General features: G+C 52.6%; 7 protein-coding genes and 2 long non-coding RNA genes across 23 annotated transcripts in view; 5 read left to right on the top strand and 4 right to left on the bottom strand.

Annotated features, from left to right (window-relative positions):
- LOC120981589 (immunoglobulin superfamily member 11-like) overlaps nucleotides 1–39,145 on the bottom strand; it is a 69,505-nt gene extending 30,360 nt beyond the window's left edge. Inside the window, exon 1 of the mRNA XM_040411127.1 lies at nucleotides 39,064–39,145. The gene's annotated coding sequence lies outside the window, so the exon portion shown is untranslated. The remainder of the gene's footprint in view (nucleotides 1–39,063) is intronic.
- LOC120981593 lies at nucleotides 10,396–34,343 on the bottom strand. Its single transcript, XR_005774717.1, has 3 exons — nucleotides 34,205–34,343; nucleotides 28,406–28,416; nucleotides 10,396–10,406 (listed from the first exon to the last, which is right to left on the bottom strand). It is a non-coding gene; the product is annotated as an uncharacterized LOC120981593 (long non-coding RNA).
- TSTD1 (thiosulfate sulfurtransferase like domain containing 1) lies at nucleotides 15,811–27,303 on the top strand. 9 transcript variants are annotated; one of them, XM_040411130.1, is made up of 5 exons: nucleotides 19,054–19,073; nucleotides 19,123–19,171; nucleotides 19,787–19,909; nucleotides 20,080–20,239; nucleotides 27,172–27,303. In XM_040411130.1, the coding sequence occupies exons 2-5, from the start codon at nucleotides 19,123–19,125 to the stop codon at nucleotides 27,224–27,226; spliced, it is 387 nt and encodes a 128-aa protein (XP_040267064.1). In that variant the 5' UTR covers nucleotides 19,054–19,073; the 3' UTR covers nucleotides 27,227–27,303. The 9 variants fall into 9 exon arrangements, with proteins under 9 accessions (XP_040267067.1, XP_040267068.1, XP_040267073.1 ...); XM_040411133.1 differs by lacking the exons at nucleotides 19,054–19,073; nucleotides 19,123–19,171 and adding an exon at nucleotides 15,811–15,919; XM_040411134.1 differs by lacking the exons at nucleotides 19,054–19,073; nucleotides 19,123–19,171 and adding an exon at nucleotides 15,827–15,968.
- Nucleotides 39,146–39,297: 152 nt separating the features above from the next.
- F11R (F11 receptor) lies at nucleotides 39,298–62,083 on the top strand. 2 transcript variants are annotated; one of them, XM_040411129.1, is made up of 10 exons: nucleotides 39,298–39,422; nucleotides 45,315–45,362; nucleotides 45,436–45,546; nucleotides 45,626–45,769; nucleotides 47,792–47,994; nucleotides 50,649–50,748; nucleotides 50,835–50,942; nucleotides 51,028–51,037; nucleotides 51,165–51,207; nucleotides 61,714–62,083. In XM_040411129.1, the coding sequence occupies exons 1-10, from the start codon at nucleotides 39,374–39,376 to the stop codon at nucleotides 61,747–61,749; spliced, it is 852 nt and encodes a 283-aa protein (XP_040267063.1). In that variant the 5' UTR covers nucleotides 39,298–39,373; the 3' UTR covers nucleotides 61,750–62,083. The 2 variants fall into 2 exon arrangements, with proteins under 2 accessions (XP_040267063.1, XP_040267062.1); XM_040411128.1 differs by lacking the exon at nucleotides 39,298–39,422 and adding an exon at nucleotides 40,024–40,135.
- Nucleotides 48,326–50,175, top strand: LOC120981588 (leucine-rich repeat extensin-like protein 1). Its single transcript, XM_040411126.1, has 3 exons — nucleotides 48,326–48,350; nucleotides 48,524–48,564; nucleotides 48,595–50,175. Exons 1-3 carry the CDS (start codon nucleotides 48,334–48,336, stop codon nucleotides 50,019–50,021), a joined length of 1,485 nt encoding a protein of 494 aa, XP_040267060.1. The 5' UTR covers nucleotides 48,326–48,333; the 3' UTR covers nucleotides 50,022–50,175.
- An 8,994-nt stretch (nucleotides 62,084–71,077) lies between the features above and the next one.
- On the bottom strand, nucleotides 71,078–108,877 carry KCNJ10 (potassium inwardly rectifying channel subfamily J member 10). 2 transcript variants are annotated; one of them, XM_040411799.1, is made up of 2 exons: nucleotides 108,576–108,877; nucleotides 71,078–72,673 (listed from the first exon to the last, which is right to left on the bottom strand). In XM_040411799.1, exons 1-2 carry the CDS (start codon nucleotides 108,603–108,605, stop codon nucleotides 71,537–71,539), a joined length of 1,167 nt encoding a protein of 388 aa, XP_040267733.1. In that variant the 5' UTR covers nucleotides 108,606–108,877; the 3' UTR covers nucleotides 71,078–71,536. The 2 variants fall into 2 exon arrangements, with proteins under 2 accessions (XP_040267733.1, XP_040267734.1); XM_040411800.1 differs by lacking the exon at nucleotides 108,576–108,877 and adding an exon at nucleotides 106,512–106,643.
- KCNJ9 (potassium inwardly rectifying channel subfamily J member 9) lies at nucleotides 100,078–114,262 on the top strand. Of its 3 annotated transcripts, none has more exons than XM_040411797.1 (3): nucleotides 100,078–100,975; nucleotides 106,483–106,655; nucleotides 114,125–114,262. In XM_040411797.1, the coding sequence occupies exons 1-3, from the start codon at nucleotides 100,078–100,080 to the stop codon at nucleotides 114,164–114,166; spliced, it is 1,113 nt and encodes a 370-aa protein (XP_040267731.1). In that variant the 3' UTR covers nucleotides 114,167–114,262. The 3 variants fall into 3 exon arrangements, with proteins under 3 accessions (XP_040267731.1, XP_040267730.1, XP_040267729.1); XM_040411796.1 differs by lacking the exon at nucleotides 114,125–114,262 and having other exon boundaries at nucleotides 100,078–100,122; nucleotides 100,162–100,975; nucleotides 106,483–107,545; XM_040411795.1 differs by lacking the exon at nucleotides 114,125–114,262 and having other exon boundaries at nucleotides 106,483–107,545.
- Nucleotides 114,263–120,660: 6,398 nt separating this feature from the next.
- Nucleotides 120,661–131,397, bottom strand: IGSF8 (immunoglobulin superfamily member 8). Of its 2 annotated transcripts, XM_040411834.1 has the most exons (6): nucleotides 131,252–131,397; nucleotides 125,951–126,325; nucleotides 122,877–123,326; nucleotides 122,372–122,794; nucleotides 121,339–121,749; nucleotides 120,661–121,035 (listed from the first exon to the last, which is right to left on the bottom strand). In XM_040411834.1, exons 1-6 carry the CDS (start codon nucleotides 131,367–131,369, stop codon nucleotides 120,914–120,916), a joined length of 1,899 nt encoding a protein of 632 aa, XP_040267768.1. In that variant the 5' UTR covers nucleotides 131,370–131,397; the 3' UTR covers nucleotides 120,661–120,913. The 2 variants fall into 2 exon arrangements, with proteins under 2 accessions (XP_040267768.1, XP_040267769.1); XM_040411835.1 differs by lacking the exon at nucleotides 121,339–121,749.
- LOC120981993 lies at nucleotides 121,796–122,379 on the top strand. Of its 2 annotated transcripts, none has more exons than XR_005774822.1 (3): nucleotides 121,796–121,841; nucleotides 122,082–122,245; nucleotides 122,324–122,379. It is a non-coding gene; the product is annotated as an uncharacterized LOC120981993 (long non-coding RNA). The 2 variants fall into 2 exon arrangements; XR_005774821.1 differs by having other exon boundaries at nucleotides 122,283–122,324.
- Nucleotides 131,398–144,179: the final 12,782 nt, after the last annotated feature.

The raw sequence follows: 144,179 nt of genomic DNA, 5'->3' as shown, positions 1-144,179 counted from the left end.
CACTCCCTTAGCAGTGTCATTATACAGCTGGGACTTGTAGTCCTACACATACAACATGCTGCAGAGTCTCCCAGCAGGCAGACATGTCACTCAGGGCAGCTCTTGTATCCACTCCCTTAGCAGTGTCATTATACAGCTGGGACTTGTAGTCCTACACATACAACATGCTGCAGAGTCTCCCAGCAGGCAGACATGTCACTCAGGGCAGCTCTTGTATCCACTCCCTTAGCAGTGTCATTATACAGCTGGGACTTGTAGTCCTACACATACAACATGCTGCAGAGTCTCCCAGCAGGCAGACATGTCACTCAGGGCAGCTCTTGTATCCACTCCCTTAGCAGTGTCATTATACAGCTGGGACTTGTAGTCCTACACATACAACATGCTGCAGAGTCTCCCAGCAGGCAGACATGTCACTCAGGGCAGCTCTTGTATCCACTCCCTTAGCAGTGTCATTATACAGCTGGGACTTGTAGTCCTACACATACAACATGCTGCAGAGTCTCCCAGCAGGCAGACATGTCACTCAGGGCAGCTCTTGTATCCACTCCCTTAGCAGTGTCATTATACAGCTGGGACTTGTAGTCCTACACATACAACATGCTGCAGAGTCTCCCAGCAGGCAGACATGTCACTCAGGGCAGCTCTTGTATCCACTCCCTTAGCAGTGTCATTATACAGCTGGGACTTGTAGTCCTACACATACAACATGCTGCAGAGTCTCCCAGCAGGCAGACATGTCACTCAGGGCAGCTCTTGTATCCACTCCCTTAGCAGTGTCATTATACAGCTGGGACTTGTAGTCCTACACATACAACATGCTGCAGAGTCTCCCAGCAGGCAGACATGTCACTCAGGGCAGCTCTTGTATCCACTCCCTTAGCAGTGTCATTATACAGCTGGGACTTGTAGTCCTACACATACAACATGCTGCAGAGTCTCCCAGCAGGCAGACATGTCACTCAGGGCAGCTCTTGTATCCACTCCCTTAGCAGTGTCATTATACAGCTGGGACTTGTAGTCCTACACATACAACATGCTGCAGAGTCTCCCAGCAGGCAGACATGTCACTCAGGGCAGCTCTTGTATCCACTCCCTTAGCAGTGTCATTATACAGCTGGGACTTGTAGTCCTACACATACAACATGCTGCAGAGTCTCCCAGCAGGCAGACATGTCACTCAGGGCAGCTCTTGTATCCGCTCCCTTAGCAGTGTCATTATACAGCTGGGACTTGTAGTCCTACACATACAACATGCTGCAGAGTCTCCCAGCAGGCAGACATGTCACTCAGGGCAGCTCTTGTATCCGCTCCCTTAGCAGTGTCATTATACAGCTGGGACTTGTAGTTCTACACATACAACATGCTGCAGAGTCTCCAGCAGGCAGACATGTCACTCAGGGCAGCTCTTGTATCCACTCCCTTAGCAGTGTCATTATACAGCTGGGACTTGTAGTCCTACACATACAACATGCTGCAGAGTCTCCCAGCAGGCAGACATGTCACTCAGGGCAGCTCTTGTATCCACTCCCTTAGCAGTGTCATTATACAGCTGGGACTTGTAGTCCTACACATACAACATGCTGCAGAGTCTCCCAGCAGGCAGACATGTCACTCAGGGCAGCTCTTGTATCCACTCCCTTAGCAGTGTCATTATACAGCTGGGACTTGTAGTCCTACACATACAACATGCTGCAGAGTCTCCCAGCAGGCAGACATGTCACTCAGGGCAGCTCTTGTATCCACTCCCTTAGCAGTGTCATTATACAGCTGGGACTTGTAGTCCTACACATACAACATGCTGCAGAGTCTCCCAGCAGGCAGACATGTCACTCAGGGCAGCTCTTGTATCCACTCCCTTAGCAGTGTCATTATACAGCTGGGACTTGTAGTCCTACACATACAACATGCTGCAGAGTCTCCCAGCAGGCAGACATGTCACTCAGGGCAGCTCTTGTATCCGCTCCCTTAGCAGTGTCATTATACAGCTGGGACTTGTAGTCCTACACATACAACATGCTGCAGAGTCTCCCAGCAGGCAGACATGTCACTCAGGGCAGCTCTTGTATCCACTCCCTTAGCAGTGTCATTATACAGCTGGGACTTGTAGTCCTACACATACAACATGCTGCAGAGTCTCCCAGCAGGCAGACATGTCACTCAGGGCAGCTCTTGTATCCACTCCCTTAGCAGTGTCATTATACAGCTGGGACTTGTAGTCCTACACATACAACATGCTGCAGAGTCTCCCAGCAGGCAGACATGTCACTCAGGGCAGCTCATGTATCCGCTCCCTTAGCAGTGTCATTATACAGCTGGGACTTGTAGTCCTACACATACAACATGCTGCAGAGTCTCCCAGCAGGCAGACATGTCACTCAGGCAGCTCTTGTATCCACTCCCTTAGCAGTGTCATTATACAGCTGGGACTTGTAGTCCTACACATACAACATGCTGCAGAGTCTCCCAGCAGGCAGACATGTCACTCAGGGCAGCTCTTGTATCCACTCCCTTAGCAGTGTCATTATACAGCTGGGACTTGTAGTCCTACACATACAACATGCTGCAGAGTCTCCCAGCAGGCAGGACATGTCACTCAGGGCAGCTCTTGTATCCACTCCCTTAGCAGTGTCATTATACAGCTGGGACTTGTAGTCCTACACATACAACATGCTGCAGAGTCTCCCAGCAGGCAGACATGTCACTCAGGGCAGCTCTTGTATCCACTCCCTTAGCAGTGTCATTATACAGCTGGGACTTGTAGTCCTACACATACAACATGCTGCAGAGTCTCCCAGCAGGCAGACATGTCACTCAGGGCAGCACTTGTATTCGGAGCGGAGTCAGCACATGGTAAGACGCAGGTGTATCACTATGCTGATAATACTACCTCACCTACACTGCACCAGCACTGCTAACACATAATGTATGTATTAATGACTCACTGTATAAAGGAACGGGAGGATCTCTACAAATACTAAGACCTGGAGACACCACACAGAGAGCGGAGTCAGCACATGGTAAGACGCAGGTGTATCACTATGCTGATAATACTACATCACCTACACTGCACCAGCACTGCTAACACATAATGTATGTACTAATTCTATACTCACTGTATAAAGGAACGGGAGGATCTCTACAAATACTAAGACCTGGAGACACCACACAGAGAGCGGAGTCAGCACATGGTAAGACGCAGGTGTATCACTATGCTGATAATACTACATCACCTACACTGCACCAGCACTGCTAACACATAATGTATGTATTAATGACTCACTGTATAAAGGAACGGGAGGATCTCTACAAATACTAAGACCTGGAGACACTACACAGAGAGCGGAGTCAGCACATGGTAAGACGCAGGTGTATCACTATGCTGATAATACTACATCACCTACACTGCACCAGCACTGCTAACACATAATGTATGTACTAATTCTATACTCACTGTATAAAGGAACGGGAGGATCTCTACAAATACTAAGACCTGGAGACACTACACAGAGAGCGGAGTCAGCACATGGTAAGACGCAGGTGTATCACTATGCTGATAATACTACCTCACCTACACTGCACCAGCACTGCTAACACATAATGTATGTACTAATTCTATACTCACTGTATAAAGGAACGGGAGGATCTCTACAAATACTAAGACCTGGAGACACCACACAGAGAGCGGAGTCAGCACATGGTAAGACGCAGGTGTATCACTATGCTGATAATACTACATCACCTACACTGCACCAGCACTGCTAACACATAATGTATGTACTAATTCTATACTCACTGTATAAAGGAACGGGATCTCTACAAATACTAAGACCTGGAGACACCACACAGAGAGCGGAGTCAGCACATGGTAAGACGCAGGTGTATCACTATGCTGATAATACTACATCACCTACACTGCACCAGCACTGCTAACACATAATGTATGTATTAATGACTCACTGTATAAAGGAACGGGAGGATCTCTACAAATACTAAGACCTGGAGACACCACACAGAGAGCGGAGTCAGCACATGGTAAGACGCAGGTGTATCACTATGCTGATAATACTACATCACCTACACTGCACCAGCACTGCTAACACATAATGTATGTACTAATTCTATACTCACTGTATAAAGGAACGGGAGGATCTCTACAAATACTAAGACCTGGAGACACCACACAGAGAGCGGAGTCAGCACATGGTAAGACGCAGGTGTATCACTATGCTGATAATACTACCCCACCTACACTCCACCCGCACAACTAACACAGAATGTATGTATTAATGACTCACTGTATAAAGGAACGGGAGGATCTCTACAAATACTAAGACCTGGAGACACCACACAGAGAGCGGAGTCAGCACATGGTAAGACGCAGGTGTATCACTATGCTGATAATACTACATCACCTACACTGCACCAGCACTGCTAACACATAATGTATGTATTAATGACTCACTGTATAAAGGAACGGGAGGATCTCTACAAATACTAAGACCTGGAGACACCACACAGAGAGCGGAGTCAGCACATGTAAGACGGCAGGTGTATCACTATGCTGATAATCCTACATCACCTACCACTGCACCAGCACTGCTAACACATAAATGTTTGTATTCTATGACTCACTGTATAAGGTAACGGGAGGATTCTCTACAACTACTAAGACCTGGGGACACCACCCAGAAGGCGGAGTCAGCACATGGTAAGACGCAGGTGTATCACTATGCTGATAATACTACATCACCTACACTGCACCAGCACTGCTAACACATAATGTATGTACTAATTTACTCACTGTATAAAGGAACGTGAGGATCTCTACAAATACTAAGACCTGGAGACACCACACAGAGAGCGGAGTCAGCACATGGTAAGACGCAGGTGTATCACTATGCTGATAATACTACCTCACCTACACTGCACCAGCACTGCTAACACATAATGTATGTACTAATGACTCACTGTATAAAGGAACGGGAGGGTCTCTACAAATACTAAGACCTGGAGACACCACACAGAGAGCGGAGTCAGCACATGGTAAGACGCAGGTGTATCACTATGCTGATAATACTACATCACCTACACTGCACCAGCACTGCTAACACATAATGTATGTACTAATTCTATACTCACTGTATAAAGGAACGGGAGGATCTCTACAAATACTAAGACCTGGAGACACTACACAGAGAGCGGAGTCAGCACATGGTAAGACGCAGGTGTATCACTATGCTGATAATACTACATCACCTACACTGCACCAGCACTGCTAACACATAATGTATGTACTAATTCTATACTCACTGTATAAAGGAACGGGAGGATCTCTACAAATACTAAGACCTGGAGACACCACACAGAGAGCGGAGTCAGCACATGGTAAGACGCAGGTGTATCACTATGCTGATAATACTACATCACCTACACTGCACCAGCACTGCTAACACATAATGTATGTATTAATGACTCACTGTATAAAGGAACGGGAGGATCTCTACAAATACTAAGACCTGGAGACACCACACAGAGAGCGGAGTCAGCACATGGTAAGACACAGGTGTATCACTATGCTGATAATACTACATCACCTACACTGCACCAGCACTGCTAACACATAATGTATGTACTAATTCTATACTCACTGTATAAAGGAACGGGAGGATCTCTACAAATACTAAGACCTGGAGACACCACACAGAGAGCGGAGTCAGCACATGGTAAGACGCAGGTGTATCACTATGCTGATAATACTACATCACCTACACTGCACCAGCACTGCTAACACATAATGTATGTACTAATTCTATACTCACTGTATAAAGGAACGGGAGGATCTCTACAAATACTAAGACCTGGAGACACCACACAGAGAGCGGAGTCAGCACATGGTAAGACGCAGGTGTATCACTATGCTGATAATACTACATCACCTACACTGCACCAGCACTGCTAACACATAATGTATGTATTAATGACTCACTGTATAAAGGAACGGGAGGATCTCTACAAATACTAAGACCTGGAGACACCACACAGAGAGCGGAGTCAGCACATGGTAAGACGCAGGTGTATCACTATGCTGATAATACTACCTCACCTACACTGCACCAGCACTGCTAACACATAATGTATGTACTAATTCTATACTCACTGTATAAAGGAACGGGAGGATCTCTACAAATACTAAGACCTGGAGACACCACACAGAGAGCGGAGTCAGCACATGGTAAGACGCAGGTGTATCACTATGCTGATAATACTACCTCACCTACACTGCACCAGCACTGCTAACACATAATGTATGTACTAATTCTATACTCACTGTATAAAGGAACGGGAGGATCTCTACAAATACTAAGACCTGGAGACACTACACAGAGAGCGGAGTCAGCACATGGTAAGACGCAGGTGTATCACTATGCTGATAATACTACATCACCTACACTGCACCAGCACTGCTAACACATAATGTATGTATTAATGACTCACTGTATAAAGGAACGGGAGGATCTCTACAAATACTAAGACCTGGAGACACTACACAGAGAGCGGAGTCAGCACATGGTAAGACGCAGGTGTATCACTATGCTGATAATACTACCTCACCTACACTGCACCAGCACTGCTAACACATAATGTATGTACTAATTCTATACTCACTGTATAAAGGAACGGGAGGATCTCTACAAATACTAAGACCTGGAGACACTACACAGAGAGCGGAGTCAGCACATGGTAAGACGCAGGTGTATCACTATGCTGATAATACTACCTCACCTACACTGCACCAGCACTGCTAACACATAATGTATGTACTAATTCTATACTCACTGTATAAAGGAACGGGAGGATCTCTACAAATACTAAGACCTGGAGACACTACACAGAGAGCGGAGTCAGCACATGGTAAGACGCAGGTGTATCACTATGCTGATAATACTACATCACCTACACTGCACCAGCACTGCTAACACATAATGTATGTACTAATTCTATACTCACTGTATAAAGGAACGGGAGGATCTCTACAAATACTAAGACCTGGAGACACCACACAGAGAGCGGAGTCAGCACATGGTAAGACGCAGGTGTATCACTATGCTGATAATACTACATCACCTACACTGCACCAGCACTGCTAACACATAATGTATGTACTAATTCTATACTCACTGTATAAAGGAACGGGAGGATCTCTACAAATACTAAGACCTGGAGACACCACACAGAGAGCGGAGTCAGCACATGGTAAGACGCAGGTGTATCACTATGCTGATAATACTACATCACCTACACTGCACCAGCACTGCTAACACATAATGTATGTACTAATTCTATACTCACTGTATAAAGGAACGGGAGGATCTCTACAAATACTAAGACCTGGAGACACCACACAGAGAGCGGAGTCAGCACATGGTAAGACGCAGGTGTATCACTATGCTGATAATACTACATCACCTACACTGCACCAGCACTGCTAACACATAATGTATGTACTAATTCTATACTCACTGTATAAAGGAACGGGAGGATCTCTACAAATACTAAGACCTGGAGACACCACACAGAGAGCGGAGTCAGCACATGGTAAGACGCAGGTGTATCACTATGCTGATAATACTACATCACCTACACTGCACCAGCACTGCTAACACATAATGTATGTACTAATTCTATACTCACTGTATAAAGGAACGGGAGGATCTCTACAAATACTAAGACCTGGAGACACTACACAGAGAGCGGAGTCAGCACATGGTAAGACGCAGGTGTATCACTATGCTGATAATACTACATCACCTACACTGCACCAGCACTGCTAACACATAATGTATGTACTAATTCTATACTCACTGTATAAAGGAACGGGAGGATCTCTACAAATACTAAGACCTGGAGACACTACACAGAGAGCGGAGTCAGCACATGGTAAGACGCAGGTGTATCACTATGCTGATAATACTACATCACCTACACTGCACCAGCACTGCTAACACATAATGTATGTACTAATTCTATACTCACTGTATAAAGGAACGGGAGGATCTCTACAAATACTAAGACCTGGAGACACCACACAGAGAGCGGAGTCAGCACATGGTAAGACGCAGGTGTATCACTATGCTGATAATACTACATCACCTACACTGCACCAGCACTGCTAACACATAATGTATGTACTAATTCTATACTCACTGTATAAAGGAACGGGAGGATCTCTACAAATACTAAGACCTGGAGACACCACACAGAGAGCGGAGTCAGCACATGGTAAGACGCAGGTGTATCACTATGCTGATAATACTACATCACCTACACTGCACCAGCACTGCTAACACATAATGTATGTACTAATTCTATACTCACTGTATAAAGGAACGGGAGGATCTCTACAAATACTAAGACCTGGAGACACCACACAGAGAGCGGAGTCAGCACATGGTAAGACGCAGGTGTATCACTATGCTGATAATACTACATCACCTACACTGCACCAGCACTGCTAACACATAATGTATATACTAATTCTATACTCACTGTATAAAGGAACGGGAGGATCTCTACAAATACTAAGACCTGGAGACACCACACAGAGAGCGGAGTCAGCACATGGTAAGACGCAGGTGTATCACTATGCTGATAATACTACATCACCTACACTGCACCAGCACTGCTAACACATAAAGTATGTACTAATTCTATACTCACTGTATAAAGGAACGGGAGGATCTCTACAAATACTAAGACCTGGAGACACTACACAGAGAGCGGAGTCAGCACATGGTAAGACGCAGGTGTATCACTATGCTGATAATACTACATCACCTACACTGCACCAGCACTGCTAACACATAATGTATGTACTAATGACTCACTGTATAAAGGAACGGGAGGATCTCTACAAATACTAAGACCTGGAGACACTACACAGAGAGCGGAGTCAGCACATGGTAAGACGCAGGTGTATCACTATGCTGATAATACTACATCACCTACACTGCACCAGCACTGCTAACACATAATGTATATACTAATTCTATACTTACTGTATAAAGGAACGGGAGGATCTCTACAAATACTAAGACCTGGAGACACCACACAGAGAGCGGAGTCAGCACATGGTAAGACGCAGGTGTATCACTATGCTGATAATACTACCTCACCTACACTGCACCAGCACTGCTAACACATAATGTATGTACTAATGACTCACTGTATAAAGGAACGGGAGGATCTCTACAAATACTAAGACCTGGAGACACCACACAGAGAGCGGAGTCAGCACATGGTAAGACGCAGGTGCAAACATGCTCAGCTGTTCTTCTAACGCCTATGAAAGTGAATGGAGCATGCTGGTAGTTGTAGTTTCAGAACAGCTGTAGTGCCGTAGGTTGCTGAACCCTGCCCTACAGGGTTCTTTTATCGAAATGCTCCCTCCAAGAATTAAGCAGTAGACTATCAGGTACATGGAGCTGGTCCATTACTGTGATCATCCTTCCCATACTGGTTTGGATTTTTCCTTATTTTCTGCCGAGGGTTGGGTGCAGATGCCACAACTGTTTTGTTCCTTTACCCCCATCCCCAGAATGCAAGTAGAAGCACAAGGTCAATACCGGATTCTGTCTCACACGATTACCGCACTTCTTCTCGGGCGCCCTGTATCCAGTTCACCATCCCTCAGTGAGGTTTTATTTTGCGCTTTCCATCTCGCTGACACCCAGGATGATGACCTTTCCTTGGGTAGTGGCAGGCTGAAAGAGTTACAGGTCAGGATCATGCTGGGATGTCTCTCCAATGATGACCGTGCCGATCTAACCAGGACCCGGCTTTCCCTGAGCTCTCAGAGCGGCGAGTCTCCCCCAGAGCAGTAATCCTGCACTTCTCCAGGTATAACAAGCCATAAGAAACGTGGAGAGAGCGCTGCCTGATTTGGACGTCTTTAAGTTGAATAATCCAGGAATATTAGGCAATATGGCTGCCGTTAGTAGCCACCTCCTGGCTCTGTATAGGGTGGCATCACACAGTTGTAGGAGGTGAGCAGGTGGAAGAGGCCTAGGAGGCAGCCTGCGGGCACTGCTTTCAGCATGGTGTGGCTGGACGCCTCTTCAGACATTATTAGGCCTTGGTCTATTCTCCAGACTTGCTCAGCCAGGGGGCAATAACTTGGTCATGAGGATGAACATCCCTCTGCCGCAGATAGATGTTCATGGCGGATCAGGCCAATCTCCTCCTTCATTCAGCCAACTAGCACAGATTTAGGAGGCAAAGTAGCTTAGCGCTTAGGGACAGCCAAAACCCCCTCCATCATAGAAGGCTCCCACTGACCAGGAGGAGACAACATGCTGCACACCTAGTGCATGGTGCCGCCATGACAGGTGTGGGACAGACATTGCCTCAGTGGAGGGCCAGTAGGTGCAGTGCTTCCTTTCTCAGATTTGGCTGCAGATCTCATAGGGCTCCAGCCTGTGCTTAAGAGGGTCCCAAGCTGAGAGAGAATAGTCTCTGTCTGCTCTAAGGCCCCAGGAACCTGCAAGCAAGAGTTTTACCCAGAGCTCCCACTATGATGGACATGATGTACACTGCCAGCTAGACCATGTTCTGACCAGTGACCTGCACAGGGATGGTCATGGGGACCCAGGGGAAGATGTGCAGAGGAAGTCCTCTATGGAATGTGTAGTTGCCTGTGAACTGTTCCCGCAGACAATGAGAGTTGTCACTATGATTCAGCATTTTCTCCTCTCCCTGAGGCTGTCACCCATCTATGGGTAAAGGCGAGATTCTTCTAGAGAAGCCATCCAGCGCTCGGGGTGAAATCCAACAATTTTATCAGAGACACATACAAAATGTAAAATTTAAGGTGGCGTCTAGTTCCATCACAGCGGGCATCTAGTTCCATCCCAGCGGGCACAGCGGGCGCCTAGTTCCATCACAGCAGGCACCGCGGGCGTCTAGTTCCATCACAGCGGGCACCGCAGGCGTCTATGTCCATCACAGCGGTGCGGTCCACCATCATAAATGTGTGGACCCCCATCAAACCAATGCACACTCCATCACACTGGTGCGGTCCTCCATCACACCAGTGTGGACCCCCCATCACACCAGTGTGGATCCTCATGTAGTCTGCGCTCAATGCCACATCACGTAATCATGTTTCTACTGGACTGATGGGCTGCCTGGTACAGCAGTGCTGTGTGCAGACATCCCGCAGAGCACTCGGGCCGACATGTACCATTGTGTTTGGGCCTGGACTTTGGCTAAAGCAGTAGATGCGATTTTTCTAGTGTCTTAGACTCAACTCACAAGGGTTAGGATTTATGGGCCAGTGGGAAAGATCTGCACATTGGACTCCTGTCTAAATGTCCACCAGGTCTGCCACGTAGTGAACCAGTCTGTGCCGGATGAGGGAGAAACAGAAACAGCCAATTGGGGGCTAATACCCCAATACCCCTGACGAAGCCGCGAAACATGTCGGGTGGGGGAGTGTTAGGTGTGCGTTTTTAGGCTTAGGGAAAAATCAAGCTATATATAGAGTGTTGTCTCACCAAGCAGAAGCTTAACCATTGTATAGAGTGTGCATGAATGGGAGATTGACCATCCAGTGTGATGGACTGTGGACAATCCAGCAGCACTTTACAGATAGTGTCCCGGCCAGCACAGGTTACCCCTACTGGACATCAGTGTGAGGGACTGTGGACAATCCAGCGGCACTTTACAGATAGTGTCCCGGCCAGCACAGGTTACCCCTACTGGACATCAGTGTGAGGGACTGTGGACAATCCAGCAGCACTTTACAGATAGTGTCCCGGCCAGCACAGGTTACCTCTACTGGACATCAGTGTGAGGGACTGTGGACAATCCAGCAGCACTTTACAGATAGTGTCCCGGCCAGCACAGGTTACCCCTACTGGACATCAGTGTGAGGGACTGTGGACAATCCAGCGGCACTTTACAGATAGTGTCCCGGCCAGCACAGGTTACCCCTACTGGACATCAGTGTGAGGGACTGTGGACAATCCAGCAGCACTTTACAGATAGTGTCCCGGCCAGCACAGGTTACCTCTACTGGACATCAGTGTGAGGGACTGTGGACAATCCAGCGGCACTTTACAGATAGTGTCCCAGCCAGCACAGGTTACCCCTACTGGACATCAGTGTGAGGGACTGTGGACAATCCAGCAGCACTTTACAGATAGTGTCCCGGCCAGCCCAGGTTACCTCTACTGGACATCAGTGTGAGGGACTGTGGACAATCCAGCGGCACTTTACAGATAGTGTCCCGGCCAGCACAGGTTACCCCTACTGGACATCAGTGTGAGGGACTGTGGACAATCCAGCAGCACTTTACAGATAGTGTCCCAGCCAGCACAGGTTACCCCTACTGGACATCAGTGTGAGGGACTGTGGACAATCCAGCAGCACTTTACAGATAGTGTCCCGGCCAGCACAGGTTACCTCTACTGGACATCAGTGTGAGGGACTGTGGACAATCCAGCAGCACTTTACAGATAGTGTCCCAGCCAGCACAGGTTACCCCTACTGGACATCAGTGTGAGGGACTGTGGACAATCCAGCAGCACTTTACAGATAGTGTCCCAGCCAGCACAGGTTACCCCTACTGGACATCAGTGTGAGGGACTGTGGACAATCCAGCGGCACTTTACAGATAGTGTCCCGGCCAGCACAGGTTACCCCTACTGGACATCAGTGTGAGGGACTGTGGACAATCCAGCAGCACTTTACAGATAGTGTCCCAGGCCAGCACAGGTTACCCCTACTGGACATCAGTGTGAGGGGCTGTGGACAATCCAGCAGCACTTTACAGATAGTGTCCCGGCCAGCACAGGTTACCTCTACTGGACATCAGTGTGAGGGACTGTGGACAATCCAGCGGCACTTTACAGATAGTGTCCCGGCCAGCACAGGTTACCCCTACTGGACATCAGTGTGAGGGACTGTGGACAATCCAGCAGCACTTTACAGATAGTGTCCCGGCCAGCCCAGGTTACCCCTACTGGACATCAGTGTGAGGGACTGTGGACAATCCAGCGGCACTTTACAGATAGTGTCCCAGCCAGCACAGGTTACCCCTACTGGACATCAGTGTGAGGGACTGTGGACAATCCAGCGGCACTTTACAGATAGTGTCCCGGCCAGCACAGGTTACCTCTACTGGACATCAGTGTGAGGGACTGTGGACAATCCAGCAGCACTTTACAGATAGTGTCCCGGCCAGCACAGGTTACCTCTACTGGACATCAGTGTGAGGGACTGTGGACAATCCAGCAGCACTTTACAGATAGTGTCCCGGCCAGCACAGGTTACCCCTACTGGACATCAGTGTGAGGGACTGTGGACAATCCAGCAGCACTTTACAGATAGTGTCCCGGCCAGCACAGGTTACCTCTACTGGACATCAGTGTGAGGGACTGTGGACAATCCAGCAGCACTTTACAGATAGTGTCCCAGCCAGCACAGGTTACCCCTACTGGACATCAGTGTGAGGGACTGTGGACAATCCAGCAGCACTTTACAGATAGTGTCCCGGCCAGCACAGGTTACCTCTACTGGACATCAGTGTGAGGGACTGTGGACAATCCAGCAGCACTTTACAGATAGTGTCCCAGCCAGCACAGGTTACCCCTACTGGACATCAGTGTGAGGGACTGTGGACAATCCAGCAGCACTTTACAGATAGTGTCCCGGCCAGCACAGGTTACCCCTACTGGACATCAGTGTGAGGGACTGTGGACAATCCAGCGGCACTTTACAGATAGTGTCCCGGCCAGCACAGGTTACCTCTACTGGACATCAGTGTGAGGGACTGTGGACAATCCAGCGGCACTTTACAGATAGTGTCCCGGCCAGCACAGGTTACCTCTACTGGACATCAGTGTGAGGGACTGTGGACAATCCAGCGGCACTTTACAGATAGTGTCCCGGCCAGCACAGGTTACCCCTACTGGACATCAGTGTGAGGGACTGTGGACAATCCAGCAGCACTTTACAGATAGTGTCCCGGCCAGCACAGGTTACCTCTACTGGACATCAGTGTGAGGGACTGTGGACAATCCAGCAGCACTTTACAGATAGTGTCCCGGCCAGCACAGGTTACCTCTACTGGACATCAGTGTGAGGGACTGTGGACAATCCAGCGGCACTTTACAGATAGTGTCCCGGCCAGCACAGGTTACCTCTACTGGACATCAGTGTGAGGGACTGTGGACAATCCAGCAGCACTTTACAGATAGTGTCCCAGCCAGCACAGGTTACCCCTACTGGACATCAGTGTGAGGGACTGTGGACAATCCAGCAGCACTTTACAGATAGTGTCCCGGCCAGCACAGGTTACCCCTACTGGACATCAGTGTGAGGGACTGTGGACAATCCAGCAGCACTTTACAGATAGTGTCCCAGCCAGCACAGGTTACCCCTACTGGACATCAGTGTGAGGGACTGTGGACAATCCAGCAGCACTTTACAGATAGTGTCCCGGCCAGCACAGGTTACCTCTACTGGACATCAGTGTGAGGGACTGTGGACAATCCAGCAGCACTTTACAGATAGTGTCCCAGCCAGCACAGGTTACCCCTACTGGACATCAGTGTGAGGGACTGTGGACAATCCAGCAGCACTTTACAGATAGTGTCCCGGCCAGCACAGGTTACCCCTACTGGACATCAGTGTGAGGGACTGTGGACAATCCAGCGGCACTTTACAGATAGTGTCCCGGCCAGCACAGGTTACCCCTACTGGACATCAGTGTGAGGGACTGTGGACAATCCAGCGGCACTTTACAGATAGTGTCCCGGCCAGCACAGGTTACCCCTACTGGACATCAGTGTGAGGGACTGTGGACAATCCAGCAGCACTTTACAGATAGTGTCCCGGCCAGCACAGGTTACCTCTACTGGACATCAGTGTGAGGGACTGTGGACAATCCAGCAGGCACTTTACAGATAGTGTCCCGGCCAGCACAGGTTACCTCTACTGGACATCAGTGTGAGGGACTGTGGACAATCCAGCAGCACTTTACAGATAGTGTCCCGGCCAGCACAGGTTACCTCTACTGGACATCAGTGTGAGGGACTGTGGACAATCCAGCAGCACTTTACAGATAGTGTCCCGGCCAGCACAGGTTACCCCTACTGGACATCAGTGTGAGGGACTGTGGACAATCCAGCGGCACTTTACAGATAGTGTCCCAGCCAGCACAGGTTACCCCTACTGGACATCAGTGTGAGGGACTGTGGACAATCCAGCGGCACTTTACAGATAGTGTCCCGGCCAGCACAGGTTACCTCTACTGGACATCAGTGTGAGGGACTGTGGACAATCCAGCAGCACTTTACAGATAGTGTCCCGGCCAGCACAGGTTACCCCTACTGGACATCAGTGTGAGGGACTGTGGACAATCCAGCGGCACTTTACAGATAGTGTCCCGCCCAGCACAGGTTACCCCTACTGGACATCAGTGTGACAGCAGGAACAGGGAGCAGCAGCTCCTTCAATAGTACACATACAGGTACAGTGCCACAGTACAAAAACACTGATACCACAAGATCATTGCTCACTCCTGCGGCAAATACCATAGGAGCAATTCCTGAACAAGGCTCCGCAATTCACATTACTGCATCGCCAATTATTCCCAAACATAGCCTCCGGGCAGGAGGAGAACTGGGATACAGACTGAAGATGAGGGGACTGTGCTGTGGGATCTTTCCTGCAGGCTTCCACTGGAACTTGTATAATGAGCACAGAACCAGAAGGAGCCACGCCCTGTCACATGACTCTTGGGGAGGGGCTGAAGGAGAGGGTTATATAAAGGGAGGAAGCAAACTGCAATGTTACTCAGGAAACGTCTACCTCAACTGGGACTCCAAGAACCCGAACAACACCATGAGTGCAGGTGAGAGGCCGGGGTCCAGGGGAGAAGGAGGACAACACCATGAGTGAAGGTGAGAGGCCAGGGTACAGGGGAGAAGGAGGACAACACCGTGAGTGCAGGCGAGAGGCCGGGGTCCAGGGGAGAAGGAGGACAACACCATGAGTGCAGGCGAGAGGCTAGGGTCCAGGGGAGAAGGAGGACAACACCATGAGTGCAGGCGAGAGGCTAGGGTCCAGGGGAGAAGGAGGACAACACCATGAGTGCAGGCGAGAGGCTAGGGTCCAGGGGAGAAGGAGGACAACACCATGAGTGCAGGCGAGAGGCCGGGGTACAGGGGAGAAGGAGGACAACACCATGAGGGCAGACGAAAGGCAAGAGTACAGGGTACAGGGGAGAAGGAGGACAACACGGTGAGTGCAGGCGAGAGGCCGGGGTCCAGGGGAGAAGGAGGACAACACCATGAGTGCAGGTGAGAGGCTAGGGTCCAGGGGAGAAGGAGGACAACACCGTGAGTGCAGGCGAGAGGCCGGGGTCCAGGGGAGAAGGAGGACAACACCATGAGTGCAGGCGAGAGGCCGTGGTACAGGGGAGAAGGAGGACAACACCGTGAGTGCAGGCGAGAGGCTAGGGTCCAGGGGAGAAGGAGGACAACACCATGAGTGCAGGTGAGAGGCCGGGGTCCAGGGGAGAAGGAGGACAACACCATGAGTGCAGGTGAGAGGCTAGGGTCCAGGGGAGAAGGAGGACAACACCGTGAGTGCAGGCGAGAGGCCGGGGTCCAGGGGAGAAGGAGGACAACACCATGAGTGCAGGCGAGAGGCCGTGGTACAGGGGAGAAGGAGGACAACACCGTGAGTGCAGGCGAGAGGCCGGGGTCCAGGGGAGAAGGAGGACAACACCATGAGTGCAGGCGAGAGGCCGTGGTACAGGGGAGAAGGAGGACAACACCGTGAGTGCAGGCGAGAGGCTAGGGTCCAGGGGAGAAGGAGGACAACACCATGAGTGCAGGTGAGAGGCCGGGGTCCAGGGGAGAAGGAGGACAACACCATGAGTGCAGGTGAGAGGCTAGGGTCCAGGGAGAAGAGGACAACACCGTGAGTGCAGGCGAGATGCCGGGGGTCCAGGGAGAAGGAGGACAACACCATGAGTGCAGGCGAGAGGCCGTGGTACAGGGGAGAAGGAGGGACAACACCGTGAGTGCAGGCGAGAGGCCAGGGTCCAGGGGAGAAGGAGGACAACACCATGAGTGCAGGCGAGAGGCCGGGGTCCAGGGGAGAAGGAGGACAACACCATGAGTGAAGGTGAGAGGTCAGGGTACAGGGGAGAAGGAGGACAACACCATGAGGGCAGACGAGAGGCAAGAGTACAGGGTACAGGGGAGAAGGAAGACAACACGGTGAGTGAAGGCGAGAGGCCGGGGTCCAGGGGAGAAGGAGGACAACACCATGAGTGCAGGCGAGAGGCTAGGGTCCAGGGAGAAGGAGGACAACACCATGAGTGCAGGCGAGAGGCCGCAGGTCCAGGGGAGAAGGAGGACAACACCATGAGTGAAGGTGAGAGGCTAGGGTACAGGGAGAAGGAGGACAACACCATGAGTGCAGGCGAGAGGCCGGGGTCCAGGGGAGAAGGAGGACAACACCATGAGTGCAGGTGAGAGGCTAGGGTCCAGGGGAGAAGGAGGACAACACCGTGAGTGCAGGCGAGAGGCCGGGTCCAGGGAGAAGGAGGACAACACCATGAGTGCAGGCGAGAGGCCGTGGTACAGGGAGAAGGAGGACAACACCGTGAGTGCAGGCGAGAGGCTAGGGTCCAGGGAGAAGGAGGACAACACCATGAGTGCAGGTGAGAGGCCGGGGTCCAGGGGAAAGGAGGACAACACCATGAGTGCAGGAGAGGCTAGGGTCCAGGGGAGAAGGAGGACAACACCGTGAGTGCAGGCGAGAGGCCGGGGTCCAGGGGAGAAGGAGGACAACACCATGAGTGCAGGCGAGAGGCCGTGGTACAGGGGAGAAGGAGGACAACACCGTGAGTGCAGGCGAGAGGCTAGGGTCCAGGGGAGAAGGAGGACAACACCATGAGTGCAGGTGAGAGGCCGGGGTCCAGGGGAGAAGGAGGACAACACCATGAGTGCAGGTGAGAGGCTAGGGTCCAGGGGAGAAGGAGGACAACACCGTGAGTGCAGGCGAGAGGCCGGGGTCCAGGGGAGAAGGAGGACAACACCATGAGTGCAGGCGAGAGGCCGGGGTCCAGGGGAGAAGGAGGACAACACCGTGAGTGCAGGCGAGAGGCTAGGGTCCAGGGGAGAAGGAGGACAACACCATGAGTGCAGGCGAGAGGCCGTGGTACAGGGGAGAAGGAGGACAACACCGTGAGTGCAGGCGAGAGGCTAGGGTCCAGGGGAGAAGGAGGACAACACCATGAGTGCAGGTGAGAGGCCGGGGTCCAGGGAGAAGGAGGACAACACCATGAGTGCAGGTGAGAGGCTAGGGTCCAGGGGAGAAGGAGGACAACACCGTGAGTGCAGGCGAGAGGCCGGGGTCCAGGGGAGAAGGAGGACAACACCATGAGTGCAGGCGAGAGGCCGTGGTACAGGGGAGAAGGAGGACAACACCGTGAGTGCAGGCGAGAGGCTAGGGTCCAGGGGAGAAGGAGGACAACACCATGAGTGCAGGCGAGAGGCCGGGGTCCAGGGGAGAAGGAGGACAACACCATGAGTGAAGGTGAGAGGTCAGGGTACAGGGGAGAAGGAGGACAACACCATGAGGGCAGACGAGAGGCAAGAGTACAGGGTACAGGGGAGAAGGAAGACAACACGGTGAGTGAAGGCGAGAGGCCGGGGTCCAGGGGAGAAGGAGGACAACACCATGAGTGCAGGCGAGAGGCTAGGGTCCAGGGGAGAAGGAGGACAACACCATGAGTGCAGGCGAGAGGCCGCAGTCCAGGGGAGAAGGAGGACAACACCATGAGTGAAGGTGAGAGGTCAGGGTACAGGGGAGAAGGAGGACAACACCATGAGGGCAGACGAGAGGCAAGAGTACAGGGTACAGGGGAGAAGGAGGACAACACCGTGAGTGCAGGCGAGAGGCCGTGGTACAGGGGAGAAGGAGGACAACACCGTGAGTGCAGATGAGAGGCCGGGGTCCAGGGGAGAAGGAGGACAACACCGTGAGTGCAGGCGAGAGGCCGTGGTACAGGGGAGAAGGAGGACAACACCGTGAGTGCAGATGAGAGGCCGGGGTCCAGGGGAGAAGGAGGACAACACCGTGAGTGCAGGCGAGAGGCCGTGGTACAGGGGAGAAGGAGGACACCACCATAAGTGAAGGTGAGAAGTCAGGGTCCAGGGGAGAAGGAGGACAACACCATGAGTGCAGGCGAGAGGCCGGGGTACAGGGGAGAAGGAGGACAACACCGTGAGTGCAGGCGAGAGGCCGGGGTCCAGGGGAGAAGGAGGACAACACCATGAGTGAAGGTGAGAGGCCGGGGTACAGGGGAGAAGGAGGACAACACCATGAGTGAAGGTGAGAGGTCAGTGTACAGGGGAGAAGGAGGACAACACCGTGAGTGCAGGCGAGAGGCCGGGGTACAGAGGGTGTAGAAGATGGACAACACAGTGTGGGTGTGAGTCGGATGATAAGTATAGACTCCCAACATGCCCTCCCATCATCCATCAGATATGCAAGATGCCCACCCCACCCCCCATGACCTCTCATTATCTACCAGACACATGGCATGTCATCCCATCATCCAGTAGACAGGTTACATGCCCTCGCATCACCCACAGGACAGGAGACATGCCATCTCATAATAGGTGGTGTAGCACAGGTGCTGGGTGGTTATTAGGGTGCATGGTGCCCCTCTTACATGGACCTTGCATTACCCTGTTGGCAGATGCAGTCATCTCATATGACGAGCTGAAGAAGCTGATCAGCTCTGGAAACTTTCAGATCTTTGACGTGAGGTCGCCAAAAGAAGTGAATGCCGGGAAGATCCCCAGCTCTGTAAATATTCCAGGTATGAAAGGTGGAGCACATCCTCCTGTCCATTGCTCATCCTTCACCATTCTGTCCTTTATACAGTCCTGATAAAAAGTGACCCACCTAATTATGGGGTTGGGCATGTATACATATCCAATGCCCAGTGCCGCTATATCACACAGGATTTTCTCTTCTCGGTTCTTCCAGTCACAGATCTAGAAGATGCGCTGAAGATGGATCCGGAAGCCTTCAAACAGAAATACCTTGTAGAGAAGCCGCAGCCCGACAACAACCTGGTGTTTCACTGCCAGATGGGCAAGCGGGGCCAGCAGGCCACAGAGATCGCCCTGGGCTTGGGCTACAGACAGTAAGTGTGTGTAAACCTGCTCTGTAGCACTGTACAAATGGGCAAAGAGCCCACTGACACTCCACAGTAGAAGAAGGACCCAGCCAACCATTAGAGCTTAATTCTACAGGATAGAGAGGAGGACCTCAGTGATCTTAAAGGGATTCTGTCACCAAGTTTTTGGCTATAGAGATGCGGACATGCACGGCTAGCTCGTCGCTAGCATGTCCGCAATATACCTGTCCTATAGGGCTGTGTGCTTTTATTTTCTTTAAAAAAGGATTTTAGAGATATGTAAATTAGTCTTGTAGGTGCCCAAGGGGCTGTACGAACCTTCCTGGTGCCCAGCCACGCCCGCCTGTGAAAGAGCCCAGCACCGCCTATGTCCTCCGAATCTCCTCCTTTCATCACCGATAGATTGCCGTGAGCTCGCTCATGCGCAGTTCTTTCCCTGAGGCTGATGCCAGCACAGGGAATGAACACTATACCGGCACTGCGAATGGGCGAGCATCGGTGATGAATTGTTCGTATTGACAGGTGTCTTAGAGAGAGAGGAGAGATCTCTCCTTCCTGTCATACTCAGTCCAAGGACAGTGCGGCGGTCTCATTCAGTACACAGGGGTCTCAGTCGCTCTCAGCCCCTTCTGAGCAGGAGTCCATGCAGCTGGGGTTGATTGCCTCTGACAATAGAAGATTCAGCCCGCAGGGGAGGGTTTGTTTTTGTTGTGGAGGTATAAATCATCTGGCAAATGTTTGTCCCTCTAGGAGATTCAGGCAGTTTTCTGGGAGTAATAAAGAAACAAAAAGAAAAAAATCCTCTAAAAACCTTCCATCTGTTACTATTGGCAAGGTTGATGCTGAAATTGAAGGTTTTCCGTTTGCTTGTAGTTCCCGTTTTGTCCTGCCTGCTAGGGTGGCGCTAGAGAGCAAGAGCATTTTTTGTGAGATTTTTGTGGATAGTGGAGCAGCTGTCAACCTCATTGATAATCAATTTGCAATAACTCATGGTTTCCAGGTATGCACTTTGGGAAAGGATATTCCTGTTTTTGCTATTGATTCCGTTCCACTTTCTCAGAAATCGTTAAAGGGCATAGTTCACAATATCCGTTTAATTGTGAGTGATGCTCATGTTGAGGATGTGTCATGTTTCGTCTTAAGCGGGTTGCCTACTCCTCTAGTGTTGGGGCTACCCTGGCTCACTAAACATAACCCCTCCATTGATTGGCAAGCGAGGCAAATAAATGGTTGGAGTGACTTTTGCAGAGAGAATTGCCTCATAACATCTGTTTCTGAGGTTTCTACTAAGATTGTACCACCTTTCCTCTCTGAATTTTTGGATGTCTTCTCTGAGAGTGGAGTTCAGGATTCGCCCCCGCACAGGGAGTACGATTGCCCCATTAATCTCATCCCAGGCGCCAAGCTGCCTAAATCTCGTTTATACAATCTCTCCCAACCTGAGAGGGTCGCTATGCGTACTTATATCTCTGAGAGTCTGAGAAAAGGACACATACGACCCTCGAAGTCACCTGTTGCCGCTGGTTTTTTCTTTGTTAAGAAAAAAGATGGTTCTTTAAGACCTTGTCTGGATTTCAGGGAGCTGAACAGTATCACTATTCGTGACCCTTATCCGCTTCCTCTGATCCCGGACCTGTTTAACCAGGTTGTTGGGGCTAAAGTCTTTTCCAAATTGGATCTAAGAGGGGCATACAACCTGGTCAGGGTCAGAGAAGAAGACGAATGGAAGACGGCTTTCAATACCCCTGAGGGCCATTTTGAGAATTTGGTTATGCCTTTTGGTTTGATGAATGCTCCGGCCGTCTTCCAACATTTTGTGAACAGCATTTTTTATCATTTAATGGGGAAATTTGTATTAGTGTATCTAGATGACATTTTGATTTTTTCTCCTGATTTCAAAACTAATAAGGAACATTTACGTCTGGTCTTTCTCATCCTGCGGGAGAATACATTGTACGCTAAACTGGAAAAATGTGTGTTTGCGGTTCCAGAAACTCAATTTCTGGGGTTTCTTCTCTCCGCTTCTGGTTTTTGCATGGACCCCGAGAAGGTCCGCGCTGTGCTTGAGTGGGAGCTTCCTGAGAATCAGAAGGCGCTGATGCGTTTTCTGGGTTTTGCCAATTATTACAGGAAGTTTATTTTGAATTATTCCTCTGTTGTTAAACCACTCACTGATATGACTAGAAAGGGGGTAGATTTTTCCTCCTGGTCGGTAGAGGCGCGTAAGGCCTTTTCTAATATTAAGGAGAGTTTTGCTTCCGCTCCCATCTTGGTACAACCTGATATCTCTCTACCCTTCATAGTTGAGGTTGATGCTTCTGAGGTGGGTGTGGGTGCGGTCTTGTCTCAGGGTCCCTCTACTGCCAAATGGCGACCGTGTGCCTTTTTCTCGAAGAAACTCTCCTCCGCAGAGAGAAATTACGATGTGGGAGATAGGGAGTTGTTGGCCATCAAGTTAGCTTTTGAGGAATGGCGCCATTGGCTAGAGGGAGCCAGACACCCTATTACCGTGTTTACTGACCATAAGAATCTGGCCTACTTGGAGTCAGCCAAGCGTCTGAACCAGAGACAGGCCAGATGGTCTTTGTTCTTTTCAAGGTTTAATTTTGTTGTCACCTTCCGCCCTGGGGTTAAGAATGTGAAGGCGGATGCCCTGTCACGTTGTTTTCCGGGAGGTGGGAATTTTGAAGACCCGGGTCCCATTTTGGCTGAAGGTGTGGTGGTCTCTGCTCTTTATCCTGAATTGGAGGCAGAGGTTCAGGTAGCCCAGTCAAAGGCTCCTGATCTTTGTCCTCCTGGGAGGTTGTTTGTGCCTCTCGCTTTAAGACACAAGGTTTTTAAGGAGCACCACGATACTGTCCTTGGTGGGCACCCGGGGGCAAGAGCCACAGTGGATCTCATCGCTCGGAGATTCTGGTGGCCGGCGCTTCGTAAGTCGGTTGAGGGTTTTGTGGCAGCCTGCGAGACCTGCGCTCGTGCCAAAGTCCCTCATTCACGGCCATCAGGTCCTCTCCTTCCGTTACCCATTCCTTCCCGTCCTTGGACACATCTGTCCATGGACTTCATTACGAACCTGCCTCGTTCCTTGGGGAAGACTGTGATTCTGGTGGTGGTGGATCGTTTTAGCAAAATGGTGCATTTCATTCCTTTTCCTGGCTTGCCCAATGCTAAGACGCTGGCGCAGGCATTTATTTATCACATTGTCAAATTGCATGGTATTCCTTCAGACATTGTTTCCAGATTCTGGAAGGCTTTCTGTTCTCGCTTGGGGGTTCGGTTGTCATTCTCTTCTGCTTTCCACCCGCAGTCGAATGGTCAGACAGAGCGCGTCAAATCAGAATCTGGAGACATATCTGCGCTGTTTTGTGGCGGAGAATCAGGAGGATTGGTGTTCTTTTTTATCCCTTGCTGAGTTTGCTTTAAATAACCGTCGTCAGGAGTCCTCTGATAAGTCACCATTTTTTGGTGCATATGGGTTTCATCCGCAGTTTGGGACATTCTCTGGAGAAGGGTCTTCTGGTTTACCTGATGAGGACAGATTCTCCTCGTCTTTGTCATCGATTTGGCAAAAGATTCAGGATAATCTAAAGAGCATGAGTGAGAGATATAAGCGTGTGGCGGATAAGAGACGTGTGCCTGGTCCGGATCTGAATGTTGGTGATCTGGTGTGGTTGTCTACTAAGAATATCAAATTGAAGGTTCCCTCCTGGAAGTTGGGTCCTAAGTTTATTGGGCCTTACAAAATCTTGTCCGTCATCAATCCTGTTGCCTACCGTCTTGATCTTCCTCAGACTTGGAAGATCCATAATGTTTTTCATAAGTCCATATTAAAACCTTATGTCCAACCCATTGTACCCTCGTCTTTGCCTCCTCCTCCGATTGTGGTTGATGGTAATCTTGAATTTCAGGTCTCTAGGATTGTGGATTCTCGTGTTGTCCGCGGTTCTCTCCAGTACCTCGTTCATTGGGAGGGTTATGGTCCTGAGGAGAGGATGTGGGTCCCAGTGACGGACATTAAGGCCACTCGTCTCATCAGGGCTTTCCATAGGTCCCATCCTGACGAGGTGGGCTCCGAGTGTCCGGAGTCCACTCGTAGAAGGAGGGGTACTGTCACCACCAGACATCTGAGAAGCTCTGACAGACGTCCTTCAGAACCTCCTCCTTGAGGTTCCTTTTGTTTTGCTTTCATTTTCTCATCTCGTTAGCCTCTCTCAGCTGTCATGTAGTTGCACTGATTGCATCCCTTTAAATCCCTTCCCATACTGCATCACTTTGCGGTTTATACAACTTCCTGGAGTGTATGCATGCTGGATGCTTCTACTGAGTCTTATACAGATAAGTTTTGTTCATACATTTGTATTTTGCTGGATCTCAGGTGACCCTGACTCCCTCCGTATCAAGTGTAGGGAGCCGGTGGTCGTGTCCCCTCACTATTATAGGGTGTTCAGGTGTTATACAGTCGAGGTACGAGGATATGCGATCTTCTACCATTGAGAATTTTGCATAGGCTGAGCAGATAGGGAGAGAGTCAGGTCTGTTGCAGGGCTATCCCTTTTGTTCCTTAGTTTTGGATCCAGTCAGTCAGATCTTCCTTTTGTGTCTTCTTGTTTGCTGTACACCTTCCGTGACAGTAATTGATACAGTTCATAAGCCTAATGTCAGCATCAATAGCATACATTTGTTACAATACAAGAATCCCTTTTTCCTAAAAATCTGTTTATTCAACTTATCTACCGTTTGTAATTGGGCATTTCAGTAAGACTTTGTATTACTTCAAGATTTTGAACAATTACAGTAAAAGCATTTTAATGCAATGAATGCATCATTACCATTGTAAATTGTCAATACCAATGTGCACTGTGTTTGTAGAAGGGGGATTGGTTTAATTGCACCTTTGTCTGTAAATAACATTCTGTTACCGTTTTATCACGTGTACAAGACATTTTATTATTAGACCTATAAATGTAAAGTCACGGGTTTGGTTAACAGAAGAGTAGGAAAGAAAAGATCCATGCCTCGTCATCTGATAGAACATGGATGGCTCTAGATTTTCTCCACAGTGCTGAGAGACAAAACCACAGCCGTGTGCAAGATCTGCAGGATGAAATTACACCACGAGTGTTCAGAAACCGCTCTACTGCAGCACGTGAAGCCGCGTCAAAGGTTACTGTGGGAAAATAGAAGGGGTCGGCAGCTGCCGGAACAAGTTTCCTCCAGTGTTGGAGCTGAGCGGCCTGGACGAGAGTAACCACACAGGCAAGCAGTTGCTAAAATACTTCAAGCAGCAGATAATCCGCTGGCTGTCAACCCGCAGACTCCAACCGGGTGATGTGGTTAGCGACAATGACTGCGACATCCTGGCCATGCTGCATTTGGGAGTAAACAAGATATGCTCCCAGTATGATGCACATGATCAAATTAGTTTTTTTGAAAACGTACATCGGTTTGTGGGAGGTAATGACCATGTCAAGGAGACGGTCGTCACATTTCAGCCATTCTTATATGGTAAGAAGTGCTCTCTTGGACTTGCAGAAACAGATCAGTCGACTATTGCACTGCTTGATCCATAATGTTCCAACCTGCTGGAGTTGCACTTTGCATACGCTTATCTGTAAGAGCAACCTAAAGCCATGAATGATTGTGTCATGAACCAGGCCACCTCAGCAGGGAGCAAGTGTTTCATGTCCATGCAGTGACAGCTAATAAAAGACGCCTATCGCGTTCTGAAGCCATTCGAAGAGGCCGCCAGATTTGTCAGAAGGGACAACCGCAGCACGAACGATCTAATCCCCTTCATATTTATCTTCGAACAGATACTCACGCTGATTCAACAAGGGATAGTGGAACAGCTAACCCACCTCTGTCCATCCTGTAGCTTTTGGGGACCCACAAGGAAACAGTCCCATGGAGGAGGAGAAGGATGAGAACCTACCACTAATGGAGGAGGAGCACAAGAATGATGATGATGACAAGACTGGCCATGATGACCAATCATGGCAGAAAAGCAGAGTCAGAAAATATGGGGTTTTGGGTACGATGGCAAGCATGTTAACTGTATGATTACTTACAGAATATCTGGAGGTCTAAGGGAGGAGTGTGGTGAAGGCCAGGAGAATGTTACCTGCACCCTCCCTACAGTCTGGTGAACGAGGGGATAATGCTGTGGAGGGGTCTTCACTGGAACTAAGATCACGGCTGACTCCTGAAGAGAAATCTTAATGCTTCAACTGCATGGTGACAGCTGTGTGGGAATAGTTTGTTGAAAGCCCAATACTCTTCTTCCATGACTGCACCCCAGTGCAGAAGCCCCATAAATACATGGTTGAAGAAATCTGGAAGAACCTGACCGACCCGCAGAGCACTGACCTCAACCCCATTCACCACCAGAATGAAGACTGCAAACCAGACCCCCTCCTCCAACATCAGGGTCTGACCTCATACCATTGCTGGTTCATCCGCTCCTTCCATGACCTTCAGTATTTGGATCCCGTCATCCACTGGTTATTTTAACTGTGTTTGCTGCCAGTATTGATAGGTCCTTCATATGTTGTTTTTCTGACAGTCTAATTGTCGTCCACCTCAGCCCTGCTGTTAAGTCCTGTGGGTATTGACGTACAAGAGCCAGGACTTTGGGAAAGACGACTGCTCCCGGAGACTCTCTGACACAGGACAGACTCTTAGTACATCCACAATACAAAGATCTACCATCTCATGCACATGAAGGAGACTGCTGACGGGAGGAGGTCCAGTAGGCCTCCCGAAGACATCACTGCCAGTCCCCCTTCAAATAGGTCTAGAACCCCATCCTTTGCCACAGAGACACTATACCTGTCAGGGTCACGTGTTCATCGTGATGGTGGTGATTGTTTATGTTTGTAGGGTTATTATGTTGGGGGTTGTAGTATGTGCTCTCAAACTTCTTTGCGTTTTTCTTTCAGTGCTCGGAATTACCTTGGAGCTTACAAGGAATGGTCGGAGAAAGAAGGGAAATGAGTCGTTGTCACAACACGTCGCTGACATTAGCCCCCCTCCCCCCATCAATATAGAAATAAATAATCAATTGTAAAATCCTTTGTGTCTGAAAATCTGTGGACATCAAAGAAAAAGTAAAAGCAGCAACGTCACCCAGGCCACGGGAGCGCAGAGCAAAGCGCGGTCAGAAGTTCTCTACAGAGCGATCATCATCCAACTGACTGCACAGATCTACAACCATCATATATAACACTGGACACAGGGACACAACCACATCCTCCATATATAACACTGGACACAACCACATCCTCCATATATAACACTGGACACGACCACATCCTCCATATATAACACTGGACACGACCACATCCTCCATATATAACACTGGACACGACCACATCCTCCATATATAACACTGGACACGACCACATCCTCCATATATAACACTGGACACGACCACATCCTCCATATATAACACTGGACACGACCACATCCTCCATATATAACACTGGACACGACCACATCCTCCATATATAACACTGGACACGACCACATCCTCCATATATAACACTGGACACGACCACATCCTCCATATATAACACTGGACACGACCACATCCTCCATATATAACACTGGACACGACCACATCCTCCATATATATAACACTGGACACGACCACATCCTCCATATATATAACACTGGACACGACCACATCCTCCATATATAACACTGGACACGACCACATCCTCCATATATAACACTGGACACGACCACATCCTCCATATATAACACTAGACACGACCACATCCTCCATATATAACACTGGACACGACCACATCCTCCATATATAACACTGGACACGACCACATCCTCCATATATAACACTGGACACGACCACATCCTCCATATATAACACTGGACACGACCACATCCTCCATATATAACACTGGACACGACCACATCCTCCATATATAACACTGGACACGACCACATCCTCCATATATAACACTGGACACGACCACATTCTCCATATATAACACTGGACACGACCACATCCTCCATATATAACACTGGACACGACCACATCCTCCATATATAACACTGGACACGACCACATTCTCCATATATAACACTGGACACGACCACATCCTCCATATATAACACTGGACACGACCACATCCTCCATATATAACACTGGACACGACCACATCCTCCATATACAGTCCTGATCAAAAGTTTAAGACCACTTGAAAAATGGCAAAAAAAACTATTTAGCATGGCTGGATCTTAAGGTTCCAAGTAGAGCTTCAACATGCAACAAGAAGAAATGGGAGGGAGACAAAACATTTTTTGAGCATTCAATTTAATGAAAACAACAAATAAACTGAAACGGGCTGTTTTTCAGCTGATCAAAAGTTTAGGACCACACCTCCAAAAGAAAACTAAACCCCCCCAAAAACAGAAATCCAACTTCCAAACATGAACTCAGTAATGAGTAGCTCCGCCGTTATTGTTTATCACTTCAAAAATTACTGGGTGTACTGGAGGCTGGTCAATGTCCCCCCCTCCACAAGTACCTGACAGGAACGGCCATAGTAGATGATGGTGCCCTCCACCATGACACCTGGTGCTGCTCCTGGGCGTCTCCTCACAGTACATGATGTCCTGGGTGTACCGGAGGCTGGTCAATGTCCGCCCCTCCACCAGTACCTGACAGGAACGGCCATAGTAGATGATAGTGCCCCCCACCATGACACCTGGTGCTGCTCCTGTGCGTCTCCTCACAGTACATGATGTCCTGGGTGTACCGGAGGCTGGTCAATGTCCCCCCCTCCACCAGTACCTGACAGGAACGGCCATAGTAGATGATGGTGCCCCCCACCATGACACCTGGTGCTGCTCCTGTGCGTCTCCTCACAGTACATGATGTCCTGGGTGTACCGGAGGCTGGTCAATGTACCCTCCACCAGTACCTGACAGGAACGGCCATAGTAGATGATTGTGCCCCCCACCATGACACCTGGTGCTGCTCCTGTGCATCTCCTCACAGTACATGATGTCCTGGGTGTACCAGAGGCTGGTCAATGTCCCCCCCCTCCACCAGTACCTGACAGGAACGGCCATAGTAGATGATGGTGCCCCCCACCATGACACCTGGTGCTGCTCCTGTGCGTCTCCTCACAGTACATGATGTCCTGGGTGTACCAGAGGCTGGTCAATGTCCCCCCCTCCACCAGTACCTGACAGGAACGGCCATAGTAGATGATGGTGCCCCCCACCATGACACCTGGTGCTGCTCCTGTGCGTCTCCTCACAGTACATGATGTCCTGGGTGTACCGGAGGCTGGTCAATGTCCCCTCCACCAGTATCTGACAGGAACGGCCATAGTAGATGATGGTGCCCTCCACCATGACACCTAATGCTGCTCCTGTGCGTCTCCTCACAGTACGGATGGTGCCCTCCACCATGACACCTAATGCTGCTCCTGTGTGTCTCCTCACAGTACATGATGTCCTGGGTGTACCGGAGGCTGGTCAATGTACCCTCCACCAGTACCTGACAGGAACGGCCATAGTAGATGATTGTGCCCCCCACCATGACACCTAATGCTGCTCCTGTGCGTCTCCTCACAGTACATGATGTCCTGGGTGTACCGGAGGCAGGTCAATGTACCCTCCACCAGTACCTGACAGGAACGGCCATAGTAGATGATTGTGTCCCCCACCATGACACCTGGTGCTGCTCCTGTGCGTCTCCTCACAGTACATGATGTCCTGGGTGTACCGGAGGCTGGTCAATGTACCCTCCACCAGTACCTGACAGGAACGGCCATAGTAGATGATTGTGCCCCCCACCATGACACCTAATGCTGCTCCTGTGCGTCTCCTCACCATACATGATGTTCTGCGTGTACCGGAGGCTGGTCAATGTACTCTCCACCAGTACCTGACAGGAACGGCCATAGTAGATGATTGTGCCCCCCACCATGACACCTAATGCTGCTCCTGTGCGTCTCCTCACAGCACATGGATGTCCTGGGTGTACCGGAGGCTGGTCAATGTCCCCCCCTCCACCAGTACCTGACAGGAACGGCCATAGTAGATGATGGTGCCCCCCACCATGACACCTGGTGCTGCTGCTGTGCGTCTCCTCACCATACATGATGTCCTGGGTGTACCGGAGGCTGGTCAATGTACCCTCCACCAGTACCTGACAGGAACGGCCATAGTAGATGATTGTGCCCCCCACCATGACACCTGGTGCTGCTCCTGTGCGTATCCTCACAGTACATGATGTCCTGGGTGTACCGGAGGCTGGTCAATGTACCCTCCACCAGTACCTGACAGGAACGGCCATAGTAGATGATGGTGCCCTCCACCATGACACCTGGTGCTGCTCCTGTGCGTCTCCTCACAGTACATGATGTCCTGGGTGTACCGGAGGCTGGTCATTGTACCCTCCACCAGTACCTGACAGGAACGGCCATAGTAGATGATGGTGCCCTCCACCATGACACCTGGTGCTGCTCCTGTGCGTCTCCTCACAGTACATGATGTCCTGGGTGTAGCGGAGGCTGGTCAATGTCCCCCCTCCAGCAGTACCTGACAGGAACGGCCATAGTAGATGATGGTGCCCCCCACCATGACACCTGGTGCTGCTCCTGTGCATCTCCTCACAGTACATGATGTCCTGGGTGTACCGGAGTCTGGTCAATGTCCCCTCCACCAGTATCTGACAGGAACGGCCATAGTAGATGATTGTGCCCCCCACCATGACACCTGGTGCTGCTCCTGTGCGTCTCCTCACAGCACATGATGTCCTGGGTGTACCGGAGGCTGGTCAATGTACCCTCCACCAGTACCTGACAGGAACGGCCATAGCAGATGATGGTGCCCTCGACCATGACACCTGGTGCTGCTCCTGTGCGTCTCCTCACCATACATGATGTCCTGGGTGTACCGGAGGCTGGTCAATGTACCCTCCACCAGTATCTGACAGGAACGGCCATAGTAGATGATTGTGCCCCCCACCATGACACCTGGTGCTGCTCCTGTGCGTCTCCTCACCATACATGATGTCCTGGGTGTACCGGAGGCTGGTCAATGTACCCTCCACCAGTACCTGACAGGAACGGCCATAGTAGATGATGGTGCCCTCCACCATGACACCTGGTGCTGCTCCTGTGCGTCTCCTCACAGCACATGATGTCCTGGGTGTACCGGAGGCTGGTCAATGTCCCCCCCTCCACCAGTACCTGACAGGAACGGCCATAGCAGATGATGGTGCCCTCCACCATGACACCTGGTGCTGCTCCTGTGCGTCTCCTCACAGTACATGATGTCCTGGGTGTACCGGAGGCTGGTCAATGTACCCTCCACCAGTACCTGACAGGAACGGCCATAGTAGATGATGGTGCCCTCCACCATGACACCTGGTGCTGCTCCTGTGCGTCTCCTCACAGCACATGATGTCCTGGGTGTACCGGAGGCTGGTCAATGTCCCCCCCTCCACCAGTACCTGACAGGAACGGCCATAGCAGATGATGGTGCCCTCCACCATGACACCTGGTGCTGCTCCTGTGCGTCTCCTCACAGTACATGATGTCCTGGGTGTACCGGAGGCTGGTCAATGTACCCTCCACCAGTACCTGACAGGAACGGCCATAGTAGATGATGGTGCCCTCCACCATGACACCTGGTGCTGCTCCTGTGCGTCTCCTCACAGTACATGATGTCCTGGGTGTACCGGAGGCTGGTCAATGTACCCTCCACCAGTACCTGACAGGAACAGCCATAGTAGATGATGGTGCCCTCCACCATGACACCTAATGCTGCTCCTGTGCGTCTCCTCACAGCACATGATGTCCTGGGTGTACCGGAGGCAGGTCAATGTACCCTCCACCAGTACCTGACAGGAACGGCCATAGTAGATGATGGTGCCCTCCACCATGACACCTGGTGCTGCTCCTGTGCGTCTCCTCACAGTACATGATGTCCTGGGTGTACCGGAGGCTGGTCAATGTACCCTCCACCAGTACCTGACAGGAACGGCCATAGTAGATGATGGTGCCCTCCACCATGACACCTGGTGCTGCTCCTGTGCGTCTCCTCACAGTACATGATGTCCTGGGTGTACCGGAGGCTGGTCAATGTACCCTCCACCAGTACCTGACAGGAACGGCCATAGTAGATGATGGTGCCCCCCACCATGACACCTGGTGCTGCTCCTGTGCGTCTCCTCACCATACATGATGTCCTGGGTGTACCGGAGGCAGGTCAATGTACCCTCCACCAGTACCTGACAGGAACGGCCATAGTAGATGATTGTGCCCCCCACCATGACACCTGGTGCTGCTCCTGTGCGTCTCCTCACAGCACATGATGTCCTGGGTGTACCGGAGGCTGGTCAATGTACCCTCCACCAGTACCTGACAGGAACGGCCATAGTAGATGATGGTGCCCCCCACCATGACACCTGGTGCTGCTCCTGTGCGTCTCCTCACAGTACATGATGTCCTGGGTGTACCGGAGGCTGGTCAATGTACCCTCCACCAGTACCTGACAGGAACGGCCATAGTAGATGATGGTGCCCCCCACCATGACACCTGGTGCTGCTCCTGTGCGTCTCCTCACAGTACATGATGTCCTGGGTGTACCGGAGGCTGGTCAATGTCCCCCCCTCCACCAGTACCTGACAGGAACGGCCATAGCAGATGATGGTGCCCTCCACCATGACACCTGGTGCTGCTCCTGTGCGTCTCCTCACAGTACATGATGTCCTGGGTGTACCGGAGGCTGGTCAATGTACCCTCCACCAGTACCTGACAGGAACGGCCATAGTAGATGATGGTGCCCTCCACCATGACACCTGGTGCTGCTCCTGTGCGTCTCCTCACAGTACATGATGTCCTGGGTGTACCGGAGGCTGGTCAATGTACCCTCCACCAGTACCTGACAGGAACAGCCATAGTAGATGATGGTGCCCTCCACCATGACACCTGGTGCTGCTCCTGTGCGTCTCCTCACAGCACATGATGTCCTGGGTGTACCGGAGGCAGGTCAATGTACCCTCCACCAGTACCTGACAGGAACGGCCATAGTAGATGATGGTGCCCTCCACCATGACACCTGGTGCTGCTCCTGTGCGTCTCCTCACAGTACATGATGTCCTGGGTGTACCGGAGGCTGGTCAATGTACCCTCCACCAGTACCTGACAGGAACGGCCATAGTAGATGATGGTGCCCTCCACCATGACACCTGGTGCTGCTCCTGTGCGTCTCCTCACAGTACATGATGTCCTGGGTGTACCGGAGGCTGGTCAATGTACCCTCCACCAGTACCTGACAGGAACGGCCATAGTAGATGATTGTGCCCCCCACCATGACACCTGGTGCTGCTCCTGTGCGTCTCCTCACAGCACATGATGTCCTGGGTGTACCGGAGGCTGGTCAATGTACCCTCCACCAGTACCTGACAGGAACGGCCATAGTAGATGATGGTGCCCCCCACCATGACACCTGGTGCTGCTCCTGTGCGTCTCCTCACAGTACATGATGTCCTGGGTGTACCGGAGGCTGGTCAATGTACCCTCCACCAGTACCTGACAGGAACGGCCATAGTAGATGATGGTGCCCCCCACCATGACACCTGGTGCTGCTCCTGTGCGTCTCCTCACAGTACATGATGTCCTGGGTGTACCGGAGGCTGGTCAATGTCCCCCCCTCCACCAGTACCTGACAGGAACGGCCATAGTAGATGATGGTGCCCTCCACCATGACACCTAATGCTGCTCCTGTGCGTCTCCTCACCATACATGATGTCCTGGGTGTACCGGAGGCTGGTCAATGTACCCTCCACCAGTACCTGACAGGAACGGCCATAGCAGATGATGGTGCCCCCCACCATGACACCTGGTGCTGCTCCTGTGCGTCTTCTCATCCTGGGTATACCGGACGCCCCCTCCCCTGTCTGTACTATCAGGGGTCGGGGATCACTACCCCATACATCTGACTGACTACTACCCCCAGTCTCAGAGATATAACTATTATCACCCCCGCAGAGAGGAATGCTGTGGTCAGAGCACTGAGACACCTGGAAGTAAAGAGTTCCCAAACCTGACATTTCCTGAGGGTCACAGAGGTCGTCAGCGTACCTACAGGGAGATGAGAAGATCATCACTACAACCCCCAACAGACACTGAGCAGATATATACAGGGTAATAGGAACATGACTGTCCTCAGGATCGGTTATCAGTATCTGATGGGATGAGGACAGTCCCATAGAAGAGAATGGAGCGGAGTGCTATACTGAGCACGGCCACTATACAATGTACGGCGCTGTGCTGGGTGACCACTGAGAAGACCGCGGGGCTCACAGGAGTCTTCTCAAACAGCTGATCGGAGGGATCCCGAGTGTAGAACCCCCACCCATCAGACACTGATGACCGATCCTGAGGACAGTCCCATAGAAGAGAATGGAGCGGAGTGCTATACTGAGCACGGCCACTATACAATGTACGGCGCTGTGCTGGGTGACCACTGAGAAGACCGCGGGGCTCACAGGAGTCTTCTCAAACAGCTGATCGGGGGGGGTCCCGTGTGTAGGACCCCCACCCATCAGATACTGATGACCGATCCTGAGGACAGTCCTATACAATAGAATGGAGATGAGTGCTATACCGAGCACGGCCACTATACAATGTACGGCGCTGTGATCAGGTAGAAGACCACGGGGCTCACAGGAGTCTTCTCAAACAGCTGATCGGAGGGGGTCCCGGGTGTAGGACCCCCACCCATCAGATACTGATGACCGATCCTGAGGACAGTCCTATACAATAGAATGGAGATGAGTGCTATACCGAGCACGGCCACTATACAATGTACGGCGCTGTGATCAGGTAGAAGACCACGGGGCTCACAGGAGTCTTCTCAAACAGCTGATCGGAGGGTCCCGGGTGTAGGACCCCCACCCATCAGATACTGATGACCGATCCTGAGGACAGTCCCATACAATAGAATGGAGATGAGTGCTATACCGAGCACGGCCACTATACAATGTACGGCGCTGTGATCAGGTAGAAGACCACGGGGCTCACTGGAGTCTTCTCAAACAGCTGATCGGAGGGGTCCCGGGTGTAGGACCCCCACCCATCAGATACTGATGACCGATCCTGAGGACAGTCCCATAGAAGAGAATGGAGCGGAGTGCTATACTGAGCACGGCCACTATACAATGTACGGCGCTGTGCTCGGTGATCAGGGAGAAGACCACGGGGCTCACAGGAGTCTTCTCAAACAGCTGATCGGAGGGGTCCCGGGTGTAGGACCCCCACCCATCAGACACTGATGACCGATCCTGAGGACAGTCCCATAGAAGAGAATGGAGATGAGTGCTATACCGAGCACGGCCACTATACAATGTACGGCGCTGTGCTGGGTGATCAGGGAGAAGACCGCGGGGCTCACAGGAGTCTTCTCAAACAGATGATCGGAGGGGTCCCGGGTGTAGGACCCCCACCCATCAGATACTGATGACCGATCCTGAGGACAGTCCTATAGAGAAGAATAGAGCTGAGTGCTATACCGAGCACGGCCACTATACAATGTACGGCGCTGTGCTGGGTGATCAGGGAGAAGACCGCGGGGCTCACAGGAGTCTTCTCAAACAGCTGATCGAGGGGTCCCGGGTGTAGGACCCCCACCCATCAGATACTGATGACCGATCCTGAGGACAGTCCTATAGAGAAGAATAGAGCTGAGTGCTATACCGAGCACGGCCACTATACAATGTACGGCGCAGTGATCAGGGAGAAGACCGCAGGGCTCACAGGAGTCTTCTCAAACAGCTGATCGGAGGGGTCCCTGGTGTAGGACCCCCACCCATCAGATACTGATGACCGATCCTGAGGACAGTCCCATAGAGAAGAATAGAGCTGAGTGCTATACCGAGCACGGCCACTATACAATGTACGGCGCTGTTCTCTGTGATCAGGGAGAAGACCACGGGGCTCACAGGAGTCTTCTCAAACAGCTGATCGGAGGGTCCTGGGTGTAGGACCCCCACCCATCAGATACTGATGACCGATCCTGAGGACAGTCCCATAGAGAAGAATAGAGCTGAGTGCCTTACCGAGCATGGCCACTATACAATGTACGGCGCTGTGCTCTGTGATCAGGGAGAAGACCACGGGGCTCACAGGAGTCTTCTCAAACAGCTGATCGGAGGGGTCCCTGGTGTAGGACCCCCACCCATCAGATACTGATGACCGATCCTGAGGACAGTTCTATAGAAGAGAATGGAGCTGAGTGCTATACCGAGCATGGCCACTATACAATGTACGGCGCTGTTCTCTGTGATCAGGGAGAAGACCGCGGGGCTCACAGGAGTCTTCTCAAACAGCTGATCGGAGGGGTCCCTGGTGTAGGACCCCGCTCATTTACATGTGCCGCCAGAGCTATCAGTTTGTGAGTGGTGCAGTTCGGTCCACTGTATGGGGACCAGTCATGGCTACTGGTATCGCTCCTCCTTCTTCTGCTGCTCAATGACCGTAAGCTCTGCAAGTGCCCAGGTTGGTATGCATTCACCCCTGATGTGTCTGGCATCCTACAGACGATGGCGCTATATAACTACTAAAATAAACCCCACCAGCTCTAAAAAGCTCAGAAATAGCTTGTACACCTCTATGACATCATTACACGGCAGTGACGTCACCTGTACACCTCTATGACATTATTACACGGCAGTGACGTCACCTGTACACCTCTATGACATTATTACACGGCAGTGACGTCACCTGTACACCTCTATGACATCATTACACGGCAGTGACATCACCTGGTACACCTCTGTGACATCATTACACAGCAGTGACGTCACCTGTACACCTCTGTGACATCATTACACAGCAGTGACGTCACCTGTACACCTCTATGACATCATTACACGGCAGTGACGTCACCTGTACACCTCTATGACATTATTACACGGCAGTGACGTCACCTGTACACCTCTATGACATCATTACACGGCAGTGACGTCACCTGTACACCTCTATGACATCATTACACAGCAGTGACATCACCTGTACACCTCTATGACATTATTACACAGCAGTGACGTCACCTGTACACCTCTGTGACATTATTACACGGCAGTGACGTCACCTGTACACCTCTATGACATCATTACACAGCAGTGACATCACCTGGTACACCTCTGTGACATCATTACACGGCAGTGACGTCACCTGTACACCTCTATGACATTATTACACAGCAGTGACGTCACCTGTACACCTCTATGACATCATTACACAGCAGTGACATCACCTGTACACCTCTGTGACATTATTACACGGCAGTGACGTCACCTGTACACCTCTATGACATCATTACACAGCAGTGACATCACCTGGTACACCTCTGTGACATCATTACACGGCAGTGACGTCACCTGTACACCTCTATGACATTATTACACAGCAGTGACATCACCTGTACACCTCTATGACATCATTACACAGCAGTGACGTCACCTGGTACACCTCTATGATATTATTACACAGCAGTGACATCACCTGTACACCTCTATGACATCATTACACAGCAGTGACGTCACCTGTACACCTCTATGACATTATTACACAGCAGTGACGTCACCTGTACACCTCTGTGACATTATTACACGGCAGTGACGTCACCTGTACACCTCTATGACATCATTACACAGCAGTGACATCACCTGGTACACCTCTGTGACATCATTACACGGCAGTGACGTCACCTGTACACCTCTATGACATTATTACACAGCAGTGACGTCACCTGTACACCTCTATGACATTATTACACAGCAGTGACGTCACCTGGTACACCTCTATGACATTATTACACGGCAGTGACATCACCTGTACACCTCTATGACATCATTACACAGCAGTGACATCACCTGTACACCTCTGTGACATTATTACACGGCAGTGACGTCACCTGTACACCTCTATGACATCATTACACAGCAGTGACATCACCTGGTACACCTCTGTGACATCATTACACGGCAGTGACGTCACCTGTACACCTCTATGACATCATTACACAGCAGTGACATCACCTGTACACCTCTATGACATTATTACACGGCAGTGACATCACCTGTACACCTCTGTGACATCATTACACGGCAGTGACGTCACCTGTACACCTCTATGACATTATTACACAGCAGTGACATCACCTGTACACCTCTATGACATCATTACACAGCAGTGACGTCACCTGGTACACCTCTATGATATTATTACACGGCAGTGACATCACCTGGTACACCTCTATGACATCATTACACAGCAGTGACGTCACCTGTACACCTCTATGACATTATTACACGGCAGTGACATCACCTGTACACCTCTATGACATCATTACACAGCAGTGACGTCACCTGGTACACCTCTATGATATTATTACACAGCAGTGACGTCACCTGGTACACCTCTATGACATCATTACACGGCAGTGACGTCACCTGTACACCTCTGTGACATTATTACACGGCAGTGACGTCACCTGGTACACCTCTATGACATCATTACACAGCAGTGACGTCACCTGGTACACCTCTGTGACATCATTACACGGCAGTGACGTCACCTGTACACCTCTGTGACATCATTACACGGCAGTGACGTCACCTGTACACCTCTGTGACATCATTACACGGCAGTGACGTCACCTGGTACACCTCTATGACATCATTACACAGCAGTGACGTCACCTGTACACCTCTATGACATTATTACACGGCAGTGACGTCACCTGTACACCTCTATGACATTATTACACAGCAGTGACGTCACCTGGTACACAGCCGTGGTGTCCACGCTCCCGCCTTTCTCGCTCCCTCACAGGCTCCGCCCCCAGCCGATACCTGAGGAGAGTCCGCCCCGCCCCGCAGCCACTTCCGGTTCTCATCTCTGGCCGAACCGGTTTCTGTACCTGAGAGCCGCTGTGAGTGACGGGTTTTCTAACCAATCGGCAGTCAGGTGGTGATCGTCCGTACCAATCAGCGGTGGAGTGCAGGCAAGGTGAGGCAGGTGCCCTTGTGACGTCACGGGGCGGAGTCTCTAAACTTGTTTGTTCGTAGAATCCAACCGAAACCCAACAGACATGGAGAGCGCAAAGAGTAGGCTGCTGGGGGTCGTAGTCCTGTCCCTGTGTGAGTATGGAGGGGGTCGTAGTCCTGTCCATGTGTGAGTATGGAGGGGGTCGTAGTCCTGTCCTGTGTGAGTATGGAGGGGGTCGTAGTCCTGTCCCTGTGTGAGTATGGAGGGGGTCATAGTCCTGTCCCTGTGTGAGTATGGAGGGGGTCGTAGTCCTGTCCCTGTGTGAGTATGGAGGGGGTCGTAGTCCTGTCCCTGTGTGAGTATGGAGGGGGTCGTAGTCCTGTCCCTGTGTGAGTATGGAGGGGGTCGTAGTCCTGTCCATGTGTGAGTATGGAGGGGGTCGTAGTCCTGTCCTGTGTGAGTATGGAGGGGGTCGTAGTCCTGTCCCCGTGTGAGTATGGAGGGGGTCGTAGTCCTCTCCCCGTGTGAGTATGGAGGGGGTCGTAGTCCTCTCCCCGTGTGAGTATGGAGGGGGTCGTAGTCCTGTCCCCGTGTGAGTATGGAGGGGGTCGTAGTCCTCTCCCTGTGTGAGTATGGAGGGGGTTGTAGTCCTGTCCCCGTGTGAGTATGGAGGGGGTCGTAGTCCTCTCCCTGTGTGAGTATGGAGGGGGTCGTAGTCCTCTCCCTGTGTGAGTATGGAGGGGGTTGTAGTCCTGTCCCCGTGTGAGTATGGAGGGGGTCATAGTTCTGTCCTCGTGTCTGGATGCTGGGGGTCGTAGTCATGTCCCCAGGCGGTTTATGATGGGGGTCGTAGTCCTGTCCCTGTGTGAGTATGGGGGCAGCCACAAGGAGACGTTACACTGTATGGGGGCAGCCACAAGGAGACGTTATACTGTATGGGGGGGGCCACAAGGAGACGTTACACTGTATGGGGGCAGCCACAAGGAGACGTTACACTGTATGGGGGCAGCCACAAGGAGACGTTATACTGTATGGGGGGGGCCACAAGGAGACGTTACACTGTATGGGGGCAGCCACAAGGAGACGTTATACTGTATGGGGGCAGCCACAAGGAGACGTTATACTGTATGGGGGCAGCCACAAGGAGACGTTATACTGTATGGGGGCAGCCACAAGGAGACGTTATACTGTATGGGGGCAGCCACAAGGAGACGTTACACTGTATGGGGGGCCACAAGGAGACGTTATACTGTATGGGGGCCACAAGGAGACGTTATACTGTATGGGGCAGCCACAAGGAGACGTTATACTGTATGGGGGCAGCCACAAGGAAACGTTACACTGTATGGGGGCAGCCACAAGGAGACGTTATACTGTATGGGGGGCAGCCACAAGGAGACGTTATACTGTATGGGGGCAGCCACAAGGAAACGTTACACTGTATGGGGGCAGCCACAAGGAGACGTTATACTGTATGGGGGCAGCCACAAGGAGACGTTATACTGTATGGGGGCAGCCACAAGGAGACGTTATACTGTATGGGGGGGCACAAGGAGACGTTATACTGTATGGGGGGCAGCCACAAGGAGAGGTTATACTGTATGGGGGGCAGCCACAAGGAGAGGTTATACTGTATGGGGGCAGCCACAAGGAGACGTTATACTGTATGGGGGCAGCCACAAGGAGACGTTATACTGTATGGGGGCCACAAGGAGACGTTATACTGTATGGGGGCAGCCACAAGGAGCCGTTATACTGTATGGGGGCAGCCACAAGGAGACGTTATACTGTATGGGGGCAGCCACAAGGAAACGTTACACTGTATGGGGGCAGCCACAAGGAGACGTTATACTGTATGGGGGCAGCCACAAGGAGAGGTTATACTGTATGGGGGCAGCCACAAGGAGACGTTATACTGTATGGGGGCCACAAGGAGACGTTATACTGTATGGGGGGGCACAAGGAGAGGTTATACTGTATGGGGGCAGCCACAAGGAGACGTTATACTGTATGGGGGCAGCCACAAGGAGACGTTATACTGTATGGGGGCAGCCACAAGGAGACGTTATACTGTATGGGGGCAGCCACAAGGAGACGTTATACTGTATGGGGGCCACAAGGAGACGTTATACTGTATGGGGGCAGCCACAAGGAGCCGTTATACTGTATGGGGGCAGCCACAAGGAGACATTATACTGTATGGGGGGCAGCCACAAGGAGACGTTATACTGTATGGGGGCAGCCACAAGGAAACGTTACACTGTATGGGGGCAGCCACAAGGAGACGTTATACTGTATGGGGGCAGCCACAAGGAGACGTTATACTGTATGGGGGCAGCCACAAGGAGACGTTATACTGTATGGGGGCCACAAGGAGACGTTATACTGTATGGGGGGGCACAAGGAGAGGTTATACTGTATGGGGGCAGCCACAAGGAGACGTTATACTGTATGGGGGCGGCCACAAGGAGACGTTATACTGTATGGGGGCAGCCACAAGGAGACGTTATACTGTATGGGGGCAGCCACAAGGAGACGTTATACTGTATGGGGGCAGCCACAAGGAGACGTTATACTGTATGGGGGCAGCCACAAGGAGACGTTACACTGTATGGGGGCAGCCACAAGGAGACGTTACACTGTATGGGGGGCAGCCACAAGGAGACGTTATACTGTATGGGGCAGCCACAAGGAGACGTTATACTGTATGGGGGGGGCACAAGGAGACGTTATACTGTATGGGGGGGCACAAGGAGACGTTATACTGTATGGGGGGGCACAAGGAGACGTTATACTGTATTGGGCTTATACCGGTAGGACTCATGACCTGTATACTCCCCTTGGGTCTAGTACAGCCCCATCTATGTGCACTGTCTGCGGGGGTGGCCGGGTGCTGTGCACTGTATATGGGCAGGGGTCGGGCGTTCATGTGTATATGGGGGGCAGTAAATGGTAAAGTGGTAGATTTTTGTTTTGGGTGCCATTTCTCAACGCTCGAGTTGGCACTGCCATATGCAGGGGCTGCTGCAAGAACCGAGGAGCCTGCCCATAGATCAGGCATCCTCAAACTGCGGCCCTCCAGCTGTTGTAAAACTACAACTCCCACAATGCCCTGCTGTAGGCGGAGACCTGTAGGCTGTTTGGGCATGCTGGGAGTTGTAGTTTTGCAAAACCTGGAGGGCTGCAGTTTGAGGAGCCTGCTATAGATGGTGTTACCTAGGAGACATGTTTATTCATTACCCTAGTCCGCATGTGTGTTCCCCCGCTGTGGACAATGGTACAGGCCTGGGAGGATGCCGCTGTCTTTTCTCCTCTCTCATTGGCTGCTAAAGTTTGGGCCTTCAGGGTGGCCGTAGCGTGGGTGGAGTCCAGGTAAAGTAGGAAGGAGGAGGGGGCGGTGAGATCTGGCAGGCAATGTGCACAGACGGACGGACGCAGGCGTTTTAGAAGCGGTCAGTGCAAGTGCGATCGCTCCTATGACGTCACTAATATACCGCGGTAATTAAGAAACAGTGATATCGCCTGTAACGGATCTCCTGGCACCCCGACCCGGGTACCTCCGTTGATAAATGCTCCCAGTGCCTCCCGGGACTCCAAGCACTTCGCTCGACACCAATACCACCCCAGGAACAGCTCTTACAAGAGCTAGGAGTAATAGCCAGGGGAGTATACAAGTATAGCAATCCCCACACATGAGACGAGGCTCTATGGGGAATGTAAAACAGGAACGCTTTATTGAGGGCTAGCCGCCCGTATTTAAGCAGGTCCCCATCTGGTGTACACGCCCCTAGGGGACCAGAAGGAAGACTGTGACACAGGACACACACGTAGCACTCAGGATACACAGACACAATACATCCCCACAATGCATCATGGTTTCCTCCTCTCTGCCCTGGAGACACCCGAGGAGCAATTCAATTATCGCTCAGGACAAAGGGAAATCGCCAATACACATGTGGGAACAACAGGACAGGAATCACCACCCAAACACACAATGTCACAACCCTCACAGCAAACACAGACATTTAACATAGCCCCAGATAGCTCAAGTCTGAGGGCATATCCTTAGGGGAATGGCACTCAGAATACACAAATACAATACAGGTCCTTCTCAAAAAATTAGCATATTGTGATAAAGTCCATTATTTCCTGTAATGTACTGATAAACATTAGTCTTTCACATATTTTAGATTCATTACACACAACTGAAGTAGTTCAAGCCTTTTCTTGTTTTAATATTGATGATTTTGGCATACAGCTCATGAAAACCCCAAATTCCTATCTCAAAAAATTTGCATATTTCATCCGACCAATAAAAGAAAAGTGTTTTTAATACAAAAAAAGTCAACCTTCAAATAACGAAGTTCAGTTCTGCCCTCAATACTTGGTGGGGAATCCTTCAATGCGGCAATGTGGCATGGAGGCAATCAGCCTGTGGCCCTGCGGAGGTGTTAAGGGGGCCCAGGAGGCTTCCATAGCGGCCTCATCCAGAGTGTTGGGTCTTGCGTCTCTCAATATCCCACAGATTCTCTATGGGGTTCAGGTCAGGAGAGTTGGCAGGCCAATTGAGCACAGTAATACCATGGTCAGTAAACCATTTACCAGTGGTGTTGGCGCTGTGAGCAGGTGCCAGGTCGTGCTGAAAAATGACATCTTCATCTCCATAAAGCTTTTCAGCAGATGGAAGCATGAAGTGCTCCAAAATCTCCTGATAGCTAGCTGCATTGATAAAACACAGCGGACCAACACCAGCAGCTGACATGGCACCCCAGACCATCACTGACTGTGGGGACTTGACATTGGACTTCAGGCATTTCGGCATTTCCCTCTCCCCAGTCTTCCTCCAGACTCTGGCCCCTTGATTTCCGAATGACATGCAAAATTTGCTTTCATCCCAAAAAAGTACTTTGGACCACTGAGCAGCAGTCCGGTGCTGCTTCTCTGTAGCCCAGGTCAGGCGCTTCTGCCGCTGTTTCTGGTTCAAAAGTGGCTTGACCTGGGGAATGCGGCACCTGTAGCCCATTTCCTGCACGACCTGGCACCTGCTCACAGCGCCAACACCACCGCTAACTGGTTACTGACCATGGAATTACTGCCAACTCTCCTGACCTGAACCCCATAGAGAATCTGTGGGATATTGAGAGACGCAAGACCCAACACTCTGGATGAGGCCGCTATGGAAGCATCCTGGGCCCCCATAACACCTCCGCAGGGCCACAGGCTGATCGCCTCCATGCCACATTGAAGGATTCCCCACCAAGTATTGAGGGCAGAACTGAACTTAGTTATTTGAAGGTTGACTTTTTTTGTATTAAAAACACTTCTTTTATTGGTCGGATGAAATATGCTAATTTTTTGAGATAGGAATTTGGGGTTTTCATGAGCTGTATGCCAAAATCATCAATATTAAACCAAGAAAAGGCTTGAACTCCTTCAGTTGTGTGTAATGAATGTAAAACATATGACAGTCTAATGTTTATCAGGACATTACAGGAAATAATGGACTTTATCACAATATGGTAATTTTCTGAGAAGGACCTGTACAATTAGCTATCTGGGTGCCCTCACATAACAACATACAATGTGCGGCCGGTGTGTCTGCTCCTTTAAAGTTAGTATGGGCCATAATCCTGAGGCAAGAGGCTGGTAAACGGGCCTCTCCGAAACCCAGTGGCGAGGTTGGTTTGGCCACATCGCCGTTTCTTAATACCGCGGTATCGTTAACACCGGTATATTGCCCAACCCTAGTCCTGTCCCTGTGTGAGTATGGAGGGGGTCATAGTTCTGTCCCCGTGTCTGGATGCTGGGGGTCGCAGTCCTGCCCCCGGGCAGTTTATGATGGGGGTCGCAGTCCTGTCCCTGGGTGAGGTCAGGGGCGTTCATTAAAGGGCCGGTGTCTGACGTTCTCTATAGAGGCAGAATGTCACCCGACCAGTCTGACCGGCTCCTGCGTCAACACTTCCTGCAGCCTGTGGATCACCCCCATCATCCCTGACCCCAGGAGCTGACAGTCTGCTCTCCTCACTATGTCTTGTCCTCCTCAGGTGCTGCGGTGCTGGGCGCCCCGGAGCAGCGTGTAAAGGAAGGAGCAAGTAAGTGCCCCCCGTCCTGTGCCGCCTAGTGACTACTCTGCCCCGTGCTGACCGTGCCATTACTTCTCTGCAGATGTGGACTTCTCCTGTAACTACCCCCCATCCTTCCAGAATCCGCGCATCGAGTGGAAGTTCAGCTCCAGCCAGAACACCGCCTTCATCTACTACAATGGAGAGCTGACGGGTGCGTGTGCCGCTACATATACCGGGGGGCAGTACCGCCTGAGCGTGTCCCCCGTACTATGTCACCTCTCTTCTTCTAGCCTCCTATAAAAACAGGGCGCAATTCTTCCCGCAAGGACTGAGGCTGCAGAGCGTGACCCCGAAAGATGCGGGCGAGTACGTGTGCGAGGTGACGGGCGCTGCCTCCTCGTACATAGAGCTCAAGACCCCGCTGGTGGTCCTAGGTGAGTATGAGAGCGAACAGGGGTGTGTAAGAGAGCACGGGGGTGTGAGAAGATGTATGAGAGAGCACAGAGGGGGGGTGAGAAGATGTATGAGAGAGCACGGGGGTGTGAGAAGATGTATGAGAGAGCACGGGGGTGTGAGAAGATGTATGAGAGAGCACAGGGGTGTGAGAAGATGTATGAGAGAGCACACGGGGGGTGTGAGAAGATGTATGAGAGAGCACACGGGGGGTGAGAAGATGTAGGAGAGAGCACAGAGGGGGGGTGAGAAGATGTAGGAGAGAGCACAGAGGGGGGGTGAGAAGATGTAGGAGAGAGCACGGGGGTGTGAGAAGATGTATGAGAGAGCACAGAGGGGGGGTGAGAAGATGTATGAGAGAGCACGGGGGTGTGAGAAGATGTATGAGAGAGCACGGGGGTGTGAGAAGATGTATGAGAGAGCACAGGGGTGTGAGAAGATGTATGAGAGAGCACACGGGGGGTGTGAGAAGATGTATGAGAGAGCACACGGGGGGTGAGAAGATGTAGGAGAGAGCACAGAGGGGGGGTGAGAAGATGTAGGAGAGAGCACGGGGGTGTGAGAAGATGTATGAGAGAGCACACGGGGGGTGTGAGAAGATGTATGAGAGAGCACACGGGGGGTGTGAGAAGATGTATGAGAGAGCACACGGGGGGTGAGAAGATGTAGGAGAGAGCACAGAGGGGGGGTGAGAAGATGTAGGAGAGAGCACGGGGGTGTGAGAAGATGTATGAGAGAGCACAGAGGGGGGGTGAGAAGATGTAGGAGAGAGCACGGGGGTGTGAGAAGATGTATGAGAGAGCACGGGGGTGTGAGAAGATGTATGAGAGAGCACGGGGGGTGAGAAGATGTATGAGAGAGCACGGGGGTGTGAGAAGATGTAGGAGAGAGCACGGGGGTGTGAGAAGATGTAGGAGAGAGCACGGGGGTGTGAGAAGATGTATGAGAGAGCACGGGGGTGTGAGAAGATGTATGAGAGAGCACGGGGGTGTGAGAAGATGTATGAGAGAGCACGGTGGGTGAGAAGATGTATGAGAGAGCACAGGGGTGTGAGAAGATGTATGAGAGAGCACACGGGGGGTGAGAAGATGTATGAGAGAGCACGGGGGGTGAGAAGATGTAGGAGAGAGCACGGGGGTGTGAGAAGATGTATGAGAGAGCACGGTGGGTGAGAAGATGTATGAGAGAGCACGGGGGGTGAGAAGATGTAGGAGAGAGCACGGGGGTGTGAGAAGATGTATGAGAGAGCACGGGGTGTGAGAAGATGTATGAGAGAGCACGGGGGTGTGAGAAGATGTATGAGAGAGCACGGGGGTGTGAGAAGATGTATGAGAGAGCACAGGGGTGTGAGAAGATGTATGAGAGAGCACAGGGGTGTGAGAAGATGTATGAGAGAGCACAGGGGTGTGAGAAGATGTATGAGAGAGCACAGGGGTGTGAGAAGATGTATGAGAGAGCACGGGGGTGTGAGAAGATGTAGGAGAGAGCACGGGGGTGTGAGAAGATGTAGGAGAGAGCACGGGGGTGTGAGAAGATGTAGGAGAGAGCACGGGGGTGTGAGAAGATGTAGGAGAGAGCACGGGGGTGTGAGAAGATGTATGAGAGAGCACGGGGGTGTGAGAAGATGTAGGAGAGAGCACGGGGGTGTGAGAAGATGTATGAGAGAGCACGGGGGTGTGAGAAGATGTAGGAGAGAGCACGGGGGTGTGAGAAGATGTAGGAGAGAGCACGGGGGTGTGAGAAGATGTATGAGAGAGCACGGGGGTGTGAGAAGATGTATGAGAGAGCACGGGGGTGTGAGAAGATGTATGAGAGAGCACGGGGGTGTGAGAAGATGTATGAGAGAGCACGGGGGTGTGAGAAGATGTATGAGAGAGCACGGGGGTGTGAGAAGATGTATGAGAGAGCACACGGGGGTGTGAGAAGATGTATGAGAGAGGGCACACGGGTGTGAGGTGGCATGTTGTCTGCACACTGTGTAACGTGTAGGGTTCCTCTTTCAGTTCCACCCTCTACGCCGGTGGCTGAGGTGCCCACATCTTTGACCATCGGGAGCTCCGCCACCCTGCGATGTGTGGAGAACGGGGCCTCCCCTCCCCCAAAATTCACCTGGTACAAGAACAATATACTGATGCCTGAAGACCCCAAGACCAACCCCAACTTCCAGAACTCCTCCTACATCATCAACCCCGACACCGGCGACCTGGTAACATGTGCCTCCTATTAACCAGCCCCCATCCTGTACTGCCCGTAGAGCTGTATGGTTACCCACCACTTATCCCATACTGGATCCCTCCTGTACTGCCCGTAGAGCTGTATGGTTACCCACCACTTATCCCATACTGGATCCCTCCTGTACTGCCCGTAGAGCTGTATGGTTACCCACCACTTATCCCATACTGGATCCCTCCTGTACTGCCCGTAGAGCTGTATGGTTACCCACCACTTATCCCATACTGGATCCCTCCTGTACTGCCCGTAGAGCTGTATGGTTACCCACCACTTATCCCATACTGGATCCCTCCTGTACTGCCCGTGGAGCTGTATGGTTACCCTCCCACCCCTTACTGGATCCCTCCTGTACTGCCCGTAGAGCTGTATGGTTACCCACCACTTATCCCATACTGGATCCCTCCTGTACTGCCCGTAGAGCTGTATGGTTACCCACCACTTATCCCATACTGGATCCCTCCTGTACTGCCCGTAGAGCTGTATGGTTACCTACCACTTATCCCATACTGGATCCCTTCTGTACTGCCAGTGGAGCTGTATGGTTACCCCTCGTCACCACTTATCCCATACTGGATCCCTCCTGTACTGCTCGTGGAGCTGTATGGTTACCCACCACTTATCCCATACTGGATCCCTCCTGTACTGCCCGTAGAGCTGTATGGTTACCCACCACTTATCCCATACTGGATCCCTCCTGTACTGCCCGTAGAGCTGTATGGTTACCCACCATACTGGATCCCTCCTGTACTGCCCGTAGAGCTGTATGGTTACCCACCACTTATCCCATACTGGATCCCTCCTGTACTGCCCGTAGAGCTGTATGGTTACCCACCACTTATCCCATACTGGATCCCTCCTGTACTGCCCGTAGAGCTGTATGGTTACCCACCATACTGGATCCCTCCTGTACTGCCCGTAGAGCTGTATGGTTACCCACCACTTATCCCATACTGGATCCCTCCTGTACTGCCCGTGGAGCAGTATGAACATTTCACCCCCCCCATACTGGATCCCTCCTGTACTGCCCGTAGAGCTGTATGGTTACCCACCACTTATCCCATACTGGATCCCTCCTGTACTGCCCGTAGAGCTGTATGGTTACCCACCACTTATCCCATACTGGATCCCTCCTGTACTGCCCGTAGAGCTGTATGGTTACCCACCACTTATCCCATACTGGATCCCTCCTGTACTGCCCGTAGAGCTGTATGGTTACCCACCACTTATCCCATACTGGATCCCTCCTGTACTGCCCGTAGAGCTGTATGGTTACCCACCACTTATCCCATACTGGATCCCTCCTGTACTGCCCGTAGAGCTGTATGGTTACCCACCACTTATCCCATACTGGATCCCTCCTGTACTGCCCGTAGAGCTGTATGGTTACCCACCACTTATCCCATACTGGATCCCTCCTGTACTGCCCGTAGAGCTGTATGGTTACCCACCACTTATCCCATACTGGATCCCTCCTGTACTGCCCGTAGAGCTGTATGGTTACCCACCACTTATCCCATACTGGATCCCTCCTGTACTGCCCGTAGAGCTGTATGGTTACCCACCACTTATCCCATACTGGATCCCTCCTGTACTGCCCGTAGAGCTGTATGGTTACCCACCACTTATCCCATACTGGATCCCTCCTGTACTGCCCGTAGAGCTGTATGGTTACCCACCACTTATCCCATACTGGATCCCTCCTGTACTGCCCGTAGAGCTGTATGGTTACCCACCACTTATCCCATACTGGATCCCTCCTGTACTGCCCGTAGAGCTGTATGGTTACCCACCACTTATCCCATACTGGATCCCTCCTGTACTGCCCGTAGAGCTGTATGGTTACCCACCACTTATCCCATACTGGATCCCTCCTGTACTGCCCGTGGAGCTGTATGGTTACCCTCCCACCCCTTACTGGATCCCTCCTGTACTGCCCGTGGAGCTGTATGGTTACCCTCCCACCCCTTACCCCATACTGGATCCCTCCTGTACTGCCCGTAGAGCTGTATGGTTACCCACCACTTATCCCATACTGGATCCCTCCTGTACTGCCCGTAGAGCTGTATGGTTACCCACCACTTATCCCATACTGGATCCCTCCTGTACTGCCCGTGGAGCTGTATGGTTACCCTCCCACCCCTTACTGGATCCCTCCTGTACTGCCCGTGGAGCTGTATGGTTACCCTCCCACCCCTTACCCCATACTGGATCCCTCCTGTACTGCCCGTAGAGCTGTATGGTTACCCTCCCACCCCTTACTGGATCCCTCCTGTACTGCCCGTAGAGCTGTATGGTTACCCTCCATACTGGATCCCTCCTGTACTGCCCGTGGAGCTGTATGGTTACCCTCCCACCCCTTACTGGATCCCTCCTGTACTGCCCGTAGAGCTGTATGGTTACCTACCACTTATCCCATACTGGATCCCTTCTGTACTGCCAGTGGAGCTGTATGGTTACCCTTCGTCACCACTTATCCCATTCTGGATCCCTCCTGTACTGCTCGTGGAGCTGTGTGAACATCCCCCCCCCCCCCCCCCCCCCCCAATACTGGATCCCTCCTGTACCAGATCTGCATTGCTCCTATATAGGTGAGTGATACTAACCTCCAGTTCCTACCTTGTTGTTTAGACCTTTGACCAAGTGACGCAGTCTGACTCAGGGGAGTATTACTGTGGGGTGTCTAATGAAGAGGGGAGCAAGGTGTCTACAGCGGTCACTACGAAGGCTTGTAAGTAGGCGTCTCTGGTGTGGAGCGTTTGCCGTTTCCTGGACTTGGGTGAAGTCCTATTTCCTGTCTTTTTTTATCCCTTGCAGATGAGAAGAACGTTGGTGGGATCGTGGCTGCCGTCATCATAGTCCTCCTCATCCTGGCCTTGATTGGATTTGGCTTGTGGTTTGCGTTCAGCCGCGGATACATTGGGAGTGAGTATCTGACCGCCATGTCAGGGGGTAGTATGTGAGCAGCACGGGGGCACAGTCTAATGGCTCTAATCTCCTTCTGTTTCAGAGAAAACAAAGTAAGTGGAGAGCTGTGACCGTTCCGACCCTGGAAGGCACCTCGTTCCAGAGCAGCCTGCTGGTACAAGTCTGTCAGGTGTCATGACTGTTGCTGGATGTATCTCACTATTTCTCTCTTTCTTTCAGCAAAAAAGTGATCTACAGTCAACCATCAGACACCCGCAGCGATGTAAGTGTGAGGAGGTCGTGTGCCGGGAGGAGTGTGAGGAGGTCGTGTGCCGGGAGGAGTGTGAGGAGGTCGTGTGCCGGAAGGGATGGCTGTCCGGATAGGACTGTGAGGAGGTCGTGTGCCGGGAGGAGTGTGAGGAGGTCGTGTGCCGGGAGGAGTGTGAGGAGGTCGTGTGCCGGGAGGAGTGTGAGGAGGTCGTGTGCCGGGAGGAGTGTGAGGAGGTCGTGTGCCGGGAGGAGTGTGAGGAGGTCGTGTGCCGGGAGGAGTGTGAGGAGGTCGTGTGCCGGGAGGAGTGTGAGGAGGTCGTGTGCCGGGAGGAGTGTGAGGAGGTCGTGTGCCGGGAGGAGTGTGAGGAGGTCGTGTGCCGGGAGGAGTGTGAGGAGGTCGTGTGCCGGGAGGAGTGTGAGGAGGTCGTGTGCCGGGAGGAGTGTGAGGAGGTCGTGTGCCGGGAGGAGTGTGAGGAGGTCGTGTGCCGGGAGGAGTGTGAGGAGGTCGTGTGCCGGGAGGAGTGTGAGGAGGTCGTGTGCCGGGAGGAGTGTGAGGAGGTCGTGTGCCGGGAGGAGTGTGAGGAGGTCGTGTGCCGGGAGGAGTGTGAGGAGGTCGTGTGCCGGGAGGAGTGTGAGGAGGTCGTGTGCCGGGAGGAGTGTGAGGAGGTCGTGTGCCGGGAGGAGTGTGAGGAGGTCGTGTGCCGGGAGGAGTGGCTGTCCGGAGAGGAGTGTGAGGAGGTTGTGTGCCGGGAGCAACGGCTGTGCAGGGAGGAGTGTGTGTGGCTGTGGACGCCCTTGCCTCGGGTAGTGTGTGTGTGTGTGTGTGTGTGTGTGGCTGTGGACGCCCTTGCCTCGGGTAGTGTGTGTGTGTGTGTGGCTGTGGACGCCTTTGCCTCGGGTAGTATGTGTGTGTGGCTGTGGACGCCCTTGCCTCGGGTAGTGTGTGGCTGTGGACGCCCTTGCCTCGGGTAGTGTCTGTGTGTGTGGCTGTGGACGCCTTTGCCTCGGGTAGTGTGTGTGTGGCTGTGGACGCCCTTGCCTCGGGTAGTGTGTGTGTGTGTGGCTGTGGACGCCTTTGCCTCGGGTAGTGTGTGTGTGTGTGGCTGTGGACGCCTTTGCCTCGGGTAGTGTGTGTGTGGCTGTGGACGCCCTTGCCTCGGGTAGTGTGTGTGTGTGTGGCTGTGGACGCCTTTGCCTCGGGTAGTGTGTGTGTGTGTGGCTGTGGACGCCTTTGCCTCGGGTAGTGTGTGTGTGTGTGGCTGTGGACGCCTTTGCCTCGGGTAGTATGTGTGTGGCTGTGGACGCCTTTGCCTCGGGTAGTGTGTGTGTGGCTGTGGACGCCCTTGCCTCGGGTAGTGTGTGGCTGTGGACGCCCTTGCCTCGGGTAGTGTGTGTGTGTGGCTGTGGACGCCCCTTCCCTCGGGTAGTGTGTGGCTGTGGACGCCCTTGCCTCGGGTAGTGTGTGGCTGTGGACGCCCTTGCCTCGGGTAGTGTGTGTGGCTGTGGACGCCCCTTCCCTCGGGTAGTATGTGTGTGTGGCTGTGGACGCCCTTGCCTCGGGTAGTGTGTGTGGCTGTGGACGCCCCTTCCCTCGGGTAGTGTGTGTGTGTGGCTGTGGACGCCCCTTCCCTCGGGTAGTGTGTGTGTGGCTGTGGACGCCCCTTCCCTCGGGTAGTGTGTGTGTGTGGCTGTGGACGCCCTTGCCTCGGGTAGTGTGTGTGGCTGTGGACGCCCTTCCCTCGGGTAGTGTGTGTGTGTGTGTGTGGCTGTGGACGCCCCTTCCCTCGGGTAGTGTGTGTGTGGCTGTGGACGCCCCTTCCCTCGGGTAGTGTGTGTGTGGCTGTGGACGCCCCTTCCCTCGGGTAGTGTGTGTGTGGCTGTGGACGCCCTTGCCTCGGGTAGTGTGTGTGGCTGTGGACGCCCTTGCCTCGGGTAGTATGTGTGTGTGGCTGTGGACGCCCTTGCCTCGGGTAGTGTGTGTGGCTGTGGACGCCCTTGCCTCGGGTAGTGTGTGTGGCTGTGGACGCCCTTGCCTCGGGTAGTGTGTGGCTGTGGACGCCCCTTCCCTCGGGTAGTGTGTGTGTGTGGCTGTGGACGCCCTTGCCTCGGGTAGTGTCTGTGTGTGTGGCTGTGGACGCCCTTGCCTCGGGTAGTGTGTGTGTGTGTGTGTGTGGCTGTGGACGCCCTTGCCTCGGGTAGTGTGTGGCTGTGGACGCCCTTGCCTCGGGTAGTGTCTGTGTGTGTGGCTGTGGACGCCCCTTCCCTCGGGTAGTGTGTGGCTGTGGACGCCCTTGCCTCGGGTAGTGTGTGTGTGTGGCTGTGGACGCCCCTTCCCTCGGGTAGTGTGTGGCTGTGGACGCCCTTGCCTCGGGTAGTGTGTGGCTGTGGACGCCCTTGCCTCGGGTAGTGTGTGGCTGTGGACGCCCTTGCCTCGGGTAGTGTCTGTGTGTGTGGCTGTGGACGCCCTTGCCTCGGGTAGTGTCTGTGTGTGTGGCTGTGGACGCCCTTGCCTCGGGTAGTGTGTGTGTGTGTGTGTGTGTGTGTGTGTGTGTGTGTGTGTGTGGCTGTGGACGCCCTTCCCTCGGGTAGTGTGTGTGTGTGGCTGTGGACGCCCCTTCCCTCGGGTAGTGTGTGTGGCTGTGGACGCCCTTGCCTCGGGTAGTGTGTGTGTGTGGCTGTGGACGCCCTTGCCTCGGGTAGTGTGTGTGTGTGTGTGGCTGTGGACGCCCTTGCCTCGGGTAGTGTGTGTGTGTGGCTGTGGACGCCCTTGCCTCGGGTAGTGTGTGTGTGTGTGGCTGTGGACGCCCTTGCCTCGGGTAGTGTGTGTGTGTGTGTGGCTGTGGACGCCCTTGCCTCGGGTAGTGTGTGTGGCTGTGGACGCCCTTGCCTCGGGTAGTGTGTGTGTGTGTGTGTGTGTGTGTGGCTGTGGACGCCCTTGCCTCGGGTAGTGTGTGGCTGTGGACGCCCTTGCCTCGGGTAGTGTGTGTGGCTGTGGACGCCCTTGCCTCGGGTAGTGTGTGTGTGTGTGTGTGTGTGGCTGTGGACGCCCTTGCCTCGGGTAGTGTGTGGCTGTGGACGCCCTTGCCTCGGGTAGTGTGTGTGTGGCTGTGGACGCCCTTGCCTCGGGTAGTGTGTGTGTGTGTGGCTGTGGACGCCCTTGCCTCGGGTAGTGTGTGTGTGTGTGGCTGTGGACGCCTTTGCCTCGGGTAGTATGTGTGTGGCTGTGGACGCCTTTGCCTCGGGTAGTGTGTGTGTGGCTGTGGACGCCCTTGCCTCGGGTAGTGTGTGGCTGTGGACGCCCTTGCCTCGGGTAGTGTGTGTGTGTGTGTGTGTGTGTGGCTGTGGACGCCCTTGCCTCGGGTAGTGTGTGTGTGTGTGGCTGTGGACGCCCTTGCCTCGGGTAGTGTCTGTGTGTGTGTGGCTGTGGACGCCTTTGCCTCGGGTAGTGTCTGTGTGTGTGTGTGGCTGTGGACGCCTTTGCCTCGGGTAGTATGTGTGTGGCTGTGGACGCCCTTGCCTCGGGTAGTGTGTGGCTGTGGACGCCCTTGCCTCGGGTAGTGTGTGTGTGTGTGGCTGTGGACGCCCTTGCCTCGGGTAGTGTCTGTGTGTGTGGCTGTGGACGCCCTTGCCTCGGGTAGTGTGTGTGTGTGTGTGTGGCTGTGGACGCCCTTGCCTCGGGTAGTGTGTGTGTGTGTGGCTGTGGACTCCTTTGCCTCGGGTAGTATGTGTGTGGCTGTGGACCCCTTTGCCTCGGGTAGTGTGTGTGTGGCTGTGGACGCCCCTTCCCTCGGGTAGTGTGTGGCTGTGGACGCCCTTGCCTCGGGTAGTGTGTGGCTGTGGACGCCCTTGCCTCGGGTAGTGTGTGTGGCTGTGGACGCCCTTGCCTCGGGTAGTGTGTGTGGCTGTGGACGCCCTTGCCTCGGGTAGTATGTGTGTGTGGCTGTGGACGCCCTTGCCTCGGGTAGTGTGTGTGGCTGTGGACGCCCTTGCCTCGGGTAGTGTGTGTGGCTGTGGACGCCCTTGCCTCGGGTAGTGTGTGGCTGTGGACGCCCCTTCCCTCGGGTAGTGTGTGTGTGTGGCTGTGGACGCCCTTGCCTCGGGTAGTGTCTGTGTGTGTGGCTGTGGACGCCCTTGCCTCGGGTAGTGTGTGTGTGTGTGTGTGTGGCTGTGGACGCCCTTGCCTCGGGTAGTGTGTGGCTGTGGACGCCCTTGCCTCGGGTAGTGTCTGTGTGTGTGGCTGTGGACGCCCCTTCCCTCGGGTAGTGTGTGGCTGTGGACGCCCTTGCCTCGGGTAGTGTGTGTGTGTGGCTGTGGACGCCCCTTCCCTCGGGTAGTGTGTGGCTGTGGACGCCCTTGCCTCGGGTAGTGTGTGGCTGTGGACGCCCTTGCCTCGGGTAGTGTGTGGCTGTGGACGCCCTTGCCTCGGGTAGTGTCTGTGTGTGTGGCTGTGGACGCCCTTGCCTCGGGTAGTGTCTGTGTGTGTGGCTGTGGACGCCCTTGCCTCGGGTAGTGTGTGTGTGTGTGTGTGTGTGTGTGTGTGTGTGTGTGGCTGTGGACGCCCTTCCCTCGGGTAGTGTGTGTGTGTGGCTGTGGACGCCCCTTCCCTCGGGTAGTGTGTGTGGCTGTGGACGCCCTTGCCTCGGGTAGTGTGTGTGTGTGGCTGTGGACGCCCTTGCCTCGGGTAGTGTGTGTGTGTGTGTGGCTGTGGACGCCCTTGCCTCGGGTAGTGTGTGTGTGTGGCTGTGGACGCCCTTGCCTCGGGTAGTGTGTGTGTGTGTGGCTGTGGACGCCCTTGCCTCGGGTAGTGTGTGTGTGTGTGTGGCTGTGGACGCCCTTGCCTCGGGTAGTGTGTGTGGCTGTGGACGCCCTTGCCTCGGGTAGTGTGTGTGTGTGTGTGTGTGTGTGTGTGGCTGTGGACGCCCTTGCCTCGGGTAGTGTGTGGCTGTGGACGCCCTTGCCTCGGGTAGTGTGTGTGGCTGTGGACGCCCTTGCCTCGGGTAGTGTGTGTGTGTGTGTGTGTGTGGCTGTGGACGCCCTTGCCTCGGGTAGTGTGTGGCTGTGGACGCCCTTGCCTCGGGTAGTGTGTGTGTGGCTGTGGACGCCCTTGCCTCGGGTAGTGTGTGTGTGTGTGGCTGTGGACGCCCTTGCCTCGGGTAGTGTGTGTGTGTGTGGCTGTGGACGCCTTTGCCTCGGGTAGTATGTGTGTGGCTGTGGACGCCTTTGCCTCGGGTAGTGTGTGTGTGGCTGTGGACGCCCTTGCCTCGGGTAGTGTGTGGCTGTGGACGCCCTTGCCTCGGGTAGTGTGTGTGTGTGTGTGTGTGTGTGGCTGTGGACGCCCTTGCCTCGGGTAGTGTGTGTGTGTGTGGCTGTGGACGCCCTTGCCTCGGGTAGTGTCTGTGTGTGTGTGGCTGTGGACGCCTTTGCCTCGGGTAGTGTCTGTGTGTGTGTGTGGCTGTGGACGCCTTTGCCTCGGGTAGTATGTGTGTGGCTGTGGACGCCCTTGCCTCGGGTAGTGTGTGGCTGTGGACGCCCTTGCCTCGGGTAGTGTGTGTGTGTGTGGCTGTGGACGCCCTTGCCTCGGGTAGTGTCTGTGTGTGTGGCTGTGGACGCCCTTGCCTCGGGTAGTGTGTGTGTGTGTGTGTGGCTGTGGACGCCCTTGCCTCGGGTAGTGTGTGTGTGTGTGGCTGTGGACTCCTTTGCCTCGGGTAGTATGTGTGTGGCTGTGGACCCCTTTGCCTCGGGTAGTGTGTGTGTGGCTGTGGACGCCCTTGCCTCGGGTAGTGTGTGGCTGTGGACGCCCTTGCCTCGGGTAGTGTGTGTGTGTGTGTGTGTGTGGCTGTGGACGCCCTTGCCTCGGGTAGTGTCTGTGTGTGTGGCTGTGGACGCCCTTGCCTCGGGTAGTGTGTGTGTGTGTGGCTGTGGACGCCCCTTCCCTCGGGTAGTGTGTGTGTGTGTGGCTGTGGACGCCCCTTCCCTCGGGTAGTGTGTGGCTGTGGACGCCCTTGCCTCGGGTAGTGTGTGGCTGTGGACGCCCTTGCCTCGGGTAGTGTGTGTGGCTGTGGACGCCCCTTCCCTCGGGTAGTGTGTGTGGCTGTGGACGCCCTTGCCTCGGGTAGTATGTGTGTGTGGCTGTGGACGCCCTTGCCTCGGGTAGTGTGTGTGGCTGTGGACGCCCTTGCCTCGGGTAGTGTGTGGCTGTGGACGCCCTTGCCTCGGGTAGTGTGTGGCTGTGGACGCCCTTCCCTCGGGTAGTGTGTGTGTGTGGCTGTGGACGCCCCTTCCCTCGGGTAGTGTGTGTGTGTGGCTGTGGACGCCCTTGCCTCGGGTAGTGTCTGTGTGTGTGGCTGTGGACGCCCTTGCCTCGGGTAGTGTCTGTGTGTGTGGCTGTGGACGCCTTTGCCTCGGGTAGTGTGTGTGTGGCTGTGGACGCCCTTGCCTCGGGTAGTGTGTGTGTGTGTGTGTGTGTGTGTGGCTGTGGACGCCCTTGCCTCGGGTAGTGTGTGTGTGTGGCTGTGGACGCCCTTGCCTCGGGTAGTGTGTGTGTGTGTGTGTGGCTGTGGACGCCCTTGCCTCGGGTAGTGTCTGTGTGTGTGGCTGTGGACGCCCTTGCCTCGGGTAGTGTGTGTGTGTGTGTGTGTGGCTGTGGACGCCCTTGCCTCGGGTAGTGTGTGTGTGTGGCTGTGGACGCCCTTGCCTCGGGTAGTGTGTGTGTGTGTGGCTGTGGACGCCCTTGCCTCGGGTAGTGTCTGTGTGTGTGGCTGTGGACGCCCTTGCCTCGGGTAGTGTGTGTGTGTGTGTGTGTGTGGCTGTGGACGCCCTTGCTTCGGGTAGTGTCTGTGTGTGTGTGGCTGTGGACGCCTTTGCCTCGGGTAGTGTCTGTGTGTGTGTGGCTGTGGACGCCTTTGCCTCGGGTAGTATGTGTGTGGCTGTGGACGCCCTTGCCTCGGGTAGTGTGTGTGGCTGTGGACGCCCCTTCCCTCGGGTAGTGTGTGTGGCTGTGGACGCCCTTGCCTCGGGTAGTGTGTGTGTGTGTGGCTGTGGACGCCCTTGCCTCGGGTAGTGTGTGTGTGTGTGGCTGTGGACGCCCTTGCCTCGGGTAGTGTGTGTGTGTGTGGCTGTGGACGCCCTTGCCTCGGGTAGTATGTGTGTGTGGCTGTGGACGCCCTTGCCTCGGGTAGTATGTGTGTGTGGCTGTGGACGCCCTTGCCTCGGGTAGTATGTGTGTGTGGCTGTGGACGCCCTTGCCTCGGGTAGTATGTGTGTGTGGCTGTGGACGCCCCTTCCCTCGGGTAGTGTGTGTGGCTGTGGACGCCCCTTCCCTCGGGTAGTGTGTGTGTGTGGCTGTGGATGCCCTTGCCTCGGGTAGTGTCTGTGTGTGTGTGGCTGTGGACGCCTTTGCCTCGGGTAGTATGTGTGTGGCTGTGGACGCCTTTGCCTCGGGTAGTGTGTGTGTGGCTGTGGACGCCCTTGCCTCGGGTAGTGTGTGTGTGTGTGTGGCTGTGGACGCCCTTGCCTCGGGTAGTGTGTGTGTGTGTGTGTGTGTGGCTGTGGACGCCCTTGCCTCGGGTAGTGTGTGTGGGGCTGTGGACGCCCTTGCCTCGGGTAGTGTCTGTGTGTGTGGCTGTGGACGCCCTTGCCTCGGGTAGTGTGTGTGTGTGTGGCTGTGGACGCCCCTTCCCTCGGGTAGTGTGTGTGTGTGTGGCTGTGGACGCCCCTTCCCTCGGGTAGTGTGTGGCTGTGGACGCCCTTGCCTCGGGTAGTGTGTGGCTGTGGACGCCCTTGCCTCGGGTAGTGTGTGTGGCTGTGGACGCCCCTTCCCTCGGGTAGTGTGTGTGGCTGTGGACGCCCTTGCCTCGGGTAGTATGTGTGTGTGGCTGTGGACGCCCTTGCCTCGGGTAGTGTGTGTGGCTGTGGACGCCCTTGCCTCGGGTAGTGTGTGGCTGTGGACGCCCTTCCCTCGGGTAGTGTGTGTGTGTGGCTGTGGACGCCCCTTCCCTCGGGTAGTGTGTGTGTGTGGCTGTGGACGCCCTTGCCTCGGGTAGTGTCTGTGTGTGTGGCTGTGGACGCCCTTGCCTCGGGTAGTGTCTGTGTGTGTGGCTGTGGACGCCCTTGCCTCGGGTAGTGTCTGTGTGTGTGGCTGTGGACGCCCCTTCCCTCGGGTAGTGTGTGGCTGTGGACGCCCTTGCCTCGGGTAGTGTGTGTGGCTGTGGACGCCCTTGCCTCGGGTAGTGTGTGTGTGTGGCTGTGGACGCCCTTGCCTCGGGTAGTGTCTGTGTGTGTGGCTGTGGACGCCCTTGCCTCGGGTAGTGTCTGTGTGTGTGGCTGTGGACGCCCTTGCCTCGGGTAGTGTCTGTGTGTGTGGCTGTGGACGCCCTTGCCTCGGGTAGTGTGTGTGTGTGTGTGTGTGTGTGTGTGTGGGTGGCTGTGGACGCCCTTGCCTCGGGTAGTGTGTGGCTGTGGACGCCCTTGCCTCGGGTAGTGTCTGTGTGTGTGGCTGTGGACGCCCTTGCCTCGGGTAGTGTGTGTGTGTGGCTGTGGACGCCCCTTCCCTCGGGTAGTGTGTGGCTGTGGACGCCCTTGCCTCGGGTAGTGTGTGGCTGTGGACGCCCTTGCCTCGGGTAGTGTGTGTGGCTGTGGACGCCCCTTCCCTCGGGTAGTGTGTGTGGCTGTGGACGCCCTTGCCTCGGGTAGTGTCTGTGTGTGTGGCTGTGGACGCCCTTGCCTCGGGTAGTGTGTGTGGCTGTGGACGCCCTTGCCTCGGGTAGTGTGTGGCTGTGGACGCCCTTGCCTCGGGTACTGTGTGTGTGTGTGTGTGGCTGTGGACGCCCCTTCCCTCGGGTAGTGTGTGGCTGTGGACGCCCTTGCCTCGGGTAGTGTGTGTGTGTGGCTGTGGACGCCCTTGCCTCGGGTAGTGTGTGGCTGTGGACGCCCTTGCCTCGGGTAGTGTGTGTGGCTGTGGACGCCCCTTCCCTCGGGTAGTGTGTGTGGCTGTGGACGCCCTTGCCTCGGGTAGTATGTGTGTGTGGCTGTGGACGCCCTTGCCTCGGGTAGTGTGTGTGGCTGTGGACGCCCTTGCCTCGGGTAGTGTGTGGCTGTGGACGCCCTTGCCTCGGGTACTGTGTGTGTGTGTGTGTGGCTGTGGACGCCCCTTCCCTCGGGTAGTGTGTGGCTGTGGACGCCCTTGCCTCGGGTAGTGTGTGGCTGTGGACGCCCCTTCCCTCGGGTAGTGTGTGTGGCTGTGGACGCCCCTTCCCTCGGGTAGTGTGTGTGGCTGTGGACGCCCTTGCCTCGGGTAGTGTGTGTGGCTGTGGACGCCCTTGCCTCGGGTAGTGTGTGTGGCTGTGGACGCCCTTGCCTCGGGTAGTGTGTGTGGCTGTGGACGCCCTTGCCTCGGGTAGTGTGTGGCTGTGGACGCCCCTTCCCTCGGGTAGTGTGTGTGGCTGTGGACGCCCTTCCCTCGGGTAGTGTGTGGCTGTGGACGCCCTTGCCTCGGGTAGTGTGTGGCTGTGGACGCCCCTTCCCTCGGGTAGTGTGTGTGGCTGTGGACGCCCCTTCCCTCGGGTAGTGTGTGTGTGGCTGTGGACGCCCCTTCCCTCGGGTAGTGTGTGTGTGGCTGTGGACGCCCCTTCCCTCGGGTAGTGTGTGTGTGGCTGTGGACGCCCCTTCCCTCGGGTAGTGTGTGTGTGTGGCTGTGGACGCCCTTGCCTCGGGTAGTGTGTGTGTGTGTGTGTGTGTGGACGCCCTTGCCTCGGGTAGTGTGTGTGTGTGTGTGTGTGTGTGTGGCTGTGGACGCCCCTTCCCTCGGGTAGTGTGTGTGGCTGTGGACGCCCTTCCCTCGGGTAGTGTGTGTGTGTGGCTGTGGACGCCCTTGCCTCGGGTAGTGTGTGGCTGTGGACGCCCTTGCCTCGGGTAGTGTGTGGCTGTGGACGCCCTTGCCTCGGGTAGTGTGTGTGTGTGTGTGGCTGTGGACGCCCTTCCCTCGGGTAGTGTGTGTGGCTGTGGACGCCCTTCCCTCGGGTAGTGTGTGTGTGTGGCTGTGGACGCCCTTGCCTCGGGTAGTGTGTGGCTGTGGACGCCCTTGCCTCGGGTAGTGTGTGTGTGGCTGTGGACGCCCCTTCCCTCGGGTAGTGTGTGTGGCTGTGGACGCCCTTCCCTCGGGTAGTGTGTGTGTGTGGCTGTGGACGCCCTTGCCTCGGGTAGTGTGTGGCTGTGGACGCCCTTGCCTCGGGTAGTGTGTGTGTGGCTGTGGACGCCCTTCCCTCGGGTAGTGTGTGTGGCTGTGGACGCCCTTCCCTCGGGTAGTGTGTGTGTGTGGCTGTGGACGCCCTTGCCTCGGGTAGTGTGTGGCTGTGGACGCCCTTGCCTCGGGTAGTGTGTGTGTGGCTGTGGACGCCCTTCCCTCGGGTAGTGTGTGTGTGGCTGTGGACGCCCTTGTGTTGGACAGCTGCTGTGTTTGGCTCTGGGGGCCACGTCCTGGGTCTATATCCACTGAGAAACTAGAAGTTTTTTTTATTTTTAGAAGAACTTCCAGCAGACCTCGTCATTTGTGGTGTGAGTGGGTCGCCTCCTGCTGTCGTCTGCCTGAACACTACTGGAGCTTTAGCGTCTTATTTATCACCCCGCCCCCACTTCCGGGTTAGGGGGTGCTGTGTCCCCAGCCTCGTCCGCCTTCTGATGTTTGCACTATTCAGGTGTGCTCCTCCTTGTGCCTTGATATTCATGAACTGGTAGTAAGACACCGAAGCAACCGCTGGGGGGCCCTGTACAGCCCTGGGGGGTGCCCCTGCATTTTACATGGTCTTCTGTATGAAATGTTTTTAACTTTGTTTTTCTATTTTGTTTTTTAAATCAAATATTGTGAATAAATCTGATAAAGCCAGAAGTCAAGCGTCATCCGTGTCTCATATGATTGGGGGGGTTGGCCATTGCCTCTGGCTCGCCGTGTACAGAGAGCATGCGGTGAGGAGTCTTGTGCTTCTTCATATCCTAGTTCTAGTGGGTTTGATTATTATAGAAGAGGCCATATTGTGATATATTCATAATTTTTGTATGTATTTTAAAGTTGTCCGAAATAGGTTCATGGAGAGGACACAGTTCATATAATTTCTTCTCTATAGAGAAGAGTGTGTGTGGACGCCCTGGCCTTGGCTAGTGTGTCCCGAGCTACTTGAGAAACCTTGGCGCGGTGCTCGGGCTCAGACATATCCTACTGTGGAGGACATGTTGGCTAATCTTTCAATTTTAACATCAGTATGAGGGTTTAGTAAGACCGCAGAGTGCACCTGTCTTTGCAAATGTTATTATATTGGTAATCACATCCACATAATTGCTATCCTGTGTTGGATGTCTATTGTGGTCTGCTGCGGGCATCCTCGACTGTATGCATTTTTGCTGGGAATCGCCATTAACAACGGGCTACACGTGCAGGATTTGCTCCCCTTTATACATCTGCATATTGGTTTGAGCACTTCGTGCCTGTTTAACGCCACTCCATTTATTGTGTCCATGTCCCAATATTTATGGACCTGACTGTATATTTTGTATTGTTAAATATTATGAAGGACGTCAATGCATCTTTTATCTTCTATATTTCTCCCTAGTAACGCATGTACTCCTAAAATATGATTAAAAAAAGGTATAGACTGTTAATGAGTCTCCGTTCAGGGGAAGCGGTGGTATTTTAACTAACAATCAATCACCCGTTAAAGTGATAGAGGCGACACACACGTCTGTGAGAGTGCAAGGTCTATTATATTCTTATCAATACCATAAATTTTACAGTTTGGGAAACTAAACTGGTACCTTATAGTCTATGCTTTAATTGGTACATGTGTCAAAGTTAATCCTTTTAGGCTCTGATTTAGGATTCTATATGTTGTGTATGGAATGTAAGATGAAGTCAGACCTGGACATTTAATTCTTACTAGTATGATGCTATCAGCTTATGCAATAGAGCCACCTAGGTACGAATGAGTAACATTACACCAACAGCAGAAATGCATTCTGGGTAATAGTGACATCATAGTCATTATCATATGTACACGCCTAACCAACAATGATTGGAAAACTCCAAACTAGGAAGGGGTGTCTAACTGATAAGTTTTTGGATCATAAACCACACACAAGAGAGAGGGAGGTAGAAAGAAAAAATAAAGGAGTGAGCAGAGGAGACAAATCCCACTGACCAGAACTAACCCTTTAATGCTGACTTCCCTTAGACATTCCCTTACATTCTCAGGTAACGTGTAACTTTATTTTGTGTAGTACTGATTGAATTATTTGGCTTGATATTTAGTAACTCGCTGCTTTAGTGTGGATGTGTAATGTTAAAAGTGCTACATCAATATTATCACTATTCAGTAAAGATGCATATTACTGAATAAAAGATCTAATATTGATATCGGAGAAACTCTGATTGGAATATTCAAATTCCATAGTCAATATCTGGCCTGATAATTTATAAGATGTGTAGCAATACTATCCGATATCCTAGATTGATCAGTTTGAGCAGAGCGAGGGTTCGTATCTGTCCTTATCACTATTGAGTTTTTTTATTATCTCATAATTGTGGTCGGGACGTTGTATTACAGTCTTATGTTTGAGAAGTAATAAGAAAAGTGTTAGAGCCATCAAGTGGCGAATTTAGGATAAGTAATTAGGGCACTGTATATCATTGAGTTTCTCTATTGATTAAGCTTTGATTTATATTTTTGCATAGACTTTCGTACCATGTTTTACTGATTGCACAATATAAATTAACGACTAACTCTTTTTGAGGTGTTTTATATGTCCACCTCTAGGATCAATTCCCTTTGATCCTTTCTTTTATATAAAGCATTTGTGTTATATCCCCGACAGTCTGTTGCTCAATGATCACCTGACAGGAAACATAGCTTTCTGCTAACTACTGAGCAATTAGCAGTGCGTACAGGCTGCATAAGGCACCTTTTTTCTGAGCTGCAGTCCAGTATTTTAAGCCTCTCATCCAATGTACTAATCTGATCACCCGTCTGTGAGCCCCTCCTAGCTCCTATATCCAAAACTGAATCCCATATTTACCAAGGCCCCCCGCCGCCCCGCGAAGATCGTTGGGGCCCCACAACCGACTTTTTTGGGTATATACCATTTACAATGACCATTGTCCCTTCACCCATGTGTAGTAGCAGGATGAATCCAGTTCCATCACATCTGCCGTGTGAGCAGCACCCAGGTTTGCACTTACCTCCTGATAGAGCTACAAGCTGTTATGCATGTTTTCTCTGCTATATACCCCTTAGAATCACTCCAGATATCTTACATATCACAGTCAGACTTACCGGTCAGTAGTTACTTGGTTCCATCTTTTTGCCTTTCTTAAATATTAGTACCCCATCAGCCAGCATCCAGACCTGCGACGTTAACAGAGAGTCTAAGAGGAGATACAATGGTCTATTCATTACTGAGCTCAGTTCCCTCAGTACTCGTGGGTGAATACCATCTGGACCACAGGCTTGAGCAATATTTAAGCCCTTCTACCCTCCTCCCCTTTCCTTTGTGCATATTAGGCCTCAGTATATTATTTTTACATTTTACAGCAGAAAAAACGCTCCCCCCCCCCCCCGAGCAGCAGCAGCAGAAAAAAACGCTCCCCCCCCACCGAGCAGCAGCAGAAAAACGCTTCCCCCCCCCCCCCACCGAGCAGCAGCAAAAACGCTCCCCCCCCCCCCCCCCCCCACCGAGCAACAGAAAAAACGCTCCTGTGGGAGGCTGCAGGGGGCATTATAAATACTGGGGGCGCTGCAGGGGGCATTATAAATACTGGGGGCGCTGCAGGGGGCATTATAAATACTGGGGGCGCTGCAGGGGGCATTATAAATACTGGGGGCGCTGCAGGGGGCATTATAAATACTGGGGGCGCTGCAGGGGGCATTATAAATACTGGGGGCGCTGCAGGGGGCATTATAAATACTGGGGGCGCTGCAGAGGGCATTATAAATACTGGGGGCGCTGCAGGGGGCATTATAAATACTGGGGGCGCTGCAGGGGGCATTATAAATACTGGGGGCGCTGCAGGGGGCATTATAAATACTGGGGGCGCTGCAGGGGGCAATATAAATACTGGGGGCGCTGCAGGGGGCATTATAAATACTGGGGGCGCTGCAGGGGGCATTATAAATACTGGGGGCGCTGCAGGGGGCAATATAAATACTGGGGGTGCTGCAGGGAGCATTATCACTGTAGGGGCAGTATTACTAATTGGGGCACTCTTGGGGAGCATTATCATTGTAGGGGGCAGTATTACTAATAGGGGCACTCTTGGGAGCATTATCACTGTAGGGGGCAGTATTACTAATAGGGGCACTCTTGGGAGCATTATCACTGTTGGGGGCAGGATTACTAATAGGGGCACTCTTGGGAAGCATTATCACTGTAGGGGGCAGTATTACTAATAGGGGCACTCTTGGGGAGCATTATCACTGTAGGGGGCAGTATTACTAATAGGGGCACTCTTGGGAGCATTATCACTGTTGGGGGCAGTATTACTAATAGGGGCACTCTTGGGAGCATTATCACTGTAGGGGGCAGTATTACTAATAGGGGCACTCTTGGGAGCATTATCACTGTAGGGGGCAGTATTACTAATAGGGGCACTCTTGGGGAGCATTATCACTATAAGGGCAGTATTACTAATAGGGGCACTCTTGGGGAGCATTATCACTGTTGGGGGCAGGATTACTAATAGGGGCACTCTTGGGGAGCATTATCACTGTTGGGGGCAGGATTACTAATAGGGGCACTCTTGGGAGCATTATCACTGTTGGGGGCAGGATTACTAATAGGGGCACTCTTGGGAAGCATTATCACTGTAGGGGGCAGTATTACTAATAGGGGCACTCTTGGGAGCATTATCACTGTTGGGGGCAGGATTACTAATAGGGGCACTCTTGGGAAGCATTATCACTGTAGGGGGCAGTATTACTAATAGGGGCACTCTTGGGGCAGGATTACTAATTGGGGCACTCTTGGGGAGCATTATCATTGTAGGGGGCAGTATTACTAATAGGGGCACTCTTGGGAGCATTATCACTGTAGGGGGCAGTATTACTAATAGGGGCACTCTTGGGAGCATTATCACTGTTGGGGGCAGGATTACTAATAGGGGCACTCTTGGGAGCATTATCACTGTTGGGGGCAGGATTACTAATAGGGGCACTCTTAGGAAGCATTATCACTGTAGGCGGCAGTATTACTAATAGGGGCACTCTTGGGAGCATTATCACTGTTGGGGGCAGGATTACTAATAGGGGCACTCTTGGGAAGCATTATCACTGTAGGGGGCAGTATTACTAATAGGGGCACTCTTGGGGAGCATTATCACTGTTGGGGGCAGGATTACTAATAGGGGCACTCTTGGAGAGCATTATCACTGTAGGGGGCAGTATTACTAATAGGGGCACTCTTGGGAGCATTATCACTGTTGGGGGCAGTATTACTAATAGGGGCACTCTTGGGAGCATTATCACTGTAGGGGGCAGTATTACTAATAGGGGCACTCTTGGGAGCATTATCACTGTAGGGGGCAGTATTACTAATAGGGGCACTCTTGGGGAGCATTATCATTGTAGGGGGCAGTATTACTAATAGGGGCACTCTTGGGGAGCATTATCACTATAAGGGCAGTATTACTAATAGGGGCACTCTTGGGGAGCATTATCACTGTTGGGGGCAGGATTACTAATAGGGGCACTCTTGGGAGCATTATCACTGTAGGGGGCAGTATTACTAATAGGGGCACTCTTGGGAGCATTATCACTGTTGGGGGCAGGATTACTAATAGGGGCACTCTTGGGAAGCATTATCACTGTAGGGGGCAGTATTACTAATAGGGGCACTCTTGGGAGCATTATCACTGTTGGGGGCAGGATTACTAATAGGGGCACTCTTGGGAAGCATTATCACTGTAGGGGGCAGTATTACTAATAGGGGCACTCTTGGGGCAGGATTACTAATTGGGGCACTCTTGGGGAGCATTATCACTGTTGGGGGCAGGATTACTAATTGGGGCACTCTTGGGAAGCATTATCACTGTAGGGGGCAGTATTACTAATAGGGGCACTCTTGGGAGCATTATCACTGTTGGGGGCAGTATTACTAATAGGGGCACTCTTGGGGAGCATTATCACTGTAGGGGGCAGTATTACTAATAGGGGCACTCTTGGGGAGCATTATCACTGTTGGGGGCAGGATTACTAATAGGGGCACTCTTGGGAAGCATTATCACTGTAGGGGCAGTATTACTAATAGGGGCACTCTTGGGAGCATTATCACTGTTGGGGGCAGTATTACTAATAGGGGCACTCTTGGGGAGCATTATCACTGTAGGGGGCAGTATTACTAATAGGGGCACTCTTGGGGAGCATTATCATTGTAGGGGGCAGTATTACTAATAGGGGCACTCTTGGGAGCATTATCACTGTAGGGGGCAGTATTACTAATAGGGGCACTCTTGGGGAGCATTATCACTGTTGGGGGCAGGATTACTAATAGGGGCACTCTTGGGGAGCATTATCATTGTAGGGGGCAGTATTACTAATAGGGGCACTCTTGGGGAGCATTATCACTGTTGGGGGCAGGATTACTAATAGGGGCACTCTTGGGGCAGGATTACTAATTGGGGCACTCTTGGGAGCATTATCATTGTAGGGGGCAGTATTACTAATAGGGGCACTCTTGGGAAGCATTATCACTGTAGGGGGCAGTATTACTAATAAGGGCACTCTTGGGAGCATTATCACTGTAGGGGGCAGTATTACTAATAGGGGCACTCTTGGGAGCATTATCACTGTTAGGGGCAGGATTACTAATAGGGGCACTCTTAGGAAGCATTATCACTGTAGGGGGCAGTATTACTAATAGGGGCACTCTTGGGAGCATTATCACTGTAGGGGGCAGTATTACTAATAAGGGCACTCTTGGGAGCATTATCACTGTAGGGGGCAGTATTACTAATAGGGGCACTCTTGGGGAGCATTATCACTGTTGGGGGCAGGATTACTAATAGGGGCACTCTTGGGAAGCATTATCACTGTAGGGGGCAGTATTACTAATAGGGGCACTCTTGGGGAGCATTATCATTGTAGGGGGCAGTATTACTAATAGGGGCACTCTTGGGGAGCATCATCACTGTAGGGGGCAGGATTACTAATAGGGGCACTCTTGGAGAGCATTATCACTGTTGGGGGCAGGATTACTAATAGGGGCACTCTTGGGGAGCATTATCACTGTAGGGGGCAGTATTACTAATAGGGGCACTCTTGGGAGCATTATCACTGTTGGGGGCAGGATTACTAATAGGGGCACTCTTAGGGAGCATTATCACTGTAGGGGGCAGTATTACTAATAGGGGCACTCTTGGGGAGCATCATCACTGTTAGGGGCAGTATTACTAATAGGGGCACTCTCGGGGAGCATTATCACTGTTGGGGCAGGATTACTAATTGGGGCACTCTTGGGGAGCATTATCACTGTTGGGGCAGGATTACTAATTGGGGCACTCTTGGGGAGCATTATCATTGTAGGGGGCAGTATTACTAATAGGGGCACTCTTGGGAGCATTATCACTGTTGGGGGCAGTATTACTAATAGGGGCACTCTTGGGGGCAGTATTACTAATAGGGGCACTCTTGGGAGCATTATCACTAATTGGGGCACTCTTGGGGAGCATTATCACTGTAGGGGGCAGTATTACTAATAGGGGCACTCTTGGGGAGCATTTTCACTGTTGGGGGCAGGATTACTAATAGGGGCACTCTTGGGAAGCATTATCACTGTAGGGGGCAGTATTACTAATAAGGGCACTCTTGGGAGCATTATCACTGTAGGGGGCAGTATTACTAATAGGGGCACTCTTGGGAGCATTATCACTGTTGGGGGCAGGATTACTAATAGGGGCACTCTTAGGAAGCATTATCACTGTAGGGGGCAGTATTACTAATAGGGGCACTCTTGGGAGCATTATCACTGTTGGGGGCAGGATTACTAATAGGGGCACTCCTTGGGAGCATTATCACTGTTGGGGGCAGGATTACTAATAGGGGCACTCTTGGGGAGCATTATCACTGTAGAGGGCAGTATTACTAATAGGGGCACTCTTGGGGAGCATTATCACTGTAGGGGGCAGTATTACTAATAGGGGCACTCTTGGGAGCATTATCACTGTAGGGGGCAGGATTACTAATAGGGGCACTCCTGGGGAGCATTTTCACTGTTTGGGGCAGTATTACTAATAGGGGCACTCTTGGGGGCAGTATTACTAATAGGGGCACTCTTGGGGGCAGTATTACTAATAGGGGCACTCCTGGGGAGCATTATCACTGTAGGGGGCAGGATTACTAATAGGGGCACTCCTGGGGAGCATTATCACTGTAGGGGGCAGGATTACTAATAGGGGCACTCTTGGGGGCAGTATAACTAATAGGGGCACTCTTGGGGGCAGTATTATTAATAGGGGCACTCTTGGGGGCATTATCACTGTAGGGGGCAGGATTACTAATTGGGGCACTCTTGGGGAGCATTATCACTGTAGGGGGCAGGATTACTAATAGGGGCACTCTTGGGGAGCATTATCACTGTAGGGGGCAGTATTACTAATAGGGGCACTCCTGGGGAGCATTATCACTGTAGGGGGCAGGATTACTAATAGGGGCACTCCTGGGGAGCATTATCACTGTAGGGGGCAGGATTACTAATAGGGGCACTCCTGGGGAGCATTATCACTGTAGGGGGCAGGATTACTAATAGGGGCACTCTTTGGGAGCATTTTCACTGTAGGGGGCAGTATTACTAATGAAGGCACTCTAGAAGGGAATTACTATTGGTGGGACTTGGTGGAGCACTGTCACTATGGGGGGGGCTCCTTTTTCTTCACGATAGTATTTGGGGGGCACAGCGAGCAGCAGGAGAACACTGTGGGGACTCCAGGTTGGGGGATGATGATAGAGAAGTGAGGAAGTCAAGATGTCTGTGTGTCACACTCCGAGAGAAGAAGATGATGATGATGATGATTACATCTACATCAGAGGAGACATCACCCCGGGGCCCTGGATGTGAGAGGTCTGTGCTGCTGTATGGCAAGTACAGTAAACTGAGGGGGCCACTTAGAGAGTTGGGCCATATTCATTGGGGGCTTGGGCCCCAGATCTTTTGAGACACTAGCAACGCCCCTCCATGGTACACAGAGCGCTTCAACTTTGATTTTTTTTAATTGGCACGCCTGCATAAGAAAGTGGCTTGTATTATATCTTTCTCTACATGATACATGCCATTTGCTGAAGTGAGAGAACCCCTTCTGATGGTTTCTATAATACAGTGTACTGCTTATGTAGTACAGTGCATTATACTGACAGGCGCCAGCAGGCTGTGCCCCAGAGGTCGGCATTCTCAGGGTGCCGATGCCTGAACCACTTACATGACACCGTAGCTTTTGACTGAGGCATCTAAGGGATTAGTGGTCCTGCCGGGAACCTTGCTGCATGGGAGTCCAGTGCGCTGCCTTACGATAAAGCCGCCACAAACACCCGTTACGGGGTTAATGTGCCGAGAAGCAGCTGACCCTTGTTTACTGCCCCTCCACCTCGCTGGGGAACACAGGGGAGAAGCGCGGGGTTAATATCTCTGCCCTCCCTTGTCCTCTACTCTTCCTATTCTCATCTTTTAGAGGCCAGGATTCTGGTTTTCTGTTTAGACGTTTTTGGTGATTTACTGGACCTTCCATCCTGTGCTGCGGTAGCACACAACTCCCATCATGCTTTGTAACTGCAGGAGGCCCTCCGAATCATGGATGGGACATGCGGCTTTATAGAAGTCACCAATACGGTGGGGGTTGTCTATTAATAGGTTTATTCTCCTAACTGTAGGTGTGTCCCTTCCATCAGCGGGGACACGTACATTCATGGATAAAGTGCGGGTTAGTACAACACACAGGATCCTGCGTCCTGTCTGTCTACAAGTCTATAGGTTCTCTAGTGTCCCGGGTCCTGCTGGAGTCCGTCTTTAGCTCGTGTTAGAGGTCCTCTGCCTGGATCTGAACTTCCACCAGAAGGTGATTGAGGGGGCGTCACATCTACACTCTCCTGTATAGGAGCAGGATCTGATTGAGAGACAGCGGAGAGCCTCCACCCAGAGTGGACCTGCTGCTTAACACTAGATCTGCTCCTGGACTCCAGCACCAGTTCTGGTCATTGTCTGGTCCTGCAGAAACATTCACTTGGTGGGTTTATCTATCAGTTCCTAGAAGGTATTAAAATATAAGGCAATACACGGCGATGAGTCTCTACTTGACAAGAGCGCTCCTCTAATATCTTCTAGACATTACTGATGCGGACACTTAGAGGACTTCCGTCCTTCTCCGATTTATCCCTGAATGATTCTTCCAGCTTGAGTTTCTCTGGGTCTCCAAAGCGGACAGGCTCATGGAAGCAACATGGAGGAGATACTTTAAGGACGTTATTAAACAGGCTGAAGTCAGCCACATATTTACCGCTAGAGGATAGCGAAATGATGGGGCTGAACTCATAACCCCACAAGATCTCCTCTGGAAGGTAAGAGGTGCGCACCTGGCATGTGGCACTCGTGGACTCCACTGTACCACTAAGAATGACCACCAGCTCAAAGTCTCCTTCTCCAGAGCGGATAGCAACATCTCGGAGCGGACTTGACTCATCCACCACATGATAGAAGGTGAGCGGTAGGATCAGGAAGGGACTGTCAGAGGATGTGTCCACCTGGAAGTCCACATTGATCTGATTGAGATGAACGTTATCATTCTCCTTGGTGACTTGCGTCTGGAGAAGCTTTCCAGTCACTTGACATCCAATCAGTAGGCTTCTGCGCATGTTGGCCACTCGGATCATCAGACATAATTTGCCTTCTTGTTGCGCCACCACAGCGTTCTGACTGAATTTGATGGTTTCTGCCCTTTTCTTTGGACGAGCAATTTTTGCCAAGAAGGTTCCAGTGATGAAAATCTCTAGGATTGTGGTCAGAACCAGCTGAGTGATGAGCAGCACAATGGCCAAGGGGCATTCCTCACTGATGTACCGAAAACCATAACCAATGGTGGTCTGCGACTCCAGGGAGAAGAGGAAGGCTCCAGTCAGTGTGTGCACCTGCATGACACAAGGAGTGTGGTTAGCGGGAGTATTAAATTCCAACAGATCTCCGTGGACCAAGGCCACCAAGTACCAGATGACCCCAAAAATAAACCAGGTTCCTGCAAAGGTGGCGGAGAATAAGAGCAGCTTGTATCTCCACTGCATGTCAATGAAGGTAGTCCACAGGTCTTTGAGGTAGAGGAAGCTCTTGTCGGTGATGTGGTCTATGCGCACATTGCTGCGTCCATCCTTGGTCATGACACGTCTCCTCCTCAGACCTGAGCCTATGAGAGGCCGGCTGTCTGTCTGCGTGGTCTGACTGTAGTATACCTTCACCGAAGAAGTCATCTGCAGCAGAAAACAAGCAACCATTAGAAGGAGGTGTGGAGAAGGTCACGTCCAAATGTCACCCGACCCCTGAAACAGCAGCCCTCCTGTCAGTGTTACCAGTATAGTACTGCAGGCGGAGTCGTTATTGGAGAATCGGGAGAGGATTGTCCTTGTGTCCAAACCCTTTACCCACTACTATAATGTACTAAATGTCCCAACACCCAGCACGTACTGGTCATGGGCTGAGGCTTTAGGTCTGGGACCAGTAACATATCTATGGCTGGTGACTGCTCGCTGAATCTCTGGACCTCTGTGTCACGGTGTAGGAGATGGGCCCTAGGTTGTGATGGACACAAGATGAGACCAATATATCTGCACCTGTGTCAGACCAGTGCACCACTTGGAGGTGTCGCTAACATGACCCTCAACCCTGGACCCAGGTCCCCACTTCTGGTCTGGTTCCCAGTTTGACCCCAGTGCTGCTGGTGTCCCCAGCTGGCCCCTGAAGCCTGCAGTACCCAGGAGTGGCCAGCAGAGGTTACTAAAGCCCTGCAGATGAGGCCAGTCTAATGGAGGAACCAAGATATACAGTCACCATGAACGACCTGGAAGACGGGTACTACTCCCGACCCCAGCAACTACCACCCTCAATGTCCATGTTATGTGCAGAGAACCAGGTCTGGTGCACGAATAACATCAGATGGGGAATCATTTGACCTGAGGGTTTGTTACCATGCATCAGTGCAGACAATCCTCTGACAGCTAAACACAGCAGCAGCACAAACCTCCAGGCAGATCAGTCATGCCTACATTGTAACAGACCCTCAGCTCTGTGAGCATGACTAGGTCAGGACAGCCTTCAGCATCTAAATGTAAAGATGAATGTTTTCAATTAATTACAGCAAGCAGAGCTCTGTACTGCAATTTCCTGAAGACTGGGCAGACAGCATGTGATAATAATCTGGATTAGCCTGCTGGCACAAGATGAGGAGAGCCGATCCGGCAGTCCGGTCATCTGATAATCTGGACGGTCCATGTATCACTGTGTGTAGCCCCGGATCAACTCCACTCATCTCCAGACAGGACAATTGGAAATCCTCTGCAGCCCATGAATGAAGGGATGGTCTGGCCACGTATGGGTTAATAGAAGAAACAGGGTTAAATAATGACGTTGCTAGATTTGAGGCCTTATACCCTGCGTGCGGTGGGGGGAGTCCGACAGGATTATCTTCCGGGCCGTATACAGGGAACGTTCCTGCAGTGGGGGCAGGCTAGCGGGATTATCTTCTGGGCCATATACAGGGAACGTTCCTGCAGTGGGGGCAGGCTAGCGGGATTATCTGGGCCGTATACAGGGAACGCTCCAGCAGTGGGGATAGTTTAGCGGGATTATCTTCTGGGCCGTATACAGGGAGCCTTTAAAATTTACAAGTAAAAGTTGAGAATGAACACACTGGGTCGGAAACAAGAAGGGGCGACACCTAGATCCGGATGGCCGGTCAGATCTACACATAAACTGGTTCCAGTCAAAGTCCTTAAAAGTCTGGGACTTCTAGTGACTGCTCCTCATGGGAATGTGAAAAGATGAAGGGGAGAAGCACCTCGTGGGTGGGAGCTCAGTGACTCCGCCTCCAATACTTCACCCCAAGCCACAGGAATCCCAATACAATAATGGTAATAAGGCTGGCACTGGTAAAGATCTGAGGTGGTCATCTGGTCTGCAAGAGGTCTCTGATTCCTCAAGATAGACTCCTCTGTCTTGGAGCATCTTGTAGACAGTTTATGGGTCTAGGAGATGTCACAAGAAGAAGCTGTCTACATGGAGAGCAGAGATGTGCCTCCAGAACCACAGCGCAGTGTAATCTACACCAGAAAGCGAGGAGCTGGGAAGCCATCCCAATGTATCACTTCCATCATCCGCTCTGACAAGTGGAAGGAAACAGCTGGATCTGCAAGTAGCACATAGTCGGAATTCTCTATTCTGACCTCCAGTCACTGAAAAAAGTAGAGATATTGAAAATTGTCATCGACAAAACGTCTTCTAGAAAGTTACAGAATATGAAGACAATGATGAGGCTGCACTGGCCCTTTAAAACTCCCTGACCATTACCAGCAGGGTCACGCCACGTTAGTCTCTGCCTTAAGAGAGGTCACGCTGTGGAGGTCTCTGCCGTAAGAGCGGTCACGCCACAGTAGACTCTGCCTTAAGAGCGGTCATGCTATATAGGTGTCCAAGGAGTTTTAAAAAAAAGAGGAGTCTGCTGCCAGAGGGGCCATCAGATCTCTGCTTGTTGTCATTGACTGAGAACACAGGAATAAGCTGACTGGGTGTCTCAGGCTGACATTGCTCCCAGTATCTTCTTTGGGCCTCATTTCCCCCGCTTGCGCAGCATGTGGAGTCGTTCCCAGGAGGCCCCGTAGCCATGGTCACCAGGTTGGCACTCCGCTGTCTGGGGCAGAAGAATCTATCCAGAGATGAGGGCGAGGGTCAGAGGTTACGAGCAGTGATTTGTGGGGACATTGCGCGGGGATGAATGACTGGACGCCGATGATTAATGGCTGCTCATTGTTCGAGCTGAGATCACAAGACTGTGGAGGCCAGAGCTGAGGGCAGTGATCATCGGGGAGGATAAGAGGTGGTAAAGTGATGGTGATCATCGTGGAGGATACGGGGTGGTATAATGATGGTGATCATCGTGGAGGATACGGGGTGGTAAAGTGATGGTTATCATCATGGAGGATACAGGCTGGTAACATGATGGTTATCATCATGGAGGATACAGGCTGGTAAAATGATGGTCATCATCGGGGAGGATAAGAGGTGGTAAAATGATGGTCATCATCACTGAGGATACGGGATGGTAAAGTGATGGTTATCATCACTGAGGATACGGGATGGTAAAGTGATGGTTATCATCATGGAGGATACAGGCTGGTAACATGATGGTTATCATCATGGAGAATACAGGCTGGTAAAATGATGGTCATCATCGGGGAGGATAAGAGGTGGTAAAGTGATGGTGATCATCGTGGAGGATACGGGGTGGTATAATGATGGTGATCATCGTGGAGGATACGGGGTGGTAAAGTGATGGTTATCATCATGGAGAATACAGGCTGGTAAAATGATGGTCATCATCATGGAGGATACAGGCTGGTAAAATGATGGTCATCATCGGGGAGGATAAGAGGTGGTAAAGTGATGGTTATCATCACTGAGGATACGGGATGGTAAAGTGATGGTTATCATCATTGAGGATACAGGGTGGTAAAATGATGGTTATCATCATTGAGGATACGGGATGGTAAAGTGATGGTTATCATCGTGGAGGATACAGGGTGGTAAAATGATAGTCATCATCGTGGAGGTTAAGAGGTGGTAAAATGATGGTGATCATCATTGAGGATACGGGATGGTAAAGTGATGGTTATCATCGTGGAGGATACAGGGTGGTAAAATGATAGTCATCATCGTGGAGGTTAAGAGGTGGTAAAATGATGGTGATCATCGTGGAGGATAAGAGGTGGTAAAGTGATGGTGATCATTGTGAAGGGGCCCCAAGTGGCAAGTGGAGCCAAGGCCCCATGCCAGGCAGGAGGTATTTCTGCACCTGTGTCCTGCTTCCTGAGCTGCCGGCTGAGAGGAGGAGGAAGGTAGTGAAAGGCCCTGACTGTTGGAGGGAGCAGACACTGGCACCATTGTACATTCCCGAGGAGAGGGCCTGAATGGATCTGTGGCTGCACAAAGAGCATCTTACAATGGACGCCTCATTAGGATGCACAGAGAGGGGTGGGCCACTGCAAACCCCGTGCCTCCACTCATTTACCCTGTCAACATCTCCCCTTCATGTGGCTGACATGAAAAGCCTGCGCCTGAAGAAGACAAGGTGATGGTGCCAGCTGTGCCACAGTCTATACCCACCCTCCGTACATGTGTACACCCCACATACATCTGGTTACATGCCCTATGTATGTACAAGGACACACCCCACATATATCTGGCGGGATCATGCTGGAGTTTACGGGGACACAGAGAATGCTGTGGCTGACAATTGTGTAAAATCTAATCTCACAGATTCCGCTCGGAGAAGCTGCGGATTAACCCCTCTCAGAATATCTGCACTCAGTGTGGCTAACCTTCATGCACATCGGAGGATCAGCTTCTCTGTGGAATTGGTTACTTCCATCCACCTGAGCACCCACCTGAACCGCCACAATCAGCATCCACCTGAACCACCACAATCAGCATCCACCTGAACGTCAGCAACAACCTCAGCATCCACCTGAACGTCAGCCACAACCTCAGCATCCACCTGAACGTCAGCCACAACCTCAGCATCCACCTGAACGTCAGCCACAACCTCAGCATCCACCTGAACGTCAGCCACAACCTCAGCATCCACCTGAACGTCAGCCACAACCTCAGCATCCACCTGAACGTCAGCCACAACCTCAGCATCCACCTGAACGTCAGCCACAACCTCAGCATCCACCTGAACGTCAGCCACAACCTCAGCATCCACCTGAACGTCAACCTCAGCATCCACCTGAACGTCAGCCACAATCGGCATCCACCTGAACGTCAAACTCAGCATCCACCTGAACCTCCACAATCTCAGCATCCACCTGAACCTCCACAATCTCAGCATCCACCTGTACCTCCACAATCTCAGCATCCACCTGAACCTCCACAACCTCAGCATCCACCTGAACGTCAGCCACAACCTCAGCATCCACCTGAACGTCAGCCACAACCTCAGCATCCACCTGAACCTCCACAATCTCAGCATCCACCTGAACCTCCACAATCTCAGCATCCACCTGAACCTCCACAATCTCAGCATCCACCTGAACCTCCACAATCTCAGCATCCACCTGAACCTCCACAATCTCAGCATCCACCTGAACCTCCACAATCTCAGCATCCACCTGAACCTCCACAATCTCAGCATCCACCTGAACCTCCACAATCTCAGCATCCACCTGAACCTCCACAATCTCAGCATCCACCTGAACCTCCACAATCTCAGCATCCACCTGAACCTCCACAATCTCAGCATCCACCTGAACCTCCACAATCTCAGCATCCACCTGAACCTCCACAATCTCAGCATCCACCTGAACCTCCACAATCTCAGCATCCACCTGAACCTCCACAATCTCAGCATCCACCTGAACCTCCACAATCTGCATTCACCTCAGTACCTACATCCACATCTTTGTTTAATTTTTTCTACAGTTATTTCTGCAGCATTCAGTATAGAAACCTGCCTGCATCCACTATACACCACAAAGGCTCCACCCCCCACTATACACCACAAAGGCTCCACCCCCCACTATACACCACAAAGGCTCCACCCCCCACTATACACCACAAAGGCTCCACCCCCCACTATACACCACAAAGGCTCCACCCCCCACTATACACCACAAAGGCTCCACCCCCCACTATACACCACAAAGGCTCCACCCCCCACTATACGTCACAAAGGCTCCACCCACGCACACATCACACAGGCTCCACCCCCCACTATACGTCACACAGTCTCCACCCCCCACTATACATCACACAGGCTCCACCCCCCACTATACGTCACCCTTCCTCACAGAATACTGACTGCACATATATCTCCACATACACATGTAAGGAGTGTACATATATCTCCACATACACATGTAAGGACTGCACATATATCTCCACATACAGATGTAAGGACTGCACATATATCTCCACATACACATGTAAGGACTGTACATATATCTCCACATACACAAGGACTGTACATATATCTCCACATACACATGTAAGGACTGTACATATATCTCCACATACACAAGGACTGTACATATATCTCCACATACAGATGTAAGGACTGTACATATATCTCCACATACACAAGGACTGTACATATATCTCCACATACACATGTAAGGAGTGTACATATATCTCCACATACAGATGTAAGGAGTGTACATATATCTCCACATACACATGTAAGGACTGTACATATATCTCCACATACACATGTGAGGAAGGTACATATATCTCCACATACACATGTAAGGAGTGTACATATATCTCCACATACACGTGAGGAAGGTACATATATCTCCACATACACATGTAAGGAGTGTACATATATCTCCACATACACATGTAAGGACTGTACATATATCTCCACATACACATGTAAGGAGTGTACATATATCTCCACATACACGTGAGGAAGGTACATATATCTCCACATACACATGTAAGGACTGTACATATATCTCCACATACACATGTAAGGAGTGTACATATATCTCCACATACACATGTAAGGACTGCACATATATCTCCACATACACATGTAAGGACTGTACATATATCTCCACATACACATGTAAGGACTGTACATATATCTCCACATACAGATGTAAGGACTGTACATATATCTCCACATACACATGTAAGGAGTGTACATATATCTCCACATACACATGTAAGGACTGTACATATATCTCCACATACAGATGTAAGGACTGTACATATATCTCCACATACACATGTAAGGAGTGCACATATATCTCCACATACACAAGGACTGTACATATATCTCCACATACAGATGTAAGGACTGCACATATATCTCCACATACACATGTAAGGAGTGCACATATATCTCCACATACACAAGGACTGTACATATATCTCCACATACAGATGTAAGGACTGCACATATATCTCCACATACACATGTAAGGAGTGTACATATATCTCCACATACACGTGAGGAAGGTACATATATCTCCACATACACATGTAAGGACTGCACATATATCTCCACATACAGATGTAAGGACTGTACATATATCTCCACATACAGATGTAAGGACTGCACATATATCTCCACATACACATGTAAGGAGTGTACATATATCTCCACATACACATGTAAGGAGTGTACATATATCTCCACATACACATGTAAGGACTGCACATATATCTCCACATACACATGTAAGGACTGCACATATATCTCCACATACACATGTAAGGAGTGTACATATATCTCCACATACACATGTAAGGACTGCACATATATCTCCACATACACATGTAAGGACTGCACATATATCTCCACATACACATGTAAGGAGTGTACATATATCTCCACATACACATGTAAGGACTGTACATATATCTCCACATACACAAGGAGTGTACATATATCTCCACATACACATGTAAGGACTGTACATATATCTCCACATACACATGTGAGGAAGGTACATATATCTCCACATACACATGTAAGGAGTGTACATATATCTCCACATACACGTGAGGAAGGTACATATATCTCCACATACACATGTAAGGACTGTACATATATCTCCACATACACATGTAAGGACTGTACATATATCTCCACATACACATGTAAGGAGTGTACATATATCTCCACATACACATGTAAGGACTGTACATATATCTCCACATACACATGTAAGGACTGTACATATATCTCCACATACACATGTAAGGAGTGTACATATATCTCCACATACACATGTAAGGACTGCACATATATCTCCACATACACATGTAAGGACTGTACATATATCTCCACATACACATGTAAGGACTGCACATATATCTCCACATACAGATGTAAGGACTGTACATATATCTCCACATACACATGTAAGGAGTGTACATATATCTCCACATACACATGTAAGGACTGTACATATATCTCCACATACAGATGTAAGGACTGTACATATATCTCCACATACACATGTAAGGAGTGCACATATATCTCCACATACACAAGGACTGTACATATATCTCCACATACAGATGTAAGGACTGCACATATATCTCCACATACACATGTAAGGAGTGCACATATATCTCCACATACACAAGGACTGTACATATATCTCCACATACAGATGTAAGGACTGCACATATATCTCCACATACACATGTAAGGAGTGTACATATATCTCCACATACACGTGAGGAAGGTACATATATCTCCACATACACATGTAAGGACTGCACATATATCTCCACATACACATGTAAGGACTGTACATATATCTCCACATACAGATGTAAGGACTGCACATATATCTCCACATACACATGTAAGGAGTGTACATATATCTCCACATACACATGTAAGGAGTGTACATATATCTCCACATACACATGTAAGGACTGCACATATATCTCCACATACACATGTAAGGACTGCACATATATCTCCACATACACATGTAAGGAGTGTACATATATCTCCACATACACATGTAAGGACTGCACATATATCTCCACATACACATGTAAGGACTGCACATATATCTCCACATACACATGTAAGGAGTGTACATATATCTCCACATACACATGTAAGGACTGTACATATATCTCCACATACACAAGGAGTGTACATATATCTCCACATACACATGTAAGGACTGTACATATATCTCCACATACACATGTGAGGAAGGTACATATATCTCCACATACACATGTAAGGAGTGTACATATATCTCCACATACACGTGAGGAAGGTACATATATCTCCACATACACATGTAAGGACTGTACATATATCTCCACATACACATGTAAGGACTGTACATATATCTCCACATACACATGTAAGGAGTGTACATATATCTCCACATACACATGTAAGGACTGTACATATATCTCCACATACACATGTAAGGACTGTACATATATCTCCACATACACATGTAAGGACTGTACATATATCTCCACATACACATGTAAGGACTGTACATATATCTCCACATAGACAAGGACTGCACATATATCTCCACATACACATGTAAGGACTGTACATATATCTCCACATACACATGTAAGGACTGCACATATATCTCCACATACACAAGTAAGGACTGTACATATATCTCCACATACACATGTAAGGAGTGTACATATATCTCCACATACACAAGTAAGGACTGCACATATATCTCCACATACACAAGTAAGGAGTGTACATATATCTCCACATACACAAGTAAGGACTGTACATATATCTCCACATACACATGTAAGGACTGTACATATATCTCCACATACACATGTAAGGACTGTACATATATCTCCACATACACATGTAAGGACTGTACATATATCTCCACATACACAAGGACTGCACATATATCTCCACATACACATGTAAGGACTGTACATATATCTCCACATACACATGTAAGGACTGTACATATATCTCCACATACACATGTAAGGACTGCACATATATCTCCACATACACATGTAAGGACTGTACATATATCTCCACATACACATGTAAGGAGTGTACATATATCTCCACATACACATGTAAGGACTGTACATATATCTCCACATACACATGTAAGGACTGTACATATATCTCCACATACACATGTAAGGACTGTACATATATCTCCACATACACATGTAAGGACTGTACATATATCTCCACATACACATGTAAGGACTGTACATATATCTCCACATAGACAAGGACTGCACATATATCTCCACATACACATGTAAGGAGTGTACATATATCTCCACATACACATGTAAGGACTGTACATATATCTCCACATACACATGTAAGGACTGTACATATATCTCCACATACACATGTAAGGACTGTACATATATCTCCACATACACAAGGACTGCACATATATCTCCACATACACATGTAAGGACTGTACATATATCTCCACATACACATGTAAGGACTGTACATATATCTCCACATACACAAGGACTGTACATATATCTCCACATACACATGTAAGGACTGTACATATATCTCCACATACACATGTAAGGACTGCACATATATCTCCACATACACAAGGACTGTACATATATCTCCACATACACATGTACGGACTGTACATAAATCTCCACATACACATGTAAGGACTGCACATATATCTCCACATACACAAGTAAGGACTGTACATATATCTCCACATACACAAGGACTGCACATATATCTCTTGCACCCACGTATAGTAGGTCGGTCGATCGGTAAGTGCTCTGCAGGCTCTGGAGTACTCACCTCGCCGGGTCACACAATCTGCAGAGACTGACGGGGTCTGGCTGAGATCATCTGCAGAAGATCGGACAGCGGAGTCAGAGGCTGTGATTGGTGGGAAGATGGGGGGGGGGAAACTTTCTACAAGGATCTAATGAGGTGGAAATGAATAGAGACCCCGCGTCACATTACTGGGGGGGGGGGGGGACAACAGGAGCAGAATCCACGGAATACTAAGAGACCTCACAGAATAGGAACCAAAGAACAAAGTGGGGACGGTTATCTGCCGAGACCACCGGCGTTCTGTGCGACAGATGTTTATATTCTGTGCGGTCCCTGTACGTTTTTTTTTGACCATTAGTCCGTATTCTATGCGGTCCCTGTACGTATTTTGTGACCACCAGTCCGTATCCTATGCGGTCCCTGTACGTATTTTGTGACCACCAGTCCGTATCCTATGCGGTCCCTGTACGTATTTTATGACCACCAGTCCGTATCCTATGCGGTCCCTGTACGTATTTTGTGACCACCAGTCCGTATCCTATGCGGTCCCTGTACGTATTTTATGACCACCAGTGCGTATCCTATGCGGTCCCTGTACATATTTTGTGACCACCAGGGGACCTCACAGCATACTGACGGGGACCTCACAGAATACTGACGGGGACCTCACAGCATACTGACGGGGACCTCACAGAATACTGACGGGGACCTCACAGCATACTGACGGGGACCTCACAGCATACTGACGGGGACCTCACAGCATACTGACGGGGACCTCACAGAATACTGACGGGGACCTCACAGCATACTGACGGGGACCTCACAGAATACTGACGGGGACCTCACAGCATACCGACGGGGACCTCACAGCATACCGACGGGGACCTCACAGCATACTGACGGGGACCTCACAGCATACCGACGGGGACCTCACAGCATACCGACGGGGACCTCACAGCATACTGACGGGGACCTCACAGCATACTGACGGGGACCTCACAGAATACTGACGGGGACCTCACAGCATACCGACGGGGACCTCACAGCATACCGACGGGGACCTCACAGCATACCGACGGGGACCTCACAGCATACCGACGGGGACCTCACAGCATACCGACGGGGACCTCACAGCATACCGACGGGGACCTCACAGCATACCGACGGGGACCTCACAGCATACCGACGGGGACCTCACAGAATACCGACGGGGACCTCACAGAATACCGACGGGGACCTCACAGAATACCGACGGGGACCTCACAGAATACCGACGGGGACCTCACAGAATACCGACGGGGACCTCACAGAATACTGATTGCGACCCTCACACAATACCGACGAGGACCTCACACAATACCGACGAGGACCTCACACAATACGGATGGGAATCCAGCCAGCAGTGGTGGTGGAGCTGTGGGTTCACAATGACTCCGGCAGGTAACGGAGGAACGAGAGATGCTAAGGTAGATACCACCATTTAGGTGCACCCACCACCACTCCCTCCTACAGTATACAGAGCTGTGTACTGACCTCAGAGTCCGGACACTCCTAAAGCAGCTGCCGAAACACCTCAATCTCTCAGGGTACCGCAGTACAGTCACATGACCTGGCTTATTCCTATTGGGGGGACTGTCACATGATCAGGCATAATATTCCTATTGGGGGGACTGTCACATGATCAGGTTGATTGCATTGAACTGGAGGGACTATCACGGGACCATTACAGACTATGGAGGTGACTAAGTGCCTATTCTTTGAGGAGGGGCACATGTGACAGGTGTCCTGACGTTTACTACAGTGAATTTTTGTGCAGTGGGCACATTAATGGCCACCGGTCCGTGACAAGTGGGCGCAGGAGGACGGGCACAGGAACAGGGCACGCTTGTTGCACATAATTCACTCATTGTTTACATGTCGTTCCACCCGGGAGCTGCTCATCTGTAGGAGGGAGAGAAGCTGCAGCTCACACACAAGTCCTGACATCTCATCCCCTCAGAGACCAGCAGAGGGCGCTGCACCTCACACACAAGTCCTGACATCTCATCCCCTCAGAGACCAGCAGAGGGCGCTGCACCTCACACACAAGTCCTGACATCTCATCCCCTCAGAGACCAGCAGAGGGCGCTGCACCTCACACACAAGTCCTGACATCTCATCCCCTCAGAGACCAGCAGAGGGCGCTGCACCTCACACACAAGTCCTGACACCTCATCCCCTCAGAGACCAGCAGAGGGCGCTGCACCTCACACACAAGTCCTGACATCTCATCCCCTCAGAGACCAGCAGAGGGCGCTGCACCTCACACACAAGTCCTGACACCTCATCCCCTCAGAGACCAGCAGAGGGCGCTGCACCTCACACACAAGTCCTGACATCTCATCTCCTCAGAGACCAGCAGAGGGCGCTGCACCTCACACACAAGTCCTGACATCTCATTTCTTCAGAGACCAGCAGAGGGCGCTGCACCTCACACACAAGTCCTGACATCTCATCCCCTCAGAGACCAGCAGAGGGCGCTGCACCTCACACACAAGTCCTGACACCTCATCCCCTCAGAGACCAGCAGAGGGCGCTGCACCTCACACACAAGTCCTGACATCTCATCCCCTCAGAGACCAGCAGAGGGCGCTGCACCTCACACACCAGTCCTGACATCTCATTTCTTCAGAGACCAGCAGAGGGCGCTGCACCTCACACACCAGTCCTGACATCTCATCCCTTCAGAGACCTGCAGAGGGCGCTGCACCTCACACACCAGTCCTGACATCTCATCCCCTCAGAGACCAGCAGAGGGCGCTGCACCTCACACACCAGTCCTGACATCTCATTTCTTCAGAGACCAGCAGAGGGCGCTGCACCTCACACACAAGTCCTGACATCTCATCCCCTCAGAGACCAGCAGAGGGCGCTGCACCTCACACACAAGTCCTGACATCTCATCCCCTCAGAGACCAGCAGAGGGCGCTGCACCTCACACACAAGTCCTGACATCTCATTCCTCAGAGACCAGCAGAGGGCGCTGCACCTCACACACAAGTCCTGACATCTCATCCCTCAGAGACCAGCAGAGGGCGCTGCACCTCACACACAAGTCCTGACATCTCATTTCCTTCAGAGACCAGCAGAGGGCGCTGCACCTCACACACAAGTCCTGACATCTCATCCCCTCAGAGACCAGCAGAGGGCGCTGCACCTCACACACAAGTCCTGACATCTCATCCCTCAGAGACCAGCAGAGGGCGCTGCACCTCACACACAAGTCCTGACATCTCATCCCCTCAGAGACCAGCAGAGGGCGCTGCACCTCACACACAAGTCCTGACATCTCATCCCTCAGAGACCAGCAGAGGGCGCTGCACCTCACACACAAGTCCTGACATCTCATCCCCTCAGAGACCAGCAGAGGGCGCTGCACCTCACACACAAGTCCTGACATCCTCATCCCCTCAGAGACCAGCAGAGGGCGCTGCACCTCACACACAAGTCCTGACATCTCATCCCCTCAGAGACCAGCAGAGGGCGCTGCACCTCACACACAAGTCCTGACATCTCATTTCTTCAGAGACCAGCAGAGGGCGCTGCACCTCACACACAAGTCCTGACATCTCATCCCCTCAGAGACCAGCAGAGGGCGCTGCACCTCACACACCAGTCCTGACATCTCATCCCTTCAGAGACCTGCAGAGGGCGCTGCACCTCACACACCAGTCCTGACATCTCATCCCTCAGAGACCAGCAGAGGGCGCTGCACCTCACACACCAGTCCTGACATCTCATTTCTTCAGAGACCAGCAGAGGGGCGCTGCACCTCACACACAAGTCCTGACATCTCATCCCCTCAGAGACCAGCAGAGGGCGCTGCACCTCACACACAAGTCCTGACATCTCATTCTTCAGAGACCAGCAGAGGGCGCTGCACCTCACACACAAGTCCTGACATCTCATCCCTCAGAGACCAGCAGAGGGCGCTGCACCTCACACACCAGTCCTGACATCTCATTTCTTCAGAGACCAGCAGAGGGCGCTGCACCTCACACACCAGTCCTGACATCTCATCCCTTCAGAGACCTGCAGAGGGCGCTGCACCTCACACACAAGTCCTGACATCTCATCCCTCAGAGACCAGCAGAGGGCGCTGCACCTCACACACCAGTCCTGACATCTCATTTCTTCAGAGACCAGCAGAGGGCGCTGCACCTCACACACCAGTCCTGACATCTCATCCCTTCAGAGACCTGCAGAGGGCGCTGCACCTCACACACCAGTCCTGACACCTCATCCCCTCAGAGACCAGCAGAAGGCGCTGCACCTCACACACCAGTCCTGACATCTCATTTCCTCAGAGACCAGCAGAGGGGCGCTGCACCTCACACACAAGTCCTGACATCTCATCCCTTCAGAGACCAGCAGAGGGCGCTGCACCTCACACACAAGTCCTGACACCTCATCCCCTCAGAGACCAGCAGAGGGCGCTGCACCTCACACACAAGTCCTGACACCTCATCCCCTCAGAGACCAGCAGAGGGCGCTGCACCTCACACACAAGTCCTGACATCTCATCCCCTCAGAGACCAGCAGAGGGCGCTGCACCTCACACACAAGTCCTGACATCTCATCCCCTCAGAGACCAGCAGAGGGCGCTGCACCTCACACACAAGTCCTGACATCTCATCCCCTCAGAGACCAGCAGAGGGCGCTGCACCTCACACACAAGTCCTGACACCTCATCCCCTCAGAGACCAGCAGAGGACACTGCACCTCACACACAAGTCCTGACATCTCATCTCCTCAGAGACCAGCAGAGGGCGCTGCACCTCACACACAAGTCCTGACATCTCATCTCCTCAGAGACCAGCAGAGGGCGCTGCACCTCACACACAAGTCCTGACATCTCATCCCTCAGAGACCAGCAGAGGGCGCTGCACCTCACACACAAGTCCTGACATCTCATCCCCTCAGAGACCAGCAGAGGGCGCTGCACCTCACACACAAGTCCTGACATCTCATCCCCTCAGAGACCAGCAGAGGGCGCTGCACCTCACACACAAGTCCTGACATCTCATCCCCTCAGAGACCAGCAGAGGGCGCTGCACCTCACACACAAGTCCTGACACCTCATCCCCTCAGAGACCAGCAGAGGGCGTTGCACCTCACACACAAGTCCTGACATCTCATCCCCTCAGTGACCAGCAGAGGGCGCTGCACCTCACACAAGTCCTGACATGTCATCCCTTCAGAGACCAGCAGAGGGCGCTGCACCTCACACACCAGTCCTGACATCTCATCCCCTCAGAGACCAGCAGAGGGCGCTGCACCTCACACACAAGTCCTGACACCTCATCCCCTCAGAGACCAGCAGAGGGCGCTGCACCTCACACACAAGTCCTGACATCTCATCCCCTCAGAGACCAGCAGAGGGCGCTGCACCTCACACACAAGTCCTGACACCTCATCCCTTCAGAGACCAGCAGAGGGCGCTGCACCTCACACACAAGTCCTGACACCTCATCCCCTCAGAGACCAGCAGAGGGCGCTGCACCTCACACACAAGTCCTGACATCTCATCCCCTCAGAGACCAGCAGAGGGCGCTGCACCTCACACACAAGTCCTGACACCTCATCCCCTCAGAGACCACCCCTCAGAGACCAGCAGAGGGCGCTGCACCTCACACACAAGTCCTGACATCTCATCCCCTCAGAGACCACCCCTCAGAGACCAGCAGAGGGCGCTGCACCTCACACACAAGTCCTGACACCTCATCCCCTCAGAGACCAGCAGAGGGCGCTGCACCTCACACACAAGTCCTGACATCTCATCCCCTCAGAGACCAGCAGAGGGCGCTGCACCTCACACACAAGTCCTGACATCTCATCCCCTCAGAGACCAGCAGAGGGCGCTGCACCTCACACACAAGTCCTGACATCTCATCCCCTCAGAGACCACCCCTCAGAGACCAGCAGAGGGCGCTGCACCTCACACACAAGTTCTGACATCTCATCTCAGAGACCAGCAGAGGGCGCTGCACCTCACACACAAGTCCTGACATCTCATCTCCTCAGAGACCAGCAGAGGGCGCTGCACCTCACACACAAGTCCTGACACCTCATCCCCTCAGAGACCACCCCTCAGAGACCAGCAGAGGGCGCTGCACCTCACACACAAGTTCTGACATCTCATCTCAGAGACCAGCAGAGGGCGCTGCACCTCACACACAAGTCCTGACATCTCATCTCCTCAGAGACCAGCAGAGGGCGCTGCACCTCACACACAAGTCCTGACATCTCATCCCCTCAGAGACCAGCAGAGGGCGCTGCACCTCACACACAAGTCCTGACACCTCATCCCCTCATTGACCAGCAGAGGGCGCTGCACCTCACACACAAGTCCTGACATCTCATCCCCTCATTGACCAGCAGAGGGCGCTGCACCTCACACACAAGTCCTGACATCTCATCCCCTCATTGACCAGCAGAGGGCGCTGCACCTCACACACAAGTCCTGACATCTCATCCCCTCAGAGACCAGCAGAGGACGCTGCACCTCACACACAAGTCCTGACATCTCATCCCCTCAGAGACCAGCAGAGGGCGCTGCACCTCACACACAAGTCCTGACACCTCATCCCCTCATTGACCAGCAGAGGGCGCTGCACCTCACACACAAGTCCTGACATCTCATCCCCTCATCGACCAGCAGAGGGCGCTGCACCTCACACACAAGTCCTGACATCTCATCCCCTCAGAGACCAGCAGAGGACGCTGCACCTCACACACAAGTCCTGACATCTCATCCCCTCAGAGACCAGCAGAGGGCGCTGCACCTCACACACCAGTCCTGACACCTCATCCCCTCAGAGACCAGCAGAGGGCGCTGCACCTCACACACAAGTCCTGATATCTCATCCCTTCAGAGACCAGCAGAGGGCGCTGCAGCTCACACACAAGTCCTGACACCTCATCCCCTCAGAGACCAGCAGAGGGCGCTGCACCTCACACACAAGTCCTGACATCTCATCTCCTCAGAGACCAGCAGAGGGCGCTGCACCTCACACACAAGTTCTGACATCTCATCTCAGAGACCAGCAGAGGGCGCTGCACCTCACACACAAGTCCTGACATCTCATCTCCTCAGGGACCAGCAGAGGGCGCTGCACCTCACACACAAGTCCTGACACCTCATCCCCTCAGAGACCAGCAGAGGGCGCTGCACCTCACACACAAGTCCTGACACCTCATCCCCTCAGAGACCAGCAGAGGGCGCTGCACCTCACACACAAGTCCTGACACCTCATCCCCTCATTGACCAGCAGAGGGCGCTGCACCTCACACACAAGTCCTGACATCTCATCCCCTCATTGACCAGCAGAGGGCGCTGCACCTCACACACAAGTCCTGACATCTCATCCCCTCAGAGACCAGCAGAGGACGCTGCACCTCACACACAAGTCCTGACATCTCATCCCCTCAGAGACCAGCAGAGGGCGCTGCACCTCACACACCAGTCCTGACATCTCATCCCTTCAGAGACCAGCAGAGGGCGCTGCACCTCACACACCAGTCCTGACATCTCATCCCCTCAGAGACCAGCAGAGGGCGCTGCACCTCACACACCAGTCCTGACATCTCATCCCCTCAGAGACCAGCAGAGGGCGCTGCACCTCACACACAAGTTCTGACATCTCATCCCCTCAGAGACCTGCAGAGGGCGCTGCACCTCACACACAAGTCCTGACATCTCATCCCCTCAGAGACCAGCAGAGGGCGCTGCACCTCACACACAAGTCCTGACATCTCATCCCCTCAGAGACCAGCAGAGGGCGCTGCACCTCACACACAAGTCCTGACACCTCATCCCCTCAGAGACCAGCAGAGGGCGCTGCACCTCACACACAAGTCCTGACATCTCATCCCCTCAGAGACCTGCAGAGGGCGCTGCACCTCACACACAAGTCCTGACATCTCATCCCCTCAGAGACCAGCAGAGGGCGCTGCACCTCACACACAAGTCCTGACATCTCATCCCTTCAGAGACCAGCAGAGGGCGCTGCACCTCACACACAAGTCCTGACATCTCATCCCCTCAGAGACCAGCAGAGGGCGCTGCACCTCACACACAAGTCCTGACATCTCATCCCCTCAGAGACCAGCAGAGGGCGCTGCACCTCACACACCAGTCCTGACATCTCATCCCCTCAGAGACCAGCAAGATTCAGGATTCCCAGTGTTACTTTTTCTAGGACATATGATGTACAGTATATAGATTATTAGTACCTGATCCTTCTGTACAAGTGATTCTCCAGTGTTACTCCTCCTAGGACATATGATGTATGTAGATTATTAGTACCTGATCCTTCTCTATAAGTGACTCTCTAGTATTACTCCTCCTAGGTCATTTGATGTATGTAGATTCAGGATTGATATCTTATGGTTACTGTTCTGATCTACCATCCTGGGGGATTGTTCTGCCTCCCAGCACCAGTGCTTCCCCCAGTATTAATATCCCCCACAGTAGTAAAGTCCCTCACAAAGCTTCCCCCAGTAGTAACGTCCCCCACAGTAGTAACGTCCCACACAGTGCTTCTCCCAGTAGTAACGTCCACAAAGTGCTTCCCCCCTGTAGTAATATCCCCCACAGTAGTAAAGTCCCTCACAAAGCTTCCCCCAGTAGTAACGTCCCCCACAGTAGTAACGTCCCACACAGTGCTTCTCCCAGTAGTAACGTCCACAAAGTGCTTCCCCCCTGTAGTAATATCCCCCACAGTAGTAAAGTCCCTCACAAAGCTTCCCCCAGTAGTAACGTCCCCCACAGTAGTAACGTCCCACACAGTGCTTCTCCCAGTAGTAACGTCCACAAAGTGCTTCCCCCCTGTAGTAATATCCCCCACAGTAGTAAAGTCCCTCACAGTGCTTCCCCACAGTAGTAACGTCCCACACAGTGCTTCCCCACAGTAGTAACGTCCCACACAGTGCTTTCCCCCAGTAGTAATATCCCCCACGGTAGTAACGTCCCACACAGTGCTTCCCCACAGTAGTAACGTCCCACACAGTGCTTCCCCCCAGTAGTAATATCCCCCACGGTAGTAACGTCCCACACAGTGCTTGCCCACAGTAGTAACGTCCCACACAGTGCTTCCTCACAGAAGTAACCTCCCCCACAGTGCTTCCCCCCAGTAGTAACGTCCCACACAGTACTAAAGACCCTCACAGTGCTTCCCCCCCAGTAGTAACGCCCTCCACAGTAGTAACGTCCCAAACAGTGCTTCCCCCAGTAGTAATATCCCCCACAGTGCTTCCCACCAGAAGTAACATCTCCCACAGTAGCAAAATCCCTCACAGTGCTTCCCCCCAGTAGTAACGTCCCCCACAGAGCTTCCCCCCAGTAGTAACGTCCCCCACAGAGCTTCCCCCCAGTAGTAACGTCCCCCACAGAGCTTCCCCCCAGTAGTAACGTCCCCCACAGAGCTTCCCCCCAGTAGTAACGTCCCCCACAGAGCTTCCCCCCAGTAGTAACGTCCCCCACAGAGCTTCCCCCCAGTAGTAACGTCCCCCACAGAGCTCCCCCCCAGTAGTAACGTCCCCCACAGAGCTTCCCCCCAGTAGTAACGTCCCCCACAGAGCTTCCCCCCAGTAGTAACGTCCCCCACAGTGCTTCCCCCCAGTAGTAACATCCCCCACAGTGCTTTCCTCCCAGTAGCAACGTCCCTCACAGTGCTTTCCTCCCAGTAGTAAAATACCCCACAGTGCTTCCCCCCCAGTAGTAACATCCCGAACAGTGCTTTTCTCCCAGTAGTAACATCCTCCACAGTGCTTTCCTTCCAGTAGTAACCTCCCCCACAGTGCTTCCCCCCAGTAGTAACGTCCCACACAGTGCTTCCCCCCAGTAGTAACGTCCCACACAGTACTAAAGTCCCTCACAGTGCTTCCCCCCCAGTAGTAACGCCCCCAACAGTAGTAACGTCTCTCACAGTGCTTCCCCACAGTAGTAACGTCCCACACAGTGCTTCCCCACAGTAGTAACGTCCCACACAGTGCTTCCCCCCCCAGTAGTAACGTCCCACACAGTACTAAAGTCCCTCACAGTGCTTCCCCCCCAGTAGTAATGCCCCCCACAGTAGTAACGTCCCACACAGTGCTTCCCCACAGTAGTAACGTCCCAACCAGTGCTTCCCCCCAGTAGTAATATCCCCCACAGTGCTTGCCGCCAGAAGTAACATCTCCCACAGTAGCAAAATCCCTCAGTGCTTCTCCTCAGTAGTAACGTCCCCCACAGAGCTTCCCCCCAGTAGTAACGTCCCCCACAGAGCTTCCCCCCAGTAGTAACGTCCCCCACACTGCTTCCCCCCAGTAGTAACGTCCCACACAGTGCTTCCCCCCAGTAGTAACATCCCCCACAGTGCTTTCCTCCCAGTAGTAACGTCCCTCACAGTGCTTTCCTCCCAGTAGTAAAATACCCCACAGTGCTTCCCCCCAGTAGTAACGTCCCCCACACTGCTTCCCCCCAGTAGTAACGTCCCACACAGTGCTTCCCCCCAGTAGTAACATCCCCCACAGTGCTTTCCTCCCAGTAGTAACGTGCCTCACAGTGCTTTCCTCCCAGTAGTAAAATACCCCACAGTGCTTCCCCCCAGTAGTAACATCCCCCACAGTGCTTCCCCCCAGTAGTAACGTCCCCCACAGTGCTTTCCTCCCAGTAGTAAAAAACCCCACAGTGCTTCTCCCCAGTAGTAACATCCCGAACAGTGCTTTCCTCCCAGTAGTAACATCCTCCACAGTGCTTTCCTCCCAGTAGTAACATCCCCCACAGTGCTTCCCCCCAGTAGTAACGTCCCACACAGTACTAAAGTCCCTCACAGTGCTTCCCCCCCAGTAGTAACGCCCCCCACAGTAGTAACGTCCCACACAGTGCTTCCCCCAGTAGTAATATCCCCCACAGTGCTTCCCGCCAGAAGTAACATCTCCCACAGTAGCAAAATCCCTCACAGTGCTTCCCTCCAGTAGTAACGTCCCCCACAGAGCTTCCCCCCAGTAGTAACGTCCCCCACAGAGTTTCCCCCCAGTAGTAACGTCCCCCACACTGCTTCCCCCCAGTAGTAACGTCCCCCACACTGCTTCCCCCCAGTAGTAACGTCCCACACAGTGCTTCCCCCCAGTAGTAACATCCCCCACAGTGCTTTCCTCCCAGTAGTAACATCCACCACAGTGCTTTCCTCCCAGTAGTAACGTCCCTCACAGTGCTTTCCTCCCAGGAGTAAAATACCCCACAGTGCTTCCCCCCCAGTAGTAACATCCCGAACAGTGCTTTCCTCCCAGTAGTAACATCCTCCACAGTGCTTTCCTCCCAGTAGTAACCTCCCCCACAGTGCTTCCCCCCAGTAGTAACGTCCCACACAGTGCTTCCCCCCAGTAGTAACGTCCCACACAGTACTAAAGTCCCTCACAGTGCTTCCCCCCCAGTAGTAACGCCCCCCACACTGCTTCCCCCCAGTAGTAACGTCCCCCACACTGCTTCCCCCCAGTAGTAACGTCCCCCACACTGCTTCCCGCCAGTAGTAACGTCCCACACAGTGCTTCCCCCCAGTAGTAACATCCCCCACAGTGCTTTCCTCCCAGTAGCAACGTCCCTCACAGTGCTTTCCTCCCAGTAGTAACGTCCCTCACAGTGCTTTCCTCCCAGTAGTAAAATACCCCACAGTGCTTCCCCCCCAGTAGTAACATCCCGAACAGTGCTTTCCTCCCAGTAGTAACATCCTCAACAGTGCTTTCCTTCCAGTAGTAACCTCCCCCACAGTGCTTCCCCCCAGTAGTAACGTCCCACACAGTACTAAAGTCCCTCACAGTGCTTCCCCCCCAGTAGTAACGCCCCCCACAGTAGTAACGTCCCACACAGTGCTTCCCCCAGTAGTAATATCCCCCACAGTGCTTCCCGCCAGAAGTAACATCTCCCACAGTAGCAAAATCCCTCACAGTGCTTCCCCCAGTAGTAATATCCCCCACAGTGCTTCCCGCCAGAAGTAACATCTCCCACAGTAGCAAAATCCCTCACAGTGCTTCCCTCCAGTAGTAACGTCCCCCACAGAGCTTCCCCCCAGTAGTAACGTCCCCCACAGAGCTTCCCCCCAGTAGTAACGTCCCCCACAGAGCTTCCCCCCAGTAGTAACGTCCCCCACAGAGTTTCCCCCCAGTAGTAACGTCCCCCACACTGCTTCCCCCCAGTAGTAACGTCCCACACAGTGCTTCCCCCCAGTAGTAACATCCCCCACAGTGCTTTCCTCCCAGTAGTAACATCCACCACAGTGCTTTCCTCCCAGTAGTAACATCCACCACAGTGCTTTCCTCCCAGTAGTAACGTCCCTCACAGTGCTTCCCCCCAGTAGTAACGTCCCCCACAGAGTTTCCCCCCCAGTAGTAACGTCCCCCACACTGCTTCCCCCCAGTAGTAACGTCCCACACAGTGCTTCCCCCCAGTAGTAACATCCCCCACAGTGCTTTCCTCCCAGTAGTAACATCCACCACAGTGCTTTCCTCCCAGTAGTAACGTCCCTCACAGTGCTTTCCTCCCAGGAGTAAAATACCCCACAGTGCTTCCCCCCCAGTAGTAACATCCCGAACAGTGCTTTCCTCCCAGTAGTAACATCCTCCACAGTGCTTTCCTCCCAGTAGTAACCTCCCCCACAGTGCTTCCCCCCAGTAGTAACGTCCCACACACTGCTTCCCCCCAGTAGTAACGTCCCACACACTGCTTCCCCCCAGTAGTAACGTCCCACACACTGCTTCCCCCCAGTAGTAACGTCCCCCAAAGTTCTTTCCCTCAATAGTAACGTCCCTTACAGTGATTACCCCCAGTAGTAAACTCTCCTGCAGTGATTCCACCCCAGTAGTAACGTCCCCCACAGAGCTTCCCCCCAGTAGTAACGTCCCCCACACTGCTTCCCCCCAGTAGTAACGTCCTACACAGTGCTTCCCCCCAGTAGTAACGTCCCTCACAGTGCTTTCCTCCCAGTAGTAAAATACCCCACAGTGCTTCCCCCCAGTAGTAACGTCCCCCACACTGCTTCCCCCCAGTAGTAACGTCCTACACAGTGCTTTCCCCCAGTAGTAACGTCCCCCACAGTGCTTTCCTACCAGTAGTAATGTCCCTCACAGTGCTTTCCTCCCAGTAGTAAAATACCCCACAGTGCTTCCCCCCAGTAGTAACATCCCCCACAGTGCTTCCCCCCCAGTAGTAACGTCCCCTACAGTGCTTTCCTCCCAGTAGTAAAATACCCCACACTGCTTCCCCACAGTAGTAACGTCCCCCACAGTGCTTCCCCCCAGTAGTAACTTCCCCCAGTGCTTTCCTCCCAGTAGTAACATCCCCCACAGTGCTTCCCCCCAGTAGTAACATCCCCCACAGTGCTTCCCCCCCAGTAGTAAGGTCCCCCACAGTGCTTCCCCCCCAGTAGTAACATCCCCCACAGTGCTTCCCCCCCAGTAGTAAGGTCCCCCACAGTGCTTTCCTCCCAATAGTAAGGTCCCCCACAGTGCTTTCCTCCCAATAGTAACGTCCCTCACAGTGCTTTCCTCCCAGTAGTAACATCCCCCACAGTGCTTTCCTCCCAGTAGTAACATCCCCCACAGTGCTTCCTCCCATTAGTAAAATATCCCACACTGCTTCCCCCCAGTAGTAACTTCCCCCAGTGCTTTCCTCCCAGTAGTAACATCCCCCACAGTGCTTCCCCCCAGTAGTAACATCCCCCACAGTGCTTCCCCCCCAGTAGTAAGGTCCCCCACAGTGCTTCCCCCCCAGTAGTAACATCCCCCACAGTGCTTCCCCCCCAGTAGTAAGGTCCCCCACAGTGCTTTCCTCCCAATAGTAAGGTCCCCCACAGTGCTTTCCTCCCAATAGTAACGTCCCTCACAGTGCTTTACTCCCAGTAGTAACATCCCCCACAGTGCTTTCCTCCCAGTAGTAACATCCCCCACAGTGCTTCCTCCCATTAGTAAAATATCCCACACTGCTTCCCCCCAGTAGTAACATCCCTCACAGTGCTTTCCTCCCAATAGTAACGTCCCTTCACAGTGCTTCCCCCCCAGTAGTAATGTCCCCCACAGTGCTTTCCTCCCAGTAGTAACGTCCCCCACAGTGCTTTCCTCCCAGTAGTAACGTCCCCCACAGTGCTTTCCCCCCAGTAGTAACGTCCCCCACAGTGCTTTCCCCCCAGTAGTAACATCCCCCACAGTGCTTTCCTCCCATTAGTAACATCCCCCACAGTGCTTTCCTCCCATTAGTAACATCCCCCACAGTGCTTTCCTCCCAGTAGTAACGTCCCCCACAGTGCTTTCCTCCCATTAGTAACATCCCCCACAGTGCTTTCCTCCCATTAGTAACATCCCCCACATTGCTTCCCCACAGTAGTAACGTCCCTCACAGTGGTTTCCTCCCAGTAGTAACGTCCCTCACAGTGGTTTCCTCCCAGTAGTAACGTCCCTCACAGTGCTTTCCTCCCAGTAGTAACGTCCCTCACAGTGCTTTCCTCCCAGTAGTAATGTCCCCCACAGTGCTTCCCCCCAGTAGTAACATCCCACACAGTGCTTCCCCACAGTAGTAACGTCCCACACAGTGCTTCCCCACAGTAGTAACGTCCCACACAGTGCTTCTCCCAGTAGTAACGTCCCACACAGTGCTTCCCCCCAGTAGTAATATCCCCCACGGTAGTAACGTCCCACACAGTGCTTCCCAACGGTAGTAATGTCCCACACAGTGCTTCCCCCCAGTAGTAATATCCCCCACGGTAGTAAGGTAGTAACGTCCCACACAGTGCTTCCGCACAGTAGTAACGTCCCACACAGTGCTTCCGCACAGTAGTAACGTCCCACACAGTGCTTCCCCACAGTAGTAACGTCCCACACAGTGCTTCCCCACAGTAGTAACGTCCCACACAGTGCTTCCCCCCAGTAGTAACGTCCCACACAGTGCTTCCCCCCAGTAGTAACGTCCCACACAGTGCTTCCCCCCCAGTAGTAACGTCCCACACAGTGCTTCCCCCCAGTAGTAATATCCCCCACGGTAGTAACGTCCCACACAGTGCTTCCCCACGGTAGTAACGTCCCACACAGTGCTTCCCCACGGTAGTAACGTCCCACACAGTGCTTCCCCACGGTAGTAACGTCCCACACAGTGCTTCTCCCAGTAGTAACGTCCCACACAGTGCTTCTCCCAGTAGTAACGTCCCACACAGTGCTTCTCCCAGTAGTAACGTCCCACACAGTGCTTCCCCCCAGTAGTAACATCCCCCACAGTGCTTCCCCCCAGTAGTAACATCCCCCACAGTGCTTTCCTCCCAGTAGTAACGTCCCTCACAGTGCTTTCCTCCCATTAGTAACATCCCCCACAGTGCTTCCCCCCAGTAGTAATGTCCCCCACAGTGCTTCCCCCCAGTAGTAACATCCCTCACAGTGCTTTCCTCCCAGTAGTAACATCCCTCACAGTGCTTTCCTCCCAGTAGTAATGTCCCCCACAGTGCTTTCCCCCAGTAGTAACATCCCCCACAGTGCTTCCCCCCAGTAGTAACATCCCCCACAGTGCTTCCCCCCAGTAGTAACATCCCTCACAGTGCTTTCCTCCCAGTAGTAATGTCCCCCACAGTGCTTCCCCCAAGTAGTAACATCCCCCACACTGCTTCCCCCCAGTAGTAACATCCCTCACAGTGCTTTCCTCCCAGTAGTAATGTCCCCCACAGTGCTTCCCCCCAGTAGTAACATCCCCCACAGTGCTTCCCCCCAGTAGTAACATCCCTCACAGTGCTTTCCTCCCAGTAGTAATGTCCCCCACAGTGCTTCCCCCAAGTAGTAACATCCCCCACACTGCTTCCCCCCAGTAGTAACATCCCTCACAGTGCTTTCCTCCCAGTAGTAATGTCCCCCACAGTGCTTCCTCCCAGTAGTAACATCCCTCACAGTGCTTTCCTCCCAGTAGTAACATCCCTCACAGTGCTTTCCTCCCAGTAGTAATGTCCCCCACAGTGCTTTCCCCCAGTAGTAACATCCCCCACAGTGCTTCCCCCCAGTAGTAACATCCCTCACAGTGCTTTCCTCCCAGTAGTAATGTCCCCCACAGTGCTTCCCCCCAGTAGTAACATCCCCCACAGTGCTTCCCCCCAGTAGTAAAGATCCCCTCAGTGGTTTCCTCTGGGAGCGCCAGAGAGGGAGGAGCAGCTCCATCAGAAGATCACACATTACACCGAGGGATCCCTATTAAAAAGATAAACAGCCAAAAATTCTAAATCTATACATGTTTTTCTTTTCTTTTTCTGCATGAATCCACTTTTGGATGTTGGTGTCCGTGGCTGATGGGTGCCCCGGGAGGTGGTGGATCCAGCCGATTCTGGTCTTCGGAGGCGCTTACTTGGCCTGTCACTCATGGCAGAGACTCCCACCTGAAGCCACCTCCTTCCACAGACATGACAAGAGGGGGCAGGGACTGAGCATAGTCGTCCACCCATCTCCATTCTCCGGGGCCCCCACGGCAGGCGGCTATATTTAGAGAGCTTGTGCAGGAAAGATGCTGGGAAAGCCTGGAGAGGAGCGGCTCCGCTGCGGTCTCTGCAGGTAGGTGCTGTCTTTGGATCCATGCATGGTACCAGACTTCTCATCTCCAGGAGGTCACCTTGTGTGGGACGCACATATTTCCCATTACAGCCCGCTCTGTGGTGGAAGCCCAGGGGCACGTGACGGCTGCTGCGACCTGCGTCACTATCCGCCATTCTTATATAATGGTCATGCACCTGCGCTACAAATGCGACTCCATCTGTGGGCAGAGCGGCAATGGTTAAATGTGAGACGAGGAGCTTTCAGGTCCGTATAGAGTACGACTGACAGGGGTTTCCATGGCAACAGCTGAAGCAGGGCTGCCGGGGAAGCGGGTGACAGATACTGAGCGGAGGCCATCGGCGCATGCTAATTTTAGTAAAAGTCATCGGGACTGGAAGGGACTCCTTGATTAACCCTTTGTGCACTGCACTTACCTGCACAGACAGAGCTCTGGTTCTGAGCTATTCTTCTGGAGCACAAACCTGCTCTCCACAGACTGACCTGGTAGGTGAGTGAGCAGATGTCGGACTGCACTACACTCCATCCCGTGGTGACCACGGAGGGGGTCTCACAGGGGTGCAGCAATCCCACCGCAGCATGATAACATCTATATAGAGCCCAGGCACAGCTCTGGTGGCCCATCCTGGTCACCAGCAATAGTCCCCAGTCTACCCCTACAATCCCCTCATCGACCACTAAGTGCCGATGGCTATGCAGTAAACTGCTTCTTCTCTTTGTCCAGGCTTTAACCCAACCCTGATCACAATGGCCAAAGACAACAATGCCTTCACGTCCATCCCCGGCTCAACGGTCAGCAGCAAACAGTCTAAACTGGCAGAGAAGTTAGAGAAATCAGACCGGAAGCTACGCCGCCGCCAGCGCTACGTGGAGAAGGATGGCAGGTGTAACGTGCAGCATGGAAACGTTCGGGAGACCTACCGCTACCTGACAGACATCTTCACAACCTTGGTGGACTTAAAATGGCGAGTTAGCCTCCTGGTCTTCATACTGGCCTACGCTATCACGTGGCTTTTCTTTGGGGTAATTTGGTGGTTCATAGCTTATTGTCGCGGGGATTTGGAGCATTTAGAGGATTCAGAATGGACGCCTTGCATCAAGAACCTGAATGGCTTTGTTTCAGCTTTTCTCTTCTCTATAGAAACAGAGACAACCATTGGTTACGGACACAGGGTGATAACAGACAAGTGCCCAGAGGGAATCATCCTGCTCCTTCTTCAGGCCATACTTGGCTCCATGGTCAACGCCTTCATGGTGGGCTGCATGTTTGTAAAAATCTCGCAGCCCAACAAGAGAGCAGAGACGCTGGTCTTCTCCTCACACGCCGTCATCTCTTTACGGGATGATAAACTGTGCCTGATGTTTCGAGTGGGAGACCTTCGTCAATCACACATCGTCGAGGCCTCCATCCGAGCTAAACTCATCAAATCAAAGCAAACGCAGGAAGGAGAATTCATCCCCCTCAACCAGACAGACATCAACGTTGGCTTTGAGACGGGAGACGACCGCCTCTTCCTGGTCTCCCCCCTCATTATCAGCCATGAAATAAACGAGCAAAGCCCATTCTGGGAAGTGTCCAAGAGGCAACTGGAGAAGGACGAGTTTGAGATTGTTGTGATCCTGGAAGGCATGGTGGAAGCCACAGGTATGTGGAGACTAGCACCAAACACAAGCCCATTTCTAACACTATGTTCCTTCCCCTATCATTTGTGACATCTTTGGTCCATTAGCTAGAAGATCCTGGAGATCCTCATGGTGACCAAAGTGTCCCCTATAGGACAATGCACGATCAACACGGTCAGTGTCACTCATAGTCATGACCTGCAGTGAACATTTCCTAAGACATGCAATCCGAGACGTACATGTTGATTAGGTGATGGATGACCCTCCCTGCTGTTATATACAAGTATCCTGCAGGCCATCCCCCACTTCACCTAGATAACTGCTTCATGAGCAGGGTTTTCAGCCAGGAACTAATCAATACTATGTCTTTAGACCCTAGAAGAGTTTGTGGCTTCACTGATGGGATCTGTTCAGGTGGACGGTGTTTGTGACCCATTGCGGGTGAATGTCCTGACTTCTGGGATCTTCTCTGGTGGATGGATCTTGTAGGAGGCACTCTGCTCTTCCCACTAGAGATTTACAGCACCCAAGAATACCCAGAAAGCATGACTGAGCAGGATTCTGAGGGCAGACTGTAGGGAGGACACAGGGGCCCCAATCATTTCAAGAGTTATGAAGTCCAAAACACCAAAACTGCAGTACAGAGCCGGAAGTAAACAGAGGAAAACCACAAAGAGTGAACAGACCCCTAATTGTGCTCTATTAGGTATTAGGAAAAACCATAGTGTGCAGAGGTACGGAGAGGGGGGATACCTGCAGCAAAATATCACAAGTAGCACCAATACACAGGTGCTACTAGCCCGACCCGGCTCTGAACCGACCGGCAGCTGCCCGACCCGGCTCTGAACCGACCGGCAGCTGCCCGACCCGGCTCTGAACCGACCGGCAGCTGCCCGACCCGGCTCTGAACCGACCGGCAGCTGCCCGACCCGGCTCTGAACCGACCGGCAGCTGCCCGACCCGGCTCTGAACCGACCGGCAGCTGCCCGACCCGGCTCTGAACCGACCGGCAGCTGCCCGACCCGGCTCTGAACCGACCGGCAGCTGCCCGACCCGGCTCTGAACCGACCGGCAGCTGCCCGACCCGGCTCTGAACCGACCGGCAGCTGCCCGACCCGGCTCTGAACCGACCGGCAGCTGCCCGACCCGGCTCTGAACCGACCGGCAGCTGCCCGACACTGGCTGTTATACCATTCAATGCTGTCTGTGTCTGAGTTTTACTATTCAATGATATAATGATAAACATGAAAAGTAGATATTAATGATCACTGGTACATTCCGGGCAGCGCACTATAATAATACCCTGTAGAAGTAGCACATAATTATAACTATGCGTATAATATATCAGAGGTCAGTACAGAGCGGTCAGACCGCGGACTCTCTACTGTAAGAGCGGTCAGACCGCGGACTCTCTACTGTAAGAGCGGTCAGACCGCGGACTCTCTACTGTAAGAGCGGTCAGACCGCGGACTCTCTACTGTAAGAGCGGTCAGACCGCGGACTCTCTACTGTAAGAGCGGTCAGACCGCGGACTCTCTACTGTAAGAGCGGTCAGACCGCGGACTCTCTACTGTAAGAGCGGTCAGACCGCGGACTCTCTACTGTAAGAGCGGTCAGACCGCGGACTCTCTACTGTAAGAGCGGTCAGACCGCGGACTCTCTACTGTAAGAGCGGTCAGACCGCGGACTCTCTACTGTAAGAGCGGTCAGACCGCGGACTCTCTACTGTAAGAGCGGTCAGACCGCGGACTCTCTACTGTAAGAGCGGTCAGACCGCGGACTCTCTACTGTAAGAGCGGTCAGACCGCGGACTCTCTACTGTAAGAGCGGTCAGACCGCGGACTCTCTACTGTAAGAGCGGTCAGACCGCGGACTCTCTACTGTAAGAGCGGTCAGACCGCGGACTCTCTACTGTAAGAGCGGTCAGACCGCGGACTCTCTACTGTAAGAGCGGTCAGACCGCGGACTCTCTACTGTAAGAGCGGTCAGACCGCGGACTCTCTACTGTAAGAGCGGTCAGACCGCGGACTCTCTACTGTAAGAGCGGTCAGACCGCGGACTCTCTACTGTAAGAGCGGTGAGACCGCGGACTCTCTACTGTAAGAGCGGTGAGACCGCGGACTCTCTACTGTAAGAGCGGTGAGACCGCGGACTCTCTACTGTAAGAGCGGTGAGACCACGGACTCTTTACTGTAAGAGCAGTGAGACTATGGACTCTTTACTGTAAGAGCAGTGAGACTATGGACTCTTTACTGTAAGAGCGGTGAGACTATGGACTCTATACTGTAAGAGCAGTGAGACTGTGGACTCTTTACTGTAAGAGCAGTGAGACTATGGACTATACTGTAAGAGCAGTGAGACTGTGGACTCTTTACTGTAAGAGCAGTGAGACTATGGACTCTATACTGTAAGAGCAGTGAGACTATGGACTCTATACTGTAAGAGCGGTGAGACTATGGACTCTATACTGTAAGAGCGGTGAGACTATGGACTCTTTACTGTAAGAGCGGTGAGACTATGGACTCTATACTGTAAGAGCAGTGAGACTGTGGACTCTTTACTGTAAGAGCAGTGAGACTATGGACTCTTTACTGTAAGAGCAGTCAGACTATGGACTCTTTACTGTAAGAGCAGTGAGACTATGGACTCTTTACTGTAAGAGCAGTGAGACTATGGACTCTGTACTGTAAGAGCAGTGAGACTATGGACTCTGTACTGTAAGAGCAGTGAGACTATGGACTCTATACTGTAAGAGCAGTGAGACTGTGGACTCTATACTGTAAGAGCAGTGAGACTATGGACTCTATACTGTAAGAGCAGTGAGACTATGGACTCTTTACTGTAAGAGCAGTGAGACTATGGACTCTATACTGTAAGAGCAGTGAGACTATGGACTCTTTACTGTAAGAGCAGTGAGACTATGGACTCTTTACTGTAAGAGCAGTGAGACTACGGACTCTTTACTGTAAGAGCAGTGAGACTGTGGACTCTTTACTGTAAGAGCAGTGAGACTATGGACTCTTTACTGTAAGAGCAGTGAGACTATGGACTCTTTACTGTAAGAGCAGTGAGACTATGGACTCTATACTGTAAGAGCAGTGAGACTATGGACTCTTTACTGTAAGAGCAGTGAGACTATGGACTCTATACTGTAAGAGCAGTGAGACTATGGACTCTTTACTGTAAGAGCAGTGAGACTATGGATTCTATACTGTAAGAGCGGTGAGACTATGGACTCTTTACTGTAAGAGCAGTGAGACTATGGACTCTTTACTGTAAGAGCAGTGAGACTATAAACTCTATACTGTAAGAGCAGTGAGACTATGGACTCTATACTGTAAGAGCGGTGAGACTATGGACTCTTTACTGTAAGAGCAGTGAGACTACGGACTCTAACAGAGGAGTTGTGATGGTGAACTCGGCAGATGTCTGGAGTGTAATAATATTACAGGCTGTAGTTTCTGGAGAACATTTATTGATCCAGGGAGTTGTTCTGATTACCAGATTCCACAAAGATCTGCACTGCAGGGTAATAGTCTAAACGGTGTATTTTTTACCAGCTCTCCGTTCGACCCCTCTGATGGGAAGAGAAACCCATGATGAAATCTAATGTACCCACGCCTTTCCCCCCAGCATCTATAGTCAGGGAGTCGGAAGACCCCCATACATATTTATCCAATTAACATATATGTTGGAACCATATATGCATTTTATATGGATGGCTCCACTGATCTGTACATGGGTTAAACATAAAAACCCCTTGGCCGCTCCAGTCGCCCTTATAGTATGACTTACATTAGGATAGACATCCAGGCAGGTTTCTATTCACCGACTGTAGGTTCTAACCACCAGGAGTTGCCCTATCTTGGACATTGGGGTCATATTGCTAGGATATGCCCCCAATTTCTGTTATGTTGAAAATGGAGCCCCGCAACGTGTCGCAGGGCGAACTGCGCAGGGCCTCCATTTTTGTAGCTCAACTTTACACCCTATTTTAGGGTATTTATTTTTTGGGTTGGGGCAGTGTTGGGCTCCGGCTGGTCTGTGGATGGGTTGGGGCAGTGCTGGGCTCCGGCTGGTCTGTGGATGGGTTGGGGCAGTGTTGGGCTCCCGCTGGTCTGTGGATGGGTTGGGGCAGTGTTGGGCTCCCGCTGGTCTGTGGATGGGTTGGGGCAGTGTTGGGCTCCCGCTGGTCTGTGGATGGGTTGGGGCAGTGTTGGGCTCCCGCTGGTCTGTGGATGGGTTGGGGCAGTGTTGGGCTCCCGCTGGTCTGTGGATGGGTTGGGGCAGTGTTGGGCTCCCGCTGGTCTGTGGATGGGTTGGGGCAGTGTTGGGCTCCCGCTGGTCTGTGGATGGGTTGGGGCAGTGTTGGGCTCCCGCTGGTCTGTGGATGGGTTGGGGCAGTGTTGGGCTCCCGCTGGTCTGTGGATGGGTTGGGGCAGTGTTGGGCTCCCGCTGGTCTGTGGATGGGTTGGGGCAGTGTTGGGCTCCCGCTGGTCTGTGGATGGGTTGGGGCAGTGTTGGGCTCCCGCTGGTCTGTGGATGAGTTGGGGCAGTGTTGGGCTCCCGCTGGTCTGTGGATGGGTTGGGGCAGTGTTGGGCTCCCGCTGGTCTGTGGATGGGTTGGGGCAGTGTTGGGCTCTCGCTGGTCTGTGGATGGGTTGGGGCAGTGTTGGGCTCCCGCTGGTCTGTGGATGGGTTGGGGCAGTGTTGGGCTCCCGCTGGTCTGTGGATGGGTTGGGGCAGTGTTGGGCTCCCGCTGGTCTGTGGATGGGTTGGGGCAGTGTTGGGCTCCCGCTGGTCTGTGGATGGGTTGGGGCAGTGTTGGGCTCCGGCTGGTCTGTGGATGGGTTGGGGCAGTGTTGGGCTCCCGCTGGTCTGTGGATGGGTTGGGGCAGTGTTGGGCTCCCGCTGGTCTGTGGATGGGTTGGGGCAGTGTTGGGCTCCCGCTGGTCTGTGGATGGGTTGGGGCAGTGTTGGGCTCCCGCTGGTCTGTGGATGGGTTGGGGCAGTGTTGGGCTCCCGCTGGTCTGTGGATGGGTTGGGGCAGTGTTGGGCTCCCGCTGGTCTGTGGATGGGTTGGGGCAGTGTTGGGCTCCCGCTGGTCTGTGGATGGGTTGGGGCAGTGTTGGGCTCCCGCTGGTCTGTGGATGGGTTGGGGCAGTGTTGGGCTCCCGCTGGTCTGTGGATGGGTTGGGGCAGTGTTGGGCTCCCGCTGGTCTGTGGATGGGTTGGGGCAGTGTTGGGCTCCCGCTGGTCTGTGGATGGGTTGGGGCAGTGTTGGGCTCCCGCTGGTCTGTGGATGGGTTGGGGCAGTGTTGGGCTCCCGCTGGTCTGTGGATGGGTTGGGGCAGTGTTGGGCTCCCGCTGGTCTGTGGATGGGTTGGGGCAGTGTTGGGCTCCCGCTGGTCTGTGGATGGGTTGGGGCAGTGTTGGGCTCCCGCTGGTCTGTGGATGGGTTGGGGCAGTGTTGGGCTCCCGCTGGTCTGTGGATAGTGTGCATAACCCTAAATGTTTCTCTCGTTTCAGGAATGACATGCCAGGCGAGAAGCTCTTACCTTGTGGACGAGGTGCTGTGGGGTCATCGCTTCATGTCAGTGTTGAGTCTGGAGGATGGCTTCTATGAGGTGGATTATAACACATTTCACCATACCTTTGAGGTATCTACTCCTTCCTGCAGTGCCCAGGAGCTGGCTGAGAACGCTGCCAGAATGGATGCCCATCTCTACTGGTCCATCCCCAGTCAACTGGATGAGAAGGTGGAAGAAGGCACAGAGAAAGATGGAATGGACAAACAGAGGAATGGCAGTGTGAGCAGCGAGAAAGTCCTGGTGGAGTGAACACATGGCTACCTCCACATCACAAGGTTTAAGGACCTGCACTGGTTTATGAACTTCTAAAACTAGATCCTGCACCCAGTATCACCCTCCTGACACAGCATCACTGTCCTGACACCACGCCTCTCACCCAGCGTCACCGTCCCCACACCACGCCTCTCACCCAGCGTCACCGTCCCCACACCACGCCTCTCACCCAGCGTCACCGTCCTGACACCTCGCCTCTCACCCAGCGTCACCGTCCTGACACCACGCCTCTCACCCAGCGTCACCGTCCTGACACCGTGCTTCTCACCCAGCGTCACCGTCCTGACACCGTGCTTCTCACCCAGCGTCACCGTCCTGACACCGTGCTTCTCACCCAGCGTCACCGTCCTGACACCGTGCTTCTCACCCAGCGTCACCGTCCTGACACCGTGCTTCTCACCCAGCGTCACCGTCCTGACACCGTGCTTCTCACCCAGCGTCACCGTCCTGACCTCGTGCTTCTCACCCAGCGTCACCGTCCTGACACCGTGCTTCTCACCCAGCGTCACCGTCCTGACACCGTGCTTCTCACCCAGCGTCACCGTCCTGACACCGTGCCTCTCACCCAGCGTCACCGTCCTGACACCGTGCTTCTCACCCAGCGTCACCGTCCTGACACCGTGCTTCTCACCCAGCGTCACCGTCCTGACACCACGCCTCTCACCCAGCGTCACCGTCCTGACACCGTGCTTCTCACCCAGCGTCACCGTCCTGACACCGTGCTTCTCACCCAGCGTCACTGTCCTGACACCGTGCTTCTCACCCAGCGTCACTGTCCTGACACCACGCCTCTCACCCAGCGTCACCGTCCTGACACCGTGCTTCTCACCCAGCGTCACCGTCCTGACACCGTGCTTCTCACCCAGCGTCACCGTCCTGACACCGTGCTTCTCACCCAGCGTCACTGTCCTGACACCGTGCTTCTCACCCAGCGTCACTGTCCTGACACTGTGCTTCTCACCCAGAGTTACTATTATAGACCCCCTTTACCGTTACCTACAGTACTAGCACCTACCTGTGTGGTCTCACTAACCAGGCCATGCTGTAGAGAAGCTTCAGCTTGAGCCGCCATCTTGTAGCAGCACCACTGGGGACAGATGTGTCTGCAGCAGTGGACACGCTGCACATTTCTGTCATGAAGACGGCCCCTGAGTAAAACGTCTCAGATACTGGGGTGTCCATCATTAGTAACGGCAGACCAGGTCGGAGCCTCTCCACATGGGCGGCTGACTGCACCCAACAATGCTCTGCGGCACTTCCCATAATCCCTCTTCTCACTCTCCCTTGAGGGCCACCCCTATCCAGCGCACATTAACCCCATCTGTACCGGTCAGTCCCAGTAGTCAACATTTGGTATCAAGCACAATGAATCCAGAGCAGCGGGCCCCGGGGCCAGTCCTGCTCCATCCCATGTGCCCGCTCTGTACAATAAAGAGACTGATTCCTGCGCGTGTGTCCCGTTATTACCCCCTGGGTGACACACACTGCAGGAGCGGGGGAGGAGTCATGCATGCAACAGAGGGTTGCTCCAGGAGGGTCCTCAATATCTCCTGGACTTACAGGTGGAGCAGAGCGAGTTTGGCCTGGATTCTCGGCCCTGTCAAAACATATGTGCGTATCTACTCACCCCCTCCAGGGACCCAAATTACTGCGGTGTTAGCAGACTGGGACCGATTACTCCCCATATATGTACAGTGCATATGTGCAGGGGCAATGCGTGAGTGTGGTGGCCGCATGGGGGTAGTAGTTGGTACTCACATTTCTGAAGCTCCCTGGGCCGGCATGCATGCAGTGTTGAGGGATCTCCTGCTGGATGAGGTGCCCTTGGTTGTATGGGTTTTAGGTGCAGGGTCCATGAGGTTCATGCCGCCAGCACCCTTGGGTGTAAATGAGGTGATAGAATGAAGAGGAGTCCCTGTGAATAAAGAAATGGAGCATTTACTAAGAATCACTTGCCTTGAGGTGTCAGTTCCAAGTTCAGTAATCATGGAGGTGTTCAGGTACACTTTTGCTCTTACCTGTGCTAGGATTCCAGGTCACAGGCTCAGGTGAGGCACCAACAGGCTCAGGTGAGGCACCAACAGGCTCAGGTGAGGCACCAACAGGCTTCCATGTGCTGATGACACTAATATACTTTCTGCTTATGAGGTAACTGGTCCACTTGATATAATATCGTCTTCTCTATGTCTCCTTCTTCCTTTCTGAAACCTACAGGGCACTTCTCCCTGAAGGCAGGTATGCTACTTCTGGCCCATTCTTTGTACTGGTTGCCAACCGAAATGGTTCCTCACGATCCATAGAGAAATGTGGTAAAACACTACTTAGCGCTTAGTTGTAATGATGTGTCCAGGTGGTTGAGGCTTCTCCCAGTCACTAGGTGCTGTGGTGTCCATAAGCTGGAGAAGGCTGCTATATCCACTAGACTTGCTCTATACCCACCTCTCCACTGGTCTGTGCTGGGAAGCTTCTGGCGATTCCTCCTCCAACCTCCCTCAGCCTGTGCACTGCCAAGAGGGCCAGGAGTGGTAGTTACAAGGTGGACTTCCCTCTGACTCTCCTCACTGCACACCTACTCCAGACTCCTCTCTGTCCTGTCACCAGCCGGTCCCTTTTATAGGGGGGCGTACCAGCACCATCTAGTGTTGACTGATGTGAAATGCTTGTTACCAGCCTGTTAATAGGAATTACAGCTACATATAGCTCATAAAATGACATTCTGCAAATACCCTTAAACATATAGGGTTCCACTACGGAGTACGACACTGCAGGTGGAGGACACACAGGGCAGGCAGAGAGCGGTACAGGACACACAGGGCAGTACAGGACACACAGGGCAGGCAGAGGGCGGTACAGGACACACAGGGCAGGCAGAGGGCGGTACAGGACACACAGGGCAGGCAGAGGGCGGTACAGGACACACAGTACAGGCAGAGGGCGGTACAGGACACACAGGGCAGGCAGATGGCGGTACAGGACACACAGGGCAGGCAGAGGGCGGTACAGGACACACAGTACAGGCAGAGGGCGGTACAGGACACACAGGGCAGGGAGAGGGCGGTACAGGACACACAGGGCAGGGAGAGGGCGGTACAGGACACACAGTACAGGCAGAGGGCGGTACAGGACACACAGTACAGGCAGAGGGCGGTACAGGACACAGTACAGGCAGAGGGCGGTACAGGACACACAGTGCAGGCAGAGGGCGGTACAGGACACACAGGGCAGGGAGAGGGCGGTACAGGACACATAGGGCAGGGAGAGGGCGGTACAGGACACATAGGGCAGGGAGAGGGCGGTACAGGACACACAGGGCAGGCAGAGGGCGGTACAGGACACACAGGGCAGGCAGAGGGCGGTACAGGACACACAGTACAGGCAGAGGGCGGTACAGGACACACAGGGCAGGCAGAGGGCGGTACAGGACACACAGTACAGGCAGAGGGCGGTACAGGACACATAGGGCAGGGAGAGGGCGGTACAGGACACATAGGGCAGGCAGAGGGCGGTACAGGACACAGTACAGGCAGAGGGCGGTACAGGACACACAGTACAGGCAGAGGGCGGTACAGGACACACAGTACAGGCAGAGGGCGGTACAGGACACACAGTACAGGCAGAGGGCGGTACAGGACACACAGTACAGGCAGAGGGCGGTACAGGACACACAGGGCAGGCAGAGGGCGGTACAGGACACACAGGGCAGGTAGAGGACACACAGGGCAGGCAGATGGCGGTACAGGACACACAGGGCAGGCAGATGGCGGTACAGGACACACAGGGCAGGCAGAGAGCAATAACAGACACATAGGGCACGTACAGTAAGTCACAGTACAGGCAGAGGGTGGCACAGGACAGGTAAAGGGCGGTACAGGTAGCATAGGGCGGCACAGGACAGGTAAAGGGCGGTACAGGACACAGTACAGGCGGAGCGCAGCACAGGACACATAGGGCAAGTAGAGGGTGCTAAAAGACACACAGTACAGGACACACAGTGCAGGGAGAGGGCGGTACAGGACACACAGTGCAGGCAGAGGGCGGTACAGGACACACAGTGCAGGCAGAGGGCGGTACAGGACACACAGTACAGGACACACAGTGCAGGGAGAGGGCGGTACAGGACACACAGTGCAGGCAGAGGGCGGTACAGGACACACAGTGCAGGCAGAGGGCGGTACAGGACACACAGTGCAGGCAGAGGGCGGTACAGGACACACAGTGCAGGCAGAGGGCGGTACAGGACACACAGTGCAGGCAGAGGGCGGTACAGGACACACAGTGCAGGCAGAGGGCGGTACAGGACACACAGTGCAGGCAGAGGGCGGTACAGGACACACAGTGCAGGCAGAGGGCGGTACAGGACACACAGTGCAGGCAGAGGGCGGTACAGGACACACAGTGCAGGCAGAGGGCGGTACAGGACACACAGTGCAGGCAGAGGGCGGTACAGGACACACAGTGCAGGCAGAGGGCGGTACAGGACACACAGTGCAGGCAGAGGGCGGTACAGGACACACAGTGCAGGCAGAGGGCGGTACAGGACACACAGTGCAGGCAGAGGGCGGTACAGGACACACAGTACAGGCAGAGGGCGGTACAGGACACACAGTACAGGCAGAGGGCGGTACAGGACACACAGTACAGGCAGAGGGCGGTACAGGACACACAGTGCAGGCAGAGGGCGGTACAGGACACACAGTGCAGGGAGAGGGCGGTACAGGACACAGGGCAGGGAGAGGGCGGTACAGGACACACAGGGCAGGGAGAGGGCGGTACAGGACACACAGGGCAGGGAGAGGGCGGTACAGGACACACAGGGCAGGGAGAGGGCGGTACAGGACACACAGGGCAGGGAGAGGGCGGTACAGGACACACAGGGCAGGGAGAGGGCGGTACAGGACACACAGGGCAGGGAGAGGGCGGTACAGGACACACAGTACAGGCAGAGGGCGGTACAGGACACACAGTACAGGCAGAGGGCGGTACAGGACACACAGTGCAGGGAGAGGGCGGTACAGGACACACAGTGCAGGGAGAGGGCGGTACAGGACACACAGTGCAGGGAGAGGGCGGTACAGGACACACAGTGCAGGCAGAGGGCGGTACAGGACACACAGTGCAGGCAGAGGGCGGTACAGGACACAGTGCAGGGAGAGGGCGGTACAGGACACACAGGGCAGTACAGGACAGTACAGGCAGAGGGCAGTACAGGACACACAGGGCAGGCAGAGGGCGGTACAGGACACACAGGGCAGGCAGAGGGCGGTACAGGACACATAGGGCACAGAGAGGGCGGTACAGGACACACAGTACAAGCAGAGGGCGGTACAGGACACACAGCACAGGCAGAGGGCGGTACAGGACACACAGTACAGGCAGAGGGCGGTACAGGACACACAGTACAGGCAGAGGGCGGTACAGGACACACAGGGCAGGCAGAGGGTGGTACAGGACAGTACAGGCAGAGGGCGGTACAGGACACACAGGGCAGGCAGAGGGCGGTACAGGACACACAGGGCAGGCAGAGGGCGGTACAGGACACACAGGGCAGGCAGAGGGCGGTACAGGACACATAGGGCACAGAGAGGGCGGTACAGGACACACAGTACAAGCAGAGGGTGGTACAGGACATACAGCACAGGCAGAGGGCGGTACAGGACACACAAAGCAGGCAGAGGGCGGTACAGGACACACAGGGCAGGTAGAGGACACACAGGGCAGGTAGAGGACACACAGGGCAGGTAGAGGACACACAGGGCAGGTAGAGGACACACAGGGCAGGTAGAGGACACACAGGGCAGGTAGAGGACACACAGGGCAGGTAGAGGACACACAGGGCAGGTAGAGGACACACAGGGCAGAGGGCAGTACAGGACACACAGGGCAGGTAGAGGACACACAGGGCAGGTAGAGGACACACAGGGCAGGTAGAGGACACACAGGGCAGGTAGAGGACACACAGGGCAGGTAGAGGACACACAGGGCAGGTAGAGGACACACAGGGCAGGTAGAGGACACACAGGGCAGGTAGAGGACACACAGGGCAGGTAGAGGACACACAGGGCAGGCAGAGGGCGGTACAGGACACACAGGGCAGGCAGAGGGCGGTACAGGACACACAGGGCAGGCAGAGGGCGGTACAGGACACACAAGGCAGGCAGAGGGCGGTACAGGACACACAAGGCAGGCAGAGGGCGGTACAGGACACACAAGGCAGGCAGAGGGCAGGACAGTACAGGCAGAGGGCAGTACAGGACACACAGGGCAGGCAGAGGGCAGTACAGGACACATAAGGCACAGAGAGGGCGGTACAGGACACACAGTACAAGCAGAGGGCGGTACAGGACACACAAGGCAGGCAGAGGGCGGTACAGGACACACAGTGCAGGGAGAGGGCGGTACAGGACACACAGGGCAGGCAGAGGGCGGTACAGGACACACAGTGCAGGGAGAGGGCGGTACAGGACACACAGTGCAGGGAGAGGGCGGTACAGGACACACAGGGCAGGCAGAGGGCGGTACAGGACACATAGGGCACAGAGAGGGCAGTACAGGACACAGAGAGGGCGGTACAGGACACACAGTGCAGGCAGAGGGCGGTACAGGACACACAGTGCAGGGAGAGGGCGGTACAGGACACACAGTACAGGCAGAGGGCGGTACAGGACACACAGGGCAGGCAGAGGGCGGTACAGGACACATAGGGCACAGAGAGGGCAGTACAGGACACAGAGAGGGCGGTACAGGACACACAGTACAAGCAGAGGGCGGTACAGGACACACAAGGCAGGCAGAGGGCGGTACAGGACACACAGCACAGGCAGAGGGCGGTACAGGACACACAAGGCAGGCAGAGGGCGGTACAGGACACACAGGGCAGGCAGAGGGCAGTACAGGACACACAGAGGTCGCTATATTACAGGTGGGTAGTGGAGTGCAGGGGATCCGGACAGTCTGTCTCAAAGGGAATCTGTCAGCAGTTTTCCGGAGTCCTCACTAAGGCCCAGCGCACACTAGTGACAGGTCACAGTCTTTAGTTGCCCCCAGCCATTTTACCAAAATCTTGAACTGAACAGCTCCAGCTCATAGAGTCCAAAATATTCATGAGCTCCCCACCTCTCCCCGCCCACCTGCTGATTTATATGGAAATAAACAGTCAATAAGAAGCAAGTGGGCGGGGAGAGCCAGGAGCTCATGAATACAGGGACTCATTATTATGGGCTGGAGCGGTTAGAACCTAGCAGCATAGACATGCTGACAGATTCCCTTTAAATGTTAGGACAGCAGAAAACTGCTGACAGATGCTGAAGAGAAATGTGACTCCATCTTTAACGAATGCTTACTGTGACTGAAGAAGGATCTCGGCACCTGGGGGCCAATCGTATGAGGAAACGTACACGCATGACCTGCGCTCTGCGTTCACGGACTGTCGTATGAGGAAACGTACACGTATGACCTACGCTCTGCTTTCACGGACTGTCGTATGAGGAAACGTACACGTATGACCTACGCTCTGCGTTCACGGACTGTCGTATGAGGAAACGTACACGTATGACCTGCGCTCTGCGTTCACGGACTGTTGTATGAGGAAACGTACACGTATGACCTGCGCTCTGCGTTCACAGACTGTCGTATGAGGAAACGTACACGTATGACCTGCGCTCACCGACTGTCGTATGAGGAAACGTACACGTATGACCTGCGCTCTGCGTTCACAGACTGTCGTATAAGGGAAACGTAGACGTATGACCTGCGCTCTGCGCTCACCGACTGTCGTATGAGGAAACGTACACGTATGACCTGCGCTCTGCGTTCACGGACTGTCGTATGAGGAAACGTACACGTATGACCTGCGCTCTGCTTTCACGGACTGTCGTATGAGGAAACGTACACGTATGACCTGCGCTCTGCGTTCACAGACTGTCGTATGAGGAAACGTACACGTATGACCTGCGCTCTGCGTTCACAGACTGTCGTATAAGGGAAACGTACACGTATGACCTGCGCTCTGGACGTTTTGTGTCTGAGCTGTGGGTATTCTGTCATATGAAGTTTGATGAGGTGCAGAGTTCTGGGAAGGATGGGGTTAACTTACAGCAGCTCCATTAGGGTCAGCCGCCATGGTGTACCTTCTAGTGTCACATAGTCGGCCAGCGCTCCAGCTATTGTATGTAGGCTCTCCCTCTAATCCCATACAGACCAGCGCTCGACATGTATGTTGTATGATCTCATCATATAGGAGAGTATCCTCCCACAGACCAGGGTGTATTACCCTCAGTAACTGGTTAAAGTAGCGTGACAATGGGGGGGGGGGGACCATAGAGGACACAGGGATCGGCGTTACCTACGGGTTTGGGTTTTGCTCCGACAAGTTCCGCTGACCCCTACGCTCTTGACCGTGAGATTCCTTACATCAGACAAGAGGCGTAGATCGAGACTGAAAACGTCCACGGACCATCCGAGAGGTGAGCGCCTCCACCTCGATGTGCAAACCGGCCACTACTGGTGACCCACTGAGGAAATGCAATACCGTGTAATCCTACCGCCCGCGAGGACGGGCGAGACACGACTAAGAAGCTGCGGCCCTTACTACAGTGACAAGTCTGGGTATCAGGGAGAACGGAGACCGTCATGTACTATACGTATTATGGGTTATGTCCATCACGTCAAATTATCTCATTACTGGTCATGGTTTGTGGTAGATCCGTGTATTTCTGTAGGTTGTGCTTCAGAACATATATCCATCAAATATATGGGAAATATATTTTGGTTGCCTCATACCAGACTGGGACGTCGCGTGTTCTGTACCCGATCAGGCACACACCAGACTGGGACGTCGCGTGTTCTGTACCCGATCAGGCACACACCAGACTGGGACGTCGCGTGTTCTGTACCCGATCAGGCACACACCAGACTGGGACGTCGCGTGTTCTGTACCCGATCAGGCACACACCAGACTGGGACGTCGCGTGTTCTGTACCCGATCAGGCACACACCAGACTGGGACGTCGCGTGTTCTGTACCCGATCAGGCACACACCAGACTGGGACGTCGCGTGTTCTGTACCCGATCAGGCACACACCAGACTGGGACGTCGCGTGTTCTGTACCCGATCAGGCACACACCAGACTGGGACGTCGCGTGTTCTGTACCCGATCAGGCACACACCAGACTGGGACGTCACGTGTTCTGTACCCGATCAGGCACACACCAGACTGGGACGTCGCGTGTTCTGTACCCGATCAGGCACACACCAGACTGGGACGTCGCGTGTTCTGTACCCGATCAGGCACACACCAGACTGGGACGTCGCGAGTTCTGTAGCCGAGCAGGCACACACCAGACTGGGACGTCGCGTGTTCTGTACCCGATCAGGCACACACCAGACTGGGACGTCGCGTGTTCTGTACCCGATCAGGCACACACCAGACTGGGACGTCGCGTGTTCTGTACCCGATCAGGCACACACCAGACTGGGACGTCGCGAGTTCTGTACCCGATCAGGCACACACCAGACTGGGACGTCGCGTGTTCTGTACCCGATCAGGCACACACCAGACTGGGACGTCGCGTGTTCTGTACCCGATCAGGCACACACCAGACTGGGACGTCGCGTGTTCTGTACCCGATCAGGCACACACCAGACTGGGACGTCGCGTGTTCTGTACCCGATCAGGCACACACCAGACTGGGACGTCGCGTGTTCTGTACCCGATCAGGCACACACCAGACTGGGACGTCGCGTGTTCTGTACCCGATCAGGCACACACCAGACTGGGACGTCGCGAGTTCTGTACCCGATCAGGCACACACCAGACTGGGACGTCGCGTGTTCTGTACCCGATCAGGCACACACCAGACTGGGACGTCGCGTGTTCTGTACCCGATCAGGCACACACCAGACTGGGACGTCGCGTGTTCTGTACCCGATCAGGCACACACCAGACTGGGACGTCGCGTGTTCTGTACCCGATCAGGCACACACCAGACTGGGACGTCGCGTGTTCTGTACCCGATCAGGCACACACCAGACTGGGACGTCGCGTGTTCTGTACCCGATCAGGCACACACCAGACTGGGACGTCGCGTGTTCTGTACCCGATCAGGCACACACCAGACTGGGACGTCGCGTGTTCTGTACCCGATCAGGCACACACCAGACTGGGACGTCGCGTGTTCTGTACCCGATCAGGCACACACCAGACTGGGACGTCGCGTGTTCTGTACCCGATCAGGCACACAATGTTTCTTCCTTCAAACATAAAACAACTATATTCATTGTTAAATTGTTTTTATAAAATAATATAAATAACGTTCAAAAAGAAAAAAAAAATTCTGGGTTTTCCATCTGGAACTTTGAACTTCCGCCATCACGTATCGCCCTTCACTACATAGAAACCTAGAATGTGTCGGCAGATAAGAACCATGTGGCCCATCTAGTCTGCCCAATATACTGAGTACTATGGATAGCCCCCGGCCCTATCTTATATGAAGGATGGCCTTATGCCTATCCCATGCATGCTTAACCCCTTCACTGTATTTGCAGCTACCACTTCTGCAGGAAGGCTATTCCATGCATCCACTACTCTCTCAGTACAGTAATACTTCCTGATATTACTGTTAACCCTTTGCCCCTCTAATCTAACACTATGTCCTCTTGTAGCAGTTTTTCTTCTCTCCTCTTTTCCCTTGTTGATTCCCTTTATGTATTTAGCAGTTTCTCTCATCTCCCCTCTGTCTCGTCTTTCTTCCAAGCTATACATGTTAAGGTCCTTTAATCTTTCCTGGTAAGTTTTATCCTGCAATCCATGGACCAGTTTAGTAGCTCTTCTCTGAACTCTCTCCAAAGTATCAGTATCCTTCTGGAGATATGGTCTCCAGTACTGAGCACAATACTCCAGATGAGGTCTCACTAGTGCTCTGTAGAGCGGCATGAGCGCCCCCCTCTGTCTACTGGTAATGCCTCTCCCTATACACCCCAGCATTCTGCTAGCATCTCCTGCTGCTCTATGACATGGTCTGCCTACCTTTAAGTCTTCTGAAATAATGATCCCTAAATCCCTTTCCTCAGATACTGAGGTTAGGACTGTATCACTGATTGTATATTCTGCTCTTGGGTTTTTACGCCCCAGGTGCATTATCTTGCACTTAACATTACATTTTAGTTGCCAGATTTTTGACCATTGCTCTAGTTTTCCTAAATCCTTTTCCATTTGGTGTTTCCCTCCAGGAACATCAACCCTGTTACACATCTTTGTGTCATCAGCAAAAAGACACACCTCACCATCGAGGCCTTCTGCAATGTATATTAAACAATATGGGCCCCAGAACAGATCCCTGAGGTCCCCACTGGTAATAAGACCTTGGTCTGAATATACTCCATTGACTACAACCCTCTGCTGTCTGTCCCTCAGCCACTGCCTAATCCATTCCACAATATGGGAGTCCAAGCCCAAAGACTGCACTTTATTGATAAGCCTTCTATGTGGGACAGTATCGAAAGCTTTACTAAAGTCCAGATAAGCGATGTCTACTGCACCTCCGCCGTCTATTGTTTTAGTCACCCAATCAAAAAAATCTATAAGATTAGTTTGACATGATCTCCCTGAAGTAAACCCAGGCTGTTCTTCATCTTCCAATCCATGGGATTTTAGATGGTCCACAATCCTCTCCTTAAGTATGGTTTCCATTAATTTCCCCACTATTGATGTCAGGCTTACTGGCCTATAGTTGCCCGATTCCTCCCTACTACCTTTCTTGTGAATGGGCACAACATTTGCTAATTTCCAATCTTCTGGGACGACTCCTGTTGCCAGTGATAGGTTAAATAAATCTGTTAATGGTTTTGCTAGTTCACCGTTGAGCACTTTTAATAGCTTTGGGTGTATCCCATCAGGCCCCTGTCACTTATTTGTAGTAATATTAGACAGCTGACTTAGAACCTCTTCCTCTGTAAAGACACATGCGTCAAAAGATTCATTAGTCTTCTTTCCCAACTGAGGTCCTTTTCCTTCATTTTCCTTTGTAAAGACTGAACAGAAGTATTCATGGAGGCCGTCATCTAGTTCTTTATCTTCTTCCATATACCTTCCTTCTCTTGTTTTTAATTTGGTAATTCCTTGTTTTAGTTTCCTTTTTTCATTTATGTATCTGAAGAATGCCTTATCGCCTTATCTCACTGACTGAGCTCATTTCTCTTCTGCCTGTGCTTTAGAAGCTCTTATAACTTGTTTGGCCTCTCTCTGCCTAATCTTATAAATTTCCCTGTCATCCTCTTTTTAGTTTTTTTTTTTTATAATTCCTAAATGCTATCTTTTTGTTGTTAATGATTTTGGCCACTTCTGCTGAGTACCACAGTGGTCTCTTCCTTTTCTTGCTTTTACTGACAAGCCTAATGCAATTTTCTGTTGCCTTCAGTAGTGCCACTTTTAAGTAGTCCCATTTCTCCTGGACTCCAAAGAAACTGTTCCAATCTGATAGGGACTTGTATACCACTAATCTAATTGTAGAAAAGTCAGTTTTTCGAAAATCTAAAACTTTATGTTTTTGTGTGGTGTGACTCAGTCACTGTACTTATAGTAAACCACACTGACTGGTGATCACTAGATCCCAAGCTTTCCTCTACAGTAATATCAGATACCAAATTCCCATTTGTGAATACTAAATCTACAATGGCCTCCTTCCGGGTTGGCTCCTCCACTACTTGCTGTAGAGATAATCCCAGTAGGGAATTTAGAATATCTGTACTCCTGGCAGAACTTGCTATTTTGGTTTTCCAGTTTACATCAGGAAGATTGAAGTCTCCCATAATGATAACTTCCCCCTTCAATGTCATTTTAGCTATTTCCTCAACTAGTAGATCATATAATTCTTTGACTTGGCTAGGTGGTCTATATATCACACCTACACGAGTTACCTTATGATTATCAAGCTGCACGGTAACTTGTATCAAATTAGATTTTATGCTGTCTTTCACATACAGGGCCACCCCTCCCCCCTTCTTGCCTTCTCTGTCTTTCCTGTATAGAGAGAACCCTGGTATTGATATATCCCAGTCAGTCACTAGGATAACAGTAACAACTCTCTAAGCGGAGTGACTCCCACCAGCCGCCTCCTCCCACCAGCCGCCTCCTCCCCCCCGGACTCCTCCCACCAGCCGCCTCCTCCCCCCCGGACTCCTCCCACCAGCCGCCTCCTCCCCCCCGGACTCCTCCCACCAGCCGCCTCCCCCCCCCCGGACTCCTCCCACCAGCCGCCTCCTCCCCCCCGGACTCCTCCCACCAGCCGCCTCCTCCCCCCCGGACTCCTCCCACCAGCCGCCTCCCCCCCCCCGGACTCCTCCCACCAGCCGCCCCCCCCCCCCCGGACTCCTCCCACCAGCCGCCTCCCCCCCCCCGGACTCCTCCCACCAGCCGCCTCCCCCCCCCCGGACTCCTCCCACCAGCCGCCTCCTCCCCCCCGGACTCCTCCCACCAGCCGCCTCCTCCCCCCCGGACTCCTCCCACCAGCCGCCTCCTCCCCCCCGGACTCCTCCCACCAGCCGCCTCCTCCCCCCCGGACTCCTCCCACCAGCCGCCTCCTCCCCCCCGGACTCCTCCCACCAGCCGCCTCCTCCCCCCCGGACTCCTCCCACCAGCCGCCTCCTCCCCCCCGGACTCCTCCCACCAGCCGCCTCCTCCCCCCCGGACTCCTCCCACCAGCCGCCTCCTCCCCCCCGGACTCCTCCCACCAGCCGCCTCCTCCCACCAGCCACCTCCCCCCCAGACTCCTCCCACCAGCCGCCTCCTCCCCCCGGACTCCTCCCACCAGCCGCCTCCCTTTGACAGTGTGATAGTTGACGAAGAGATCAGAAACTTCACATTTTATTGGGTGTCTGTACACAGGGCCCCGCCCAGGGCGCTGAAGTCACAGGAGCCCCGCCGCCAATCACATGTAGCAGTAAGGATTGTTAACAAGCACCGCCATTGGCTGAGGGGAGGCGGGGCCTCATGAGGATGACATCATCAGTGCAGGTAAGAGAGACGTTCTGAAAGTCACATGACAAAGATATGGTGTCCATGCACCATGTGAGGAGAAGTGTGGCCCCCCCCCGGGCCCCTTCACCTCTTCCGGATGCGCAGATGTCGGATATAGCAGCAGGTGACCGTAGACAAAATGGTGATGCCGACGACCAGAGCGCTGGCAAAACCGCCGATCAGGGGGATCAAGAGCAGATCACGGGCTGAAAGAACACGCAAAGATGACATCATCAGAGGGGGAGGGGCATGTGGAGTGAGATATGGGGGGGGTAAGAGGCGGTGGAGGAGGATAGAAGCGAGGGGGGGGGGGGAAAGCAGTCACAGACAAGTGAGAATTTATACGATATGAAACATCAGACAGTGCCCAACTCTCAGACGTGGCTCCCCCATCACCAGACGTGGCTCCCCCATCACCAGACAGAAATTGCTCCACGCGCCAGACATTGCTCCACCCCCTCCCCATCATCACAGACATGGCTCCACCCCCACAGTGTCGTGGCACATACCTGGGGCATATGGGTAGAGTCTGATGGCATTGGACTTGGTGGAGGCAGCATTGTACCAGCTGTGGTCGGGGTACTGGAGCCAGGCGGTGACGGCACAGTGATAGGATCCCTCGTCCTCAGCCTGGACATTGTAGAGACGCAGTCGGTGGCACTCCGCTCCCACCTTGTCTGTGCTCAGCTCCCCACCGGAGACGCGAGCCCCCACCTCAGACACACCCTGGCGGGTCACCGATGCCACCAGTCTGCCTGTTCTCTCATGTGGCTCCTTCCCAATCAGCTCCACCCACCAGCCGACCGCGACATGAAGAGATGGTGGCGGGACGTCCACCGAGATATTACAGAGCAAGACCGCCGTGTCACCACGATAGATGGAGGCGGAGTCCAGCACAGCGAAGGCCTTCACAACGATGTCTGCAAGGGTGGAGCAAAGAGGAGGTTAGAGCCTTCGCCCCCCCACCAGAGGTCTCTACAGTCCGACCAGTCGTCGCCTTCCCCCGGCAGAGGTCTCTACTGTCAGACCAGTCGTCGCCTTCCCCCGGCAGAGATCTCTACTGTTAGACCAGTCGTCGCCTTCCCCCGGCAGAGGTCTCTACTGTCAGACCAGTCCTCGCCTTCCCCCGGCAGGGGTCTCTACTGTCAGAGCCTTCGCCCCACCCCCGGCAGAGGGCTCTACTGTCAGAGCCTTCGCCCCACCCCCGGCAGAGGGCTCTACTGTCAGAGCCTTCGCCCCACCCCCGGCAGAGGGCTCTACTGTCAGACCAGTCGTCGCCTTCCCCCGGCAGAGGTCTCTACTGTCAGACCAGTCGTCGCCTTCCCCCGGCAGAGGTCTCTACTGTCAGACCAGTCGTCGCCTTCCCCCGGCAGAGGTCTCTACTGTCAGACCAGTCGTCGCCTTCCCCCGGCAGAGGTCTCTACTGTCAGAGCCTTCGCCCCCCCTGGCAGAGGTCTCTACAGTCAGAGCAGTCATCGCCTTCCCCCTGCAGAGGTCTCTACTGTAACACTATGGGAGTCTCCCGAGGCAGAAAGATCTCACCCTGTGGTCTCATCAGCACTCTCAGGCTGGGTGAGGTCTTGGTGGACACTTCCTCTTGCCGGGCTCCGGGGTAGGTGACGGACGCAGTCACCTGGCAGTAGTAGGCGCCGGTGTCTCCAGGCTGAGCAGAGTATATTCTGAGGCGGAAGGTGCCCGGGGAAGGGGAGATCTTCTCCAGAGAGAGGTGTCTCGTTCCCACGTCTTGCCCCACGTACTGCTCTCCCAGCTGCACCGCTCCCTCGGCACTCACGGACGCCACCAAATGTCCTGGAGAATCAGTGGTAGATGTCACCCACCACTGCACAGAGAAGACGAGGTCCAGGGGAGGGGGTGTCAGCATGGACACATTGCAGAACATCTCCAGGGTGTCTCCAGACTGGACGTGCAGCTCTCGAGGCCTGGACGAGACCTGCAGCTGGGAGTCTGGAGAGAGAAAGAGAGACCTCGTTAGAGTGCAAGCTCTGCCGGCCGCCTCTGGGGCTTGTGTTACACCTAGGCTGCTCACCGATTGTCTGCACTGACACCTGGGCCAGCACCGACCTCTTCTCCGAGATCTTCTGCCACTCGCCGTCCGGGTCCTGGATCCACTGGGCGGTGGTGCAGTGGTAGGTGCCGGCATCCTGTGGCCGCAGCCGGGCGATCACCATTTTGTAGGTGGAGTTGGCAGTTTTCTCCACCCGGATCTCCTCATTGAGGTAGCGCTGCCTGTAGCGGGCTGGCTCCACGCTGAAGTCCCAGCGCACAGATATGATGTCCTGCAGAGTGTCCCGTCCAACTGGAGCGCCGGGGGCGCTGACCCCAAAGGACACAGAGAGGTGGGTGTGCTGCGAAGTGGTGGCCAGCGCCCAACAGGACAGGTGCAGCTCTCGTCCCTCCACCAGGTGGAGCTGCAGCAGGGACGACACACGACCCTTATTCATCCCCTTAGAAGAGACCTGCAGGGTGTCCGGCAGCACTGCAAGACAGAAGAAGGAGCCTTAGAGAGCCCCCTGCAGGGTGGAATGGATGAGCCTCAGCACCCCTGTAGTGTGGAATGGATGAGCCTCAGCGTGGAAACAAGAAAACAAGGAGAAAACCTGGTAATCCGATCCACCGCTCCATTAAAACGGCCGCACGGACAATATCAGCATCGGAGACACCAACAAAATGCTGAAGCTACTCAAAACTTTTGAAAATAATTTGAAAAGTGAACTCTCATCAACTAGACGTCCTATTCGGTATAATATTATGGAGAACGTAGCCCCAATGGGATGGATTAGAGCTGCCCCCCCCCCCCCCCCCCTTCACATATGAATGGAATGATTACCTGGATGACTGCGCGGCCGGGGGGGGGGGATCCCTGACTGCAGCGCACACAGAACCAGCCAATCTCCACAGATCTTCTAACCCTCACCAGCTCAGATCAAAGCCATGGAGAAGACACAATAACCCCCCCACCACCATTGTGCAGGACCCACAAAATGTCAGAACGTCTACAGAGAAAAACACAGAACAACGTGGGCTTTAAAATGCACATCCACAACCCAACATCAAGACGCTCCCTCACCAGAGACAGGGCACACCCCAACTAGTGGAAGAGACCCGCCATGGAAGCCCGCTAATACTCCAGCTCCCCGTCTATATCTCCATCCACTCCCCATAGACTTAGGGCCCCACACAACAAATATTTACAAACCAAATACGGCATTAGCGAGGACACCCCCCCCCCAAAGCACATCTGACAGGACACCCCCCACTCATCAATCACTTCTCTACACCTGTTTCATCCCAGTCATGTCCGATACTTGATCACCCCACCTTTCCTCCAGAGCCTACAGAAATAAACCCCTTTGACAACCTGACTACATATTACAGCCTCACAGGAGAGTTGTTAGCTACTACCGCCAAACATCCCAGTACAGCCATAGATACCCTCAGCTAACATACGACTACATCCGCTACCATTCTGACAACTCAAGGTCCTCCTCCAACTCGTTCCTTTCCTATACCTTGTGGAAAAACCTAAGATTTCCCGGGAAAATATGTTACACAATACTACAAACCTACACCAGGAAAAGAGCTACACCGAGAGGAGAAAGGTCCAACAGGGGAAAACGTCCGAAGCCCCCCCCCCCAACAGCCCTAAAAGAGAACCCCGATCCACGGTTACAACCTTCAACCTCTTCAACAGCACAACCCCTCCCAATAGCCCTAAAAGAACCCCGACCCACACAGCGCACCAAACACGTCTGTTACTAAGGGGCCTGTAAGATAGTAAGCCTCTGGAATCTTACACTGACCTGAAGACATTCTGAAGAAATCTTACAATAAAGACATTTTAGAGGTTGAAAATATAAAAAATCCATCTAAACATACTACAGACAACACCGACCCTGGCCCGGCGGAACAGACAAACATCAGGAGATCAACTACAGAGGAGACCGGAATAAAACGGAATAACAGCCGGCGGGATAGCGATACCAGACATGTGGACTACGGACAGGAAGCGACAGCGTATATCAGGAGATCATCCCAAAATGTGATCAAAGGCTAAATAAACTAGTAAAAAAAACAAAACGCAGTCAGCATAAAATATACCTTCAAAATAATAAATAAATAAACTTCTTAATGCCAAGGAATCTGTGCACACCATACTTCTATCACCGACCCCCGGACAACCAACTACCTCCATCCTTCCCACCACTTAGACCTGTTCCTCCCGAGCTGCCTCCACGACTCCAGCCGGCTGGTTCAGGAGCTGCCCCGTTATGACCTCTACATGAGCTCGGAATACATAGCGCAAGAAACACCAACTGGACCCTCCACCCATCACAGGTCGATCTCCTTACTAAAAAATAATTCTGTCCTATATAACAAATCAATATATCCCCCATGTAAAGGAACAGCTATGGGGACAGGAGAAGCGCCATCCTCTGCAGATCTCTTCATGGGCCCGTCTGAAGAACATCATATCGGGAACCATCCCAGATAGAAAGAGGAGATCATCTACTCCAGGAGATCTATAGACGACATCTTCATTATCTGAGAACACCGCTCTCCTGCACCCCAACTATAAGAAGATAGAAATCACCAACAAAACCCTTCCACCACAAGACCATACAGCCAATAGAAAGCCATCCGATGAGGACTTCTGGAAGAAAGCTTCCATAACAATTCATTCATGATGTGTGTAAGAGAAGACGAGTAACACAAACCGGACGCCTGGAGCGCATCAAAGACATCCAGAAAATACACCCAAAACACTGGAGGCGGACCTCGCAAACTATCCTCCTACTAAACTCTGAATCGCATATGGACGAGCACCCACCAGCAGCCGCCCCCGCCCCCACAACCACCAGCAGGCGGCCGCCCCCACAACCACCAGCAGGCGGCCGCCCCCACAACCACCAGCAGGCGGCCGCCCCCACAACCACCAGCAGGCAGCCGCCCCCACAACCGCCAGCAGGCAGCCGCCCCCACAACCGCCAGCAACACTGCCAGTGAGACATGGATGAGCCTCAGTGCCGCCCCCCGCAGTGTAGAATGGATGAGTCTCAGCACCACCCCCCGGAGTGAGACATGGATGATCCCGGCACTAACCCGTCATGGTGATCTTGGCGCTGTAGCTCCCCAGGTAGCGGGCGTCGGTGGTTGGCGTGTAGCACTCGTAGACGCCTTCATCTTCCTTGCGCAGGCGCTGGATGCGGAGTTCCACACTGTCCCCGCCAAGGCGGTGGATGGAGACGTCTCCGCTGGCGACTCGCGGCCTGAAGACAGCGTAGGAGAAGTTGGGGTCCTTTGTGCTGACGATGGCAATGGAGATGTCGGGGGCCCCGGGACGGTACACAAACCACTCAAAGTTCTGCACCGCCGGGCCCTCATAGCCACTGACATTACAGGGTATGGAGACAGCCACCCCCTCCACACGGTACAGGGGGCCCCCAGGAACCTTCACCTCCCGGCCAGCACACCACCCTGAGACACAGGAGACAATCAGCATGACAATTACTACTGCACAGAGAGGTCAAATCGAGGAGGACACACGACAGGGAGGAGGAGGAGGAGGAGGAGGAGGACACACATGACAGGGAGGAGGAGGAGGACACACATGACAGGGAGGAGGAGGAGGAGGAGGAGGACACACATGACAGGGAGGAGGAGGACACACATGACAGGGAGGAGGAGGAGGAGGACACACATGACAGGGAGGAGGAGGAGGAGGAGGAGGAGGAGGAGGACACACATGACAGGGAGGAGGAGGAGGAGGAGGAGGAGGAGGAGGAGGACACACATGACAGGGAGGAGGAGGAGGAGGACACACATGACAGGGAGGAGGAGGACACACATGACAGGGAGGAGGAGGACACACATGACAGGGAGGAGGAGGACACACATGACAGGGAGGAGGAGGACACACATGACAGGGAGAATGACACACATGACAGGGAGGAGGAGGAGGAGGACACACATGACAGGGAGGAGGAGGAGGAGGAGGAGGACACACATGACAGGGAGGAGGAGGAGGAGGACACACATGACAGGGAGGAGGAGGAGGAGGACACACATGACAGGGAGGAGGAGGACACACATGACAGGGAGGAGGAGGAGGAGGAGGAGGACACACATGACAGGGAGGAGGAGGACACACATGACAGGGAGAATGACACACATGACAGGGAGGAGGAGGAGGAGGACACACATGACAGGGAGGAGGAGGAGGAGGAGGACACACATGACAGGGAGGAGGAGGAGGAGGACACACATGACAGGGAGGAGGAGGACACACATGACAGGGAGGAGGAGGAGGAGGAGGACACACATGACAGGGAGGAGGAGGACACACATGACAGGGAGGAGGAGGAGGACACACATGACAGGGAGGAGGAGGAGGACACACATGACAGGGAGGAGGAGGAGGACACACATGACAGGGAGGAGGAGGAGGAGGAGGAGGAGGAGGAGGACGACACACATGACAGGGAGGAGGAGGAGGAGGAGGACACACATGACAGGGAGGAGGAGGAGGAGGAGGAGGACACACATGACAGGGAGGAGGAGGAGGAGGAGGACACACATGACAGGGAGGAGGAGGACACACATGACAGGGAGGAGGAGGAGGAGGACACACATGACAGGGAGGAGGAGGAGGAGGACACACATGACAGGGAGGAGGAGGAGGAGGACACACATGACAGGGAGGAGGAGGACACACATGACAGGGAGGAGGAGGAGGAGGACACACATGACAGGGAGGAGGAGGAGGAGGACACACATGACAGGGAGGAGGAGGAGGAGGACACACATGACAGGGAGGAGGAGGACACACATGACAGGGAGGAGGAGGACACACATGACAGGGAGGAGGAGGACACACATGACAGGGAGGAGGAGGACACACATGACAGGGAGGAGGAGGACACACATGACAGGGAGAATGACACACATGACAGGGAGGAGGAGGAGGAGGAGGAGGACACACATGACAGGGAGGAGGAGGAGGAGGAGGAGGACACACATGACAGGGAGGAGGAGGAGGAGGACACACATGACAGGGAGGAGGAGGACACACATGACAGGGAGGAGGAGGAGGAGGAGGACACACATGACAGGGAGGAGGAGGACACACATGACAGGGAGGAGGAGGACACACATGACAGGGAGGAGGAGGAGGAGGAGGACACACATGACAGGGAGGAGGAGGAGGAGGAGGAGGAGGAGGAGGACACACATGACAGGGAGGAGGAGGAGGAGGACACACATGACAGGGAGGAGGAGGACACACATGACAGGGAGGAGGAGGAGGAGGAGGACACACATGACAGGGAGGAGGAGGAGGAGGAGGACACACATGACAGGGAGGAGGAGGAGGAGGAGGACACACATGACAGGGAGGAGGAGGAGGAGGAGGACACACATGACAGGGAGGAGGAGGAGGACACACATGACAGGGAGGAGGAGGAGGACACACATGACAGGGAGGAGGAGGACACACATGACAGGGAGGAGGAGGACACACATGACAGGGAGGAGGAGGAGGAGGAGGACACACATGACAGGGAGGAGGAGGACACACATGACAGGGAGGAGGAGGAGGAGGAGGACACACATGACAGGGAGGAGGAGGAGGAGGAGGACACACATGACAGGGAGGAGGAGGAGGAGGAGGACACACATGACAGGGAGGAGGAGGAGGACACACATGACAGGGAGGAGGAGGAGGACACACATGACAGGGAGGAGGAGGAGGAGGACACACATGACAGGGAGGAGGAGGAGGAGGACACACATGACAGGGAGGAGGAGGAGGAGGACACACATGACAGGGAGGAGGAGGAGGAGGACACACATGACAGGGAGGAGGAGGAGGAGGACACACATGACAGGGAGGAGGAGGAGGAGGACACACATGACAGGGAGGAGGAGGAGGAGGACACACATGACAGGGAGGAGGAGGACACACATGACAGGGAGGAGGAGGACACACATGACAGGGAGGAGGAGGACACACATGACAGGGAGGAGGAGGAGGAGGAGGAGGACACACATGACAGGGAGGAGGAGGACACACATGACAGGGAGGAGGAGGACACACATGACAGGGAGGAGGAGGACACACATGACAGGGAGGAGGAGGAGGAGGAGGAGGAGGAGGAGGACACACATGACAGGGAGGAGGAGGAGGACACACATGACAGGGAGGAGGAGGAGGACACACATGACAGGGAGGAGGAGGAGGACACACATGACAGGGAGGAGGAGGAGGACACACATGACAGGGAGGAGGAGGAGGACACACATGACAGGGAGGAGGAGGAGGACACACATGACAGGGAGGAGGAGGAGGACACACATGACAGGGAGGAGGAGGAGGACACACATGACAGGGAGGAGGAGGAGGACACACATGACAGGGAGGAGGAGGAGGACACACATGACAGGGAGGAGGAGGAGGACACACATGACAGGGAGGAGGAGGAGGACACACATGACAGGGAGGAGGAGGAGGACACACATGACAGGGAGGAGGAGGAGGACACACATGACAGGGAGGAGGACACACATGACAGGGAGGAGGAGGAGGACACACATGACAGGGAGGAGGAGGAGGACACACATGACAGGGAGGAGGAGGAGGACACACATGACAGGGAGGAGGAGGAGGACACACATGACAGGGAGGAGGAGGAGGACACACATGACAGGGAGGAGGAGGAGGACACACATGACAGGGAGGAGGAGGAGGACACACATGACAGGGAGGAGGAGGAGGACACACATGACAGGGAGGAGGAGGAGGACACACATGACAGGGAGGAGGAGGAGGACACACATGACAGGGAGGAGGAGGAGGACACACATGACAGGGAGGAGGAGGAGGACACACATGACAGGGAGGAGGAGGAGGACACACATGACAGGGAGGAGGAGGAGGACACACATGACAGGGAGGAGGAGGAGGACACACATGACAGGGAGGAGGAGGAGGACACACATGACAGGGAGGAGGAGGAGGACACACATGACAGGGAGGAGGAGGAGGACACACATGACAGGGAGGAGGAGGAGGACACACATGACAGGGAGGAGGAGGAGGACACACATGACAGGGAGGAGGAGGACACACATGACAGGGAGGAGGAGGACACACATGACAGGGAGGAGGAGGAGGAGGAGGAGGACACACATGACAGGGAGGAGGAGGACACACATGACAGGGAGGAGGAGGAGGAGGAGGACACACATGACAGGGAGGAGGAGGAGGAGGAGGACACACATGACAGGGAGGAGGAGGAGGACACACATGACAGGGAGGAGGAGGAGGACACACATGACAGGGAGGAGGAGGAGGACACACATGACAGGGAGGAGGAGGAGGAGGAGGACACACATGACAGGGAGGAGGAGGAGGACGACACACATGACAGGGAGGAGGAGGAGGACGACACACATGACAGGGAGGAGGAGGACGACACACATGACAGGGAGGAGGAGGACGACACACATGACAGGGAGGAGGAGGACGACACACATGACAGGGAGGAGGAGGAGGACACACATGACAGGGAGGAGGAGGAGGACACACATGACAGGGAGGAGGAGGAGGACACACATGACAGGGAGGAGGAGGAGGACACACATGACAGGGAGGAGGACGACACACATGACAGGGAGGAGGAGGACGACACACATGACAGGGAGGAGGAGGACGACACACATGACAGGGAGGAGGAGGACGACACACATGACAGGGAGGAGGAGGAGGAGGAGGAGGAGGACGACACACATGACAGGGAGGAGGAGGACGACACACATGACAGGGAGGAGGAGGACGACACACATGACAGGGAGGAGGAGGACGACACACATGACATGACAGGGAGGAGGAGGACACACATGACAGGGAGGAGGAGGCACACATGACAGGGAGGAGGAGGAGGCACACATGACATGACGGAGGAGGAGGAGGCACACATGACATGACGGAGGAGGAGGAGGAGGACACACATGACAGGGAGGAGGAGGACACACATGACAGGGAGGAGGAGGACACACATGACAGGGAGGAGGAGGACACACATGACATGACGGAGGAGGAGGCACACATGACATGACGGAGGAGGAGGCACACATGACATGACGGAGGAGGAGGCACACATGACATGACGGAGGAGGCGGCACACATGACATGACGGAGGAGGAGGCACACATGACATGACGGAGGAGGAGGCACACATGACATGACGGAGGAGGAGGCACACATGACATGACGGAGGAGGAGGCACACATGACATGACGGAGGAGGAGGCACACATGACATGACGGAGGAGGAGGCACACATGACATGACGGAGGAGGAGGCACACATGACACGACGGAGGAGGTCACACATGACACGACTCACCGGCAGTACACACGATGAGGAGGAGCAGAGCAGACTCCATACTGCACCTCATCCCGAGTGTCCAACGGGCCCGAGATAACAGCGGCTCCTCCCCTCTAGTAACACACGCCCATCCCATGGACAACCCCGCCCATCCCCTGTACCAGGCACAAGCTACCTTCGTACCAGTTCCCGCCCCCAGAGCGTACACTCTCATAACAGCTCCGCCCTCTAAACAGTCGTGCACCTGCTCCGACCTCCTTCTTCCCGCCTAAATCGGGTTGTTTAGGGGGCGCGGCCATTACAACACGAACAGAAGCCCCGCCCCCTATACGTCAGCCATAGAATGACAAGACGAGAGTCGCGTCATATCTGTCACCTCAGTAATAGCAGCACCGTCCGTGTACAGGTCTATACACCTCAGTATTATCAGCACCGTCCGTGTACAGGTCTATACACCTCAGTGATATCAGCACCGTCCGTGTACAGGTCTATACACCTCAGTATTATCAGCACCGTCCGTGTACAGGTCTATACACCTCAGTGATATCAGCACCGTCCGTGTACAGGTCTATACACCTCAGTAATATCAGCACCGTCCGTGTACAGGTCTATACACCTCAGTAATATCAGCACCGTCCGTGTACAGGTCTATACACCTCAGTAATATCAGCACCGTCCGTGTACAGGTCTATACACCTCAGTGATATCAGCACCGTCCGTGTACAGGTCTATACACCTCAGTATTATCAGCACCGTCCGTGTACAGGTCTATACACCTCAGTGATATCAGCACCGTCCGTGTACAGGTCTATACACCTCAGTAATATCAGCACCGTCCGTGTACAGGTCTATACACCTCAGTGATATCAGCACCGTCCGTGTACAGGTCTATACACCTCAGTGATATCAGCACCGTCCGTGTACAGGTCTATACACCTCAGTAATATCAGCACCGTCCGTGTACAGGTCTATACACCTCAGTGATATCAGCACCGTCCGTGTACAGGTCTATACACCTCAGTGATATCAGCACCGTCCGTGTACAGGTCTATACACCTCAGTAATATCAGCACCGTCCGTGTACAGGTCTATACACCTCAGTGATATCAGCACCGTCCGTGTACAGGTCTATACACCTCAGTAATATCAGCACCGTCCGTGTACAGGTCTATACACCTCAGTAATATCAGCACCGTCCGTGTACAGGTCTATACACCTCAGTAATATCAGCACCGTCCGTGTACAGGTCTATACACCTCAGTGATATCAGCACCGTCCGTGTACAGGTCTATACACCTCAGTAATATCAGCACCGTCCGTGTACAGGTCTATACACCTCAGTAATATCAGCACCGTCCGTGTACAGGTCTATACACCTCAGTGATATCAGCACCGTCCGTGTACAGGTCTATACACCTCAGTAATATCAGCACCGTCCGTGTACAGGTCTATACACCTCAGTGATATCAGCACCGTCCGTGTACAGGTCTATACACCTCAGTAATAGCAGCACCGTCCGTGTACAGGTCTATACACCTCAGTAATATCAGCACCGTCCGTGTACAGGTCTATACACCTCAGTAATATCAGCACCGTCCGTGTACAGGTCTATACACCTCAGTATTATCAGCACCGTCCGTGTACAGGTCTATACACCTCAGTAATATCAGCACCGTCCGTGTACAGGTCTATACACCTCAGTAATATCAGCACCGTCCGTGTACAGGTCTATACACCTCAGTGATATCAGCACCGTCCGTGTACAGGTCTATACACCTCAGTAATATCAGCACCGTCCGTGTACAGGTCTATACACCTCAGTAATATCAGCACCGTCCGTGTACAGGTCTATACACCTCAGTGATATCAGCACCGTCCGTGTACAGGTCTATACACCTCAGTGATATCAGCACCGTCCGTGTACAGGTCTATACACCTCAGTAATATCAGCACCGTCCGTGTACAGGTCTATACACCTCAGTAATATCAGCACCGTCCGTGTACAGGTCTATACACCTCAGTAATATCAGCACCGTCCGTGTACAGGTCTATACACCTCAGTAATATCAGCACCGTCCGTGTACAGGTCTATACACCTCAGTGATATCAGCACCGTCCGTGTACAGGTCTATACACCTCAGTAATATCAGCACCGTCCGTGTACAGGTCTATACACCTCAGTAATATCAGCACCGTCCGTGTACAGGTCTATACACCTCAGTAATATCAGCACCGTCCGTGTACAGGTCTATACACCTCAGTGATATCAGCACCGTCCGTGTACAGGTCTATACACCTCAGTAATATCAGCACCGTCCGTGTACAGGTCTATACACCTCAGTATTATCAGCACCGTCCGTGTACAGGTCTATACACCTCAGTGATATCAGCACCGTCCGTGTACAGGTCTATACACCTCAGTAATATCAGCACCGTCCGTGTACAGGTCTATACACCTCAGTAATAGCAGCACCGTCCGTGTACAGGTCTATACACCTCAGTGATATCAGCACCGTCCGTGTACAGGTCTATACACCTCAGTATTATCAGCACCGTCCGTGTACAGGTCTATACACCTCAGTAATATCAGCACCGTCCGTGTACAGGTCTATACACCTCAGTGATATCAGCACCGTCCGTGTACAGGTCTATACACCTCAGTGATATCAGCACCGTCCGTGTACAGGTCTATACACCTCAGTAATATCAGCACCGTCCGTGTACAGGTCTATACACCTCAGTGATATCAGCACCGTCCGTGTACAGGTCTATACACCTCAGTAATAGCAGCACCGTCCGTGTACAGGTGTATACACCTCAGTAATATCAGCACCGTCCGTGTACAGGTCTATACACCTCAGTAATATCAGCACCGTCCGTGTACAGGTCTATACACCTCAGTAATAGCAGCACCGTCCGTGTACAGGTCTATACACCTCAGTAATATCAGCACCGTCCGTGTACAGGTCTATACACCTCAGTGATATCAGCACCGTCCGTGTACAGGTCTATACACCTCAGTAATATCAGCACCGTCCGTGTACAGGTCTATACACCTCAGTAATAGCCGTGTACAGGTCTATACACCTCAGTAATATCAGCACCGTCCGTGTACAGGTGTATACACCTCAGTGATATCAGCACCGTCCGTAATAGCAGCACCGTCCGTGTACAGGTCTATACACCTCAGTAATATCAGCACCGTCCGTGTACAGGTCTATACACCTCAGTAATATCAGCACCGTCCGTGTACAGGTCTATACACCTCAGTAATAGCAGCACCGTCAGTGTACAGGTCTATACACCTCAGTAATAGCAGCACCGTCCGTGTACAGGTCTATACACCTCAGTAATAGCCGTGTACAGGTCTATACACCTCAGTAATATCAGCACCGTCCGTGTACAGGTCTATACACCTCAGTGATATCAGCACCGTCCGTGTACAGGTCTATACACCTCAGTAATAGCAGCACCGTCCGTGTACAGGTCTATACACCTCAGTAGTAACTGGGTCTAACCACTGTGAAGGGGGCACCTGTACGGGCCTAACCACTGCGAAGTAGGGTGGCCAGACGGCCGATAAATTAGCATTGACACCAACACTGACCTGTAAGGCTGAGTTGACACTTCTGTTATTTGGGCGGTTATTTCCATCACTCATTGCGATTAGGTATTCAGGAGCCATTAGGCATCATGAACAGATCTGCACCTGTGCTTTGGGCTGACAAGTATTCACCAAAAAACTGAAGTGTGAACTGAGTCCAATAGTGTGGCACAGTCATTCTACAGCGAACAGAAGGGATTCAGAGACATGTGTTTGCACTGCCACAACATGGATTACAAAAACAAAACCCCTTTTCTCCACTTCTGTATTGGTGCTGCCACAACATCTCCTTATTTTGTTCCACTAAAGGGCAAACATTTTTTTTTTGCTTTACTGAATGCTGCTGTATTCTCTCCGTTTAGCTAGGGTCAGCTAGGACTGATGATTCGCGAGGCCATCTACAGTCAGGTCCATAAATATTGGGACATGGACACAATTCTAACATTTCTGGCTCTATACACCACCACAATGGATGTGAAATGAAACGGACAAGATTTGGATGTAAATCTCCTCAAATTACAGCTGACGGTCTGCAGGTAAAGCTGACGGTCTGCAGGTAAAGCTGACGGTCTGCAGGTAAAGCTGACGGTCTGCAGGTAAAGCTGACGGTCTGCAGGTAAAGCACATCTTGTCCGTTTCATTTCCAATCCATTGTGGTGGTGTAAAGAGCCAAAAATGTTAGAACTGTGTCCATGTCCCAATATTTATGGACCTGGCTGTAGATGTCTGTCACCAGATGGTTGGGGGCCACACAGAAGGATATCAAGGGCCACATGTGGCCCCCCGGCTGCAGGGTGTGCACCCCTGCCCTAAAGTTTAACTGGCAGGCTGGAATAAATCTGATTTAATGTGCTTCATAACAAATTAATTTGGATCAAAGCAAATTAAAAAATAAAAATTTGGGAAAGCGACAACCTGATTTTTGTAAACTTTGCTCATCTCTACCAGCAAAGATCAGGAATAGTGCTGAGCAAACTTGTGTTTTCAAGTTCTGTGTACAAGCTTCGGGTTATCCAAGAACTCCGTTATGGATTCCGCTACCACGCACCATAACTTATAGCGGAATCCATAACGGACTTCTTAGATAACCCGAACCTGGTTCGCCAAACTTGAAGTTCTCTCAACACCAATCAGGAACATCCATGATGGACTATACACTGAAGGCTTAGTAGAGACATCAGGAACATCCATGATGCACTATACACTGAAGGCTTAGTAGAGACATCAGGAACATCCATGATGGACTATACACTGAAGGCTTAGTACAGACATCAGGAACACCCATGATGCACTATACACTGAAGGCTTAGTACAGACATCAGGAACATCCATGATGCACTATACACTGAAGGCTTAGTAGAGACATCAGGAACATCCATGATGCACTATACACTGAAGGCTTAGTACAGACATCAGGAACATCCATGATGGACTATACACTGAAGGCTTAGTACAGACATCAGGAACATCCATGATGGACTATACACTGAAGGCTTAGTACAGACATCAGGAACATCCATGATGGACTATACACTGAAGGCTTAGTAGAGACATCAGGAACATCCATGATGGACTATACACTGAAGGCTTAGTAGAGACATCAGGAACATCCATGATGCACTATACACTGAAGGCTTAGTACAGACATCAGGAACATCCATGATGCACTATACACTGAAGGCTTAGTAGAGACATCAGGAACATCCATGATGCACTATACACTGAAGGCTTAGTACAGACATCAGGAACATCCATGATGGACTATACACTGAAGGCTTAGTACAGACATCAGGAACATCCATGATGCACTATACACTGAAGGCTTAGTACAGACATCAGGAACATCCATGATGCACTATACATTGAAGGCTTAGTACAGACCTGGTACCAGCAGACACCAGGAACATCCATGATGCACTATACATTGAAGGCTTAGTACAGACATCAGGAACATCCATGATGCACTATACACTTAAGGCTTAGTACAGACATCAGGAACATCCATGATGGACTATACACTGAAGGCTTAGTACAGACATCAGGAACATCCATGATGGACTATACACTGAGGCTGGGTTCACACTTGAGTGTTTTACAGAGCGTTCAAACGCGCTGTAAAACGCTCAACACATGAAAACCAATGCTTCCCTATGGCCCTGGTTCTCACTTGAGCGTTTTACAGCGCGTTTGAACGCGCTGAAAAACGCTCTACGCTCAAATAAGTTCTTGAGCTTCTTTGGGGCGTTTTGTCGCGCGTTTGCGGCCATAGGACACTGCTGTCAATCACACAAACGCGCATAATACGCACGTTGACTATGGACAAAAACGCGCGTTAAACGCGCATATCAAATACGCTCAAGTGTGAACCCAGCCTGAAGGCTTGGTACAGACATCAGGAACATCCATGATGCACTATACACTGAAGGCTTAGTACAGACATCAGGAACATCCATGATGCACTATACACTGAAGGCTTAGTACAGACATCAGGAACATCCATGATGGACTATACACTGAAGGCTTAGTACAGACATCAGGAACATCCATGATGCACTAATCACTGAGGGCTTAGTACAGACATCAGGAACATCCATGATGGACTATACACTGAAGGCTTAGTACAGACATCAGGAACATCCATGATGCACTAATCACTGAGGGCTTAGTACAGACATCAGGAACATCCATGATGGACTATACACTGAAGGCTTAGTACAGACATCAGGAACATCCATGATGCACTAATCACTGAAGGCTTAGTACAGACATCAGGAACATCCATGATGCACTATACACTGAAGGCTTAGTACAGACCTGGTACCAGCAGACATCAGGAACATCCATGATGCACTATACACTGAAGGCTTAGTACAGACATCAGGAACATCCATGATGCACTATACACTGAAGGCTTAGTACAGACATCAGGAACATCCATGATGGACTATACACTGAAGGCTTAGTAGAGACATCAGGAACATCCATGATGCACTATACACTGAAGGCTTAGTACAGACATCAGGAACATCCATGATGGACTATACACTGAAGGCTTAGTACAGACATCAGGAACATCCATGATGGACTATACACTGAAGGCTTAGTAGAGACATCAGGAACATCCATGATGCACTATACACTGAAGGCTTAGTACAGACATCAGGAACATCCATGATGGACTATACACTGAAGGCTTAGTACAGACATCAGGAACATCCATGATGGACTATACACTGAAGGCTTAGTACAGACATCAGGAACATCCATGATGGACTATACACTGAAGGCTTAGTAGAGACATCAGGAACATCCATGATGGACTATACACTGAAGGCTTAGTAGAGACATCAGGAACATCCATGATGCACTAATCACTGAGGGCTTAGTACAGACATCAGGAACATCCATGATGGACTATACACTGAAGGCTTAGTAGAGACATCAGGAACATCCATGATGGACTATACACTGAAGGCTTAGTAGAGACATCAGGAACATCCATGATGCACTAATCACTGAGGGCTTAGTACAGACATCAGGAACATCCATGATGGACTATACACTGAAGGCTTAGTAGAGACATCAGGAACATCCATGATGGACTATACACTGAAGGCTTAGTACAGACATCAGGAACATCCATGATGGACTATACACTGAAGGCTTAGTACAGACATCAGGAACATCCATGATGCACTAATCACTGAGGGCTTAGTACAGACCTGGTACCAGCAGACACCAGGAACATCCATGATGTACAATAGTCCTGATATCAAGCACAAAATCCAAGGTGAGGAACAGAGCAAATATCTACTTCAGGCATGATCCAGATAAAATTAGAGACTGCACCTGCAGGGTGAGGCCAGGCTGAGACAGGAGTGAGCCCTGAGAGCAGCACTTGTAATTAATTATGCTAATTCTTCAGTCATTAGCCTAGGTGGGTGGTCCTAGGGTGGAGTCTGGGCCTCAGAGTAACCCTACTGTGACCTCTATGGATGAAGAGGAAATAGATGTATATACAGGGCTGGGAACAACAGGTCCCCTACTCTAGCGGCGGACACGTTTACATATACGTACACCACATATATATGCAACACACGTAAATACACCAGATACATGATACACATACATAACTACACCATAAACACACTGCACACACACCACCCCAACCATGGACTGGACGCGCTCCTCTCCGGCTGCCGCTGTACTTTAACAACTGGATCTGGAGAACCTGAGGGAACTGGCTGAATCCCATGACTGTGTATATATGTGTATGCTGGGTTTAGTGATGTCACATGTAGGTGTATATGCTGGGTGTAGTGATGTCACATGTAGGTGTATATACAGGGTTGGAGTGATGTCACATGTAGGTGTATATACTGCGTTGTAGTGATGTCACATGTAGGTGTATATACAGGGTTATAGTGATGTCACATGTAGGTGTATATGCTGGGTGTAGTGATGTCACATGTAGGTGTATATACTGCATTGTAGTGATGTCACATGTAGGTGTATATGCTGGGTTTAGTGATGTCACATGTAGGTGTATATACTGCGTTGTAGTGATGTCACATGTAGGTGTATATACTGCATTGTAGTGATGTCACATGTAGGTGTATATACTGGGTTGTAGTGATGTCACATGTAGGTGTATATACTGGGTTATAGTGATGTCACATGTAGGTGTATATACGGGGTTGTAGTGATGTCACATGTGGGTGTATATACTGCGTTGTAGTGATGTCACATGTGGGTGTATATACTGTGTTGTAGTGATGTCACATGTAGGTGTATATGCTGGGTGTAGTGATGTCACATGTAGGTGTATATACTGGGTTATAGTGATGTCACATGTAGGTGTATATGCTGGGTGTAGTGATGTCACATGTAGGTGTATATACTGCGTTGTAGTGATGTCACATGTAGGTGTATATACTGCGTTGTAGTGATGTCACATGGAGGTGTATATACTGCGTTGTAGTGATGTCACATGTAGGTGTATATACTGCGTTGTAGTGATGTCACATATAGGTGTATATACTGCGTTGTAGTGATGTCACATGTAGGTGTATATGCTGGGTTGTAGTGATGTCACATGTAGGTGTATATACTGCGTTGTAGTGATGTCACATGTAGGTGTATATACAGGGTTATAGTGATGTCACATGTGGGTGTATATACAGGGTTATAGTGATGTCACATGTAGGTGTATATACTGCGTTGTAGTGATGTCACATGTAGGTGTATATACGGGGTTGTAGTGATGTCACATGTAGGTGTATATACTGTGTTCTAGTGATGTCACATGTAGGTGTATATACTGCGTTGTAGTGATGTCACATGTGGGTGTATATACAGGGTTGTAGTGATGTCACATGTGGGTGTATATACGGGGTTGTAGTGATGTCACATGTGGGTGTATATACTGCGTTGTAGTGATGTCACATGTGGGTGTATATACTGCGTTGTAGTGATGTCACATGTAGGTGTATATACTGCGTTGTAGTGATGTCACATGTAGGTGTATATACTGCGTTGTAGTGATGTCACATGTAGGTGTATATACTGCGTTGTAGTGATGTCACATGTAGGTGTATATACAGGGTTATAGTGATGTCACATGTAGGTGTATATACTGCGTTGTAGTGATGTCACATGTAGGTGTATATACTGGGTTGTAGTGATGTCACATGTAGGTGTATATGCTGGGTGTAGTGATGTCACATATAGGTGTATATGCTGGGTGTAGTGATGTCACATGTAGGTGTATATACTGCGTTGTAGTGATGTCACATGTAGGTGTATATACGGGGTTGTAGTGATGTCACATGTAGGTGTATATACGGGGTTGTAGTGATGTCACATGTAGGTGTATATACTGGGTTGTAGTGATGTCACATGTGGGTGTATATACTGGGTTGTAGTGATGTCACATGTGGGTGTATATACTGCGTTGTAGTGATGTCACATGTAGGTGTATATACGGGGTTGTAGTGATGTCACATGTAGGTGTATATACGGGGTTGTAGTGATGTCACATGTAGGTGTATATACTGGGTTGTAGTGATGTCACATGTGGGTGTATATACTGCGTTGTAGTTATGTCACATGTAGGTGTATATACGGGGTTGTAGTGATGTCACATGTAGGTGTATATACGGGGTTGTAGTGATGTCACATGTAGGTGTATATACGGGGTTGTAGTGATGTCACATGTGGGTGTATATACTGCTTTGTAGTGATGTCACATGTGGGCGTATATACTGCGTTGTAGTGATGTGATATACCGTATATTGTGTTGGGACGAGACCATTGGAGGTCAGTATCATGACTGGGTCTACATGTATATATAGCGGTGGGAGTATCCACATATAGCGGAGCGGTCAGGGCATGCTGAGGGCTGCTCCGGGCCTCCTCATTTGGTGTATGGCCTCTTCTTTCCTGATGGGAATCAGTGATAGTCTGGACTGGAGCTGAGTGCTATACCGAGCACGACCACTATACAATGTATGGCGCTGTGCTCTGTGACCACGGGGCTCACAGGAGTCTTCTCATACAGCTGATCAGGGGGTCCCGGGTGTACGACCCCCACCCATCAGATACTGATGACCGATCCTGAGGACAGTTCTATAGAAGAGAATGGAGCTGAGTGCTATACCGAGCACAGCCACTATACAATGTACGGCGCTGTGCTCGGTGATCAGGGAGAAGACCGCGGGGCTCACAGGAGTCTTCTCATACAGCTGATCGGGGGGGGTCCCGGGTGTAGGACCCCCACCCATCAGATACTGATGACCGATCCTGAGGACAGTTCTATAGAAGAGAATGGAGCTGAGTGTTATACCGAGCACGGCCACTATACAATGTACGGCGCTGTGCTCGGTGATCAGGGAGAAGACTATGGGGCTCACAGGAGTCTTCTCAAACAGATGATCGGGGGGGGTCCCGGGTGTAGGACCCCCACCCATCAGATACTGATGACCGATCCTGAGGACAGTTCTATAGAAGAGAATGGAGCTGAGTGTTATACCGAGCACGGCCACTATACAATGTACGGCGCAGTGATCAGGGAGAAGACCACGGGGCTCACAGGAGTCTTCTCATACAGCTGATCGGAGGGTCCCGGGTGTAGAACCCCCACCCATCTGATACTGATGACCGATCCTGAGGACAGTTCTATAGAAGAGAATGGAGCTGAGTGCTATACCGAGCACGGCCACTATACAATGTACGGCGCTGTGCTCGGTGATCAGGGAGAAGACCACGGGGCTCACAGGAGTCTTCTCAAACAGCTGATCGGAGGGTCCTGGGTGTAGGACCCCCACCCATCAGATACTGATGACCGATCCTGAGGGCAGTCCTATAGAAGAGAATGGAGCTGAGTGCGATACCGAGCACGGCCACTATACAATGTACGGCGCTGTGCTCGGTGATCAGGGAGAAGACCATGGGGCTCACAGGAGTCTTCTCAAACAGCTGATCGGAGGGTCCTGGGTGTAGGACCCCCACCCATCAGATACTGATGACCGATCCTGAGGGCAGTCCTATAGAAGAGAATGGAGCTGAGTGCTATACCGAGCACGGCCACTATACAATGTACGGCGCTGTGCTCGGTGATCAGGGAGAAGACCACGGGGCTCACAGGAGTCTTCTCATACAGCTGATCGGAGGGTCCCGGGTGTAGGACCCCCACCCATCAGATACTGATGACCGATCCTGAGGACAGTTCTATAGAAGAGAATGGAGCTGAGTGCTATACCGAGCACAGCCACTATACAATGTACGGCGCTGTGCTCGGTGATAAGGGACAAGACCACGGGGCTCACAGGAGTCTTCTCAAACAGATGATCGGGGGGGGTCCCGGGTGTAGGACCCCCACCCATCAGATACTGATGACCGATCCTGAGGACAGTTCTATAGAAGAGAATGGAGCTGAGTGTTATACCGAGCACGACCACTATACAATGTATGGCGCTGTGCTCTGTGACCACGGGGCTCACAGGAGTCTTCTCAAACAGCTGATCGGAGGGGTCCCGGGTGTAGAACCCCCACCCATCTGATACTGATGACCGATCCTGAGGACAGTTCTATAGAAGAGAATGGAGCTGAGTGCTATACCGAGCACGGCCACTATACAATGTACGGCGCTGTGCTCGGTGATCAGGGAGAAGACCGCAGGGCTCACAGGAGTCTTCTCAAACAGCTGATCGCAGGGGTCCCGGATGTACGACCCACACCCATCAGATACTGATGACCGATCCTGAGGAAAGTCCCATAGAAGAGAATGGAGCTGAGTGCTATACCGAGCACGGCCACTATACAATGTACGGCGCTGTGATCAGGGAGAAGACCACGGGGCTCACAGGAGTCTTCTCAAACAGCTGATCGGGGGGGGTCCCGGGTGTAGGACCCCACCCATCAGATACTGATGACCGATCCTGAGGACAGTTCTATAGAAGAGAATGGAGCTGAGTGTTATACCGAGCACGACCACTATACAATGTATGGCGCTGTGCTCTGTGACCACGGGGCTCACAGGAGTCTTCTCATACAGCTGATCGGAGGGTCCCGGGTGTAGAACCCCCACCCATCTGATACTGATGACCGATCCTGAGGACAGTTCTATAGAAGAGAATGGAGCTGAGTGCTATACCGAGCATGGCCACTATACAATGTACGGCGCTGTGATCAGGGAGAAGACCACGGGGCTCACAGGAGTCTTCTCAAACAGCTGATCGGAGGGGTCCCGGGTGTACGACCCCCACCCATCAGATACTGATGACCGATCCTGAGGAAAGTCCCATAGAAGAGAATGGAGCTGAGTGCTATACCGAGCATGGCCACTATACAATGTACGGCGCTGTGCTCGGTGATCAGGGAGAAGACCGCAGGGCTCACAGGAGTCTTCCAGCTGATCGGCGGGGACCACCCAGGCTCGGACTGGCCCACAGGGGAATCCCCCAGTGGGCCCCAGTCTACTATCTCCTGCACAAGTCAGCAGAATGCTCCGTCACCGTCTTTGGTTGCCCCCAGACATTTTACCAAAATCTTGTAATGAACAGCTCCAGCCCATAATAAGCCCCGAATATTCATGAGCTCCCGCCTCTCCCCAGATTCCCTTTAACTCAGATGCTGGCCACTTAACTCCTTAGATGCTGCGGTCAATAGCAGTGAGGGCGGGGCTGGCCACAGAAAAGGGTGTAGCTTGTGTGCAACAAAAGCAGTGGTGATGTCCTCATTGCACCAAAGACCTAATTTGCATAACTCAGGAACGGGGTCTGGGACCAAGAAAAATAGTACTTTTAATCAGGTGAAGCCCCACAGTGTATCTATGCAGAGAGA

Source organism: Bufo bufo, chromosome 11 (genome assembly GCF_905171765.1).
Source record: "Bufo bufo chromosome 11, aBufBuf1.1, whole genome shotgun sequence".
In the NCBI taxonomy this organism is placed as follows: Eukaryota; Metazoa; Chordata; class Amphibia; order Anura; family Bufonidae; genus Bufo; species Bufo bufo.
This window is presented reverse-complemented; position numbering and strand designations above follow the sequence as displayed.

Excerpts from the sequence above, each read along its gene's own strand:
- IGSF8 (XM_040411834.1), bottom strand. The coding sequence starts at position 131,369 with ATGGGATGGGCGTGTGTTACTAGAGGGGAGGAGCCGCTGTTATCTCGG. Across the intron at positions 126,326-131,251 it reads CCTCATCGTGTGTACTGCCG|GGTGGTGTGCTGGCCGGGAG; the intron begins GTGAGTCGTGTC and ends CCTGTGTCTCAG. Across the intron at positions 122,795-122,876 it reads GGTGTCAGTGCAGACAATCG|ACTCCCAGCTGCAGGTCTCG; the intron begins GTGAGCAGCCTA and ends TTCTCTCTCCAG.
- TSTD1 (XM_040411131.1), top strand. The coding sequence starts at position 15,910 with ATGAGTGCAGGTGAGAGGCCGGGGTCCAGGGGAGAAGGAGGACAACAC. Across the intron at positions 15,959-19,786 it reads GGGAGAAGGAGGACAACACC|ATGCAGTCATCTCATATGAC; the intron begins ATGAGTGAAGGT and ends CCCTGTTGGCAG. Across the intron at positions 19,910-20,079 it reads CAGCTCTGTAAATATTCCAG|TCACAGATCTAGAAGATGCG; the intron begins GTATGAAAGGTG and ends CGGTTCTTCCAG.
- KCNJ9 (XM_040411795.1), top strand. The coding sequence starts at position 100,078 with ATGGCCAAAGACAACAATGCCTTCACGTCCATCCCCGGCTCAACGGTC. Across the intron at positions 100,976-106,482 it reads AGGCATGGTGGAAGCCACAG|GAATGACATGCCAGGCGAGA; the intron begins GTATGTGGAGAC and ends CTCTCGTTTCAG.
- LOC120981588 (XM_040411126.1), top strand. Across the intron at positions 48,565-48,594 it reads GCCAGTGGAGCTGTATGGTT|TCCCTCCTGTACTGCTCGTG; the intron begins ACCCCTCGTCAC and ends TCCCATACTGGA.
- KCNJ10 (XM_040411799.1), bottom strand. The coding sequence starts at position 108,605 with ATGCATGCCGGCCCAGGGAGCTTCAGAAAT. Across the intron at positions 72,674-108,575 it reads GCCCAGGGAGCTTCAGAAAT|ATGACTTCTTCGGTGAAGGT; the intron begins GTGAGTACCAAC and ends TTTCTGCTGCAG.
- F11R (XM_040411128.1), top strand. The coding sequence starts at position 40,039 with ATGGAGGGGGTCATAGTTCTGTCCTCGTGTCTGGATGCTGGGGGTCGT. Across the intron at positions 45,547-45,625 it reads CTACAATGGAGAGCTGACGG|CCTCCTATAAAAACAGGGCG; the intron begins GTGCGTGTGCCG and ends CTCTTCTTCTAG. Across the intron at positions 47,995-50,648 it reads ACCCCGACACCGGCGACCTG|ACCTTTGACCAAGTGACGCA; the intron begins GTAACATGTGCC and ends CTTGTTGTTTAG.